This window comes from Asterias amurensis, chromosome 18, assembly GCF_032118995.1.
Source record: "Asterias amurensis chromosome 18, ASM3211899v1".
NCBI classification, from domain to species: domain Eukaryota; kingdom Metazoa; phylum Echinodermata; class Asteroidea; order Forcipulatida; family Asteriidae; genus Asterias; species Asterias amurensis.
In genome coordinates this window covers 6,436,766-6,558,661 of record NC_092665.1, presented here as the reverse complement: position 1 = coordinate 6,558,661, position 121,896 = coordinate 6,436,766, and the positions used below count along the sequence as shown (strand labels likewise).

Here is a 121,896-nt window from a genome sequence, read left to right as displayed (position 1 = left end):
AGTTTTGTATGTACTGTTTAATAAAATGTCAGTTTTTGTTGCGTAGCTTCATTTTGCATTTTATGGACTCATCATGGTTTCAAGGACTCATCATTGCACCCTCGGACGGAATTACAGGCTGCAGAAATTTCAAACTTTACCGAAAATGTAATAAACTCAAAAAAGGGATGAACTGATATTTATAGCACTGTTTATGTGACAAAAACACGTTGAAAGTTTTTGTCACAATACACGTTTGCAAAATCAAGGGTTCAAATAAAACGTCTTTTCCATACTTATTGTCCTGCAAATAATAAAACAATTAATAATAAAGTAATTTTATTCGATTCATCTAAACACACGTTCAATTTTCCACGATTAACTCATTATTATTATATTTGTAAAAACTATATAGTTGCATATCAGTTTATTTAAATCGTCGTCTAAAACATTTAAACGTTTCCGTGTGTTTTTATGTTTGATTTAGATTTCGTACAGCAGAAATCCAGTAAAAGACGTGTAATGGTAAGAGTTACTATATACTTGACCGTATACAGCTAAGTGAACTTGATCTCCGTAGTGCAGGGGGATCATTGCACTGCTGCTCACTGGATGACTACCTGCAACGTTTACACGCCCTGCAACAATGGTGTTACCGTTCTTCCTAAGATGGACAGATAGGTAAGACCCACTTGATGATTTCCGGACTGAGAACATCAATACGTATACCCCAGGCACATTACACGTAAACGTGCCATTATTCAAGTTGAAATCAGTCCCTTCCTCTGAAAACAATAACTCTTCAAAGGGCAGAGGATCATAGTCGGATGGATGCCTGAAGGGGGTATTCCTCACTGCAGTGAAGGCGGACCGTCGCGTACTACATTCACCTGCTTCACCAGTCTGTCCAGCTGGTCCAGGTTCACCTCTCTCTCCTTTCAGACCATTCATCCCAGACAGACCTCGAAGTCCCTTTCTGCCCTGTTGACCGACTCCTTGCTCTCCCTTCATACCATGATCCCCTTTAGCGCCTGGCGCACCAACCAGTCCATCTGACCCGATGTCTCCATTTCCCCCGGGCTCACCTGCTTCGCCGGTCTGTCCAGCTGGTCCAGGTTCACCTCTCTCTCCTTTCAGACCATTCATCCCAGACAGACCTCGAAGTCCCTTTCTGCCCTGTTGACCGACTCCTTGCTCTCCCTTCATACCATGATCCCCTTTAGCGCCTGGCGCACCAACCAGTCCATCTGACCCGATGTCTCCATTTCCCCCGGGCTCACCTGCTTCGCCGGTCTGTCCAGCTGGTCCAGGTTCACCTCTCTCCCCATTCAGACCATTCATCCCAGGCAGACCTAGAGGTCCTTGTTTCCCTGGTTGACCGACTCCTTGATCTCCCTTAAGTCCAGTATCCCCTTTAGCGCCTGGCTCACCAACTAGTCCATCTGACCCCTTGTCTCCTTTAGCCCCAGGTTGACCTACCTCACCAGGGGACCCTACAAGCCCTTGTCCATGGTTCCCATTTGACCCGGGAATTCCCGGTATACCGGCTGGGCCCTGGCAGCAGGAGTTACACGTCATCTCCGGATCAGGTGAAACTGCTGTTTTAGCCACCATGAACGGAACTTGCAAAATACCAAGAAGAAGGGGCACTGTTGATATGGTAATCTTCATCTGTAATTTAATAGAATAAATAAAACAAACGATGAAAACATGCAGACATAGAAGGCGCTGCTCTAGCGGTGACCACCAGTTTTGGGTCAGCTCCAATTTATTCACATTTTCCATGTGTTTGTGGAAGTTCTTTATCACCACTTTCTACATTAACCACGTTTTATTCAATTTGTGTTTCGCTGGGCTGAGCATGTGTGTGTTAAATTATGTACCTGGCCGTATTGATCGTAAGTGTTCTCTTGTGTTGAGCTAAATAATCGCTCCACACAACAAAGTGGCTACCGCTACACACTTGAGTACCTAGCTTACGGCAGGGTGCCGTTGGCTCGTTTGATCTTTAACATACTGAACATCGTGTTGAAATGCTCCCCAATGACACCCAAACAACTGTCAGACAACAGTAAACAACTTTAAAAGGAGAACAAGAGGAAATATGGGTGGTGAGGAGAAATAAATTTAATCAGACCGATAGAATCTTTCTCCCATTAATGGTATCGTCCATTGCCGTTCCCTATGCCCCAAATGGATGAGCTCGTTTAATCACATGCGTAAACACAGAGACTCTGGTATCCTTCACTGAGACATGGTTAGACAATACAACCCAGAGTAATGATTTCCATATAGACGGCTTTGGATCTCGGATTCGACTTGACAGAGATTACAAAATTACAGGGAAGATACAGGGTGGGGCGCGTATGCCTCTATATCAACAAGAGATGGTGCAACACAGTGATTGTTTGAGATAAGACCAACACCCTATACATTGAGCTCATGTCCGTATCACTTCGCTCTTTTTATAATCCAAGAAAGATTCCTCAACTTGTTTACATTGTGAGGATTTCTCCTCGTGTAAAAAGATACGATATCTACGAATAGTCTAACTACTGCATAGCGCGCGGCAGCGTATTGCATGGTACCTCGACGTTTGAAATAATAACTGCACTTGGCATCACTGTATTCTCCTTCGAACCCAATTTGTGTATACCGATTTCCCAAAACGCTGCCACTACTTAATTTCATCAAAAGTGGTCGTCCGGAACACGTCAAATAATTTCGACATAGGTTCAAAGCATAATCCAAAGACGTATATCGGCGTATTTAGCCGTGATCTTAACTTACGGCACTGTCACACCTTGACGTTTTAGTCAGCGTATGCCGACGTATGACAATTTCTCTTAAACGTTGGCATCCGCTGAACTTTCGATGGACTTTTCAATTTTGAGCGTATACAAAGCCTATTCATAACGAGTTGGACGTATGCAGACCGTATTAGTAACTTACTTAGAACGTTTCAATAACGAATGCTTAGCCTGTTAACAGCGTTCACAACTTATGTCCTACGGTAATCTAACTACTGCATAACGCGCGGCAGCGTATTGCCGGCGATCACATCCAGTTGCCTACAAAGAGGTTGCCTCTCGACGATTGAAATAATAACTGCACTTGACATTGTAGTATCCTCCCGCGAACCCAATTTGTATCCGATTCACATGAACGCTGCCAATACGCCATTATACGGTAGCTGTAAGTTAGAATCACGTTCATTAAGTTATGTGGTCGTCCGGAGCACGTCAAATACGTTCGAGGTAGGTTCAAAGCACGTTACTACTATTACCTGTTAAGGCCCTGTCACACCTAGACGTTTTAGCAAGCGTATGCCGACGTATACAAAATTTGGGCGAATACGCTGGCGTACGTCGAATAAGTTATGTGTAAGTTTTGTATAAGTTACGAGCACGCTGAAACACGCCGTGTACGTCGTAGTAAGGCGAGGTCGTCGAGAAATTGTGTGCATGCACAACAAAATCTAAGAGTGCCAGCGTGTGGTTCAAAAGTTCCGCATAAGTTGTAGGTGCGTTATACGATCGTTGACACACGTTCACACACGTTACTTGTAAGGTTATCAGAAGTCAACATACGTCGATATAATGTCTACACGTATTTCTTATAACCTATATGAGTAATATGCTTTGAACTTACGTCGAACGTATTTGACGTGTTCCGGATGACCACATAACTTACTAAACTTACTTCTAAACTTACAGCTACCATGTAATGGTGTATTGGCAGAGTTATGTGAATCGGTATATACAATTCGGGTTCGCATGATGATTAATACGATGTCAAGTGCAGTTATTATTTCAATCGTCGAGAGGCACCCTCTTTATAGGCTACTATATGTGATCGTCGGCAATACGCTGCCCCCGCGCTCTATGCAGTAGTTGGACCATCGTAGAACATAAGTTGTGAACGCCGTCAAACGCTAAGCATTCGTTATGGAAACACTCTGTGTAAGTTACTTCGGTATGCATCCGTCCACCTCGTTATGAATACGCTTCGTATACGCTCAAAATTAAAAAAAATCCATCGATAGTTCAGCGTATGCCAACGTTTTAGAGAAATTTGCATACGTCGGCATACGCTGGCTTAAACGTCAAGGTTTGACAGGGCCTTCATGAGCCACACGCCTTACATCGACGTGTATGTCAGCGTGTCTCATCGTGCTCTTAACTTATACAAAACTTACCCATAACTTGTTCGACTTACGCCAGCGTAGTCGCTAAAATTTGCGTACGTCGGCATACGCTGACTAAAACGTCAATGTGTGACAGTGCCTTTATGAGCCACACGCCTTACATGGACATGTATATCAGCGTGTTTCATCGTGCTCTAACTTATACAAAGTTATCCATAACTTATTTGACGTACACCAGCGTAGTCGCCAAAATTGTCATACGTCGGCATACGCTGGCTTAAACGTCAAGGTGTGATGGGGCCTTTACCCATAATTACTCGCTAAAATTGTCATACGTTGACATACGGTGGCTAAAACGTCAAGTGACAGCACCTTAAGACAGTGTGCCACCATGTTTTGGCTTACAAAATATGCTGTCATAAACTGTGTCATTATTGTCGTAACAATAATGGAGGATGGTATCAATTTGTCCCCAAACAAGAGGAATCGATTATCATGGTAAACAAAAAACAATTAATGTTGCATGCTCCGTGACGGGGTCCAGGTTTTGTGTAAACTTTTGGGGCAAACAGGCAAACTCGGCTTCACCTCGGTTGCCCCTCCCCACGTCGGCTGTACAAAACACCGATCACCATAATAATTGTGAAAGTGTTGCATTATGTTCAATCTTGTTTTGTTTTACCCACAACATAAAACAAAATAACAAAGTGGTCATGTCACACAATGCCATTTCATCAGTATTTGTTGTTAATTTTGTTGACAGCTTTTGGATGAATTGTACACACACATTAAAACGAGCAGAATATCAAGCACATTCAACTGAAACTGTCTAGGTAAACTTTTATTGCCCACTATTTGAACAAGACAATGTACAGAATACCAGCGGAACTTGCTGCTCCAAAACGGAAACCACTTGCAAGTATTGTGATAAAAGCCCCAACGACACAACGCAATATATCGTGGTTTCAAAGGGAAATACAACGGCATTACAGTCTGTACCACCAAACAGTACCACAGTACACCAATGTTGGCAGAGATCAAGTGACCCAAACACTACATGATAACTTCAGTTGAATACGCTGTTAAAAATAATCCGTCAAAATTACGGTGCTTTGTATACCTGGCAGCCAGGGTGCTAGGTATTAGAAGTGCAGTAAATTTCAAATTGGAGTTTAGCAAACTACCCCCTCAAGGCACAATTTACAAAACTGCTACTGTGAAATTTACTGCATTTTACCTGGCACCAGCTGCCAGGTAAAGCGCCGTTAATTTTACTGCTTTATTGGGTAGAGTGGTGCCCCTTGTTGGACCAAAAGTGCAATATTCTTGAAATAATAGGCTATCCTAAAATACACCGCATGCATCTAGAAGCCAAAGTCCGGGTCCGACAGTATAACGAGAAACACTTACCTTGATGATGTTGTGTTCTTGTAGTCCAAACTTTCTCAGTTTCTCTCTTCCGATAAGATGCAAAGTTGTTATGAGCACTGCTGTTGGTGCAGCGCGTTTAAATACTGCTGTATTTTCATTGAAGTGCCCATCAGTCTACTTCGATGTTTGATTGACAATCGATGAGCAGCCAATCATAGATACGTGTTAAAGTCAATGATTGAAAGCAGTGACTTACTCTACCATTGGTTTGGACGAGGCTGTATGTTACAATTGTGCGTCAATACCGTGTTAAAGTCACTGATTTATTGCAGTGACTTACTCTAGCATTGGTTTGAATGATACTGTATGTTGAATGGATACCAATGGTGTAAAACTCTACACTACATTGTGTATGTGGTAAAGTCACTGATTGAAAGCAGTGACTTACTCTATCATTGGTTTGGACGAGGCTGTATGTTACAATTGTGGGTCAATACCGTGTTAAAGTCACTGATTTATGACAGTGACCGACTATCACTGGTTTGAATGATACTGTATATTGAATGGATGCCAATGGTGTGAAACTCTACACTACATTGTGTATGTGGTAAAGTCACTGATTGAAAGCAGTGACTTACTCTATCATTGGTTTGGATGAGGCTGTATGTTACCAATGGAGATCAATTTGTACACGCTTTAATGGTATGGTGTTTTTACATGTATATCCGCCCTACTGGGTTGCACTGTGTGATTGCTTCCTGAAGTTCCTGGCCAGTTTCCTTCTATTTCCGCTCAATTGATGTATTTCCCTGATGATTGTGAGTTAAAGTGCAAGTTTATTATCAAAGAAAGAACTGGGTACGCAATAAATATACTGTTCAGATGGATCTCTTTCGTGCTTCCACTCTTTTGAAGTATATGTTTACTAACACTATCTCAGTGTTTTTTTCCGAAATCGAAATGCAATGACAATGTATTTATAGTAGAGTGCGCCACCAACAGAGCAACATTAAAGGCAATTGACACCATAGGTAATTACTCAACATAATTGCTAGCATATAGACTTACTTGGTAATGAGCAATGGAGAGATGTTAGTAGTACAAAACATTGTTAGAAACGGCTCTCTCTGAAGAAACCTAGTTTTTGAGAAAGAAGTATTTTCTCGAGTTGTTAAGGTCTCAAACTGAAGGCATCTGAAAGCACACAACTTGTGCGACGGGGGTGATTTTCCCATTATTCTCTCGCAATTTTGACGACCAATTGAGCTCAAATTAATGTTCACGGGTTTGTTAATTTAAGAATATGTTGAGATACACCAAGTGAAAAGACTCACTAGTGGTTGAAAGTTACCTATTAATGTGTCCTGCCTTTGCCTTTAAAGGGTATTTTTAAACTGATTTTCAATTGTATTCTTTGTTTTCTCAGAGTCTACTACCACCGAAACGCACAAATGCTTTTGGGAAACAAGAATATTCAATGGAGCAAAAACAATCAATACAAACCACAAAAATAAAAAAACAATCAAATGAACTTTTGGATGAGATTGAAGTCATTTTGATTGTTTTAAAAAACACTTATGGCAGGATTCCGCCTTGGACCGGTGTCTCATGGAAATCTGTCCCCGGAGATTCTGTCCCTATTTTGGGCAACTTCTTTGACATAAAGGACTCGTTCATATATTGAAAATCTCAAAATTGTCAAAATGTGCTTAAAGGCAGTGTACACTATTGGTTAATTACTCTAATTAGCATAAAACCTTACTAGGTAACAAATAATGGGGAGCTGTTGGCAGTATGAAAGACTGTGAGAAACGACTCCCTCTGAAGAGACGTAGTTTTCGAGAAAGAAGTAATTTTCCACGAATTTGATTTCGAGACCTCAGAATTAGATTTTGAAGTTTCGAAATCAAGCATCTGAAAGCACACAACTTCGTGTGACAAGGGTGTTTTTTCTCTCATTATTATCTCGCAATTATTATCTATGCACATTCAATCGTTACGCGGGGAGGGGGGGGGGGTAGGGATGGGAGGGGAGGCGTTGGTGAATCCATTATGACGAATCAAGCCGTTATCACAGATTTAAACATCTTTTTTTCTGGAGGGCTTTCGTAACTATTAGTTTTTCGAGGTGATTTTTTTTTTAAACAAATCTTATTACAACTCCTCATACAATTATGCTGAAAAACCGTTACAGCAACACAAAGTATAAAATTGACCGACATAGTTTACCACATTAGTAAAATGCAGAGTTAACCTCGGCACAATACTTTGAAGGAGTCCCATTTTTTGTAAAACTTCACAGTAGATTAATTGGTATTAAAAAACACAGATGTGAAGTTGATGATATAGTACAAGTACCGATATAGATAATGGCCATTTGAAATATGAAATTAAAGTTCAAGAACCGATAATTTATTTCCAAGGTTCAAAAGCCAAAGAATGATGAAATGATAAGTTATTGTTGTTCTATAGTTATGAAGTTTGTAATTCAAACTGACTATGACCTCAGTCGGATACAAACAGTGACGATTGGTATACACTGTTTCATTACCTCTGATTTTGTTACTTTGATTTCAACATGTTGGATTTAAGATGGTTAATTTGGATCTATATGCTGACTGCAGGAGGCAATGTGGTGCTACCACAAAGTAAGTAGGCATATAGTGGTTCTCGCTTGAATAGAGTAGAGCCCCATTTGACTTTTCAACGGATCAAAGTTGAATATGATAATGTATGCAGACTTAGTGATCACATTGTTTCACGTGAGATCTGGTTGTACGAGAGCTCTGTTGTTTTGCGTGTTGTTATCACGTGAATAGAACCCGAGTTTTTGACGCAATGTGCCCTGTTCCATTGTCTTTTATTGATAGTTTAACGACGTACGAACACAACAAATATTACAGACGATTATTTTTTCTCGAAAAACACAGAAGATGATGGTCGAGAAAGAATACCTAAGCTGTTAAAATGTCATGTTTACAACTTTTTTTCCTGGGAAATCCTGTCTAAACTCGCTTTGAAACGCAAGTTCATACTATGACCCTCCGTGTTGCGTACGCTCGCGTCGAATGCACACAAAACAGTCGCGTATCAGTAGCACTTAAGTCTAGGCGGTACGCGTCATCAGCACCCGGCGCAAAACACGCACCGACGCGCCTTTTGGTCGGAAAGTGTGTGACGAACATATTTTTTTATAAAATTCTTCTACTTTCATCGTTTTGGAGAAAGTTCAGAAAGAGGAGGAGAAACAGCAAACAACTAACGGCAGAAAAGGTATCTAGCTAATGATCTTACATTGTTTCTTAGACTTTGGTGATTTGTTTACCCTAAAAACACACATTTTCTGTCGTCATCTCTTCACTCGCCCATTGCTTTACACGTGTTTTCGCTAGCGTTTTCACAGATTTTGCCCACGGTTTGGGGTATAGTCTGGTGCCGTCACAATTACGGTATCTGGACGTTGATTTCCATAGGTGCTGTCCGTCTATAGGTTCTTTATGTCTGTGGGTAAAATCCATTGTACTCGATCATGTGCGCACGCTCAAAACTAATTCAAAGTAAACTATAGACCTTTTCGCAAATATTATTGCGCAAGCGCAGACTGTTGAATGGGGTGCATTGTGGGATAGATATGGATCAAATTTGGATACCAGCTAGACCACAATGCACTTAATTCCAAGCTTTACGCGCGCGCCCCAATATTTGCGAAAAGGTCTATGGACATTTACCACAGACATTATGTCTGTGACATTTACCTGGTAAGTCTGCTGCCACCTAGCGTCCCAAAGTCTCCCATTATAGAACTTGTAACAGTATGGGGAGGTCGCAGACAGGTAGACTGGGCCCCTGTCTTAATACGCAAGGATAAATACAGGTCCCAGCTTCACAGATCCAGTGATTCAATTGGATACAATGACATTGGATAAACGTGCACCCAATTATGCCCAAACAGTTCACGCTCTACTCTCAAGTCCGCAATAGAGTTTGACTGCGTATCTCTATGATGTGAAATGACCGAGGTCAAAGGTGAATCTACACGCCGGTTTTGAAGCAGGGGTCGTTTTCACAAAGAGTTAGGACTAGTCCTAACTTAGGACTAGTCCTAGGAGATATACAAATTGCATGGATAGTCCTAAGTTAGGACGAGTAGCGCACCACGTGGTCAAAAGTACGTCGCATAAAATCAGTTTGTGACTATTTCCTGTCCTATTTCATTTTTTAGACCTACAATACCGACAGCCAAGTACCGGACTCGGCTGGTACGGCCACTGCTTATTTTAGTGGTGTTAAAACCAAGACAGCAGTGCTAGGGCTAGACGATTCTGCTATTAAAGGAGATTGCAAATCTAGTCTCAATGCTAATGTGGAGTCTGTTATGATATCTGCTCAAAAGTCAGGTAAGTTTACACGTCAAGTTATTCATATAATGTTATAACTTTTATTGGTTTGTTGTCGAGTGTTTTTTAAAATGATTTGAATTTTGTGTCCTAAAAGGCACTGGACACTACTGGTAATTGTCAAAGACCAGTCTTCTCACATGATGTATCTCAAGATATGCGTACAATAACAAACTTGTGAAAATTTGAACTCAATTGGTTGTCGAAGTTGCGTGATAAAAATGGAAGAAAAATCACCCTTGTCACACGAAGTTGTGAGCTTTCAGATGCTTGATTTCGGGACCTCAAAATATAATTATAAGGTCTCGAATCAAATTCGTGGAAAATTACTTCTTTCTCGAAAACTACGTAACTTCAGAGGGAGCCGACGTTTCTCACAATGTTTTATACTCTCAACAGATCTCCATTGCTTGTTACCAAGTCAGTTTTTATGCTAACAATTATGCCTTTAACATTTCATTGACCGAATATAATAGACTGTCAATTAATTATTCAGGTTTTTCACTGCTTTTGTATTCTTTCTAAAGGCAAGGTAACATGATTCGTCAGCACTGCCCGTGTGACACACGCTACCCCTGCCGCACTTTACGCACATTCGCCCCATCGAGACTGGGAGTGTGACTCTGATATACCGCAGAAGGAAACTGACATCGGTTGCATTGACATCGCTCAGCAACTCATAACACTCGGACAGGATGCACAGGTACAATCTGCAACATTGACACAAACCAGTGTTTGCGTTCACTTTTCTGAATGTACCGTTTGATTATTCGATACCCTCACCAATATCATGGGTTATTTTGGTTTTTGAATCAGAGTATCTCACAAACTGACCGGCAATGAAACAGGTAGCTGGAAGCATTCGATAGTTATTCAATTTAAACAGTTAATAATTTTTTAGAATTTTTTTGAAGCGTGCTCACAATGTCATTATTTCAAAAGTGGTAATGAATCTGAAATAAAAGATTCGTTTTTACAAATCCAAAATTATGTATGATGTATACTTTACATATAATTTAGTACTAGTAGTTACGTTTTACTCCTAAGCTAGGAGCTTTGTAAATTATATGTAAGTATCATCATACATAATTTTGGATTTGTAAAAACGATCATGATCTTCAACAATCCAGACGAACTTATTTATAGGCAGTGGACACTATTGGTTATTACTCAAAATAATTATTAGCATACCTTACTTGGTAACGAGTAATGAGGAGAGGTTGATAGTATACAACATTGTGAGAAACGGCTCTCTCTGAAGTAACGTAGTTTTCGAGAAAGAAGTAGTTTTCCACGAATTTGATTTCGAGACCTCATAATTAGATTTTGAGGGCCCCAAATTAAGCATCTGAAAGCGCACAATTTCGTGTGACAAGGGAGTTTTTTCTCTCATTATTATCTCGCAACTTCGCCGACAAATTGAGCTCATTAATTTGCATAGGTTTGTTATTTTATGCATAATGTTGATATACACCAAGTGAGAAGACTGGTCTTTGACAATTACCAATATAGTCCAGTGTCTTTAATGGTCATTAATCTATTCACCTTTAATTATTTTTGTCTGTTTATGTTCTTTTAAAATTTTGTGTTCTTGTAGAAGTATCTCTCATCAAAATAGTTTCACTTGACCAAACCTTGACTTTTTAGATGTTTGTTATAGTTCCACAGCCTTTAATTTTCTTTCGGTCACATGAAGCTCTTGCTATATACTACGAATTTTAACAATCAAGCAAGGATTTGTTTCACTAATTGTTTTACAATATTATATTGTGTTTAAGACGAATGGCAAGCAGAAAGCCAAGACAAACAGCAAGTACATGTGGAATTTGGAACAATTTACAGACGTCAATCCACTTGAAACTGACAACCTTTTAGGTGAGTTGTTGCTTCATGTACCAATTTGAACAAGTACGAACAATCGTCTGTATGGCACAGCCAACCAAAACATGTCGTTCGGAACATGATTGTGCCTACAACCTTTGCGCCGCATGAATCTTGGGCTAAATGTTCATGTTAATAGGTCTAGGATGTGGGCTTATAGAGGGTTTCATTTTGGTATCGAAGGTTGTGTCACTTATTTGGCACGGGATTTAGACTAGGTGCCGTAATTGATCTTGAATTCAAGCATCTGAAAGCACACAACTTCGTGTGACAAGGGTGTTTGTTCTTTCATTATTATCTCGCAAGTTCGAAGACCAATTGAGCTCAAATTTTGTTAAGACTAGTCTTAGACAGTTACCAAAGGTCTAGTGTCTTTAAGTGTTCGTTTACGAGAAGACCATGCAAAATCTTCAAAAATCGACAAGGTGGGGGGTCAGCGATTTAAACTCAAATCTTGGCTATTTGATCCCCACCTGGGACCATAACACCTGGTGGAGCAGCTCGCTCAAAAAACTTACAGTGGCCAAGTACGGGCACCAACTAGTTTCAGCGCAAAATTGACACTTCCGGGGAGTTTATTTGTAGTGTTTCTGGCGTACTGTTAGAGCCCCGTTAATTCCATTAAACTGTATCAATTTTTGTCGACATATACATCAAAAGAAAGAGCTCATCGTCCTCTTCACGATGAAATAATACAAAAATGTGTGAAAATTTTCACTTTAGATATCTAAACATTAGGAAAACACTTGACAGTTCTACTAAGGAAATAAGCCATCTACGCAGTTAACCATAACTTAATTAGTGCAGGGCTGAGTGTCAACAAACTTGGTGGAAGTACAGTTTAGATATCCAACTACAATAATAAAAAATAAAAACATTGCCAGCTCTTCTTGATTTTGATTGCCAAGGGTCAACAAAGATGGAAAAGTTCATCTGTATCAAACCTACATACAGTCCTGAGTAAAGTATTGCTTGCCTTTAATTTACGTCTGGAATAGGATGTTATATAACATTAAACAAATACATCAACAAAGATGATACATAAGTTTTTGCAAGTTTTGTGTATTAGGGTGGATAGGAGAGTTTTGTTTGCAGCAACGACCGTGATAATGGAAGTGGAACGTCCAGAACCGCCCACCCAGTTAGCGCGAAGTACCGCAAGAGGGCGCCCACATTGCATTGCAACCCCCCCCCCCCCCAATCGCGAGCGATGTCAACATGTCAGCCATGGATATGGCGGCTGTATCGCTGCAGTGTGATTTTTATAATCTTGAGCTTGCAAAGACATCGAGTGTGGTGTATATCCCTCTTATCCGCGAGAGAGCAATACCGTGCATCTTCGTCAATGCACAAAAAACATACGGAGCCATTTGCAGAAGTGGAAAGTTGCTGCACATGATGTGAATGTCGAGTGGAAGTTGATCCTCCTGCGATGTGGGTTATTCGACGTTGATGCTTACAACAGTGATAAGACGATATGCCCGGCACATCGGTACAAGTTAGGGTTGAGTTGGACATCAACAAGGAAATGCTGTCATCCACTCCATGAAGGGAAAGGCAAACCATGTCGTGGTGCGAATAAAACAACTAGTCGTGAGGTGGGATAACCTTCCGCACGTCGCCACCAAGTTATCCGCCGTTAATTAACTCCAAAACCACATAATTTGTTTCTTACCTGAGAAGAAGGGTTACCGCATATATACATCAACAGTTTGTAAACAATGGTCAAAATTGGGCCGTTTTTGACTTCCAGTGACATCGAACTCCGCCATGTTTATGCTGTTTGTGTGTGTGAGTGTTGTTATAACGGGTTCTCCGTTACTTTATTGTTCGGATTCCGCAAACAGGACAAAGGCTACAACGGATTTGACGATACAAAATACAATAATTACAGATGATTTATTATATACCTGTGCTCAGCTCACAGGAGCCATCTTGTCAACACCGTGTATTCAATCCCACATAGTATTTGGCATTCATGGTGCGCCTAATGGGCAAGTACCTCTCAATAGTAAAGTATGAATACAAAGTGTCCGCTACAGAATTGTAAACACGCTTCTTCATAAGCACATACTTGTTTCATCCTTGCTTTATGCAGCATACAGTATCTCACTGGATTTATTCAATTTCTCAAATTTTCAGCAATTGTGCGAGTCTTCATCAACTGATGACAATGTTACACATGATCTAGGTGCATTTGACTCTTCTTGGGCTCCAACCCCCCGACCAAAGAATGTGGAGTTGCAATCCCTGAACACTTTCCTTATCCAGAGTGGAAGGTCTCCTGTTGATGGACAGCTTCGTCGACCATTAGAAGAAGCATCTGATAGTACCATCCGTTATTATAGAAGAAAGGCAAAGGAAGCTTTTGGTTTAGTTCTCAATTGTTTGGCACCTGGTCAAGAAGATGGGCTTATGAAGATCACAGTTGGTGAAAAAGCTGCTGACTTATCACAAAGTGATCAAGATGTTGACAGCAGTACCAGCTCTCTAGTTGTGTGCTATCAAGCTGCAGACAACTGGTGTACCAAACGACAGATTTTATCAATATTGGCCCACAACATGACAGAAATTACATTGTTACTTTGCACGTCAGTGGGCTGAAAAGATTGGCAAGATGCAAGCTGGCCCTTCTTGTTCCAGTACAGGTGTTGAGACTGTCAGTTCTGGAGCAGCTTCGGCCTCTATGTCCCAGGCAATCCTTCCTGGCTGGGCTCGCAAGATTTCCAAGGCAAGGAAGAGGTTTTCACAGCAAGTGAAGGATTTTTTGCTTGCTCAGTTCATGATTGGCGCCAATACAGGAAAAAAGGAAAACCCAGAAACTGTGTACCGGCGATTGAAAAGTCACTTTCACAGAGATGACTGGTTGACTACCCAACAGATAGCCAGCTATTTTTCACGTCTTGCTCTCCTACAAAAATCTGGGACACTGCCATCAAAGAGCTGGTCTGATGTGCAAAATAATGCTGTAGAATTGGTAGAAAGACAGGTTCCCGTGGATGCTGTACAGAACCAGTGTGAGCTTTGAGGCATTTAAATGCATGATGCCATCGGACGCTTATCAAGTGTTCGTTTTTGATTAAACAGTCAGTACTACTCGTCCATTTTTTATTTTTTTTTAATCTCAAAATGTTGATGTTCTCAAACTACACCTAGCCAATTAGCTTTCCAATTGTCTCGTTACCATCAGGGCTGATTTTCACACCCAAAAAAATCCATTACTCAATGGCCAGTACTGCTTTCAACTGTGATGCCGTTTGAGTATTATCTATGGTGTAATACTTGTACCACTCTATCTTGACTGTATACATTTACATGTAGTCAGGGAATACCACACACAGGTAGTGTGAAGGTAAAAACTAAAACATATTGAACTGTTGCACTCATGATGTCAATAAATAAAACCATTGACACTTATTGTGTTATTCTCTAAACTATAATAAAGTCCTGGTGTGTTTATTTTGTTATCTAATGTTTTCTAATTAACTTATTCTGAAGAGGATATTGGCTTTGCAGTACTGCAAATGCCTGACAAGGACCAAATAACTGGCACTGGTAGCTACTTATGTGATCATACAAATCAGAAAGGGTGAAAGGCTTGGAGGAGGGGGCTATAATTAAAATATAAATTAGGATTTGAGTATGACAAACTAAACAAAACATTTAATTATAAGGTCAGTGTCTGAATCCTGAGGAAATTGGTCATGTTTACCAAAAATACTTAATTAAAGATTCAGGGACCAACATAATTGTTTCATGTAGGGTGATGAGAGGTTTGCTTCATGTCCAATGCATCGAGACTACCGTTGAAAACGAGGCAATCGCAAATCACAAGAGGTACCAGTTTTGAACGATGCAATGCCAAACCGCCATTATAAGGCAAAAACAGGCACCTGCCATTTCAAACAAAAAACTGCTGGCAAATATTTTATTGATGCTACCTAAGGACCATAATAAGACCTCTCTTTCACCTGAATGTCATTGCTCACAGACCTGCACTAGTGACTCTACAGCGACTCAAAGATGTGACGCAATTTTGGGGGTACCCTTAAATGAAGAGTTACTGTTGCCTCTTAAGAGTCTTGGTTTTCCAAAATTTTGAGTTCGTGGTTTAGGTCAGGATACTAACCAAAGACCCTGCAATACTCATGGCTCTACTGTATTCCACCTTTCAGCAGCAAGCGTTTAAACTTTTGTAGTCAAAAATCATCAACAACGCATTTTTGTCACTAAAAAACACATTTTTTGCTATTTTTTCTGTTAGGGAGGTCGGATTGGCCAAATATTGTGCACAGCCTCAAGGCTACCTATGACCCACCTACGACCAAAATTTCAGCCAAATCCGTTGACCCCCACCTTATCACGGACTGCATGGTCCTCTCATGGACAGGCTCTTAACACGTTTTATATTCCAGCAAACCTAAAAGTATTGGTTGTACATCATTACATTACTTTGTTTGCACTCAGTTATTTGTTATATCACAATAATATTACGTGTCCGTCTTAATAGGGAGCAGTCATAGGGAGGGAGGAAACCTTTGACTATCTGATTTATTCATGGAAAAGTGAAAAGGCGTAGGTCTGAACTTTATAACTATAGCCAGGACGATTTAAAATTGAAACTTTTATTTGACAGTTGTATTAACTTTGCTTACCTTTCAGGTTTGTTTGAGCCCAGTCATATGCAATTTGAAGGTAACCGAATGAATGACGTAGGGGGTGAGCCCTCATTGTCTGAGATGGTAGAAAAGGCCATTGAGATACTTCAGAAGGACAAAGACGGGTTCTTCCTTATGGTTGAGGGTAAGTTATTATTACAACATACAGGTTTCTGGTTTTTGTAGAGTGTTGGTTAATTGGTTTCATGAGCCCTAGCCTTGTCAAAGCCTCTATACAAAGCACCGGCCCGCTCTGAACTCACGAACTGCATATAGATACTATACCGCACGGTACATAACAGTACTTGATACCGAGTCTAGTTGCAGCCTCGTTGTATGAGGTACGACAACCTCGAAAAACCATGCTTCGACCCCACGGTATTAAGTACTGTTATATACCGTGCAGTATAGTAACTATGCAGTTCTTGAATTCATAGTAGCGAGCCGGTGCTTGCGTAAAAGACCTTGAACAAGACTACATGAGCCCTTTGCGTCATTGCTGCTGTTTCACTAGAGGTTATCGTTATAGGCCCTACCTCTTATCTTTGAGGCTTAGAAAATCATTGACAATCTGAAACCTCGTTATATGGAGTATTTACATTGTCTCTTTGATGCCATTGTCCAGTCACAGATTGTATGTATTTCCATTGTTGATAACAAGACCATGCAGGTTGGCATGGACGGCCGAATAATATAGCAAGCATGCAACCGACCTACTAGATGTTGTCACCAAAGTAGACTTTTCTGCAAACTTGTAATTTGGTTGTAAAAAAAAACATTTTTAAAAACTAGGGCCATCGTTTGTTATCTTTGTATTCCTAGTTTTCGAATCTTGGTTGACAAAAACTCCGTCTATGATGTTGCTTTATCACGGTGTGGCCGTCTTGATTTTACTCCATTCAAACTCATTGTAACAAAACTGAGGCTGGACGAAATAATAGTCTGGTGCTATGTTTGCGCAATGAATATAAGCATTCATTACTGTTATGGAAACAGGGAACACGACCAAGATGGTGACAGCGTGAACATTCTTCACGAACAAGACACACTACCAGATTTTTCATAAAATGTCAATAATTCAAACACAAATAAATCATACTATCTTGAATTGATACACGAAGGTGGCCGAATTGACCATGCGCATCATGACGGGTTAGCCTACCACGCCCTGCATGATACCATTGCAATGGATAAGGCTGTAGCCAAGGCGATGTCAATGACCAATGAAATGGAGACTTTATTTATTGTAACTGCCGACCATAGCCATGTACTCTCTATAGGAGAAGTAGCTGATCGTGGTAGTCCAATACTCGGCAGAGGAGGTAAGTTTCATCCACAAATATAACTTTAAAGGCAGTGGACACTATGACTTCTAACAAGCTTAAGCTCAATGAAAATAAAACTGAGTTAATTGTGCTTGGTACTCCCCATAACCTTAATAAACTGCCGAAGATATCTTTGCATATGGGTGATACATCGATTGACCCTACTGATTCTGTCAGCAACTTAGGAATAAAATTTGATTCTCATAATATGACAATGATCAAGCAAGTTTCCAGCCTCTGCCAATCAATACATTTTCAATTACGTAACTTAAGGAGAATCAAACGGTACCTGGATAAGGATACTCTCCACCATGTTGTCAGAGCTTTAGTCCTCTCTCATATTGACTATGGCAATCTCCTTTTATTTGGTGCAACATCATATGAATTGGACAGAGTTCAAAGACTACAAACTAGTGCAGCTCGTTTAGTTTGTTCCACACCCTTGAGAGAACATATTATTACCCCGTCACTTATAGGGAACTTCATTGGCTACCAATTAGAGAACGAATCCATTTTAAGATTGCTCTTCTCGTTTTTATGCTTTAACAAAACTACACCTCATTATTACCACTTAACTGTCACATTACACTCCTCCACGATTTCTTCGATCAATCGCTTGAATGTTCCCCGAGCAAACAAAGTTCTAGGGCAGAAGGCTTCCAGTGTGGCTGGGCCCATGATTTGGAACAATCTCCCAACTGCCATTAGGGAATCTAATACTCTGTCTGCTTTTCGTAAAGTCCTTAAGACTCACCTTTTTCCAAGTTAATTTCTTTCTAGTGCGCTATGATCTTGATGGAATAGCGCCTTATAAATATTAATTGTTATGTTATGTTATTGTTATTGGTAATTACTCAAAATAATTGTTAACATAAAACCTTACTTGGTAACGAGTAATGGAGAGCTGTTGATAGTATAAAACATTGTGAGAAACGGCTCCCTCTCAAGTAACGTAGTTTTCGAGAAAGAAGTAATTTTTCACGAATTTGATTTCGAGACCTCAGACTTAGAGTTTGATGTATCGAAATCAAGCATCTAAAAGCACACAACTTCGTGTGACAAGGGTGTTTTTTCTTTCATTATTATCTCGTAACTTCGACGTTTGATATTTTATTGTCTTTGACAATTACCAACAGTGCCAGTGTCTTTGAACAATTAAAAGCTATATCTTTCAAAATATCATTTGTATGCAAAATAGTATACGATGTGTTTAAAAAGAGACTGTTTCTAACTATTATTATTTATTTACTTCCCTTTTTTCAAAGGGCTATATCTCTCGACAAATCCAATTGTTTGTAGACTGCAGCTTGATTATGTTTAGAAACAAAAAGTAAACTCCGTTAAGTTACCCGAATGCAGACTGAATTCTGACCAGTAAGTAATGTTAACAAGTTGTGCAAGCTTCTCAGTTTTCTATAAGTGAATGGTGATTCATCGTCAAACCATTCATATTTAAATTCCAATTACAACAAAATGGTTTTGCATAAACGTCAACGTCTGATGAATGACGGTTTGCCATTTACAACACTCTCATATGCAAACGGCCCTGGAGGAATTGAGGAGTTAAACAGCTTCAAAAGTACTGGTTCGAGACGGAATCTGACGGATACCAACACAGGCAAAGCTTCAATTGATTACTTTGAGTATTGGTTTATACCACTTAGGTACACCACTCAGTAAAATTAAATCCGAGTATAAATGCAGACTTTTTGAAATATTTTAAGTCTTAAACATATAACTTGGCAAAGTTACAGGGAAGTTTTGCAACCACGATGTTGCCAAGGGAAAGTGCCCCTTTGCCATTTCTTAGAGTTAATCATTAACTTGTGTAAACAATTATTTTACTATTGTGACAACAAAAAGTTATCATAATTTTAATGTGATAAACATTGTTTTATTATTTTGTTTGTGCAGAGGCTGCCGATTTTCACCATCCAGCGCTTGTCCCAATTGATTCAGAGACTCATGGTGGAGAGGACGTCACTATTTACGCCAATGGACCAATGTCGCATCTTTTTCACGGGGTACATGAACAGCACTACATTGCCCACGTGGTCAGATATGCTTCCGGGTTAAACTGCCACAATAGGGCGCCCTCTACTGGACCAAATTCCAATTTGACTTTACTGTTGTTTTCTTTCGTACGGAAGTTTATAGATTGAAAAATAAATTCAATGAATGTATTTTGTCCAGTTTATAGCAAAGACAGCCAATATTATAGTTTAATAGTGTTTGCAAACAGTAAAACAAACAACCAAAAACATGACATCTGTTAACCTTTTTTACAGCCGCTTAAATCAGACCGACTTTTTCCAGTAATATCACTTTTGAATAATACAGATACAAAAAAAGAAAATAACGCCAATAACAAAAAAAGAAAATAACTGGATACATTTTAGTTTAATGTTTGATGAAAACAAATCCCAAAAATCAAATTACTTGGACATTTATGAACCTGCGATATTCTTTTTTGTAACAATTTTTTTTGTTCTACTCTTTTAGGATCTATATTTTCATGGTCAATATTCAGATAACTTAATTTTAGTCATGAAGCTATACAAAAAACATGATTTTGTTAAGTAAACGTACTTTTAAACGTCATTTGTGTCCCTTTTTATTTCTACATAGCGCGAAGTATCGCTGATTTGTATTCCTCGCTGTTTTGTCGTTCGGTACACCCCTACGGACAATATGGTATATTCGGAAACCTTTGACCCTCGCCTTTCCTAATATTACAGGAGATTAAAGCCATGGTTAAAACTAAGGCTGCACAATTGTTAGACCAACAGAGGGCGTTATTTATAATACTCGGATGTTATAGACCTTATCGCAAATACCAATGCGCAAGCGCAGACTGTTGAATAAGGTGCATTGTGGGATATATATGAATCAAATTTGTAATCAGCTAGACCACAATGCACCTAATTCCAAGCTTTACGCGCGCGCCCCAGTATTTGCGAAAAGGTCTATTGTGAGCTTAGTGTGTGTGTTCGACCCCCCCCCCCCCCAGTTTGTAAATATTATTTCAAATGTGACGTCAAGATCACATGGGGCTCCCGAGGGTGATCAACAATTTCCCTCCAAAAGACCGTGTAAGTCTCACGATGATAAGGTCACCACTGAGCTTCCGGGCACCACAGAGCCATCAGCTGGGGGAGATTAACGTGCGTGCAATTGTAGTGTGATTTTGTTCCTGCCTGATCACTTTTTGTCAATCCAAAAAACATATTTATCGAATGATTACATTTACATTTACCAATCACTAAAATCTGTAGACTTAAACAAATTAAAAGGAAGAAGTAATGCGCCACCATCCGGCTCGAAGTGCCCGATTGGTAAGCAAAGTGAATGTGTTGACTACACTAGCACACTGAAGTTAGTTTTGTTTAAATAAACATAACATTTTCATTTTATTCGAGCAAAAAAATTCACCTAATTGTTTCTATGACACATCATTGCCCCCTTGGCTCGAAACTCCAACGGCAGTTTCGCTTTTTATCATTGAACAGACATTTATTAAATTTTAAATTAAATTGTTACCTCAAACGAGGTCAAATTAAAAGAAAATTCATTGTCAATATTAATGTATTTTGTCAGAACAGACTAATTTGCAAGCACATAAAGCAACATAAGGCCAGTTGTGTATTGCTTTTTACACGAACGTTTTACTATACTACTCAAGTCAAGCTTTAACAACTTTTTTTCAACAAACTGAGGATTTTAGTTTGAAGACACCTTTTCTGGGGTACGTTACACCAAACCATAAGTTAATGGCTAAATTCTGTTGTTTTGAAGCATTTTCTAATACCTTTCTAAATTCAACAAATAATTGTAAGCATAAAAACCTTACTTGGTAATGAGCAATGGAGAGATGTTAATAATATAAAACATTGTGAGTAACGGCTCTCTCTGAAGAAAACTAGTTTTTGAGAAGAAGTACTTTCTGGAATTGTTGAGGTCTCAAATTCAAGGCATCTGAAAGCACACAACTTGTGCGACAAGGGGTGTCTTCCCATTATTCTCTCGCAACTTCGACGACCAATTGAGCTCAAATTAATGTTCACGGGTTTGTTAATTTAAGAATATGTTGAGATACACCAAGTGGAAAGACTCACTAGTGCTTGAAAGTGTCCTAATGTGTCCTGCCTTTGCCCTGCAAGGGTAATTTTAAACTGATTTTCAATTGTATCCTTTGATTCTCAGAGTCTACTACGACTGAAACGCCCAAATGCTTTTTGGGAAACAACAATGTTCAACGGAGCAAAAGAAAAAAAAAAAAAAAAAAAAATGAACACATTGCGAACAAAATGTATTTACTATTTTACAACTTTTGGATGAGATTGAAGAAATTTTGATTGTTTAACACGTAAGGCAGGATTCCGCCTTGGGCCGGTGTTTTATGGAAATCTGTCCCCGGAGATTCTGTCCCCATTTTGGGCAGGTGTGTCAGGAGATTATGTTATCCCAAAATTCCCTCCCCCCTTATACGGCAAACTTGTTACAAACTACTTGTGATAGCGCCCTCTGTTAAATCACCCTCACTCAGCCCATTTTAGTTTCCCAGACAGGGGAAATAATCTTCGGCAGCACTGATTTTACTGAGACACCGGCAACCCATCCGGGCGCCTAGTCTTTGAGAACTGCGCGTGGCCCTTGTAGTGGCAGGAGATTTTGTCCTTTGGAGATAGTTTCCTCCTCTTACAGTGAGCGGTGACCATGGTCGTTTCTTCTGAAAGCACCCTATTTTGATTCAATCTTCTTCAGACCGTATTGATATCGGAATCTCCAAGGAAAAGTCAAGAGCTCTCCGGCTCGTCGTTAATTTGCGGCCCCTACCCGCCTGGGGAAGGCGGGAGGGGCCAATACACTTCGTTTGTTCGCAGTTTTTCGGAGGCAAACAGAAAACAACATGTTCTGTCGCCATTCAAATAAGCCGTGTTTTGTTCCTCCTACAACGGGGTCTACAATCCCGGCCAAATAATGCTAGGACCACCCATTCCTACGTTATATAAAACCATTCCCTGTTCACTTCCCACTGACAATAAACATTGTCTCCCCTGCCCCCGCTCCCTCTCAATGTTGGATGTAACGCAGAAGACCGGCAATCGGAACCAACATTGAAAGGGGGCAGGGGCCCAAAGAGATATGGCCGGGATTGTAGTCTGGGTTTAAACACCGCACACCGTTCAGAGCTAATCGAACGATTACATTCGCCCTCTCACGGCGACGGCATGCACCTCATGTCACCCCCAAGCGAGCCACTCCACAAGCAGAGCACTGGGGGCTTACCCGGGTGAGCCCCGTCAAAGGTATTCGAACGTACCGGGGCAGACCGGGGTCGACCCCGGGAAGCTAAACGAACGCACCCTCTGTGCTTTTGAATGAGGCACTGGGGCCGATTCCCTCGAACCCACTTTTCTCATAACACTACTGGGAAGGGCCGATGATATTGTACAACTATAAGTAAATAATGCTTACATTTTTTTTTTTTTTTTTTTTTTTGCGGGCAAGCTGTTAATGAACATACCATTGTGCTACTCTCAAAAACGTGCTCTGTACTGTTTGACGTATCAACTTGGATCTGATAATGTCAAATTGTAGGGTTTGGGTACTTTTTGTTTTACTTGCTGAGGTACTGTAGGTTTCGACAAAAATTGTAATTTAATATCCATTATATACTCAAAACACAAAAACCAAAATAATCAACTGATACGGTGTCAATTTTGTATCCCTTATTAAATGTATTTAAAATATTCAAGTGACACCTGACTATTTCTAAAACTATGCAATATATCTTACCTTCTAGTACACTAAATGTAGAAATACAAGTATCTGTTAGTTATACAAATGCTTTCCTAGCGTTAATGCAAACATTAATAATGTGTTTTTGATGACCTTTAACGTAAATGTTTAATTGTCACCCGCTCTGTGAAAATGAATCAGATGTTGACAATTTAAAGAATAGGGTTATTTTCATGGCTGGAAAGAACAACACACCAGCAGCAGCTATTTGGTTTAATGTCCAAGCTTTGGGTGTGTCGCGTTGCTAAGTTACTCCCGTTTGAATTTAGCAAGTATATCACTTTTTGTTAAAAACGAATTACAAGTAAAGTGATGTTTTAAACTGCCATTTCGCGCAAAAGGATACCAATTGACTAAAATATGGTCACACAATTGTTGTTTCATAGCTTTATTGCCTAAAAACATAGCTTTATTGCCTAAGGTTTACCATGCAAATATAGATCTCAAGAAGTAAACAAGAAATTCACAGAGTGGGTTCAACTTTACTGTCAACGAAACTTTTCTGTAGTGTAAGGTAGGTCAAGATAAAATCCAATATTGTGTAACCAGCTAATATTTCGAAAGATTAAGTCACGATCGAAATGAGGACAATTTTTGTTTTCTTCAAATTCACACTAAAATGGTGTATTGATTTCATGCCGTTTTTGCGTTAAACGAATCGCTCTAGGGGAAATATATTTTCCCCTCTATGACATGTTAATCGTGACATCATCAAACGTGTTATACAAATGTGATTTAAAACGAATACCCAAATTGTTCATTAGCCAATAAATCAACAGAAGATAATTGTTACCAGTTGTTAGGTGAAATATTTGTTCTTTGTTGCTTCAACAGGGTACATCTTAATTCAACAGTTTAAAATGTTTGAATTTAAATTGCCGGCAAAATCGGCGGCTACAATGAACTATTAGTCGTAGAGTCGTTTCAAGGACTCATCATTGCACCCTCGGACGGAATTACAGGCTGCAGAAATTTCAAACTTGTGACAAAAACACGTTGAACGTTTTTGTCACAATACACGTTTGCAAAATCAATTTTGTTCAAATAAAACGTCTTTTTCATACTTAATGTCCTGCAAATAATAAAACAATTAATAATAAAGTAATTTTATTCGATTCACAGTAGAAATATCAAACTTTCCCGAAAATGTGATGAACTCAAACAAGGATGAACTTATTGTAAAGTTTTTGTCACAACAAATACGTTTGCAAAATCACGTGTTCAAATAAAACGTTTTTTGTTCATACTGATTGTCCTGCATGTAAAACAACAAATTCGAATTAAAAAGAAAAGTAAATTTATTCGATTCATCTAAACACACGTTCCTTGTTCCACGATTAACTAGTTATTATGATATTTTTAAACACTATCTAGTTGCATATTAGTTATTTAAAGTGTTGTCTAAAACATTAAAACGTTTCCGTGTGTTTTTATGTTTGATTTAGATTTCGTACAACAGTCCATCTGACCCGATGTCTCCATTTCCCCCGGGCTCACCTGCTTCACCAGTCTGTCCTGCTGGTCCAGGTTCACCTCTCTCCCCATTCAGACCATTCATCCCAGGCAGACCTCGAGGTCCTTGTTTCCCTGGTTGACCGACTCCTTGCTCTCCCTTCAGTCCATGTTCCCCTTTAGCGCCTGGCTCACCAACTAGTCCATCTGACCCCTTGTCTCCTTTAACCCCGGGTTGACCTACCTCACCAGGGGAGCCTGCATCACCTCTGGGGCCTACAAGTCCTTGACCATGGTTCCCATTAGATCCAGGGAGTCCTGGTATACCGGCTGGGCCCTGGCAGCAGGAATTACACGTCAGTCCCGGATCAGGTGAAATTGCTGCTGTAGCCACCAAGAACTGAACTTGCATAAAAGCCAAAACAATGGCCACTGCTTTAGTAATCTTCATCTGTAAGTTGAAAGATAGACGGAAAACAAATAATTTAGAACATTTATAGCATTTTGTTTTTCGTAGCTGGTAGGGTTGATCATCAATTTGTCAGTTGATCCTCACTTGTTATTATGTATTCGCCCGTAATGTACCATATTGGATCAAACTCTACATTAGTTGATTAACTGAATTAATACTGTAAGTTTGTTGAACTAAATCGGTAATTGAAGTGGTTGTTAGTTTGTATTAATCACTTTTTTTCAATATAATTAGACTTTTAAGAAGTTTAGCTTTGATTACTTGTCCAATTAGCTGTGGTCTTTTTTGAAAGCAATTCAATGATAGCCTTTGGAGTGTTAAACTGTTTTTAAACTATGTCTGTGACGTCACTCTATTGTTGAAAGTGTAGATTATTTTTTTACGAATCTACACTTAACTAAAGATTCGTTACGAATCTACACATATAGATTCGTATACATAATATACAGTTGAGTGTAGATTCCCTAGTTAAAGGATAGCATGAAGTGCAACAGAACATAGCTGCAAACATGTTATCTTTCAATTTACTAAAACAAGTTCCAGTTTTGAAGAAATCACTTTTTAGTAACATAATTTTTTGTTAGCTGAGCAAACTGACGTTGTACTCGATAATGTTGCAAGCACTAAATAATGCCCATACACTTTGTAAAATAATTATAAAATGTGACCAACCGTCGCTCGACAACTAGTGTTGTAACTGTTAAGAAATCCAAATCATTAAAAAATGTTATAAAACCAATGGGGGAAACAGTTTGTTTAGGTCAGAGAATAGACACTTAAGTGTAGATTCGTGAATACAATGTACTCGCTTTCGGCTCGTACATTCTACTTACGAATCTTCACTTTCTCGTCCATTCCCCTCAACATAACAAAAGTGTCGTGGACTAGCGGTTAAGGCACCAAATTTAAACTCTGGTGTTTCTGATCAGCAGAGTGTGGGTTCGAATCCCCAGCCGTAATGTTCGTGGTATACCTGTTTTGCCAGCAATGTTTAAAATATATTAGTTTAACATATTTTTAGAATAAAATTGAACTGGAAAACAGTTGACTGGGAGCATACAGTTAGGGTAGAACCGAGAGTGAAGCTAAACTAATTCAAAACAAGCCACAATTATTTTTGTATGTGTTCCTTTATTAAGGTTGGCTCACAATATGACGAAAAGGGGGTACGGCAAGCTACGTTTAGCTGCGAATCGCAATAGTTTAGTTTGCCGCTATTCATCGTGTGTTGCCGTCAATTGTCGCTGACGAATCCGCTAGCGACCACAGATGGCTGCAAAAACTAGTCGCGTCTGTCGCTACTATGTGAGCCAGACTTTTGGCTGGCTTATATAGTGGCGGCAAAGACCAAACGGAAAGTGACGAACGTGAAAATCCCAAGACGTTGGCGGCCTAAGGGAAACAATTTAAAATGTGCTGACGGGTTGAAACGACCTTCAGCGCCAACAGGAAAGAGGTCACACGGCTGGCAGCGGACTGGGTGTCGGCAAGGAACGGCGGCTGACGGTGGTTTGCGTCGACGATGACGTGACTCATGTGCCGACATCAAAACCTCTGTGTGCGGGTCGTATAAATAGTCGAGTTTGGCGTTCCCACTCTTCGCAATAATCTGGTCATCCACTCATCAGACAATGACTACCAACGAAATGGACCCTTCCCATGAAATATGTTTATTACATTCACGCGTGCGTACAGACCCTGTCGGTTGGCAAACACCATAGAGTTGTGCACTAAGCAGACGCGCAATCGCGTCTGCGTCACGCACCCATTAGCCGTGTACAAAACAGCCCGATGTTCCCTCATTTTGCCAACCAAACGTTAGTGCGCACGGGCTATGTGCAAGTTACATATTTCATGAGAAGAGTCTATTGTGACGACCTCAAAACGACAACTGACCCCTTGCACGCGAGTCACACGCGGCGACTGATGCCACGCTCACCATGTTGGTGGTCAATATGAGTGCATTTTGACGTCATACCCAAAACGGTAACCGAGCTCACAACTCGGTTATCGTTCAGTCTGAACAGCAGAGCCAACGACCAACAACCGAAACAGTTTTGGTTGGGGTCGCCAAAACGCAATCCAAGTTTACGTCTAAACGCCGCGTCGCCTAAAATGGGCACTTCTCTGAATAACACTTAATGACATTGACCACCAAAATGGCGCATCCACAATTATTCTGATGATGACGTCATGTGAATTGGGTAAAGAGGCGGAATCGCACAGCATGGACACATCATGCGACTTATAACTGCGGCCGTCTGCGTCTGCGTCAAGGAACACAATTACAATGAATATCTTTGCCAATGGACAACGACTGATAGTTTCAGCTGTCTGCGGTCGCTAGCGGGTTCGTCAGCGACAATTGACGGCAAAACACGTTGATTGGCGGCATTTAAATTCGCAGCTCAACGCTGATTGCCGTGCCCCCTTTATATTCGTCATAGTGTGAGCCAGTAAGCACCAGGCCGATGATTGTTTCGACCCCAAATACTGAAATACTGTTGTCGAGATAGTACTTGGAGATAGCATCATGGAGCATTTAATGTACTTGTCCCTTTTTTTTTTTGGGGGGGGGGCCTTTTAAAAGTGCGTATGCTTAGGGTTTCGTGTCGCTCGTTGATATCGCAAAATGCTTTAAGCCCTGTTCGTACTTCCTGCGAATGCGAATGAGATACGAATTTTTTTTAAGCCAAGGCATTTCAATTTTAGGAGTTGAGCTACTTTCCACTGATTGCGAATTATACGTTGCGTGCTTGTGACGTCAACAATTCGTATCTATTTCGCCTTCGTATTTGCAGGTAGTATGGACCGGGATTTTTCGCTAAGAAAGCTTTACATCATGTCAATAACGGTGCTTGTAACAAACGGCAGGCGATTTGTTAACCGACCGACTCAATCACAAAACTTTACATAACGAAAAACTGGTACAAAGAAACACAATCAAATTTCCTAAAGGGTGACCACATTTGTAAAACGCACAACAACTGCACTGTAAAAAAACACACAAGTGTTTAGGTTCTTAAAAGGGTTTCGAATGCGTCAAAGGGTTTAGGTTGAACACCTAACAGTGTATGAGACCATGAGTTGTGTCGGAAAGCAATGGTTTTTGCCCATTTATAAACGGCTGATGCGTCAAACTAAACGCGTCAAGCGTTTACAGTTTTTACTATGATGCGTTTAGTTTGACACATCAGCCGTTTACATTATGTTTAGAATGTGTGTAAGAAGCGTTTAAAAGATGTTCAGCACATCAACTAATGCTGATCACACCAGTGTTTAGGTTTGGGCGAAAAGTATGGGCGAAACCCATTGTTTTACAACACAACTCATGGGCCCCTATACAGTGTTACGTTTTTAACCTAAAACCTTTTGATGCGTTGGAAATTTGTTACTGAACCAAAACACTTGTTTTGTACAATGTGTCTTGCTGAGGCGCACCATCATTTAAGTTTATCTGTTTGCCATTATTTGTTGACGTTAAACTGTGTCAATTATGCCAATGTTATTGCAAGACGACAACAGAAAGCCTCAAAACAAGAGAAACCAATTATACAGAACAACTGTCCCTTGAATCGGGGTGTGGTAAGTATTTTTAAACCCTTGGCAGCAAACGATACACTCGCCTTGCCTCGGTTGTTGCCCCCACGGGTTCCCAAAAGACCATCGACATCTTATTATAGGGTGGCATCTTGTATAAATGTTCAATCTGAAATAGTTTACCAAATTATTATATCTACCATAGTGCAATGGTCACGTCAAACAATGCAATGCCATGAAGATTTTACCATAATTATCTGTAAAGACACTGGACACTATTGGTAATTGTAAAAGACCAGTCTTCCCACTTGGTGTATCTCAACATATGCACAAAATAACAAACCTGTAAAAACTTGAGCTCAATTGGTCGTCGAATTAGCGAGATAATAATAACGGAAATAAAGATCCTTTTCACACGAATTCTAAATCTGGGGTCTCGAAATCAAATTCGTGGAAAATTATTTCTTTCTCGAAAACTACGTCACTCCAGAGGGAGCCGTTTCTCAAAATGGTTTATACTACCAACCTCTCCCTAATACTCGTTACCAAGTAAGGTTTTATGCTAATAATTATTTTGAGTAATTACCAATAGTGTCCATTGCCTTTAAACAATGTGTTTTAAACGAGCAGAACGTCAAGTGCGGTTTATTTCAAAGTGTATTGATGTCTCATCTTAAATGTCTGCAAGTAGCGCGAGAAAAAAAATAAAAATAAATAAAAAACAAACTTTGAGGCAATGCTTTACGGCAAGGTTTCAAAGGGAGATGCAACTGGGTGCACATGTTTGCGTACAACCGCAGCACCACCACAGTTCACTAATATGGCAGAGCTGTAGGAGAATAGGGACCTAACCACTGCATGATAATATCAGCTGTATCGAGTGGTGTCCCTTTTGGAGCAAAAACTGCAACCTCATTGCAATAGGCTAACATTCAACCAACTACTTGCATCTAGAAGCCAAAGCTTGAGTCCGGCAGTAGAATGAGGAACACTTACCTTGATGATGTGTTCTTGTAGTCCAAACCTTCTCAGTTCCTCTCTTATGATGTAAAGTTGTTATGAACACTGCTGCTGGTGCAGCGCGTTTAAATACTGCTGTATTTCCATTGAAGTGCTCATCAGTCTACTTCGGGTTTGATTGACAATCGATGAGCAGCCAATCATAGATACGTCTTAAAGTCACTGATTTATTGCAGTGACTTACTCTACCATTGGTTTGGACGAGGCTGTATGTTACAATTGTGGCTGAATACCGTGTTAAAGTCACTGATTGAATGCAGTGACTTACTCAACCATTGGTTTGGACGAGGCTGTATGTTACAATTGTGGATCAATACCGTGTTAAAGTCACTGATTTATGACAGTGACTTACTCTACCATTGGTTTGAATGAGACTGTATGTTGAATGGATGCCAATGGTGTAAAACTCTACACTACATTGTGTATGTGTTTAAAGTCACTGATTGAAAGCAGTGACTTACTCTATCATTGGTTTGAATGATACTGTATGTTGAATGGATACCAATTGTGTAAAACTCTACGCTACACTGTGTATGTGTTTAAAGTCACTGGTTAAGAGCAGTGACTTACTCTATCACTGGTTTGGATGAGGCTGTATGATACCAATGGAGCTCAATTTGTACATGTTTTAATGGTATGGTATTTTTACATGTATATCCGCCCTACTGGGTTGCACTGTGTGATTGCTTCCTGAAGTTCCTGGCCAGTTTCCTTCTATTTCCGCTTAATTGATGTGTTTCCCTGATGATTGTGAGTTAAAGTGCAAGTTTATTATCAAAGAAAGAACTGTGTACGCAATATATATACTGTTCAGATGGATCTCTTTCGTGCTGCCACTCTTTTGACGTAATGTTTACGAACACTAACTCAGTGTTTTTTTTCCGAATTCGAAATGCAATGACAATGTATTTATAGTAGAGTGCGCCACCATTAGAGCAACATTAAAGGTACTGGACACCATAGGTAATTACTCAACAGAATACACCGATCCAGTAAGCCCCGCCCCATTTGTCATTGACCAATCAAAGCCGCGAAATCCGTGATCACCATTGGAGCAGCCATTTTGGTGATCTTTTGCCCGAGCTGCGAAGCGACAGTGTTTTGAACAGCGGTATTGAACAGCGGTGTTTCCGTACTGAAAAAAACAACAATACCGCCCTCAATATATTTCCAAGTGCAATCATAACAACCAAGATGTCAAACTGTGTAGTTGAAGGCTGCCACAAAAGGGCAGGAGAGCGTGGGCTTTCTTTCTATAGATTTCCTGTCGATCCTGAAAGAAGAAAGAGGTGGATAGCCGCCGTCAACAGAGGTGACTTATGGAGTCCAAGTGACCATTCGCGACTCTGCAGTGTCCATTTTATTTCCGGTAAGAATTTAGAATGGAGTAGCACGTATGATGATCATGATACATTAAGTTAACATTGTGATTACCTATATCTACTTATAGTTCTATAAACTATAAATAAGGCACAGGGGAGCCTGTGAGCCTGATAGTTTCTAGAAGTACATTGTGATACTTATCATCATGATTACCATAATAATAACCATGTATTTAAAATCATGAATTCATAACATAAGTTATACTAGTTAGTCATTTACTTTTGATTGATGAGTCCTATCCGAACCAGCTGAATGGGGTGGACTGTGAAAGATATTTGTCTTGGTGACTTGTCTTTATTCTGTGCCAAAATCTCCTCCTAGTTGCCTAGCCCTATTTGACTTAATATTAAAACAATAATAAATACTGTACATGTGCTACGTACTAGTACTAGTTTTGTAGTACTTGTCTACCTCACCATAGTAAACTAATTCAGACAGTAGTTATTGTACGTAGGATAGGATGGTTCGCTAAGCTTTCCTTTCGTACCGTACTACCAGTACTGCTACCCTTACTAGATGCGAAGTAAAGCTTGAAGAGCTAACTTGCTTCTCCTGACTTGCTTACTCAAGCTTTTTCGAGGGTGTTGGGCCTACCTTTGGCAATTGGCATTGATTTCCCTGTTTTGTTTTATTTCCTGCAATGTGTAGGGGGGAAAAGCAATGGCTTTCTGTCGCCAGACTTTGTGCCCAGTTTGTTTGAGCACATCACACCACCCAGCAGAGAGGAAAGACAAAGAGCCATGGACCGCTATAAAAGAATCAAGACCAGATTGTCGAGGAAACGCGCTTTTCTCAGAGATGGATTGAGGTATAATATGAGCCGTGTTAACACGAAATAAATCAAACATAACAAACTTTAAATCGCCACTTTTTGGAAAGCTTTATTCATCTGCATGTTTTGTGCTTAAAACAAATCTTTTGGCATGCTCTGATTTTTGTACAGTGAACACCTAGCCATCATGCCTATCTTCTGTCACAAAGCAAACGTATTAATTTGTCATTACTATACCTCATACATATTCACGACAGAGAGTCGAGTTCTCATTGGTCCATTCATCATCACGTGCCAGGTGTTAATTTTGCTAACCACCAAGCGCGCACGTAAGTATTCACGCAAGTGGTAAATGCGCATGACAAGTAACAGTTCCCTGGGAGCTATTCTACTTGTCATGTGCATTACCAATTGCGCGACGTCATCCATGGGCGCTACTGATTGTGTTTTGGCACCGTTTTGTATACACACACGAACAGCGCTCCCTAAGCGACATCCAACACATGAACAAACTTATGTGCATTTTTTTCACAGTAGTAATAATTTTCTCTTGCTCAAAACTCATGTTCCGGTAACTGAATGTGCATGAAGTATAGTAAAACAAATATAACATGGGAACTAGTTTGTCAACTTCCAATACCGAGGGAAGCTAATATCGACTAGTCACCCGAAATAAACCATGATATATTTGTATATTACTGGCTAGATAGCTAGATATCAACACAACTGAAAAAAAGTAGAACTCAAGCAATCATGAATGTTTGCACCACCAGTCATCTTTTATTTGATCAATCTGAACTTGTGCACTAAATCAACTCAAGTTGACACTAGATAAAACATTTCTTACAAGCATTTGTCATTTCTGGCAGCACCATTTTAGTTCGGTTTTAGAGTCGGGTCAGATTTTCATTGAATTCGTAATTTATTTTTAACCCAACAGTGATAAAAAGGGAACACCAAAACTGGCCAAGTATACGCCACCCCTCCGACCAGTTTGTAGTAAAACTGCAAGTTTATCTACACAGACAGAAGAAACAAGTAGCACAGTTACCTAGCTGGAATGTTGTAGCTGTATTAAAAAACATTGTATTCTCCAGACAAACCCGAACAAAAAGCCTATTCTAGTTGCAAGACATTCTGCATCTGTGTTAGATGCATTGTACTTATATTTCTCAACTGTCTGCTCCAGGCAGAAACACTATTCATGAGTTCATATTAAGTGTGATTTTGACTTAGAATTCTGAAAATGCCCTTGGAAAAACATAGATTGAAATAGGTCATAACATTTAAGTTCTAACAATGGCTTAACCCTATCTGGACCTGTGTGTGTGTGGTAGGGTGGGGGGGGGGGTTATTTATTCAGGAATATTTTAGGCAAGTAAGGAGGGCATAAATGTGTGTCCTACCCTCACCGTTTTATCAACATTCAAAACAGTCTGGTCAAGATAGGTTTAAGAAAGGCATGGCATGTACTGCACAAAACTTTGCCAAAGTTAAAAGCATTTCAGACATGAAATTCTTGTCTGACAAAATTCGTTGAATGTGAACGTCCTTCTTGGTAAAAACAACAAAATCACAAAATGGAGCTCCAGTAATCATTAGTTGCCCTTGGACTTGATAATAGTAAACATGCTTTGGATTCAGAATTATTTCTCCTTCTTGATTGAGGCAGAAGTTTTCAACCTTCAAAATTGCCTCTTTCACTGTCATGTCCCTGGCTGCATATGGGCACTTTACCTCAAGAACACCACAGAGTAGTTCATCACAAATCTTTCCATCAGGACTGGCTCCCAGAAATGAAAATTTTGGGTTAACTTCAAGGCCACAGTCATGAATGTGAACATTTTTTTTTATGTCACAGTAAGCTTTTTTCCCTTGTATTTCATGAGATATGCCATATGATGTTGCTTCTGTAGAAAAAGCTCTGTTTCAAACAGAGACTTTAAACAAGTACTGTTTATGTCCTTTTTGCGTTTACAAACTTTACCAAAACGTGATGAGGTTAAACGTTTCTGTCGCTCGTTAAACCACAGTTTGCATTTGTTCTGCTGACATGTGTTATGCTCTAATTTATGAGCATCTTGTCTGCTGATATGGAAGGCACCATTACATGCAAAATATTGTTTTCCAGTTCAACAGGCGACTGCTTGGGGAAGAGTGTGTCACCACAAGGTGTTGCTGTTGTTGCCACTGGGACGTCCTTGTAGCTTTTTAACTGTATGGTACATTTGAAGAAAACAAAAACAGTTTAATATTAAAATAACACCTGATTGTTCATATCTTTACAGTGTTTTCATCACTTGACATGTTAGCTACCGAGTCAAGAATGAGAGAACTTGAAGATGAAAGCAGCCACTGTCAAAACAGCTTCATTGCCTCAAGCAAGAAAATACAGAGCTTAAGAAGAAACTTGAAACTCTGAGAAAGAACATTATGCTGTAACCTTTGATCCAGATGTCGTTAACACACACAGTACAGGGAGCTTCAACAATTTGTTTGTTTATTATACTGGCTTATCTTATGTTATGTTCATGACATTATTAACTTTTCTTATTCCTGATCCTCATAATAGCCCTATTCATTATTCTGAAACTAGACGTGAGATTCAGAACTTCACTCTGAGACAACAGCTTTTCCTAGTTCTTTGTAGACTAAGAATTGAATTTCATTTGAAGGACATTGCTTTTAGGACTCATGTGAAGCCACAGACAATTGGTACTATATTTAGTAGCTGGATTAAATTCATGCACTGCAAAAACTGTGGTGTTAAATTTTCAACACCAAGTTTTATTTATTCTTTTGGAATTAAAGTCGGTGTCATATTGACACCATCGGCATTAATTTGAACTCCAAACGCTGGTGTTACCTAATAGTGGTGTTAATTTCGAGCTAAAGCGCATGCGTGTGTCGAATGGGGGCCTTTGATTGGTCAAGACGGAATTATGGGATGCGCTGCCGGCCGCTGGCGAGAACAGACAGCGTGTCAGAGAAAGTTGCTGCCACACAGAATTATACCAAGAAATAGTGTTCTGATCAATTGTTTTTAATAATCAACATGCCTATAGCAAGAGTGAGTGACGCTCAAAGGACCATCCGGAAGTTAGTCCCATTCAGGGGGGGACCACGACGAGTTTGTGGATCTTGGTAAGTCATTTATGGCATCCAAATGAGAAGCTTTTTTTGTCAGACAATTTTGCCTGAGCGGTGCGGGGCGAATTAACGATCTAAAGTGTGTGGGGCGATTGGTGCAACACAATCGTCATGTAGAACACGTCCCATAATAAACAGTACGTTGATGTCAGTTTGTGGTCTCATGCATAGTGGATTGGCTTTCAATGTCGTACTCTAACATGTCTAAGTATGGAAGGAATGTATGTAGACGTACGTTTAGCCTAGCTAGAAATTTGAATATTCTGCCACCGAGGAGTTAAGATAGATTGTATAGTTTCGCAAAATTTGGTACTTTCTTGGCAACTCGCTGGAAGTGGGAACCGCATTGAAGAAATCCAAGTGATACCTGATGAGGAGGGCGAAGATGGGCGGCTACAGAGAGTGGTGAAGCCGATGGCTTATTAGCCGGGCCAATCGGGTGAGTCGCTACATTTTCAGACCTAATGCTGGGGCAAGTACAGCCCCAACAGTAACGCTAGTAGGTAACACGAGTACCGTGAATACGGAAAGGTTTCAAACATCTAGTATGTATAAAGGGCCAATAATTGTGAACATCTCACAGATTAATAGTCAGGATATTTCACGGCCTTTACACGTAACTCGGGGTATAACGGGCCAACATTCTCAAAGCATGAGTACAGGTACACAAGGACAACAAAGGGCGAACAATCATAATTTTTCTGGCAGCTTGCCGTTTAATATGAAAGTTAGTCAGAGCTTGTGTCAGTCAGGCCAATCAGGAATAAGTAAGCTTAGTAGTTTAGTGTACAACTTGGCAAACTCTAGTCAATATTCAGGGTAGTCCATACATAACAGGGATGGGGCATGTAGTAGGTTAGGAGGGACATCATCTTCAATAGAACTGGGTGGTGCCCAACTTTCAAATGCAGGGTGCAAAATAAGTACAGTAGGGACCAATAGCATGTTGGGATCCACTGATTGCACAGCGGGCTCTTGAAGCATACCAATGGTGAATAACATGCAGCATAAGAATTAGCTATCAACTCCCTTTAATCCATTGGTTTGTAGCGAATTGGGCGAGGGACTACCGCTAACCTTCAAATTGTTAAGATTATTCATGGCGAGTTTGTGGATTTCGCTGTGATCTTATAAAGAAGAGTGACCCTATAGTAGTACAAATAGCGGTCAAGACACAATAATTCTTGATGGCTGTAAACGAGGGGGGTTTTATAATATGGAAAGATAATAAACACAGGCGTCCAATTACTTCTATACATACATGGACCTCTGCATTTTTGACTTATGCAGCAGTGTGTTTGCGAGCTCATCTCCATAGAACACATAGAATTATTGAAATATTGTCAGATCGTACGCACAGAGAGCAGCAGCTCGTCCAATAAGGGGGGATGGCGCACTTTTAGAATGATTTATTATTATTATTATTAGCTGTTCCGATGCATTCGGAACAGCTATTGTTTTCGTCGAGTTTTTCAAAACGTTTTAGAAACGTTGTTCTTGGTTTCCGCCAAAACGCCATAGGTTTAACGCACGATTTTTGTTTATTCGTAATCTTAGAAACGGTAGAAATGACAGACTTGAATCATATATGGAATCGAAGCTTAGTACGTGACTTAATCACTAAACTTCGTTTTGTTTAATTTCTTAATCAATTAGCTGAGTTATAATGACATGAATATTTAATTAGGCAATCTTGTTAACACCATATCTCCCAAAATAAACGTCCGATTTTCAAATTGTTTTCAGATTTTGATTCTCTGGGTATTGAAGTTGTGCCAAATGAAGTAATTTTTTATGTCACGTCATCTTGAAATTATTTGTCATAAATTAATACACTTATTTTATAATGATTAAAATCACTCTATCTGTGTTGATGGATCGATTGGGGCTGCGGTTTACCGCGGGTGCTATTACCCAGGTGGTCTGAGTTCGTATCCCTCCGGGAATTTCGACGAAATCAATATTATAATTCATACATTTTACTTTTTTTTTACAAAAAGAAATATGTACCTACATTAAAACAATCAGTACAACATGTTCTTATTTTTCAAATTTTTGGCTCATGAGATGCTTCTTTCCTGGAAAATAAAACGATCTGATTTTGTCCTCGCGCAGCACGATCTTTAATGGGTGTACGCACTATGGAGGGAAGTTCTACGTACATGTACGTGGTTCTTCGATTTACGTACAACCACTTTGTCGCTAATAATTAGCGCTATTTTTGCATTTTTTTCGCTCTATGTATGTTGTCAATCAACACAAAGTGCCAGCCTTTTCTTTCTAAACCTCACCACTGAAGACAAACCTATGTGAAACATACAAACTTGTTTCTTTACTTATTTGGCTTTGATCAAAGGCATCATGTACGAGGAAAAGTGGACCGTGCATGGACGAATACACCTGCCTGAGATTTGGAAGTTTACACGGCATACACATTTTATAAATGACCATCGAAATGGTAGTAGGCCTACTATCAATGCATGTAAAGACTGTAAGTGTCTTGTGGTGAATCATAAAGATGTAGTGTTAAGTGTATACTTGTAATTTTAACGCCTGGGATTTGGAATGATTTACGGGTGAAGTAACCTTGTTCGCACCGGGGACCATGCACTTGCCTAAACTAATTCCAGTATTTCGCTTCACTTTCGGAAATTAGACCATGACAAACAAAAACTCTTTGACAGGAATACAAAATCAGAGATTTTATTATGCTGGTCGACGTTTCTCTGGTGCTCTGGTGGTTGAGTGGCTCAATGTTATAGAGCTGCTTATAATAAATAGGCAAAATATTTTGCTTTATAAAACTGCAGAAATTGAGCAGAATACCTGGATTCACAACTTGCAGTTTGTACATGAGGAATGGTATTTGCTGTGTTTAGCTGCTTTTTGTGTTTAGTTTGGTCTGGTCCTGGGCCAATGGATTTAAAATGAAAGAGTCGCAGCGCTTATGTAATCAGGGAATTGTGCTTACGCTAAGCGTATTTAACATCTGGGCACACAGGGAATGTGTTCTTGATGAGCGTGACAATTCGCAACAAAAAAATCTGCTGCGATTACTATTGTGCTAAACTTCTGCGTAACATTCACTGCAAAAACAGTGACTTAAAAATTTGGTTTGCTTTCGCAGGATAACCGTGCTTTTCTTGTGCAAAAGTAGGCCAGGGCGACTAGTGTGGTTTAGTGTTTAAGTCGCGACTAAAAATTAGTATTAGAGTCGCGACTACTGTTTTTCCCCACTCCGTTAAAATTGTGCCTACACGTTGACTACAAAAAAAGTCCCGATTACCTGTTTGGTGAAACAGTTGTCCTGCTTACTACTAATCGCAACATGTGTCGCTTGCGGCACATTGCGGCACAAATCTTGAGAGTCCGTAATTTATCTCAACAAGTGTCGTAGTTGGGTTTGAGGTGCGACTAGTCAAGTAGTAAATTTTACTAGTCACCTAGGCCTATCATGATGGGAACTTGCATAATGAAAAATCCTGTGGGAATGGGCTTAATGTCATGCTCTGCTCTGGAAGCAAAGAATCAGTGCTTAGCAGAAGCAGTGAATTCTGCCCTTACGTCAAGCAAAATAGACTGCTTAGCAGGGATTTCTTTCGTTTGTGCTTCCAATCTCGCACATTTTATCCTTAATTGGTTTGTCACATGTCAATGGACTCTAAAAGTACTGCATTGAACTCAAGAAACCAACAAATCAAACAATCCTGAGTCAAATATTAGGTTTTCTTTACATTTATTCATCTTGTTAATCAAACTTTTGAGATAACATTTCAACTGAACAATTAACTAGGAAAAGGAGATACTGATATAGAAAGACCACTCATCTTACATACCGCCCTCTATTGACCAGTAATTTGTTTTTTGTTTCAGCCTATTCTTCTAAACCATAACGAGTAAATCATTTATCAAGCTTTGAACCTAAGCTAAGTTCCTAATGAAATTTTGTTTTTAAATTCTTAATTCATCAACCACGTGACCCTCATTTGCATATTTAATTGGGAAATCTTTGAAACACCAGATCTCAAGAAGTAAAGGGCCGATTCTTAACTTGTTTGTAGTTTAAGACTCCTTAGGGATAGGAGAAAAATTTGGAAAAACGTGACCTTAATTTGACCTCTACTTCCGGGTTAACCGGAAGTGGGACCATATCTCCAGAGCTACTCAACCGATTTTCAATTTTTTTTCAGTTACAAACTCCTAAGACATTAATATTGACTGTGAAAACCCGTGACCCCATGTTGACCTCTACTTCCGGGTGAACCGGAAGTGGGACCATATTTCAAGAACTACACAACCGATGTCAATCTTTTTTTCAGTTATAGACTCCTTGGGCATAATAGTGACTTTGAAAAACCGTGACGGGAAGTGGGACCATATCTCAAGAACTACTAAACATTTTTAAAAACATTTTTCAGAGTATAAATCCTTGGTCATCGATGAAGCACATAATCAAAGCAAAACAACACGGAACAGCTTTGTGTTTGTGCACAAACACCTAGTGTCTAGTTTTTATTATTATTATTCTTTGTTTCCGCCTAAAACCCCATAGCGTTTGTACAGCGTTTTTGTTTAGGCCCCTACTCCTAAAGTAGTAGGATAAAATAGTTAAATCATATATCAAATTGAAGCTTAGAGCCTAAGCTTTACTCTAATAAAAAAGTGTAAAAATTCTTCATTAATTAACCACGTGGTCTTCATTTGAATTTTTAATTTGTAAACTTGATGCAGTAACTTTTATGTTATTGTGAAATATTCTCTTTGGTAATACAACACAGTTTGTACCTCTATGAGTTGTTGACTTCTTGAGAGGAGTCTATACTATTTTGTTTCCTACCCGCGTTCTGGACACATTACTCTGTACACGCACAATGTACGGAGGTTTGGGATTTTCGTTAGAACGTGCGTTAAATTTGTCCTTGTTTTTCTAACCGCGTTCTGGACCAATTACTCTGTGCATGGGTTTTCGTTAAAACGAACGTGCGTAATTAGATAGGGTTTTTTGACGACATCGACGTCGTCGTCAAAAAACCCTAAAGGCATCTAATACTACATTTCAACCCTACTTAACAGTTATATTAATACTTAACAGTTCATATTTAGTGACAATGGTCGCAAAATCATGAAACGAGAATTATTTCGCCGGATCATAATCCCCTCTGTTGATTCACACATGTAAAAACCCACTACTTTCGTATCGTGCCCTTCTAGCCTAGTGGTCATCAGTCGCGACTATGCATCTGAGAATTGCGAGTTCGAATCTCCATCCGAATTTTTTTTTTTTTTTTCCCAAAACTAAACATATACTTCTTTTTGTAATATTTAAGTTTGATTCTTATCTTTATATCGATAGTGTTGCCTTTTCTTTTTCTCAATTGTAAGCCCAACATAACCTGTGTGCATGCATGACATGATATGATGTTTAAAAACACAGTAAGCGAAAAATGGTGATCATAAGCGCAGAGTTTGGTGGTTAAGAGTTCTGTGAAATCAACTTGTACTAGATCAAACAACAAACCACCGACCAAATTTTTTTTTAATTCGTAATTAGTTAACCACGTGACCCATATTTGCATATTTAATTGGGAAATCTTTGTAGCACCATATCTCAAGAATCACACGGCAGTTTAACAGACTGTTTGTAGATATAGACTCCTTGGGGATTGGAGTAACTGATTCTAATAAGAGATGTTTCAGTTCATTAAAATCAATCAAAGTACGTCTATAATTAACGAATAATTAAAAATCTTGGCATCATGGGTACAACGTAGTACCTCATAAACTGGATGCAGTCACATTCAACGCATTGCAATAGCTTCTCCAAGGTTAATGCAATACAAAATTGAGATTTTGCAAAAGGCATTGGATTGGGGTAAGTTGCATACCATCGTGTACCTTATGAAATTTATTAGTACGAAAAATACAATTTTAAGACTGTGACGTCATCACATGTTAATTTATGCTTATTAGAAGCTTTAAAGAGTATTTGTTTGCAGCACTATATCTCAAGAAGTGTACGGCCGATTTCAAAGTTTTTTTTTCAGTATTAAACTCATTAGGCATAGGAGAATTGCCTCGGGTAACCGTGACCCCGATTTGACCTCTTCTTCCGGGTAAACCGGAAGTGGGACCATATCTGAAGAGTTACACAACCGATTTAATTTGTTTCTTTAGTTATAGACTCCTAAGGCATTAAATTTTGTTGGGGAAATTCCGTGACCCCATTTTGACCTCTTCTTCTGGGTAAACCGGAAGTGGGACCATTTCTCAAGAACTACACAACCGATTTTCAAACTTTTTTCAGTTACAGACTACTTAGGCATTAAATATTAACTTTGAAAATTAAGACCCCCATGTTGACCTTTATTTCCGGGTCAACCGGAAGTTGAACCTAATCTCAAAAACAACCCAACCGATTTTCAGACTTTTTTTCAATTATGGGCTCCTTTGGCATTGGACAATCGTATCGGTTAGGTATGACCGCATGTTGACCTTTATTTCCGGGTCAACCGGAAGTGGGACCTTGTCTCAAGAACTGCACAACCAATGTTCAAGTTCTTTTCAGTTATAGACCCTTTGAGCTCTAAAGATTGAACTTGGATTACCTTGACCCCAAATTGACCTTTACTTCCGGGTCAACTGGAAGTGGGACCATATCTCAAGAACCATGCAACCGATCTTCAGTTTCTTTTCAATTATAGACCCCTTGAACATTAAAAATTAAAAACGGAACAGCTCTGTGTTTGTTCACAAACACTTGAAGTCTAGTTATTATTATTATTATTATTATTATTATTATTATTATTATTATTATTATTATTATCATTACCATTACCATTACCATTACCATTACCATTACCATTACCATTACCATTACCATTACCATTACCATTACCATTACCATTATCATTATCATTATCATTATCATTATCATTATCATTATCATTATCATTATCATTATCATTATCATTATCATTATCATTATCATTATCATTATCATTATCATTATCATTATCATTATCATTATCATTATCATTATCATTATCATTATCATTATCATTATCATTATCATTATCATTATCATTATCATTATCATTATCATTATCATTATCATTATCATTATCATTATCATTATCATTATCATTATCATTATCATTATCATTATCATTATCATTATCATTATCATTATCATTATCATTATCATTATCATTATCATTATCATTATCATTATCATTATCATTATCATTATCATTATCATTATCATTATCATTATCATTATCATTATCATTATTATTATTATTATTATTATTATTATTATTATTATTATTATTATTATTATTATTATTATTATTATTATTATTATTATTACTATTATTATTATTATATTTATGTACACCCTTCATAAACATACCTGTACATGTACTGATAAAAAATATTATAATATAGCAAACACCAATCTGAACCAGGCCTTAAGTGTCAAATTTGACACACAAATCTGCATACAGTAAACAAATTATAACTGTTGCACAAACTGATTTGAAGATGCTCTACCTTGCAGAAGAATAAAAATAAAACTTACCATTTTTCTAAAGAACCCATAGGCAGTCGTTCGATTGTCTTTAATTGTTGTGCAAAGTAATTAATTTGTATTCTTCTGTAAGTAAAGTATCATCAAATCAGCTTTCCCACAATCAAACCAGTGCATACAAGGGTAAAGCCATTATGCATGGGAACAAAATTGTTCCCATTGCGATTCAGTGAATTAATAACCAGTTTTTAATGTTTATTTATTCTAGTTGATCTGTGTCACCCTCACAGGGTTGCCTAGTCATAATAAAGTTTGCGGTAAACTTGACATGAGTCTTCCGTCTTGTCATTAATCGTCTCATACAAAGTGACAGTAAGGAGTGCATCACCACACCTTTTAGCCTAAACTGTAATACCTCTTTCTGTATGAGGGTAATAACTTTATAATTTTACTTGGATGACCAGATTTTCATTTATTTTTAAAACATGGATCATCATTGATATACATCAATAGGGTGTTGTTGTCGAGCGGTTAAGAACACCGAACTCATGCTTCTGGTGCTTCTGAATACTGAATTCTGTGCCAGCCGTGTAAGCGAAATGTAAAATTTGGTTCATGAGAATTGACTGTGTTGATTAGTTCATTTTGAAAAATTTCGACTGAAGGTTCTTATTTTTGGTTAGTTGGCTGTGGGTTATGTTCTGCTGCTGTATGGTGTTCTATACAAAGGACTGCCTCTGCTGGACCTTCACACAACTACGACGGACCAAGTTACAACTACGACAGACCAACTCACAACTACATGATTTGTGTCATGAGAAGTTGTGAGTTGTTTTGTTGTAGTTGTCAGTTGTTTGTTGTAGTCGTGAGTTGTTTGTTGTAGTCGTGAGTTGTTTGTTGTAGTTGTGAGTTGTTTTGTTGTAGTCGTGAGTTGTTTGTTGTGAGTTGGTCTGTCGTAGTTGTGAGTTGGTCTGTTGTAGATGTGAGTTGGTCTGTAGTAGTTGTGAGTTGGTCTGTCGTAGTTGTGAGTTGGTCTGTCGTAGTTGTGAGTTGGTCCGTCGTAGTTGTGTGAAGGTCCAGCAGAGGCTGTCCTGTATAGCACCATACAACAGAATATAACCCATTACAGTCAACCTTACCCAAAAGTAAGAACCTTCAGTCAACATTTTCCTAAACGAACGAACAAACACAGACAATTATCATGATAAAAAATGTTACACAGAATTTTTGGACAGAATTCAGTATTGGATGTAGCCTACAGGTTTTTTTTTCATACCAAAGAGCTATATATTTTGCACGAGCCTTAATTTTCATTTTCTGTTGGCCCAGAACCGTGTAACAAAACATAGTCGTGTTGTGCAAGATGCTGTGGGCGCTCAACTGGTGCAGAAATGAGTTGTGCTATTCTTGCTCGCATGTCGACACCCTCAGCAGCATCATCAATTTGTGCAGCGTCCTCATTGACAAATTCACCATCACCATCCGGGTTGTGATCATCGTCGATCTCGAGAACATCTCCTGTGGAAAGTATTTGCGACAGTTCAGTATTTATTTTTATAATTTTAATGTGCACAGTTATATTTGTTCAGTGGCTTTTGCAAGGGAGTAGGTGGGGGATGGGTATATAAAGAACAGGGCCTGTGTCCTAGTAGTCTTGGCCCAAGACGATGGTGCTTGATTCTGGATAGTGTACTACGCGCGGTTGAATCGCCAAAGCGCGCCCGCCACGGTATGATTTAGTTACGTGGACGGCTCGAAATCTAGACTACACTCTGCAAGCTACCATCGTCTTGGCAATCCTGCAGCGCTGTGTTAACTTTTTCATTGTTTTCTTCTACAGCTTTGTGTAGGACCAATCAGCGTGCGATCGTTGTAATAAATTAACATATTGTTTAGTTGACCCCGGGGTCATTCATGTTATGATTACACGGCATTGGCAGCTCCGTGTTTGTCGTGGAGGAAAAATCGTAAGAAAATAGGAAATATTCACGATTATGAATGCTAAAGATGAACAAGTGAGCCGAAGCGATATTGATCTGCTATCTAGATGGCAATTAATGAACGACTATGTCACAATATACCAGCTAGTGCCCTCTCTGCGGACGGTCTGGTTTTGCGATAAACTCCGCCAGTTCTCGTGTGCTTCGTCTGCTGCATGCAGGCAGCAGTTGGACCATGGAGGTAGGATGTCCGGGTGTGAATAAACTATAGGGAACTAGAGCATGATACCACATACGACCAACGTTTGCAACTGAGCAAGTCATGGATCCCAAGTCATTATGTAACTGTCAGTGTCACAAAGTGGTGAGTGGAGAGAATCTTGTTTATATTGATCGAATCTGTATAGAATTAGAAAACGTAAAGTCATACATTTGTAAGTAGTCATTGTTTGTCATGTTTGAATACTTCAAAACTTGTTGTTATTTATGTAGGTAGACCTCCTTCCTGCTAAATAGCAGTGCTATTTCATCATGCGAAGCACAATTTTCTTGTGTCTCACTTATGAAAGGGCAGCTCGTAAAAGTATTGCCTCACCAAAATCCACTTCGCATTCGCATACGAAGGAAGTATGAGCCTACTCCTTGGTTTTGTTTCGGTTTGGAACGAACATAGCCCAGCTTTATGTGAGATTGGATTTGTCTGACTCGAGTCACCAACACTTCAATGCACACAGATACATATCCCTCAATTTGAAAATGGCTCATTGGCTGACATTTGTTTTTTTTAACTTACATTTTTCTTCTGTGCACAAGCAATTAACACTTGTTTGCAATTGCTATAGTTGGGTTGATTGATGATCGTAACCCTCGCTGGTCAACGGTTTAATATTAATAATCAAAACAGATATACATTTTACATTAAGCTTGATGCAGAAAAAGTTTAGCACAATGAGACCCAATATAATCACTGAACTTATTCTATGATTTGTATTTGTTTCATTCTTCTGATAGGGCACATTTCCAGGAAAGGTGTCTGCTTTTAGAGAACTGCTGCATGCCCACCTTGGAGTACTGATACTTTTTAGGCCTCGTCTTGTCAGATGAATGGGTAGTCGACTGCTCTGCAATTAAGGAATGGAGTTCTTGATTCAAGAGAGACAAATCTGTGACAGAATCAAGATTCAAGCGTATATAATTGTGGAAGAGATATTTTGCTGCAGAGGAAGTCTCAAGAGAAAAGGAAAAGATGGAACATCATATTAACTGTCAATCAAGAAAGACGTATGTGAAGAACTGTACTCTACATTTTGCTGCAAAGTTCCACCACTGTATCACAATTTATTGTCGACATGTATCATACCATACCAATACAGAGATTGACTTTCAAGATGAGTTTACATAGCTTTTTCAACACTGTGGGAACTGTGTGCATACTCTTAGCAACCGATGCTTTTGGACTGGGGTTGATGTTTGTCATTATTTTGAACACCAAGATGAAAATGTACAACTAAGTGGAAGAGTTGGGCGAGATGAGCAACATGGTCTTTCAACTGCCATAAACTATCTAAGACACAGAGAATCAGATGAAAACTGCATTGCACCCCACAATGTAGAAGAGTGGTCGTAGGCTCAGCCGCTCACACAAGTACATAGTACAAACAGTATTGTGTATAACTGCTGTGATACATGTGCACTTTAAATGCTGCTGTGGGAAAGCCTGTGATTGGCGACTACGCACTACGATTGATGTCGAAATCGCAACTAGTTATTGCTTAGTCGAGTTGCGACTGCCATTATTCACCTACTCCGTAAATCGAGCCACCACAACATCTAAAATAGTTGCGACTATTCCTGCTTGCTGAAAAAATTGTGTCGCTCACAGTCACGACTTTTCATGACAACATAATTTACCTATGAAACACAACCAGACATCAGTAAGCCTGGGCCACTAGTGTAAGTTACTACTCGACTAGTCACACCTCAAAAAGTCATGACTACGACACTAGTCACGACTTGTTTGCCGCAGGGGCAATATGGTAAATTTCGTGCTTAGGGGATTGAAGGATTGTCACTGGTGTCACTGACTGTGTTTAGTAAGTAAATTATGTTGATGAATAGTCGTGAGCGATACAATAGACAGTTCACCAAACAGGAAGTTGTTACTATTTTTGTAGTACACGATTATTCAATTAGGAATTAAAAAAAGTAGTCGCAACACGACTAGTGATTTTAATAATCTCGACTGTGCGACAAGTTTGACACTGTGTCGCACTAGTCGCCCAGCCCTAGACATAAAGTGACACAATCCTTAAATCCTTTCAGCGTGAGTTTTACTCTATTGCACCTGCAGCAAATAATACGTCGCAATGCATTTTGGGGCATGAAAAATGACTAGTGTGTTGAAGTTGCGACTATTTGAGGCACGAATAGTTGAGGAGCAAATTTCACTAGTCGCTCAGGCTTTAATTGTGGGGTATCGTTGTTATAGCCTGTTTACAAACCTGATCATTTTAATAGCCACTGTTCTGTGAAGAATTTGTGTTTGGCAATAAAGAAATCAATTTTATGAACAAGTAATTTGTGTTGGCCTTTATTTAGAAATAATTTTAATTAAACTGTATCAATTGTTTTTAGACACATTACATCATTGTTAATTATAACATACTGACTATTAGGTATTCATGTGATTGTGACACAATTAGTAGCCCTACACTCAGAAAAAGAATGGTAAAAAAAAGTTATGTTAAATGTGTTAAGTAAAAAAATACTTAACATAAGTAAAAATTAATGAAAAATTTAAACAAAATGTCTGTGTAAATAAAAAACTACTCAAAAAGTTAGTAAAACTAATAGTTTACATAACTTAGCAACTTTAAACACATATTATGTAAATTTTACTGAACTGGTTGTAAAAGTTTACATGGTGTTTAGTAAACCACAATGTTTTACTCAAGTGTTGTGCAAAATACGCAGCGTGTGACTTGTCTGCTGGGGTCGCGCTCTGCAGTACCACAGTGTAACCACACACACATTCAAATGGATCTCATGAAGGAAAAACTTCTTGAGTGGAACTTCCCTCATTTAGTTGAGACGTTTGAAGGTAAGTACTATAACATATTTCTGTATTGATGTTATTATCTGTAGTGATAGACTATACACGACTCGTTAGCACAGATAAAGGGACAGTTGAACGTCATATTTAGACTGACAAAACTTTTGAACAGTGACTTGAATATCACAAATACATACGTAGGTCTGATCAATGGTCCCCGTATTGTGCACACATGCATCGTTGGAGACCATTGTACACATGTACATCGCCACTGTGTTAAAGCACCACCACTGCATACAGCCACGGTGCATCAGGCCAATGATTGGGCCAACTTTTTGTTCAGAAGTACAATCAAATAACTTTTCAACATTTTGTCTTTACAAGATACTGACAAATGATACAATTGACTTAAAATGCAAATTCTGGGAGAGGGGCATCGCACAAACACATCTACCCTTTGTTTATTTTAACCTTTTAAAGGAATTATTCAAGAAATCTCTCACCCCCCCCCCCCCACACACACACAAAAAGAAAGAAAGAAAAAGAACAAAAAGAAAAATCAGATAAAGATCAAGAAAAATCAAAGTTTTCAGGTAGTCTACTGTTATGTGGGATTGAATATTCAGCACCAACATTATCTCTCCTCCTTGGATCCTATCACCTTATTCCAGAACTGCAAGTATCCATCCTTGAACACTTTGTTAATTTGTTTAATTTTAGGCCCCTATGTGTTTGTTTATTTATTTTATTTTATTTCAATTTTTATTTGTACTTTTTTAAATTTATGTGCATGTACATCATGTACAACTTGTATTGCACATACATTGCAGTACTGGAACATTGTCTCTATTGATCTCAAAGTGTTGTAATATGATAATTAAACCACTATTGATATCAAATAATGATTTAATGTGACATTGTGTGTACCCCATCCTTAAGACAATCAGATTAAATCATTATTTTACAGCAAAATTGGTTTAATTGTACAACACTTTGAGTTCATTACACACAATATACACGTGTAATACAATTTGTACTGCACCCCCATTGAAATTTAACCTATTGTGTTTAATATTATTCCCCTTTATGCAGGAAAACACAAGTTTGGACCAGTATTTGAAAGACATCAACAGGGACACCAGATCGCAACCATATATGCTGATACTAGGTGGGTCTGCACTGGCTCCACAGCAAGTGTTCGTAATTTTTGAGCACAGTATGCATTTGAACAGTCATCTCTTGTGAAAGCACTGGATGTGTGTTTCAAAACACACTTTGTCTTCGACTTGAGCTACCAGGAGAAGTGTTCTGGCGTTTGGGAGTTCATTGAGTTGGTTGTGTTTGAACTCAAAGGCAGTGTGAAGAGCAGCACTATTCGAGAGTTCAGGGCTTACTGTTCATCTCATGATTCATCTGCACAAAATGTTTGCAAATACGTATCAAAATCATAAGAGATGTGATAGTTGTGATAGTTTGGATTTATGGACCAACCTTACAGTTTAAAGAGGAACTCAAAGGTCAAATTTAAATTTGTATTCAATACCCTTCCAGTTTTGTCAAATTTGTGAAAATGTCAAATTCAACGCCGTTTTAATTGCTTAGCGACAATTAGGCTAAACCAACAATTCCCCATACAAATTGTTCAAACCCAAAATTGAATTTGACCTTGGAGTTCTTCTTTAAGCTGTGTTAGCCTGGAAGTATTTATTCTGACCTTGCCAATTAATGTTGACCATTCCAGAAGCATTGTAGTTAAAGAAGTTTTTGCACGTATTGTTTGCAAATAAGTATCAAAATCATAAGAGATGTGATAGTTGTAACAGTGTTGATTTATGGAACAACCTTACAGTAGCTGTTTTAGCCTGGAAGTATTTATTCCGAACTTGCCAATTAGGTACATTTTTTTTTTTTTTTTTAAATTCACTGAAATTGTTGATTGATTATGAAACATACAGAACACCCCATTTTGCACATGTGATGTTTTGGATTGTTAATGTTGTTACCATTAAATTTTTATTAAAAAGTTGTTATCTTGAAATTCATGTTGTGGTCGCCAAGTCTCAGTATTTATGATGTGTCCATTTATTACAGCCCTAAACTCCATGAAAGAACACTTTGCTAGTATTCAACCCAAGCATTGTGTATATTATTACCAGTTTTAAAGGCAAACAGTTTACATTAAAAATCGGTAAATATTTTACTTCAAAATTAAGTAATTATTTTACATGAGTGGGTTTATACCCAGCAATTCAGTAAAGAAAACTACCCAATATTTATGTAAACTTTTACACAGCTATTAAGCAAGATATTACCCAACGCCTGTTGGGTAAAGTTTTACCTAATAGTTATGGTGTTCGCCCACTACATCTAAAACAGGTAATATTTTTACTACCCAATATTGATGTAAAGTTTTACACAACTATTTACATTGTAAAGCGGTAAAGTCTTTACTTCAAAATTAAGTAATATTTTACATGAGTGGGTTTACCCAACAATTCAGTAAAGAAAACTACCCAATATTTATGTAAACTTTTACACAGCTATTAAGCAAGATATTACCCAACGCCTGTTGGGTAAAGTTTTACCTAATAGTTATGGTGTTCGCCCACTACATCTAAAACAGGTAATATTTTACACAAGTTGTGTAATCTTTTCTCTGTGTGTAAAGTTTAATACATGTGCAAAGTCATGTGAGTCGATGCCTGAACGACAATTAAATTGTACATGTACAGTGAATAGTGTTTGCTGTAGTAAAACTACTATATACGGTAGTATCATGGAGGTTTCTACCTCCATGTGAGTATAATCATGGAGGTACCTCCATGGTATAATATATGCACTGCGGGTAGTTCGTCTGTCTGTGGTTCATGTGATCTGCCCACGACAAATCATTCGGGAAATATTAAACCATAAAACAAACACGACACGTAACGAAGATGCAAGCATTTTGTTTCTTAATTCCTCCTTAGTCAGTTTTCTCTCAGACATTCTGTAGTCAGCTATTCTTCAGAATAACGACAATAATTATTAATTGGTTTTCTGGGAAAAGGGGATGTAGAATTTAAATCCCTGCATTGCGTTCCTTTAGTATGGCTAGGCAAACCATACTATAGTATCACTCGTTCGTCCCGTACGTACGTCCGACCGTGGCCCGACTTCATTTCATGCTGCTGGGCGCTGCCATGTTGTTCACAACTTGAATATGCATTACAAACCTTGACAACGGCCTCATTTACATAATACGGCAACGCCCACAGTGCACGCACCGCTGCAGGATTGCCAAGACGATGGTAGCTTGCAGAGTGTAGTCTAGATTTCGAGCCGTCCACGTAACTAAATCATACCGTGGCGGGCGCGCTTTGGCGATTCAACCGCGCGTAGTACACTATCCAGAATCAAGCACCATCGTTTTGGGCCAATACTAGTGTCGTAGAAGCTCAGCCAATATTATACAAATATTGACTGCTTCGAGTGCTATGGTTAAAACTATGACTCCCGAGGTGATCCACGGAGCGTTCTATTTTCCCGAGGCGAAGCCGAGGGAAAATAGAACGCTCCGGGGATCACCGAGGGAGTCATAGTTTTTAACCATTGCACGAGTAAAAGCAGTCAATATTTGTTTTATAACACCCCAAACATTTCTAAATACTGTACTATTATTATTAAGTTACAGACCTGAATGCTACAATCCACGGACGACGCGAATACAGATTGCAAACACTTTTGCTGAATGTGTTGAATGTCGTGTCGTGCAATCCGAAATGGTTACAGACTATTAATTTATCATCCTCGTACACGCAACGGACGTCTGGGTACTACACGCCGTGTGCTAGTCTGTCGGACTAGCGCACGGCGCCATGTGCTAGTCTTCGGACTAGCGCATGGCAAACCGACGGCCGTCGTGTAGCAAAACTAAGACATGTCATGTGACGCGCTCTAAACCAATGAGCAGGCAGAATCTTTGCAAGGGGTGTTATAATATTCAATCTTTGTGCTACAAATTAAGCGTCATGCTCATAGTGTGTGCGTACAGAGTGGAATACGAAAAAAATATAGAGCGTCTGCGTCCCATATCCAACTCGGAGGCCGAAATATGGGACGCAGAAGCGCTGTATTTTTTCGTATTCCACTCGCGCTTGTGTGATAACTTATATTATCTTCCAGTACGCGCTAATCCACCAATCAGAAGCTCGAACTACTAGGGGGATAAAAACATATGCTACGACCTCTGTTTTATATCCTACTTCCTCTCTTTTTATTACACAGTGCGCATTGTGAAATGTGATTTTGTCACGCTCCGTATACAGACAGTGCAAAAGTTACGTTCTAAACTTTGTGCGCGTGAATGCTGTTCGTTGTGAAATAACGCTCGGAAGTTCGAAATTTAGCATGTTGCAAGTGAGACTGGAAGATAAATTCGTTTTCACATGCGCGCCTCGTTGGATATGGGACGCAGAAGCGCTATATTTTTCCGTATTCCACTCGCGCTTGTGTGATAACTTATAATAACCAGGGACCAATTTCATAGAGCTGCTTAAGCAAAAAATTTTGCTTAAACAAAAAATTCATTGCTTAGTAAAATCAGATTACCGGCCAAGACTCCACTCAATTGCAATGCTAAGTAAACAACAGCTTAATACTAGTCTTAAGCAATGTATATGGCAGGAAATTTTGGCCAGTAACACGTGTAATAAGCGAGCTATTTTCGTGCTTAAGCAAATTTTATGCTTAAGCAGCTCTATGAAATTGGCCCCTGTATACAGGGCACACATGTACTCACCAGAGGCATGGCACAAGTTGTGCATTGCACAACAAGAAGCTATTATGTGAGGTGCCATTATGGACCGCAGCTCTATCTTCTTCGTGAAGATGCATCGCCACCGAACTTTTAGTTGTCCAAAGGCTCTTTCGATGATCGATCTAGCCTTGCTGTGATGATAGTTAAACCTTGCGTTTGCTGGTCGCGCAGCCTCTGGTAGTTTGTATGGTGTAAGCATCTTGTCAGATGCTGGATAGGCAGTATCTCCAAGAAGATAGTATCCTCTTGGAGGATACTGCCTATCTAGCGCAATTGGACTGTTCCTGAATACTCTAGCGTCATGCACACTGCCAGGATAACCCGTGAAAATGTCTATGAAAACTCCCTCATGGTTGCAAACAGCCTGTGTCTGAACTGTGTGCTGGCTTTTTATGTTGGTATAAGCTCCCCGGTCATCAGTTGGAGGAGTTACACTGACATGCGTGCCATCTACTGCCCCTAGTGATCCGTCGATGTTAGCGGTCCCTGAAAGAGCTGCAAAACCATTAGTTATAGCAGCATACTCTTCCTGTTTAGGAAAGTGGATGAACTTTTCAAGGTTCCCGTTGATGGCTGCAAGTTGTTTGTGTACAATTCTACAAACGGATGCTAGTGGTACTCCACAGCTGCGTGACACTACTCTATATGCACATCCGCACGCCAACCAAAACAAAAACAGTAGCAGCTCAATTTCTATTTGCCATCCGTGCTGCTTGTCTTCCTTGACTATTGATACCAGCTTGAAGAAAGATCTTCTTGATACCCTAAAGTCTCTCCTTAATTCAAGTCCTCCATCCTGGAGCGTAGCAAGCAGAAAAGTAGTCCCAAATTTACAATAAGGCCCCCGAATTACCTGCGAAGAAAATATTCAAAAATGATAATTCATTTGAAGCAACAATTTTTTATAGGCTACAATACTTCAGGAAAAACTACCGCAAGAGTGACATTTCTGTCCCAGCTGCAATTCTTCCTTGTAACATCCAGGGGCTGGGCTGAAAGGTTCCTTTCTTCTCAAGGACATCGGATATTTTTTAATAGTAACAAGTTTAATATTTTCCAAGGGAAATTATTGCTCTATGAATATGGAAGATCAGCAAGACTTTACAGAACAAAATGGGCTTGAATGTGGCAATGTGCTTCCTGCAATTCGTGGTTGTAGATGTAAGGGCTTGTAAACACGTACAAACCTGTGGTTAGGAGAAATAATTCTAACCTTAAGGGCCACCAAGGTAGTCTTGAATGTTGAATGGCACAAACATTTGAGGAAGATTGTGGATAGGGCGCCTGAGTATAAACTAGTTAGTAATATCAAAATTATGTTCATTCTTTCTGTACATTAATTTACAATAAACGGAGCAATGTATGTATCCAGCTTACAATTTTTCATTGGTTATGAAAAAAAATAGTAGAATGTACTCAAAATTCTATCATTGCCTGATTGACTTCTAGAAACTATAAGGCTCCCCTATGAGCGGGCCTTATATATAGTTTCTAGAAGTATACGGCGGCTACGCCATGGAAGATTTTTGTTTTATTTACCATTAAAATGACCAACTTCTGAAAAGGCAGGGCCAAAACCAACACGTCCTCACTTTTAAGGGTTCTGCCGAGTAACCAACGTAAAAAAAACGTAAACAACCGTACAGCACCCACACAGACTCTCTACAACTGACGTCACGTATTTCTTACAGCATGGCGTCCATGTCTTTGCCTGAAGCATTGACAAATTAGCGTTACATAACAATCATTTTTTTTAGACAAAACAAATTGCAACTGTAAGTTCAATCAGCTGTTTCTATGATCAAATCATTCATTAATCATTGTGTACCACTCAATTATCATCACTCATCATGTACATGGATGGTACCTTCGAACGAACAATCAAAACCAAATTCCTTTTAATTAAAATACTCACGTCTCTGTCCTGTGTTGTTGAACTATGCTGCAGTAAAGCCAAGAGAAATCGTTTTCGTTGTCTTCGTATTGAAATAATTTTGTTAGTATCGGAAATTAAAAGATGCAATGAGCACAACTCGAAGTCTCCGTCCATGTCAACAAAAACATTGTTATGATTTATCAGCTGTGTTCGTCACGCCGCCGGAAGTAACAGAAGCCAACCGAAGCCAACCGAAGCCTCGGTGTTCCAAAGCGTTTGACAGCGAGCGCTCTCAATCTAAAGCCGGAGCCTGAGCCGCAAAGTTGAAGCCTGAGCCTCCACGCCAAAGCCGAGGTTTGAGAAAGGCCCCAAGCACAATCTCTGGCTATCGGGCTAACACAGATTGATGATTGGTTGAATTTATTCGGATAAAAATACACAAAGAAAATGTCCAAAATACAATCATACAAAACAACAAAGAGGACGAGCAATGAAATGAAACACAAAAGAGTAAAATTGAAAAACAAATTATTAAAGGATAGCACAAAAAGACAATAACTTATAGATTTTTTCCATTGGCACGAGCAAAAAAAAAAAAAAAAAAAAAAAGAGTAATTGAAAACAGCTTATTCAGACACCGTGTGGTTAAATGTTTATTGATTAATCTGCTGATGTTCAATCGTCCCTTTGCGTGCATAAAAAATGGCTTAAAGACAGCGGACACTATTGGTAATTGTCAAAGACTAGTCTTCACAGTTTGTGTATCTCAACATATGCATAAAATAACAAACCTGTCAAAATTTGAGCTCAATCGGTCGTCGAAGTTGCGAGAAAATAATGAAAGAAAAAACACCCTTGTCACACGAAGTTGTGTGCGTTTAGATGGTTGATTTCGAGATCTCAAGTTCTAAATCTGAGGTCTCGAAATCAAATTCGTGGAAAATTACTTCTTTCTGGAAAACTATGGCACTTCAGAGGGAGCCGTTTCTCACAATTTTTTATATTATCAACCTCTCCCCATTTACTCGTTACAAAGTCAGGTTTTATGCTAATAATTATTTTGAGTAATTACCAATAGTGTCCACTGCCTTAAAAAAGAAAGAGCTTTAGACCCGAGGTTATAAGAGCAGATTTCAGCAAGAAATGTCGATTAATTATGTTGTCTTTCATTCCACCAATAATTGACATTGAACTAAAAACTCTCTGCATTTCCAGGTAAATCAACGGGATTTGTAACAACTACTCGAGTAACACACGCTACTCCAGCAGCTCTGTACGCTCACTCACCTCAGCGATCATGGGAAACTGACGCAGATATACCAGACGAAGAGGCAGCCGTTGGTTGTACTGATATAGCTCAACAACTCATAAGCCTGGCCAACAACACTAACGTAACATTTATTTTGCATTTACGTTAATTATTTATTCCTAAAGGAAGCTTTATTGAGATTTGGTGGACACAATGCTAAAACAGTGGGTGCGTTCGATTAGCTTTCATTGGTCGACCCCGCGGAGGTCACTCGGGTGAGCCCCTGACAAGTGCTAATCGAACGATCACACTTGTCCCCTCGTGGTAACGTCATACACCTCGGATCACCCCAAGTGACCCACTCCACAAGCAGGGCTTTGGGGGCTGACCCGGGTGAGCCCCTGGAATGACGTCAAAGCTATTTGAACGCACCAGGGGCAGACCGGGGTCGAACGCACCCACTATAAGGTGTGGATAACTTTGACTATAGAGCGCCAAAGGCGCAAGACGCAAACTTATCGGGCTGAAATGTGAAATCCCACTCTGGACGCCGTTTTGGCAAGTTACTCTTTCGATACAACAATAGATTAGAGCAAATCAGTACAGACAATGACCATTCCTATCGATGGGAAACAAAACATTCACTGGCTGAAATGGCAACGCGTATTTCACGTTCCAACAGATGAAGCTCCAGTTCCGCATCTTGCGCGTCATTTAGCGCCCCTTAATCTTTGGTATACACCCAAACCAAATAATACACTCCTATCGCGTCCGCCATACCTCTTACCACATTTGTCTTGGTTATAAATATCTCTTACCTCTTCAGTCTCCTGACGATGACTAGAGCAAGCTAGTCGAAACGTTGAGACCAATTCAGAACTGACTCCGCGGCAGTACAGTAATTACGATCCTATAAGCTAAAGTAGTAGTCCAGTCTAATTTCTATACCATCCGTCCTGGTAATAGTTAAAAAGCAGGACAGTTCTTTTCAGAACTGAGAAGTCTCCCGAACCTCCGATTATCTACTCCACGGCAGTAGAATAAAGCAAGACAGTTCCCTAAGAACAACTCTACCTGGCAAGTAGATACACACATGGTGTTACCGCAAACCAAATATACATTGATACCTCACCATGCCATGCCTCAAATCCTATATATAAATATCCCTTTCTTCATTTGTGAGGTGTTTTGTCTTGTTACTAACACACAGGTTATTCTAGGTGGAGGTAGATCAAAGATGCTTCCCAACTCCGAGTCAGACCCAGAGTATCCCTTCGTAAAAGGATCACGTAAAGATGGTCGTAACCTTATAGGTGGGTTGCCTATCTTAAAGGAACACGCTACCATGGATCGGACGAGTTGGTCTATAAAAAGCGTTTGTAACCGTTTGCTATGAAATGCGTTATGGTTTAGTAAAAAGATGTGTTAAAAGTAGAATACAACGATACACACAAATTTGCCTCGAAATTTCTTTTTACTTTTTACTTTGCGAATTAACACGGTTGGCCATTTATGGGAGTCAACTTTTTGAAAACCACGCAATTTTTAGGCATATTTGTGTAGATCATTGTTTTCTACTTTTACAACATCTTACCCATATGCATTTTATAACAAACAGTTACAGAACGCTTTTCAAAGACCAACTCGACCGATCCAAGGCAACGTGTTCCTTTGATAACATAAAGTATATAATCATCAATAATTGGGTTGTTCTCCCTATTATTTGTTTCATTCTGGCCGACCGTTTTAGTCGACGAGGTAATATTTCCAGGGGGCATAATTCTCTATAACAGCGGCCTATGTAGAAAAGGGACTTTCATTGCAGTTATTTATTCTTGACAAGTTGTATGAAAACGGTATTTTCCTGCAGATGAATGGCTTTCTGGCAAGGATAACGCTTCAAGCCGATATGTATGGAACCTTGACGAGTTCAACAAGGTCGACCCAGTTAAAACAAGCCACCTACTTGGTAACCATTATGATGTTTTTATAACATGTAGTTTTTTACCCTTACATTACTTACGTGTATTGAAGCACTGTAAGTTCAGAACTTTCCCGAGTTCTATGAACCTATGCAAATCACTCGGGTGGGATTCGAGCCTACGACCTTTGCATTGCTATAGCAGATGTTTTGTCATTAGACTATCGAGCTATAGTCACCACAGAGATAGAGTGACTATTCTAAAATTCTAAATCTGAGGTCTCGAAATCAAATTCTTGGAAAATTACTTCTTTCTCGGAAACTACGTCGCTTCAGAGGGAGCTGTTTCTCACAATGTTTTATACTGTTAAAAAAAGACTAATCTGTAAAAACTTAAAGACATGGACACCTTTGGTAACATTGTCAAAGACCAGTCTTTTCTCACTTGGTATATGCACAAAATAAAAAACCTGTGAAAATTAGAACTCAATAATTGGTCGTCCAAGTTGCGAGGTAATAGTAGAAGAAAAAAGCACCATTGTCACACGAAAGTGCTTTCAGATGCTTGATTTCGGGACCTCAAACTGTAACTCCGAGGTCTCGAAATCAAGTTCGTGGAAAATTACGTTTCAGAGGGAGCCGTTTTTCACAATGTTTTATATTATCAACAGCTCTCCATTGCTCGTTACCAAGAAAGGTTTTATGCTAACAATTATTTTGAGTAATTACCAATAGTGTCCAGTGCCTTTAAGTGAAGTAGTAGGCATAAGTGTCGGTCTGTGAGGTAAACAAATGTAAACCGTCTTGTACCAAGTGCCCGCCTCTGAGAATTCAACCTTATTGCTCATTGATGTACACCGTTTCACAATTATTATTTAAGGTTTATTTGAGACAAGCCACATGAACTTTGAAAGCGAGCGTCTGACTGATAAAGCTGGTGAGCCTTCTATTGCCCAAATGGTGGAAAAGGCAACCAAGATTCTGCAGAGAAATGAAAAGGGGTTCTTTCTCATGGTTGAAGGTAAATAATTAGCAAAAGATCCATCCATTATTTACTCCAAAGGCCAGTATTACACACTATCGGGACTGGAAGGGTTCTTTTACATGTCAACCGTGTGATGTTCCGTAGTAATATTCTTTTTCATAACGGTATATAAAGGTGTCCAATTGCCATAGCAACCGTTTATTGTTTGTTGTTTACGTTTTACACCCAAGTAAAGTGTACCATTGTCTTTGACTAATGCTTATTAAAAAACAAAAATAATGTCTACAAAATGAGTTTCACGTGACAATTTGACTGTGCAAATTATTCGTGTTTGTATTTGTTTTGATAGGTGGTCGAATCGATCATGGAAACCACATGGGGAAAGCCTATATTTCCCTCCGTGAAACTATTGCAATGGAAGAGGCTGTTTCCAAAGCAATGGAATTGATCAATGAGGAGGATACATTGGTGATCGTCACAGCTGATCATAGTCACGTGTTGACATTGGGAGGATACCCGAGCAAGGGCAATCCTATTCTAGGTAATTATGATGATTTGTTTGTTTGAGGGAGTGGTGTACACCTTATACAGACTCAACGAGGCAAGGTATTGATTGTACTACCTTGGCGACTCCGATTGTAAATGTATGTTGAAGTTGAAGGCAGTGGGCACTATTTGCAATTACTCAACATAACTGTCAGCATAAAAACTTACTTGGTAACAACAAGCAATGTGGAGCTGTTGGTAGTAAAACACAGTGTGAGAAACAGCTCCCTCTAAAGTAACTTAGTTTTCGAGAAAGAAGTTATTTTCCACGAATTTGACTTCGAGACCTCAAAATTAGATTTTGAGGTCCCGAAATCAAGCATCTGAAAGCGCACAACTTTGCGTGACAAGGGTGTTTTTTCTTTCATTGTTATCTCGCAACTGCGACGACCAATTGAGTAACAAATTTCACAGGTTTGTTATTGTATGCATACATTGAAACACAAAGTGAAAAGACTGGTCTTTGACAGGTACCAATAGTGTCCACTGTCTAGCCGTTAATGCTATTCAAATATTTCCAGCATTTTACCAGATTCTTTTGCAGAAAACAAATGATTTCGATGCATGCTTTGGTAGGCGACACGTTAACAGGGCCAGTGCTTCAAAAAGATACCCCCTCCATCGCCAACTAGTGACAAATTATAATATTAATGTGTATTTATCTGACGATCACAGGCTTTCATTTAAAAGTAATTGAAATATTTTGCACACTTTCAATTTTTTATTCTGTGCGTGCAGGCCTGGTTGATAACAAGATTGGAGATGACAATTTGCCGTTCACGACAATGCATTACGCGAGTGGCCCCGGGGGGTTCAGTGAAAGAAGAAGTTACGCAACGACGGGAAAAAGACGAAACCTTACAAATGTTGACACTGGTAAGAAACTGTCATCATCACAATCTCTGTAAACCACCTAGAGTCAGCAAAGACTGGAAAGCTATTATTGCCTTAGAAAACATGGGGTTACAGTTCGGGTTTCGTAATGATGGCTCTGGGGGTATGGAACGATGACATCAGTAACTACGATAATGGTGAACAGGAAGTAGAGCAACATAACATTGCTGGGGAGGGGGTCACCAATTTCATGTTATCATTTTAGTTTCAGTCACCTGACGATGACTAGAGCAAGCTATTCGAAACGTTGAGACCAATTTAAGAACTGACTCCACGGTAGTATAGTTAAGCCAATCATATAAGCTAAAGTAGTAGTCCCAGCTTTTTTTTCTATATACCATTCGCCCGGGTAATAGTTAAAAGGTACACAGTTTTTTTCAGAACTGAGAAGTTTCCCGAACCCCCAAACATCTACTCCGTGGTAGAATGAAGCAAGGCAGTTCCCTAAAGAACAAACTCTACCTGGCAAGTAGATACACACATGGTGTTACCACAAACTAAATTTATATTGATAACTCACCATGCAATGCCTCAAATCCTATACATTTTAGTTTTGTTCGAAATTGCTAAACATCGTTTTCTCTTCCACAGAGAAACCCAACTTTCAGCAGCCAGCTCTCTTTGGTAATTTTCTAGAAACACATGGCGGTGAAGATGTTGGTATATACGCCAATGGTCCTATGTCTCATCTCGTCCACGGTGTCCATGAACAATCTTATATCGCTCATGTAGTCAGATACGCAGCATGCCTCGACTACAAGGAACACTGTCAGACGAGACGGCATGACTACTTGAGGGCGCTATACCCCGTGACCCATCCCAACCCTTCCCCTCTAAATGAAGCCTGTGATGTAGGAAATGCATTGGGTTCTCCACAGACGACCTTGTTAGCTGTTTGCTTAGCCGTTTTCATTTCGGTCCTTTGAATTTATTTTTGTTTCTTGTGTCGTTAAAGGAACACGTTGCCTTGGATCGGTCGAGTTGGTCTTTGAAAAGCGTTTGTAACCGTTTGCTATAAAATGCATATGGTTAGAAAGATGATTTAAAAGTAGAATACAATGATCCACACATATTTGCCTCGAAATTGCGTGGTTTTCCTTTTTCTTTGCGAACTAACACGGTCGGCCATTTATGGGAGTCAAAAGTTTGACTCCCATAAATGGCCGACCGTGTTTGTCGACGAGGTAAAAGGAAAACCACGCAATTTCGAGTGATACTTGTGTGGATCATTATATTTTACTTTTAAAATGTCTTTCTAATTATATGCATTTTTAACAAACGGTTACAAACGCTTTTCAAAGACCGACTCGACCGATCCAAGGCAACGTATTCCTTTAAATATTGTATGCAATCTCTTTGACAAAGGACACGTTCATATTGAAATCTCAAAATCTTCTAAATGTGCTTAAAGGCAGTGGACACAGATGGTAATTACTCAAATTAGCATAAAACCTTATTTGGTAACGAGTAATGGGGAGCTGTTGACAGTATTAAAGACTATGAGAAACGACTCCCTCTGAAGAGACGTAGTTTTCGAGAAAGTAATTTTCCACGAATTTGATTTCGAGACCTCAGAATTAGATTTTGAGTGCTCGAAATCAAGCATCTGAAAGCACACAACTTCACTGTGGCAAGGGTGTTTTTTCTTTCATTATTATCTCGCAACTTCGACGACCAATTGAGCTCAAATGTTCATAGGGTTGTTGTCATTTTATGCATAGTTGAGATACAGCAAGTGAAAATACTGGTCTTTGACAATAATTGTGAATCCACAAGGGTGAATCCATAATGACGAATCAAGCCGTTATCACAGATTTAAACGTAATTTTTTTCTGGAGGGCTTTCGTATTTAACTATTAGTTATTCGAAGTGATTTTTCTAAAGGAACCTTATTACAACTCCTCATACAAACATGCTGAAAGCCATATAACAGCAAGCCAAAGTATCAAAATCACCGACATCACTTTAGTGAAGTGCAGAGTTAAAGGAACATGTTGCCTTGGATCGGTCGAGTTGGTCTTTGAAAAGCGTTTGTAACAGTTTGTTTTATTAAAAGTGAAATTTTATGATCAACACAAGTATCACTCGAAATTGCGTGGTTTTCCTTTTACCTCGTCGACTAACACAGTCGGCCATTTATGGGAGTCAAATTTTTGACTCCCATAAATGGCCGACCCGGTAGTTCGCAAAGTAAAAGGAAAACCACTCAATTTCGAGGCATATTTGTGTTGATCATTGTATTCTACTTTTAAAACATCTTTTCTAACCATATGCATTTTATAACAAACGGTTAAAAACGCTTTTCAAAGACCAACTCGACCGATCCAAGGCAACGTGTTCTTTTAACCTCGACGCAATAATTTGAAGGAGTCCCGTTGTTTGTGGAACTTCACAGTAGAGTAATTGGTAATAGAGATATGAAGTTGATGATATAGTACAAGTACCGACAGATAATGGTCATTTGAAATATGAAATTAAAGTTCAAAGACCGATAATTTATTTCCAAGGTCCAAAGGCCAAAGAATGAATGAAATGATACGTTATTGCTGTTCTATAGTTATGAAGTTTGTAATACAAACTGACTATGACCTCAGTCGGATAACAACAGTGACGATCGGTCTACACTGTTCAATTACTTCTGATTTTGTTACTTTGATTTCAACATGTTGGATTTAAAATGGTTAATTTGGATCTGTATGCTGACAGCAGGAGGCAATGTGCTATCACAAAGTAAGTAGGCCCAGTGGTTCTCGCTTGAACCATAGAGTAGAGCTCCATTTGACTTTTCAACAGATAAATTTGAATATTGTAGTGCTGTATGCAGACTTAGTGATCTATTTATAGAATATGATGCCATTGTTTCACGCGAGATCTGGTTGTACGAGAGCTCTGTTGTTTTGCTTGTTGTTATCACGTGAATAGAACCCGAGTTTTTGACGCAATGTGCCCTGTTCCATTGTCTTTTATTGATAGTTTAACGACGTACGAACACAACAAATATTACAGACGATTCTTTTTTCTCGAAAAACACAGAAGATGATGGTCGAGAAAGAACACACCATAATCTCGTAACAAAATACCCGGTATATGTATTTCGGTGTTGCAATTAATAAAACAATAATGTTTAGAACTATATGCCAACTAGATATCTGTATAGTGATTAATTAAATGAAAATGAATACCCCCATAATCAAAAAAATTATGTTTTATTTAGTAAATTAAAGTTTTTTTTGTCAATAATTATTTTTTAAGTGCACTCTTGATCAATTTATCCTATTTACAAGGAGCTTCAACATCTGCAAAAGCTAAATCACGAAACCCATAAAATTCCACCAATCAATGATCTTTCAGTTCTGAGCAGACGACACTATCTGATTGTCTTCGAGTAGTGTTTGTAGTGTTTGTATAAATTAATCGTTGTAGGTGCGAAGTACTGGAATGACCTGGCTTACGACAGTTTGCAGAAAGCTATTACCAGAGAGCAAACACTCAGTGCGAATAAAGCTAAGAACGTAGTGTTTTTCGTCGGAGATGGGATGGGTATAACAACCGTGACGGCTGCGAGGATTCTCAAGGGGCAGCTGGAAGGAGATCACGGGGAAGAAACAGACCTCGAATGGGATAAGTTCCCTAGTGTAGCTTTGTCAAAGGTAACAATAAGTATTAAGTCTCGAACCTACACACTGAAACAACTACTGCAGGAGATCTTCACCGTTTAAAAAACCTCCCCACTTAAAGCAGGTCTGGGGTCGATTTCACAAAGAGTTAGGACTAGTCCTAGGAGATATTAAAAACGTATGGGTAGTCCAAAGTTAGGACGAGTAACTCGTCCTAAGTCGAGAAAAGACTAGTCCTAGCTCTTGTGAAATCCACCCACTGGTTTAAATACATGAAACGCCCTTACTACTACTTTTTAAACTGCAATGCAGGAGTAACTCACTAGTAATCGTGCAGTGATCATGCAAACAAATTGCACTCGTCGAAGCCCACACTCCCATAATGGTACCGCATCGAAACAAGCCAAGTCATGTCACGGTAAAGTAATAACAAATGTTATTTATGATTACAATAATATTGTTTAACTATTGTGCGGAAAGTTGCCGGTTGTGGGTTTTTAAGAGAATTATTTTGCACCAATGCAGGTATATTGTGGGAGTGTCATTTTGCATAATCACTGCAGATTATTTTCGCGCTGACTTTAAGCCAGCCATGGGTGAGTTTTTGGCGGTTGAATTGGACATTGGATAATCACTGGACAATGACTGAAACATCTATTGGTACGACCGCCAATACGCAGCCCTGTACTTTGATTTGGACATTCAAACAGAAATGCGCCGTACTTTTGACCGAATGAGGGCGCTATCAAACATATTTGTATCACGGGGTTTATTCATTCATCCCCAAACAGTTATTAAAGACTGGAAAACATAGCCACCACATTACAATCATATAAACCAAGGACAATAAAACCTTTAAAGGAGCCATTACAACCCGTCTCTAAAGCAACATTAACGGAGCAACAAGTGGACGAATCGTGGGACGGGATTGACGGGGATTGGTGACGGGGATTGACCTTAGAGGCGAGAGGTTACTCTTTTGCGTTATTCACGAGCCTCGAAGTGTGACGTCAGATGTTCAGGCTAGTATATCCCTATAGCCTGAACATCTGACGTCATACTTCGAGGCTCTTGAATGATAACGCTAGAGAGTGGCCTCTAGCGTAGGTCAATCCTTGTCCATCTTCACCTTTCACCTAGATTCATATGCAGATGACCGCTAGTACAAATGCCAAAAATCACCTCGGACCAATCAAAACACGGAAACAGAATGCTTACGTCACTGCACGTTTATCCAATGAAATCAGTGTCCAAATATGATACAAATAGTGGGTGTGCCCGATAAGCTTCCCTGGGTCGACCCCGTGGTGCTCACTCGGGTGAACCCCTGACAAGAGCTAATCGAACGAACACACTCGCCCTCTCGTGGTGATGGCATGCACCTCAGGTCACCCCAAGTGACCCACTCCACAAGCGGGGGGGGGGGGGGGGGGGGGCGCTGACACGGGTGAGCCCCGTCAAAGTTATTCTAAAGTACCGGGGCAGATCGGGGTCGACCCAGGGAAGCTAAACGAACGCACCCACTATATTGAGTGCGCCCCACGTGGTCAAACATACGGAGCATTTAGTCTGAGAATATTTCCTGCACTCTTTCATCCTCTAGACGTACAATACCGATAGGCAAGTACCGGACTCGGCTGGTACGGCTACTGCTTATTTTAGTGGTGTTAAAACCAAGACAGCAGTGATAGGGCTAGACGATTCTGCTATTAAAGGAGATTGTAAATCTAGTCTCAATGCTAATGTGGAGTCTGTTATGATATCTGCTCAAAAGTCTGGTAAGTTTAAAAGAACGTCAACATATTCATATAATGTTTTATAACACACCTCTTGCCTTTTTCTGTATTCTGGTTGGCTGAAACACGGTCTCGTGGGATAAGCTTAGCCTTCTCTTGACTTGAACCGTGAACAGCAACTACAAAACTTCCTTTCTTTTCCACGTGTTGTTCTTATTTCACATTTTAAGACCGACACAATTCGGTAACTAGTGTACGTCTATTCCCCCCTCGGGCCTGTTAGTGACCAGAAGAGGGACCTATTTCCCTTGGCCTTCAGCCTCGGGAAATAGGTCCCTCTTCTGGTCACTCAAAGTCCCTCGGGGGTAGACGTACAATTACCTCATTGCCAGTCAATGTGTGTATAATAAGTATGATTTACTTTTATTGATTTGTTGTCAAGTGTTTTGTATTAATTTTAATCTTGTGTTCTTGAAATTGTATCGATCGAATATAATAGCTAATAAATTAGGTTTTCGTTGCTTTGTGTGCTTTCTAAAGGCAAGGCAACGGGATTCGTCAGCACTGCCCGTGTGACACACGCTACCCCTGCCGCACTTTACGCACATTCGCCCCATCGAGACTGGGAGTGTGACTCTGATATACCGCAGAAGGAAACTGACATTGGTTGCATTGACATCGCTCAGCAACTCATAACACTCGGACAAGATACACAGGTACAATCTGCAACATTGAGACAAACCAGTGTTTGCGTTCACTATTCTGAATGTACCTTTTGATTATTCGATACCTTTACCAATATCATGGGTTATTTTGGTTTTTGAATCAGAGTATCTCACAAACTGACCGGCAATGAAACAGGTAGCTGGAAGCATTCGATAGTTAATCAATTTAAACAGTTAATCAATTTAAACAGTTAATCATTTTTTAGCATTTTTTTTAAAGCGTGCTCAAATAATGAAAGGCTGGCAAATGTCATTATTTCAAACTTCCTAGCAGCACTTCCGAAGCAGCTTCCTAGAATACCCTACCTGCTAGTCATTAATGCATGCCGACCACCAACTTCATGGTACGGTAATTTTTATACTAATTCTTCATTAATCTATGCCAGGTTATAATGGGTGGGGGAAGGATGAAAATGTTACCGAGAGAAGCTGCCGACCCAGAGTATCCTGAAGACTCTTCTAAAGCTGGATCTAGAAATGATGGACGAAATCTTATCGGTATGTAAACCTGACCAAACTTAAACCCAATTATTGATGACTATTGCACCATTTTGCTTTAACAGCTTCTGATCCCATCCAGATTCCTTAGAAACCGAGCTACTGAAATCAAAAATGCTGAATTGATAATGGTGAATCAAAATTGGTTGATCGATAATTATTAGTCGATATTGGTGAGTCGATATTTGTAAATCAATAACCACTATTCGATGTTGGTGAATCGATAATGGTGATTCGATAATATTTGTGGATCAATAATTGGTGAACCGATAGTCGTAAAAAGATAACTGTGAATCAGTAATGGAGAATCGATAATGGGAAAAGATAATATTGAAACGACCATGGTAAGTCAATATTGGTAAGTCGATAATGGTGAATCGATAACTGTCCAGGAGCCGCAAGGCGCTGACATTACCATAGAGACAGCATGGTGCGTAGTTATAGAAGATAGGAGGAATGTACTTGAATATAAAGTGGTAATGAATCTGAAATAAAAGATTCGTTTTTACAAATCCAAAATTATGTATGATGTATACTTTACATATAATTTAGTACTAGTAGTTACGTTTTACTCCTAAGCTAGGAGCTTTGTCAATTATATGTTTAGTAACATCGTACATATTTTTGGATTTGTAAAAACGAATCTTTTTTTTCATGATCATCAACAATCCAGATGAACTTATTTATATGCAGTGGACACTATTGGTTATTACTCAAAATAATTATTAGCATACCTTACTTGGTAACGAGTAATGGGGAGAGGTTGATAGTATACAACATTGTGAGAAACGGCTCCCTCTGAAGCAACGTAGTTTTCGAGAAAGAAGTAGTTTTCCACGAATTTGATTTCGAGACCTCATAATTAGATTTTGATGAGCATCTGAAAGCGCACAATTTCGTGTGACAAGGGAGTTTTTTTCTGTCATTATTATCTCGCAACAAATTGAGCTCATTAATTTGCATAGGTTTGTTATTTTATGCATAATGTTGATATACACCAAGTGAGAAGACTGGTCTTTGACAATTACCAATATAGTCCAGTGTCTTTAATGGTCATTAATCTATTCACCTTTAATTATTTTTGTCTGTTTATGTTCTTTTAAAATTTTGTGTTCTTGTAGAAGTATCTCTCATCAAAATAGTTTCACTTGATCAAACCTTGACTTTAAAGATGTTTTTATAGTTCCACAGCATTTAATTTTCTTTCGGTCACATGAAGCTCTTGCTATATACTACGAATTGTAACAATCAAGCAAGGATTTGTTTCACTAATTGTTTTACAATATTATGTTTTGTTTAAGACGAATGGCAAACAGATAAACAGCAAGTACGTGTGGAATTTGGAACAATTTAAAGACGTCAATCCACTTGAAACTGACAACCTTTTAGGTGAGTTGTTGCTTCATGTACCAATTTGAACAAGTACGAACAATCATCTGTATGGCACAGCCAACCAAGACATGTCGTTCGGAACATGATTGTGCCTACAACTTTTGCGCCGCATAAATCTTGGGCTAAACGTTCATGTATTCATTTTGGTATCGAAGGTTGTGTCACTTATTTGGCACGTTATTTAGACTAGGTGCCGTAATTGATCTTGAATTCAAGCATCTGAAAGCACACAACTTCGTGTGACAAGGGTGTTTTTTCTTTCATTATTATCTCGCAAGTTCGAAGACCAATTGAGCTCAAATTTTGTTAAGACTAGTCTTAGACAGTTACCAAAGGTCTAGTGTCTTTAACACGTTTTATATTCCAGCAAACCTAGAAGTATTGGTTGTACATCATTACATTACTTTGTTTGCACTCATTTTTTTATATCACAATAATATTACGTGTCCGTCTTAATAGGGAGCAGTCAATCACGGAGGATACCTTTGACTATCTGATTTATTCACGGAAAAGTGAAAAGGCGTAGGTTTGAACTTTATAACTAAAGCCAGGACGATTTAATATTGAAACTTTTATTTGACAGTTGTATTAACTTTGCTTACCTTTCAGGTTTGTTTGAGCCCAGTCACATGCAATTTGAAGGTAACCGAATGAATGACGTAGGGGGTGAGCCCTCATTGTCTGAGATGGTAGAAAAGGCCATTGAGATACTTCAGAAGGACAAAGACGGGTTCTTCCTTATGGTTGAGGGTAAGTTATTATTACAACATACATGTTTCTGGTTTTTGTAGAGTGTTGGTGAATTGGTTTCATGAGCCCTAGCCTTGTCCAAGCCTCTATACGCTAGCAACGGCCAGCTCTGAATTCACGAACTGCATAGATACTATACCGCACGGTACATAACAGTACTTGATACCGAGTCTAGTTGCAGCCTCGTTGTATGAGGTACAACAACCTCGAAAAACCATGCTTCGACCCCACGGTATTAAGTAATGTTATATACCGTGCAGCATGCAGTTCTTGAATTCATAGTAGCGAGCCGGTGCTTGCGTAAAAGACCTTGAACAAGACTACATGAGCCCTTTGTGTCACTGCTGCTGTTTCACAAGAGGTTATCGTTATAGGCCCTACCTCTTATTTTTGAGGCTTATAAAATCTTTGACAATCTGAAACCTCGTTATCTGGAGTATTTACATTGTCTCTTTGATGCCATTGTCCAGTCACAGATTGTATGTATTTTCATTGTTGATAACAAGACCACGCAGGTTGGCATGGACGGCCGAATAATATAGCAAACATGCAACCGACCTACTAGATTTTGTCACCAAAGTAGACTTTTCTGCAAACTTGTAATTTGGTTGTAAGCAAACATTTTTAAAAACTAGGGCCATCGTTTGTTATCTTTGTATTCCTAGTTTTCGAATCTTGGTTGACAAAAACTCCGTCTATGATGTTGCTTTATTACGGTGTGGCCATCTTGATTTTACTCCATTCAAACTCATTGTAACAAAACTGAGGCTGGACAAAATAATAGTCTAGTGCCATGTTTGCGCAATGAATGTTAGCATTCATTACTGTTATGGAAACAGGGAACATGACCGAGATGGTGACAGCGTGATTATAAACCTTTATCACGGTGTGGCCATCTTGACTTTATACTCCAATGTAACCAAACTAAGGCTGGTGCCATGTTTGCGCAATGAATGTTAGCATTCATTACTATTATGGAAACAGGGAACATGACTAAGATGGTGACAGCGTGAACATTCTTTACGAACAAGACACACTACCTTATGTTGCCCTCCCTTTGTTAATGTTAGGCGCTCTGTTCTTTCTATAGCGCCCTGTAAATTGTTTGTATTATATTATTATTATTATTATTATTATTATTATTATTATTATTATTATTATTATTATTATTATTATTATTATTATTATTATTATTATTATTATTATTATTATTATTATTATTATTATTATTATTATTATTATTATTATTATTATTATTATTATTATTATTATTATTATTATTATTATTATTATTATTATTATTATTATTATTATTATTATTATTATTATTATTATTATTATTATTATTATTATTATTATTATTATTATTATTATTATTATTATTATTATTATTATTATTATTATTATTATTATTATTATTATTATTATTATTATTATTATTATTATTATTATTATTATTATTAGTATTAGTATTATTATTATTATTATTATTATTATTATTATTATTATTATTATTATTATTATTATTATTATTATTATTATTATTATTATTATTATTATTATTATTATTATTATTATTATTATTATTATTATTATTATTATTATTATTATTATTATTATTATTATTATTATTATTATTATTATTATTATTATTATTATTATTATTATTATTATTATTATTATTATTATTATTATTATTATTATTATTATTATTATTATTATTATTATTATTATTATTATTATTAGTATTAGTATTATTATTATTATTATTATTATTATTATTATTATTATTATTATTATTATTATTATTATTATTATTATTATTATTATTATTATTATTATTATTATTATTATTATTATTATTATTATTATTATTATTATTATTATTATTATTATTATTATTATTATTATTATTATTATTATTATTATTATTATTACCAGATTTGTCATACAATTTCAATAATTCAAACACAAATAAATCATACTATCTTGAATTGAAACACGAAGATGGCCGAATTGACCATGCGCATCATGACGGGTTAGCCTACCACGCCCTGCATGATACCATTGCAATGGATAAGGCTGTAGCCAAGGCGATGTCAATGACCAATGAAATGGAGACTTTATTTATTGTAACTGCCGACCATAGCCATGTACTCTCTATAGGAGGAGCAGCTGATTGTGGTAGTCCAATACTCGGCAGAGGAGTTAAGTTTCATCCACAATTATAACTTTAAAGGCAGTGGACACTATGACTTCTAACAAGCTTAAGCTCAATGAAAATAAAACTGAGTTCATTGTGCTTGGTACTCCCCAAAACCTTAAGAAACTGCCGAAGATATCTTTGCATATGGGTGATACATCGATTGACCCTACTGATTCTGTCAGCAACTTAGGAATAAAGTTTGATTATCATATGACAATGAGCAAGCAAGTTTCTAGCCTCTGCCAATCAACAAATTTTCATTTACGTAACTTAAGGAGAATCAAACGGTATCTGGATAAGGATACTCTCCATCGTGTTGTCAGATCTTTAGTCCTCTCTCGTATTGACTATGGCAATCTCCTTTTATTTGGTGCAACGTCATATGAATTGGACAGAGTTCAAAGACTACAAAATAGTGCAGGTCGTTTAATATGTTCCACACCCTTGAGAGAACATTATTACCCCCATCACTTAGGGAACTTCATTGGCTACCAATTAGAGAACGAATTCATTTTAAGATTGCTCTTCTCGTTTTTATGCTTTAACAAAACTACACCTCATTATTAACACTTAACTGTAACATTACAATTCTCCACGATTTCTTCGGTCCACACTTGACATCACTCGCTTGAATGTTCCCCGAGCAAACAAAGTTTTAGGTCAGAAGGCTTTCAGTGTGGCTGGGCCCATGATTTGGAACAATCTCCCAACTGCCATTAGGGAATCTAATACTCGGTCTGCTTTTCGTAAAGTCCTTAAGACTCACCTTTTTCCAAGTTAATTTTTTTCTAGTGCGCTATGATCTTGATGGAATAGCGCCTTATAAATATTAATTGTTATGTTATGTTATTGTTATTGGTAATTACTCAAAATAATTATTAGCATAAAACGTTACTTGCTAACGAGTAATGGAGAGCTGTTGATAGTGTAAAACATTGTGAGAAACGGCTCCCTCTCAAGTAACGTAGTTTTCGAGAAGTAATTTTTCACGAATTTGATTTCGAGACCTGAGACTTAGAGTTTGATGTATCGAAATCAAGCATCTAAAAGCACACAACTTCGTGTGACAAGGGCGTTTTTTATTTCATTATTATCTCGCAACTTCGACGTTTGATATTTTATTGTCTGTGACAATTACCAATAGTGCTAGTGTATTTGAACAATTAAAAGCTATATCTTTCCAAATATCATTTGTATGCAAAATAGTATACGATGAATTTAAAGAGAGACTGTTTCTAACTATTATTATTTATTTACTTCCCTTTTTTCAAAGGGAGATATCTCATGATAAATCCAATTGTTTGTAGACTGCAGCTTGATTATGTTTGGAAACAAAAAGTAAACTCCGTTAAGTTACCCGAATGCAGACTGAATTCTGACCAGTAAGTAATGTTAACAAGTTGTGCAAGCCTCTCAGTTTTCTATAAGTGAATGGTGATTCATCGTCAAACCATTCATATTTAAATTCTAATTACAACAAAATGGTTTTGCATAAATGTCAAGGTCTGATGAATGACGGTTTGCCATTTACAACACTCTCATATGCAAACGGCCCTGGAGGAATTGAGGAGTTAAACAGCTTCAAAAGTACTGGTTCGAGACGGAATCTGACGGATACCAACACAGGTAAAGCTTCAATTGATTACTTTGAGTATTGGTTTGTACCACTCAGGTACACCACTCAGTAAAATTAAATCCGAGTATGTGCAGACTTTTTGAGCTATTTTAAATATTAAACATATAACTTGGCAAAGTTACAGGGAAGTTTTTGCAAACACGATTTTGCCAAGGGAAAGTGCCCCTTTGCCATTTCATAGAGTTAATCATTAACTTGTGTAAACAATTATTTTACTTGTATTGTGATAAACATTGTTTTATTATTTGTTTGTGCAGAGGCTGCCGATTTTCACCATCCAGCGCTTGTCCCAATTGATTCAGAGACTCATGGTGGAGAAGACGTCACTATTTACGCCAATGGACCAATGTCGCATCTTTTTCACGGGGTCCATGAACAGCACTACATTGCCCACGTGGTCAGATATGCTTCCGGGTTAAACTGCCACAATGGGGCGCCCTCTACTGGACCAAATTCCATTTTGGCTTTACTGTTGTTTTCTTTCGTACGGAAGCTTTCGTACGGAAGTTTATGGATTGAAAAATAAATTCAATGAATGTATTTTGTCCAGTTTATAGCAAAGACAGCCAATATTATAGTTTAATCGTGTTTGCAAACAGTAAAACAAACAACCACAAACATGACATATGTTAACCTTTTTTACAGCCGCTTAAATCAAACCGACTTTTTCCAGTAATATCACTTTTGAATTATACATAATACAAAAAAAAGAAAAGAACGCCAGGCCTAAATGAGAAACTGACTGGATACATTTTAGTTTAATGATTGATGAAAACAAATACCAAAAATCAAATTACTTTGACATTTGAACATGTGATCTTTATATTAACTTAGCCCTGGTGTTTCCTCGCATTGTCCATATACTTGTTCGCCGTGGTAGCCAGAGACCAGTTACCCGCTCTGTGAAAATGAGTAAAATTTCGCGTAATGCATTAGCGTGCAATGGACGGTTTCATTATGTGGAAGGGGTCGTTGTGGAGAGGTTTTTATTTTGTAACAATGTATTTTGTTCTACTTCTTTAGGATCTATATTTTCATTGTCAATATTCAGATAACTTAATTTTAGTCACGAAGCTATAAAAAAAAACCATGATTTTGTTAAGTAAACGTACTTTTGTTTCATTTGTGCCCCTTTTATTTCTACAAAGCGCGAAGTATCGCTGATTTGTATTCCTCGCAGTTTTGTCGTTCGGTACCCCCACGTACATTATGGTATCATCGGAAACCTTTGACACTCGCCTTTCCGAATATTAGAGGAGATTAAAGCCATGGTTAAAACTAAGGCTGCAAAATTGTTAGACCAACAGAGGGCGTTATTTATAATACTCGGATGTTATTGTGGACTTAGTGTGTGTGTTCGACCCCCCCCCCCCCCAGTTTGTAAATATTATTTCAAATGTGACGTCAAGATCACATGGGGCTCCCCAGGGTGATCAACCATTTCCCTCCAATAGACCGTGTAAGTCTCACGATGACAAGGTCACCACTGAGCTTCCGGGCACCACAGAGCCATCAGCTGGGGAGATTAACGTGCGTGCAATTGTAGTGTGATTTTGTTTCTGTCTGATCACTTTTTATCAATCCCCAGAACATATTTATCGAATGATTACATTTACAGTTACCAATCACTAAAATCTGTAAACTTAAACAAATTAAAAGGAAGAAGTAATGCGCCACCATCCGGCTCGAAGTGCCCGATTGGTAAGTAAAGTGAATGTGTTGACTACACTAGCACACCGAAGTTAGTTTTGTTTAAATAAACATAACATTTTCATCTCATTCGAGCAAAAATATTCACCTAATTGTTTCTATAACACATCATTGCCCCCTTGGCTCGAAACTCCCACGGTAGTTTCGCTTTTTATCATTGAACAGACATTGATTAAATTTTAAATTAAATTGTTACATCAAACGAGGTCAAATAAAAAGAAAATACACTGTCAATATTAATGTATTTTGTCAGAACAGGCTAATTTGCAAGCACATAAAGCAACATTAGGTCAGTTGTGTATTGCTTGGGTCTACATTACACGAACGTTTTACTACTCAAGTCAAGCGTTTTCTTTCAACAAACTGAGGATTTTTTTTTTGAAGACACCTTTTCTGGGGTACGTTACAACAAACCATAAGTTAATGGCTAAATTCTGTTGTTTTGAAGCATTTTCTAATGCCTTTCAAAATTCAACAAATAATTGTATTAAAGCATAAAAACCTTACTTGGTAATGAGCAATGGAGAGATGTTAATAGTATAAAACAAATTGTGAGTGAGTAACGGCTCTCTCTGAAGAAAACTAGTTTTTGAGAAGAAGTACTTTCTCGAATTGTTGAGGTCTCAAATTCAAGGCGTCTGAAAGCACACAACTTGTGCGACAAGGGGTGTCTTCCCATTATTCTCTCGCAACTTCGACGACCAATTGAGCTCAAATTAATGTTCACGGGTTTGTTAATTTAAGAATATGTTGAGATACACCAAGTGGAAAGACGTGACTAGTGCTTGAAAGTTACCTAATGTGTCCTGCCTTTGCCCTTAAAGGGTAATTTTAAACTGATTTTCAATCGTATCCTTTGTTTTCTCAGAGTCTACTACCAATGAAACGTACAAAAATAAAATGCTTTTTGGGAAACAAGAATGTTAAATGGAGCAACAACAAAAATCAAATGAACACACTGCGAACAAAATGTATTTGCTATTTTACAACTTTTGGATGAGATTGAAGTCATTTTGATTGTTTAACACGTAACGCAGGATTCCGCTTTGGGCCGGTGTTTTTAATGGAAATCTGTCCCCGGAGATTCTGTCCCCATTTTGGGCAGGTGTGTCAGGAGATTATGTTCTCCCAAAATTGTTACAAACTACTTGTGATAGCGCCCTCTGTTGATTCACCCTCACTCAGCCCATGTTAGTTTCCAAAACAGGGGAAATAATCTCCGGCAGCACTGATTTCACTGAGACGCCGGCAACCCATCCGGGCGCCTAGTCTTGGAGAATTGCGCGTGGCCCTTGTAGTGGCAGGAAATGTTGTCCCTTGGAGATAGTTTCCTCCTCTTGTCGTTTCTTCTGAAAGCACCCTTGTTCAGTACCCTCTTTTGGTTCAATCTGCTTCAGACCGTTTGATATCAGAATCTCCGAGGAAATATCATTAGCACTTCTGCTCTTCGTTAACCGCGGCCCATACCAGCCTGGGGAAGGCAGGAGAGCCAGGTCACTTCGTTCGCTTGCAGTTTTTCGGAAGCAAAAATAAAACAACATGTTCGGTCGCCAGTCAAATAAGACGAGTTGTGTTCCTCCGACAACGGGGCCTACAATCCCGGCCGAAATGCTTGGGCCACCCATTCTTACATTAAATAAAACTTTTCCCTGTCCACTTCCCACTGACAATAAACATTTTCTCCCCTGCCCCTGCTATCTCCAAAGAGATATGGCCGGGATTGTAGTCTGGGTTACAACATCGCACACTGTACGTTTGTAGTAAATAAAGCAAAAGAGGGCGCTTTGTAATTCTCGCCCCCTGGTTTCCAAGAAAACGGTGTTCGCGAGCACACACACAACCAACGTTCGGATCTGTATACACCACACTTTGTACATTTTTGATAAATTTGTACATTAGAGGGCGCTTTGTAAATGTATTCCCAATTAAATAACACCACAGAGCCACAGCGCCCTCTACGTATATTGTCTTACAGTTTTCCGTCTACATAGGGATTAGACTGGGCCCCTGTCTGTTATCCGCAAGGATAAAGACAGGTCCCGGCCGCTCGATCCAGCGATTCAATTGGATACATGCCCCTACAGTACATGCAGCACTGCCGCCTGTCTTCAAGTATCTCTATGTGAAATGAGGGAGGTCAAAGGTGAAACTACACGCCGGTTTTGGTGCCGGTCTCTGGCGTTATTCACGAGCCTCGAAGAATGACGTCAGACGTTCGGGCTACATAAGGATTAGCCCCTGACAAGAGCTAATCGAACGATCAAACTCGCCCTCTCGTGGTGACGGCATGCACCTCGAGTCGCCCCAAGTTGACCCACTCCACAAGCAGGGCACTGGGGGCTGACCCGGGTGAACCCTGGAATGACATTAAAACTATTCGAACGTACCGGGGGCAGACCGGGGTCGACCAAGGGAAGCTAAACGAACGCACCCATAAATTGCAGACGACCCTGTCTTTATCCGCAAGGATTAAGACAGGTACCTGCTGTTCAGATCCAGTGATTCCTTTGATACAATGATATCATTGAATAAACCAACATCAAGTCGAGCGCCATGTGGAAGCTCGAGCCTGCCCAGTGATGTTTCTCCAGATGTTCCGATCCAGCATGCAGGAGCGTGTGTGGTGTCTGTATAATATTAGCCTTGCTCAAGGCAGTCGAATTATTCACTCCGAAAAAAAAACCACCGCTGTATAAAAACCCACCCATATTCACTGTGCGTAACATCGCACGACACGATGCCCCGTACACTATCCGCATGGGGAGGCCGTCAGGCCGACAGCCTTGTAGGGTTTGTGTTGAAGCAACTGACCTCATTACTATAATAAGCGAAGAGTTCCCACGGTCAGCTCATTACCATAATGCCCGCGAAAGACGAGACATGTTTACATCACACACCACAACCACGGACGCATGATAGGGTCCAAAGGTCGTGATAAGGGAAGTGCGTGATTGGACGTCAAAATGAATAATTCATTTGCCTCACATCCTGTGTTGTCTGATAGGTCTGACGAAAGATATACATATTCATGGGCTGCATACTAGCGTATCCGAGAGCCCCTCCATTTTTTTCCACTTGTGGAAATTTTTCAATACAACACATTAAACCCGGAAGTTACATACCCGACAAGGCTGTCGGCCTGACGGCCTCCGCATGCGGTTAGTGGTACGAGTGCGGATGACTTATGTGCATAATGAATTAAGATTTTTCACATTTTTTAAGAGTTTTAACAACAACAACAACAACAACAACAACAACAACAACAACAACAACAACAACAACAACAACAACAACAACGACAACGACAACGACAACGACAACGACAACGACAACGACAACGACAACGACAACGACAACGACAACGACAACGACAACGACAACGACAACGACAACGACAACGACAACGACAACGACAACGACAACGACAACGACAACGACAACGACAACGACAACGACAACGACAACGACAACGACAACGACAACGACAACGACAACAATAATAATAATAATAATAATAATAATAATAATAATAATAATAATAATAATAATAACAATAATAATAACAATAATAATAAAAATAATAAAAATCTCGATGAAAACAATACCTGTTCCGACGTAGGTCGGAACAGCTAATAATAAAAATCTAGACGAAAACAATACCTGTTCCGACGTAGGTCGGAACAGCTAATAATAAAAATCTCGACGAAAACAATACCTGTTCCGACGGTAGGTCGGAACAGCTAATAATAACTAGACATTAGGTGTTTGTGAACAAACACAAAGCTGTTCAGTGTTTTTTTGCTTTGATTATGTGTTAACATTACCAAGGAGTCTATAACTGAAAAAAAGTTTGATAAATACTGTACAGTGCCTTGAGTTACGGTGCCACTTCATCGGGTCACGGTAACCTAAGGCTAATCTCTAACGCCCAAGGAGTCTGTAACTGAAAAAAAGTTAGAAAATCGGTTGTGTAGTTCTTGAGATATGGTGCCACTTCTGGTTGACCCGGAAGTAGAGGTCAACTTGGGGTCATGGATTTTCAAAGTTTATTTTTAATGCCTTAGGAGGATAAAACTGAACAAACAGGATTGAAAATCGGTTGTATAGTACTTGGCGTATGGTCCCATTTCCGGTTCACCCGGACGTAGAGGCCAACATGGGGTCACGAGTTTTCACAGTCAATATTAATGTCAAGGAGTCTGTAAGTGAAAACAAATTGAAAATCGGTTGAGTAGTTCTTGAGATATGGTCCCACTTCCGGTTGACCCGGAAGTAGAGGTCAAATTGAGGTCACGGTTTTCCAAATTTTTCTCCTATCCCCAAGGAGTCTTATAACTACAAACAGTCGACATTCTTAAAGAAGAATGTCGTCTTCCTGTGATAATTTATCTCGGAATGTCGACATCCTAAAAGTAGGATGTCGTCTTCCTGTGATAATTTATCTCGGGATGTCGACATCCTAAAAGTAGGAGGTCGTCTTGCTGTGATAATTTATCTCGGGATGTCGACATCCTAAAAGTAGGATGTCGTCTTGCTGTGATAATTGATCTCGGTATGTCGACATCCTAAACGTCAGTTGTCATCTTCCTGTGATAATTCATCTCGGGAAGTCGACATTCTAAAAGAAGAATGTCGTCTTCCTGTGATAATTTATCTCGGAATGTCGATATCCCAAAAGTAGGATGTCGTCTTGCTGTGATAATTTATCTCGGGAAGTCGACACCCTAAAATTAGGATGTCGTCTTCCTGTGATAATTTATCTCGGGAAGTCGACATCCCGAAAGTAGGATTTCTTTTGTTGAAAGGATTTTACTTGTATACGTTTTGTTAACTAGTATAACATTTCCAACAATATTTATAATATTCATGGTCATAAACTACGTTAAACTAAAATAATGGACGAAACAAAATGTCCCTCGTAAAACTCCATAAGGTTTGGAACATAATGGTCCCGCAAGTTCAAATACGCGCGAGACTTGCTTAGTCTACACAGAAGGTAATAAATAATTTATTACAAGCAAATGCAATCGTACAATAATAGAAAACAAAAACTAAAAATCAATGCAAAACACATGTAGGGGATGGAGGGGCCCATAAAAAGCAAACCATAACGAGTACGGACCCCCCCTTTTTTTCTAACGAAGAAAGCAATGTAAGCAATTCTATTTAGTGGGTGTAATCTTATGTAGCGGCAAAACAATTCAAAATTACAGGAAGAACAAACACAAAAACAGTTAGCGTAAAATAAAACTTAACCATATATTTAAATGAAACAGATAAACAAAATACCCAAAATAAATACTAGAGAAATTGGGCCCCACAACTCTTGCTGGGAAAAAAACCATGTCGAAATATACCATTGTTATCCATTAGATACGTTTTGTAGTCACTTTGGTTGGGGAGCGAGGAATCTAGCAAAAACACACGAAAATCCCATGGCTGGGACATCAGTTTATACACCAGACAAATCTATTATATGGATATTCTTTTGAATATTTTATTTTGTGCATATGGTCCGTGATTCATGGTCCGTTGAATATAAGTGGGCGGTTGTATTGACAACAGACTTTTATCCTTTTGATCACCATCAGCCCCATGTATAATAAACTTCAACGGCTTACGATTGCACTTTTGGTATTGTCATTGTTAAACTCCGGTTCCATTGTGTGCTGTCTGTCACCCTCCACGCATAGATTTTCTTGTGGATAGTAGCTGTGTATGATTCATGGTTCGCTGAATAATGTGCCGATAAAAAACTGTTATCCTTTTGATCACCATCAGCCCCATGTATAATAAACTTCAACGGCTGACGATTGCACTTTTGGTCCATTGTGTGCTGTCTGTTACCCTCCACACATAGATTTTCTTGTGAATAATAATAATAATAATAATAATAATAATAATAATAATAATAATAATAATAATAATAATAATAATAATAATAATAATAATAATAATAATAATAATAATAATAATAATAATAATAATAATAATAATAATAATACTGAAAATTTATATAGCGCCTATCCACGTAAACATGCTCCTGGGCGCTGAACAATTAAAAGAAAACATATTAAAATCCATACAATTAAAACACCCAATAGAAAATACAATAGTAGCTGTGTATGATTCATGGTTCGCTGAATAATGTGGCAATAACCAACTTTTTTCATTTTGAACTGAATGCTTGATTTATTATCTAGAGGTAAATGCTTGAGGCCAGTAAGAATATTGTGCACGTACACCATGTAGTTTTTGTTGGAAACCGTTTGCTAACAGCCATTTATGTTACCCTTTGAAATAAAATCAGAAAATTTAAAAGTTTGCTTGTTGCATAAAATTAAATTGAAGATGATGCCTGAATTGATTTATACAATCAGAGTTGGACTCTAGACTGACGTGTTGGACTCCTTGAACACTACAAGTGGTTCAATAGGTAGTGCAATTCCAATACTTATGCTGATGTTCTCATGATGTCAGCATCAACAGGAAGTTCCCACAACTTTGTCCCCTTGTACAATTAAATATGCAAATATGGGTCACGTGGTTAATTAATTACAATTTTTTATTTTTTGGGGGGTCGGTGGTTTGATGTTTGATCTAGTACGATTTGATTTCACGATCTCTTAACCACCAAACTCTGCGCTTTTGATCACCATTTTCCGCTTACTGTGTTTTTCAAACATCATCGTGTCATGCATGCACACAGGTTATGTTTGGCTAACAATTGAGAAAAAGACCGATTTGGGACCGATTTGCTCAACCCCACCGGTCTCACCTAGCATCACTGAAAGGGGCTGATGAGCTTATTCAACTTATATCATTCATGAGGGTCACTACTGGTCTATAAAAAGAGAGACAGTTCAATTTGAATTTCTCAGAATTAAAGAGAATAACGGTAAACATTACTAATAGGTGCAGAGAAGATGTTGTATAGAAATTCCCTCGTGAATAAACCATTGAGCTACACCCAAACGCGTGCTCTGAACTATTTGACATAGCAGCTTGAGTCTGATGATTTCAAATTTAAGGGTTCGGATACTTTTTGTAGAAGGACACAAAACACAGTGTCCACTGAGTTACATTAAACTTAAACCGTTTAAAGATGGTGGAACGCTTCCCTTAATTGTTTACTTGCTAGGGTGCTTTGTTTTTTTGAGTCAACCAATTGTTATCGCTAGGAACAATATTTTAAAATGTAAAACGTATTTACAATAATGGTGTTTAAATATACCCATTCAATATTCAAAACCAAAACAATCAACTGATACGGCGTCAATGTTTTTTCGTTCAATGTATTTAAATCATTCTAGCGACACCTGCCTATTTCTAAAACTTAGTGTCATATAATATTAACTTCTTTTAAACTAAATGTATAATAGTTTATTCAGAAAAATGCTTCGTAGAAATATATGTATCAATTAATACTTTATTGATCTAAGGTTATTGCAAACACTAACGATGTTTTTGAACTACCTTTAACGTTATTCTTTAATTTTACTGTCAACGACACGTTTCTGTAGTAAGAGAGATCAAGATAAAATGCAATATTGTGTAACTAGCTCATATTCCGAAAGATTAAGTACCGATGGAAGTGAGGAAAGTTATACTTTCCAAATTCACACTGTCATGCCGTTGTGATAGTTAAACCAATCGCTGTGCTTAAATGTACCTTCCCCTCTTTGACATGTTATTGTGTCATCATCAAATGTTTATACAGAGGTGGTTCAAAACGAATACCCAATGTTTCATCTGCATTAACAAATATGTTCGGTTGAACAACCATGTGTGAATTAGAACATATTGGTTTTCTTCACGGTGCATGGGCACATATTAAGGCTGAGGGCGCACTATGGAATGCGAGGCATTGTGTTAAGGGTGTGGCGTTAACAAGCTCACTTCACGTTGGTTCGGCAAGTGTTCACAGCTAGCTACGTCGCCCATCACAGTTTTCCGCTCCGTACAACACCAGCTTCAGTCGAGGCAAAGGCGGGGGAGCATGCTTCCTGTGCGGTAGCTTCGCCCACTGGAAGGCTACGTGCCCAAGACGATACAGCTTCAACAAGCCAGCAACCACAACAACTGGCCAGTACAGGTAAGTCAATTAATGTTCTGTATAGCGAAGATAAAGATCCTCTCATAATTGGTACTGTGGATAACTATTTCGAATATGAGCAAAATGCAGGGGTTCCTAGTATCAAAGTTGGGGTAGATCGAAAAGTCATTCTGCTTTTTGGCGGTTAATTTCCCCACCAGACCACATATTGAATGTAATTGAACATGGTTATGTTATACCTTTTGTTTCAGAACCCCCAACAATGTTCAGTAAGAACAATAGATATGCCTTAAATCACACAGCTTTCGTAACAAAAGCTATCCAAGAGTTGCATCAACTAGATACAATAGAGGTAACAAAGTCTAAGCCATTCATTGTTAATCCATTGACAGTTTCAGTCCAAAGCAGTGGCAAGAAGCGCCTTATTCTAGACCTGAGGCAGGTCAATGAGTACATAGAGAAAGTGCACGTTAAGTTTGAAGACATGCTAGCCCAGGTTGGACTCCTCCGTTGCAGGCAACGCGACGGAGTCCAGGGTATAAAGGTCCCGTACCATTGCGAACATTTTTCAAAAATCTGTTAACAATATTTCTACCTATTAAACTCGGGAGTCTGAATTTTTACTCACATGTTCCTTGTAGTTGGACCTCAAAGATCGCTTTATTTAAAATTGTTGAATTTCCTCCTTTGGTGTTAATATTTTGTGAAAAGAAAATTGAAATTAGCGTGTTCCAATCCCACGTCGTGCACTAACTTCCGTGTAAACACTTTCTTGCACTGATCACTGGCGGCCTACTATTTGCAGCCAAATCGCTGTCAACCCGCGATAGTTAACCAAGCAGACGGATAATAGTCGGTGAGCAATTTACACAAAGCGCAGAACTATGCGATACCGAGCATTGACGTCTTGTGCTAAGAGACGTGAGCCGGAAGCGTTTTTTTTTTCCAAGGACAAATGAGGCCACTTTTTACTAGTCTGGTTCCCAGACCCAAAAATCTCCGACTAGGCTCTTAACAATAGACGTCAAGGAATCGTTGGTCAGGGGACCAGACTAACTTTTTACCATGCTAACCGTCCCAAGAAAAAAAAATACGCGCGCAGGAAAGCGCCCTCTGTTGTCCGCACATGTACAGGAAGCACTGTGAAAAAGCAAGACGGCGGCAGACGATTTTGCTGCACGCTTACAATTTTTGTTTTTGTTTACAAGAAAAAAACTTGATATTTGTAACCGAAATTCAACTGGAAATTTATGAAAATTCTATTTGAGCTGGAATATTTTATGCCTCCTGGATTTTAAAATGTATATTGGAGGAGTTGAAGGCGAGTTAACGGCACCTCGCCTGTTTTGACGGCGAATAGCGGCGAGATAATGCACTGAACTCAAAGCCATGCGCACTTGGGCTCAAACTATCAAGTGGTACATGATGATTAATATCGCCAGTGCAGGTCTTCGACATATTTACGGATATAATTTTTTACATGGATATATGTGTTAGCTGTGAACTCGTTGAGAATATAGTGAGGGACACTATGAAGATATAAACGGAATTTCAGCTTCTCAAATCAGGTAAAAAATAAAGAAAATTGTAGTCAAACTTGTGTTCGCATTGTAAAGAACCTTTATACCCTGGACGTCAGTGCAGTGGCACTGACGGACGTCCTACCAGGGCTAAAGACATGCGTACTGCATTGATGTTTCTACATAAGGGTGGTTACGTCTTTAAATTTGATCTGAAATCAGGATATCATCATGTTGGCATATGCCAAGAACACGTCAAATTCCTTGGGTTTTCATGGGATTACAAAGGTATGCGATCATTTTATAGGTTTAAACAGCTCCCCTTCGGCCTTTCATCTGCACCCCATATATTCACCAAACTTATAAGACCACTGGTTAAGAAGTGGAGGGGTGAAGGAAAGTCAATTGTGGTATACTTAGACGATGGGATTGGTTTTGCACCAACCTTATCGGAGGCGGTAGAAGCTAGTGAAGCGGTTCAGGGTTCATTCCTAATGTTCTAAAAAGTGTTTGAATACCAGCAGTGTCAATAGAATGGCTAGGGTTCGAAATAAATCTAGATTCGGGTACCTTCTGCGTACCACAGAGGCGCATATTGAGCATAAAAAGGGACATTCAATCCATGGATCCAGGTCTAACAACGGCAAGGGCTCTTGCAAAACTTGTTGGAAAGATAATGTCGTGTAATTTGGTGATAGGTAATGTCGCTAATTTAATGACCAAATATTTACATCTTTGTATTGAATCCAGGTCAACATGGGATGCACCAGTGACAATCCAAGCAGAGGCAAGAGAAGAGTTAATTTTCTGGAACAGTAATGTGGGAGAAATGAATGTAGGGGTGATTGGTGTAAGAAAAGAATGCTCACAAATTGTGTATTCAGATGCAAGCTCCACAGGTTATGGTGGGTATTTAGTAGATACAGGTGAAGGAGCAGTACAAGGTATGTGGAATAGAATAGATTCCCTAAAGAGCTCTACTTGGAGGGAGCTGAAGGCGGTAGATATAGTTCTGAAGTCCCTTGTTTTGAAGCATATGCAAAACACAAGAGCTATTGGGACATTGATATGTCCATGTTGGTACTCGGCGCCTTTTTGGCCCATGCTCTACCCAGATGATTATAATCCAGCAAGAGCAGTAGTGGAAGTTTATGAACTTCCCAAGGAATGGGGAATATTTATTCCAGGCAGAGGAGGAAATAAGGAGTTCATTGGCAATATTGTCAGAAGTCGGATCCTAGCAGTGAGGCTAGACTTTAAACGAGTGTAAAGAAGAATAGTTATATGACAACACAATATTAACACAAATTAAGTGCCGTGTATTCTTTTATCTATAGTTAATCTTCCACAGCGGTTTTGGGGCGGAAAGAGACAAGACACAAGCAAGGATCTGAGGAAACTTGCTGAGGAGCTACCGGACATAATCTTGAAGTCTAGAGCAGACTCTACAGTTAAGTTATAGTCATATGCCTTCAATAAATGGTCAGCATGGGCAACCAAATATGATATGAAACCCATTGAGGCAGATCCTACCACATTTCATTGTATTTAGTCTACCTCAGCCATACATGTAGTTCATCAGCTCCAATAATCAGTGCCATTTCAGCTATATCATGGGCTCACAGAATAGCTGGAGCTAATGACCCTACTCAGATGCCTCTGGTAAAATATACCAGTGAGGGTCTAAAAAGGTCACTCGCAAAGTCCATAGAGAAAAAAGAGCCAATTACCCCAGCCATTTTGAGAGATATTGTAGATATGCAATTAAAACAATCTTCCGAAATCACAGTAGCAGACCTTTCAAGTCTGAGGACCGTTGCTATGTGTCTTCTAGCATACACAGGTTTTCTTAGGTTTAACGAGCTAGTGTCAATAAAATTGAGTAATATCACATTCAACCAGCAAGGTTTAACACTGTTCATCCCATCAAGTAAAACCGATATATATCATGGAGGAAGGTCCGTTGTCATCAGTAAATCTTATACTAGATATTGTCCAGTAGAAATACTTCATAAATATATTTTGTTAGCACAGATCAAAATCCCAGATTCTTTTTTATTCCGTAGCTTGTCCAAAGTGAAAGGAGGTTACAAGCTTTGAGAAGCTAACCAACCAATGTCATTCACCATTGGCAGAGAGATTGTATTAGATGCCATTCGTCCCTTAGTTGAGGATGTGTCCAAGTATGGGGTACACAGTTTAAGAACAGGTGGGGCCACGGTGGCCGCCCAATCAGGTGTCCCAGACAGATTGTTTAAGAGGCACGGTAGGTGGAAGTGCGAAAATGCAAAAGATGGGTACCTCAAGGACAGTCAAACAGATTTGTTGTCAGTGACAAAGTCCCTTGGCCTATGAAAGTATTAAAATAACGGATTTTCAAGGTAAAAAATCCAGTAAAAGAAATGTAAATTTATTGCTTTTCCTAAGAGTAGTCAACTTAACTGTTAAACCATTGATAATCGTAAAAACCGTAACAAAAAATAAAAAGAAAATAAAGCAAACAAATTAAATAACTGTTAGTTAATATCTTTATATTGTGAAAAGTAACAACAAGATGTATAAGTTCTAATTAATTAAAATTCTGCTTTGTTGAGGTAGTCAAAAATTAAAGAGAAATTTCTACTGTGTGTAAGCATACTTAGTTTTTGGTTAAAAGCTAATTTTCCGAAATAAGTAAAGTTTACTAGGACAAGCCCTGTCTGGGGTGAGCTGTAATGCATGGATCAGACCTACGTTTCCCACATGGTTTTTCGTAGCCGGCTTACAACAGTTGTCCTGTCTTAGTTAAGACTAATGAGAAGAGGGTTGTGATTAGAGGGCGCCTGGTTTTAGACAGGCAGCCGCAGTGCCACAATAAACAAACACAAACCCTCAGAGGGCGCCTGGTTTTAGACAGGCAGCCGCAGTGCCACAATAAACCAACACAAACCCAAGTATGGTGTATATGTATGTTATTAATGGTGACCTAATGGGGAAGAAACCACCATATCGAGACGTGTTCGGGAAAAACACGGCACAAAAGAAATGTCTTCCGGTTACTTGACAACGCTGTATCCTTTTAATCACAAGTTATCAAAAGTTTTACATAATAAGCATTGTTCATACACCAATATATCAACAGAAGAAAACTGTTACCAGTTTTTGTTTGTTATTGTTGCTTTACCAGGGTACAGCTCTATTCACCAATTTAACATTGTGGAAATTCAAAATGGCCGGCGAAACAGGCGGCCATCATGAATTATGTCTTTGCAGTCTCAGTCGGTATCAAGGAATGTGACCTGCTTTTGTTTTTCTTTACTATTTGTTAAACTGTCCTGGTATTTTTTCTTGTAATCCATTTTTTACTTTTTTTGGGGAAAAACAACATGATTTAGAGTCGTCATCAAGTACTTATTAATGCACCCTTAAAAATAAATATTGGAAAGAAGATGTATCAAATTTTCCCGAGAATGTGAACTTGATCTCCATAGTGCAGGGGAATCACTGCACTGCTGCTCACTTGATGAGAACCTGCAGCCCGTATACCCCTGAAAAAATGATGTTACCGTTCCTCTTAAGCAGGACAAATAGGTAAGGCCCACTTGGTGATTTATTGACCGAGAACATCAATACGTATACCCCAGGCACACTACGCGTAAACGCGCCGTTATTCAAATTGAAATTGACCCTGGTGAACCCCTTGAATGACGTTAAAGCTATTCGAACGTACCAGGGGCAGATCGGGGTCGACCCAGGGAAGCTAAACAAACGCAGCCTTAAGCCCTTTTCACACTACAGGTATTTCCCGGGAAATTCCCGGGAAATGTTAGTCGATCTGTTCACACTACAAAATATTTCCCGGGAAACAACATTTTCCCGGGAAATAATTTACCTAGTTAAGGGGTAGGGTTAAAGGAGTTAACCCCGGGGAAAAACGTTTTTCCCGGGAAAAGCAGCTAGTGAGAACGAAAGCGGGTATAACTTACCCCACCTTTTGCTTCTACTGTGTTGAGACGTCATTAATCTCGAAAGGTCACAAACGTCAAAAATAGCGCGCCAAATAATTCGCGTGGTAACAATAGCCCTTTTTGTTTTCTCCTTTTGAAAGTGTTTACGTTTAGGTACGAAAATAAAAGTGAATTACATCTGTAATTTATAAATAAATATATTAATTAAAAAAATTGACCACGTGAATGGAATAGGAGTAGAATAAATAGTTGGCGTGAACAAGCTTCCTTATCGTCGCACGCCATGTGTGTATGGTATTTCGTATTTTTACATGTACTTGGCCGTTGATGGACTTTTGTTGCCCAGAGTCAGATTTGAGTTCTTCGATCGACATTGCTGTCTACCACCTGACAGTAAATATTTTAGTACAATCTGTTGCTCAATTTCTTACGATGGGTAGAAGTGACCGATGGAGTGATGATGAAATTTTGAAACTAGTTGCAATTTTGGCCGACGATGCAGTCCAAAAACAGCTAGATGGGCATATAGGCCTACAAGAAACGGGAAAGTTTTCTGCCTGCGTGAAGCTGGATATTAACGGACCCCTGCCCATTGCAGATAAAAACTTAAAACCTTGGGAAAAAAGACTATAGGTCGGTATGATAATAGTTTTGTTTTTCAAGGCCTAAATATTTTCTATTGCAATAAGTGTTCTCCTGCAAAAACATTTTTTTTTGAAGAAACATACATTAAAAAGTCTTTATGAAGCCATGAAAAAATGCTAGCCAATATAGGGCTAAAGCCTCGTGTTCTTTCTTTGCACGAAGGGAAAACAGCACTGTTGATGTTGGAAGGGAAGAATGCTTCTTTTTCTTTCTACTGCTGTTGTCAGATTTGCAAAAGCGACTATGCGGTATTTTTTCTCTATAAAACCTTTAACTATCTTGGCCCTAACATCATGGGCATAATTATTCAATCCTTCGAAAATGCCATTCAGAAAATTTCTAGGCCTTACCCCAGGGTTGATTCCTTAACCCTGCCCCTGAGCAGGGTTAATTATTTCCTGGGAAAACGTCATTTCCCGGGAATATCTTTGTAGTGTGAACAGATCAACCAAAAGTTCCCGGGAACTTTCCGGGAAAAAACTATAGTGTGAACAGGCAAAAATTGAGATGAACGCCAACACAAAACCTCAGGGTAAAACACGGACACAAAAGTCCATTCAATTACAGTTCTCAAAAGAAAGAAAAAAAAACTGTCGCAGATGGAAAGCTCCCTTTCGCTTTTTCTAATAGCAACTTGCTCCCACCAGTGGCCGCTCTTCATGGTAGACCAGATTGACCTTTGACCAATAAATACTTCCAGCAAGTGCCATGAAACCCGTCAATCGCACGACAAATTCCACCCGATTGTTATATCGCATGTCTTTAAAACACTGTCACAACAATCGTCTTCTCCTGACAAGACGCCAGCGGCGTCTTCCCCGAACTGCAAGACTTCTTCTCCGCCGTAATCACACAATATATTGGTATAACAACACGCAAATACACACTTAAAGTGCAGCCATTTTGGGTCGCATGTGGCAAGAATTTTGCAGCCGGCCGCGTGGCATTGTGGGAACGGACTTCCGTCCACAAACATTGTAACTTCCGCATGGGCTGACCTGTTTACCACATTTCCTGGGGTTTGATCGTAAGTGTGAAACGACCGTGCATATTCCTGGGAAATAGTACTCCCGGGAGTTACTAAATTGGGATAGTGAGAACGGTTGCTGGGGTGGCGGTGGGGTTAAAAACTCCCGGGATTTTCCCGGGAGTTTATTTCCCGGGAAATGGCTCTGTAGTGTGAAAATGGCTTTAGATTGCAGACAGGGACCCTGTCTTTATCCGCAAGGATATGGACAGGTACCTGCTATTCAGTGATTCAGTGATTCCATTGGATACATCAGCATCAAGTCGAGAGCCATGTGGAAGCTCGAGCATGCCCGAGCATGCCCAGTGGTTTCTCTCCAGATGTTCCGATCCAGCATGCATTAGCGTAGTTCCTCGGCGCTGGCCAAGCCGGTGTCTCGATTCAGGGTGTCTAAGAAGGAGAGACGTCTTAAATTGGATAAATGCAGTGAGGTAATCTCGGTCGACCAATCAAAACACAGATATAGAAAGCTTACTTTCGGCTGTCTGCACGTTGTGTTTCCACGTATGTGGTGTATGTATACTATACTTGCATGTAATGTTGGTGTATAATTTGACCGCGTATCTTTATATGAAATGAATGTAGGTCAAAAGTGAATAACACGCCGGTTTGGAGGCCGGTCTATGGTGTTATTCACGTGCCTCGAAGTATGATGCAGGTATCCAGGCTACATAGGGTACGTTCGATTAGCTTCACTGGGTCTACCCGCGGTGCTCACTCGGGTGAGCCCCTGACGAGAGATAATGGAACGAGCACACTCGCCCTCTCGTGGTGAAGTCATGCTAATCGATTCACCCCCCAAGTGACCCACTCCACAAGCAGGGCACTGGGGGCTGACCCGGGTGAGCTCAATGAATGGCGTCAAAGCTATTCGAACGTACCGGGGGTAGACCGGGGTCGACCCAGTGAAGCTAAACGAACGCACCCATAGATTGTTGGTTGTGTACATGGAGAGGTGACAAGGGTTTAATTGTTCAGGGTTTATGTCCAATTCGAAAGTGCGTACGTCAGTCAATCCATGTGCTTTTGAATGAGACACTGGGGCCGATTTGCTCGACCCCACCGGTCTCATCTACCATCACTGGGAAGGTATGATGAGCTCGTACAACTTATATAATTCATGACTATAAGAAAAGTAATGCTTAACATTATTTAATTGTGCGGGGCAAGCTGTTGTATAGCAATTATTATTATACCATTGTGGCATTTCTAAAAACGTGCTATGAACTATTTGACATAACAACTTGAGTCTAATGATTTCAAATTTAAGGGTTCGGATACTTTTTTTGTAGAAGGACACAAACACATTCACTGATTTACATTAAACTTGCACAATTAACTCATTATTATTATTAATATATGTTTAAAAACTATATAGTTGCATATTAGTTTATTTAAATCGTTGTCTAAAACATTTAAACGTTTCCGTGTGTTTGTATGTTTGATTTAGATTTCGTACAGCAGGAATCCAGTGAAAGACGTGTAATGGTAAGGGTCACTATAAACTTGACCGTCTACAGCTACGTGAACTTGATCTCCGTAGTGCAGGGGAATCACTGCACTGCTGCTCACTTTATTATAACCTGCATCGTTTACACCCCCTGCAACAATGGTGTTACCGTTCTTCCTAAGATGGACATATAGGTAAGGCCCACTTGGTGATTTATTGACTGAGAACATCAATACGTATACCCCAGGCACATTACACGTAAACGCGCCGTTATTCAAGTTGAAATCAGTCCCTTCCTCTGAAAACAATAACTCTTCAAAGGGCAGAGGATCCCATGGGGATGGAGGCCTGAAGTTGGTATTCCGCACTGCAGTGAAGGCGGACCGTAGCGTACTACATTCACCTGTTTCACCAGTCTGTCCAGCTGGTCCAGGTTCACCTCTCTCCCCCTTCAAACCATTCATCCCAGGCAGACCTTGAGGTCCTTGTTTCCCTGGTTGACCGACTCCTTGCTCTCCTTTCAGTCCATGTTCCCCTTTAGCGCCTGGCTCACCAATCAGTCCATCTGACCCCTTGTCTCCTTTAACCCCGGGTTGACCTACCTCACCAGGAGAGCCGGCATCACCTCTGGGGCCTACAAGTCCTTGACCATGGTTCCCATTAGATCCAGGGATTCCCGGAATACCGGCTGGTCCCTGGCAGCAGGAGTTACACGTCAGTCCCGGATCAGGAGATACTGCTGCTCTAGCCACCGATAACTGAACTTGCATAAAAGCCAAGACAATGGCCACTGCTATAGTAATCTTCATCTGTAAGTTGAAAGATAGACGCAAAACAAACAATTACAACATTTATAGCGATTTTGTTTTCGTAGCAGAGAGGGTTGATGATTTGTCAGTTGATGTCACTTTTTATTATGTATTCGCTCGTAATGTATCAGATTGGATCAAACTGTACATTAATTGATGGACTGAATCACTGTAAGTTTGCTGAACTAAATCGGTAAAGAAGTGGTTATTAGTTTTAAATTAAGATCACTTTTTTGTTTTAATATAATTGGACTTTTAAGAAGTTTAGCTTTGATTAGTTGTCCTTTTGATGTGGTGGTCTTTTTCGAAAGCATTTAAATGAGAACGCCTTTGGAGTGTTGACAACGTATTCAAAATTAGATAGACTAACTAGTGTTGTTACTATTGAGAAATCCGTTGAAAATCATTTAAACTGTTATATATAACCAATGGGGGAAGATGTTTAGGTCAGAGAAGAGACTCTTAAGTGTAGATTCGTGAATACAATGTACTCGCCTCGGCTCGTAAATTTTATTTACGAATCTACACTTTCTCGTCAATTCTCCATAACAAAAGTGTCGTGGACGAGCGGTTAAGAGCATCAAATTTAAACTCTGGTGTTTCTGATCAGCAGAGTGTGGGTTCAAATACCCAGCCTTAACACTTGTGTCCTTAAGCAAGATATTTAACCTTTGCTTCGTCCTTCGGATGGGATGTAAAGCCGTTGGTCCGTTGTGTTGTGTAACGCATGTAAAAGATCCCAGTGAACTTATCGAAACTTAATGTCAAAGGTGGCATGTGAACCTAGGGTCCCTAATGTTTTGGCGCTCTCCAACTGAGTTATCAACCCATATTGTTCACGGTTTACCTATTTTGCCAGCAATGTTTAAAATAGATTTGTTTAACAAATGTTTAAAATAAAATTTAACTGGAAAACAGTTGACTTGGAGCAAAGAGTTAGGGTAGAACCGAGAGTGAAGCTAAACAAATTCGAAACAAGCCACAATTTATTTTTTATATTTGATCCTTTTGTAAGGTCGGCTCACACTATGATGAATTGGGGGTTACCAAGCTACGTTTAGCTGCGAATCGCAATTTTGAGTTTGCCGCCATTCATCGTGTGTTGCCGTCAATTGTCGCTGACGAATCCGCTAGCGACCACAGATGGCTGCAAAAATTAGTCGCGTCTGTCGCTATTATGTAAGCCAGACTTTTGGCTGGCTCATATAGCAGCGGCAAAGACCAAACGGAAAGTGACGAACGTGAAAATCCCAAGACGTTGGCGGAAAAATGACGGCAAAAGGGGAAAAACCAAAATTGGCTGACGGGTTGGAACGACCTTCAGCGACAACAGGAAAGAGGTCAGACGGCTGGTAGCGGATTGGGATGCGGCAAGGAACGATGGCTGACGGTGGGTTGCGGAGACGATGACGTGACTCATTTGACATCAAAACCTCTGTGTGTAGGTTGTATAATTAGTCGAGTTTTGCATTCCCACTCTTCACAATATTCTGGCCATCCACTCATCAGACAATGACTACCAACGAAATTGTGACGACCTCAAAACAACAACTGACCCCTTACACGCGGGGAGGGGGGGGGGGGATTTAAGAGTGCATAATGCTGAGAGATTCGTGTTCGCTCGCTGATATCCCAAAATGCTTTAAGCCCTGTTCGTACTTCCTGCGAATGCGAATGAGATACGAATTTTTAAGCCACATCCCTGTTTTTGCAGCGAATGTTTCGCAAGGATGGAGCAAATTTTAGCTGATGCGAATTAAACGTTGCCTGTTTGTGACGTCGACAATTCGTATCGACTTCGCCTTCGCATTTGCAGGAAGTATGAACCAGCATTTTTCGCTAAGCAAGCTATACATCATGTCAATAACGGTGCTTCTAACAAACGGCAGGCGATTTATTAACCGACCGACTCAATCACAAAACTTGCCATAACGAACAACTGGTAAAAATACAAAAAATCACATTTCGTAAGGGTGAAGAAATTTGTTGAACGCAGCACTTTAAAAAAAAGAAGGGTTTTTAGGTACTGTAACAGGTTTCGAACGCGTCAAAGGGTTTATGTTAAACACGTAACAGTATAATGGGCCAATCAGTAGTGTCGTAAAGCAATGCTTTTTGCCCGTTTATAAACGACTGATGCATCAAACTAAACGCGTCAAGCGTTTACAGTTTCAACTATGATGCGTTTAGTTTGACGCATCAGCCGTTTACATTATGTTTAGAATGTATTTACAACCCAATGTTTTACAACACAACTCATGGGCCCTATACAGTGTTACGTATTTAACCTTAACCCTTTGACGCGTTCGAAATCTGTTACAGAACCCAAACACGTTTTTTACGGTGTTTCTTGCTGAGGCGTACCATCATTTGAGTATATTTTGTTTCCATTATTTGTTAACATTTAAATAAACTGTGTAATTTTTGCCAATTTTCTTGTAACGCTGTGCAAGAAGGCAACATAGTGCCTCAAAACAAGACAAATCAATTACCATGGTAATACAGAACAACTGTCGCATAAATATTGGCGGTTTAAGAGTTTTGTTGTTTGGAGCAAACGGCACACCCGCCTTGCTTCGGTTGCCCCTTGCTTAACAAGACAATCAACACCTTATAGGGTACTCATATTGTACAATGTTCAGTCTGAAATATCCCCCGCCCATAAGAAGAAGAAGAAAAAAGAAAACATTTTTTATAAAAAAGTCATATCATTTGTTGTTACCAATCTTTACACAATGTTGTAAACGAGCAGAACGTCGCGCGCGGTTAAAGTATGGACAATGGTGAACAAATATAAGACAAATTTTGCACAAGACATTGTTGCAGACCTCTGCAAGTTGCGCGATAATTTTTTTTTTAAAGGAAATTACGGCATAGTTTCAAAGGGAGATGCAACTGGGTGCACATGTTTGTGTACAGTCACAGTACCACCACAGTTCATTAAGATGGCAGAGCTTTAGAAGAGAAGAGACCCAACCACTGCATGAGAATATCAGCTGTATCGAGTGGTGTCACTTTTGGAGCAAAAACTGCAAGCACATTGCAATAGGCTAACCTTAAACCCACTACTTGCATCTAGAAGCCAAAGCTTAAGTCCGGCAGTAGAATGAGGAACACTTACCTTGATGATGTGTTCTTGTAGTCCAAACCTTCTCAGTTCCTCTCTTCTGATGCAAAGTTGTTATGAACACTACTGCTGGTGCAGCGCGTTTAAATACTGCTGTATTTTCATTGAAGTGCTCATCAGTCTACTTCGGGTTTGATTGACAATCGATGAGCAGCCAATCATAGATACGTGTTGAAGTCAGTGATTTATTGCAGTGACTTACTCTACCATTGGTTTGGACGAGGCTGTATGTTACAATAGTGGATCAATACCGTGTTAAAGTCACTGATTTATGACAGTGACTTACTCTATCATTGGTTTGAATGATACTGTATGTTGAATGGATGCCAATGGTTTGAAACTCTACACTACATGTATGTGTTTAAAGTCACTGATTGAAAGCAGTGAGTTACTTTGTCATTGGTTTAAGTGAGACTGTATGTTGAATGGATGCCAATGGTGTAAAACTCTACACTACATGTAAGTGTTTAAAGTCACTGATTGAAAGCAGTGACTTACTCTACCATTGGTTTGGACGAGGCTGTATGTTACCAATGGAGATCAATTTGTACATGCTTTAATGGTATGGTATGTTTACACGTATATCCGCCCTAGTGGGTTGCACTGTGTGATTGCTTCCTGAAGTTTCTGGCCAGTTTCCTTCTATTTCCGCTCAATTGATGTGTTTCCCTGATGATTGTGAGTTAAAGTGCAAGTTTAATACCAAAGAAAGAACTGTGTACGCAATATATATACTGTTCAGATTGATCTCTTTCGTGCTTCCAATCTTTTGAAGTATATGTTAATTACACTAACTCAGTGTGTTTTTTCCGAAATGGAAATGCAATGACAATGTATTTATAGTAGAGTGCGCCACCAACAGAGCAACATTAAAGGCATGGACACCATAGGTAATTACTGAACAGAATTGCTAGCATTTACTTACTTGGTAATGAGCAATGGAGAGATGTTAATAGTATAAAACATTGTGAGAAACGGCTCTCTCTGAAGAAACCTAGTTTTTGAGAAAGAAGTATTTTCTCGAGTTGTTAAAGGTCTCAAACTGAAGGCATCTGAAAGCACACAACTTGTGCGACGGGGATGTTTTTCCCATTATTCTCTCGCAATTTCGACGACCAATTAAACTCAAATTAATGTTAACGGGTTTTTTAATTTAAGAATATGTTGAGATACACCAAATGGACAGACTTACTAGTGTGTCCTGCCTTTGCCCTTAAAGGGTATTTTAAAACTGATTTTCAATTGTATTATTTGTTTTATCAGAGTCTACTGCCAACGAAACGCACAAATGCTTCAGGGAAACAAGAATATTCGATGGAGAAAAAACATTCAATACAAACCACACAAATAAAAAAACAATCTAATGAACACAATCAAATGAACACATTGCGAACAAAACGTATTTACTAATAACAACTTTTGGATGAGATTGAAGTCATGTTGATTGTTTTAAAAAAAATACGTAAGGCAGGATTCCGCCTTGGGCCTCAACAAGGCTTATACTGTCCGCTCCGGACACTTTTGCATTTTAATTTTGCTTTCGTGTCCGGGGCTATGCAAAAACCGTCCGGCGGACATGTACATGACTGTACATGAACATGAATGTTTGCGCGTAAGCGAGCGTGCACGCACTGAACCTACGTACATGCAGCATGAATATTCACGTATTTTATGATTGCAGCGAATACCCAAACGGCCAAACATTTCCCATGTCATTCATGACAGGCACTAAGCTTGTAAAACAATCGCGAACATGTTCCGTCGACCAAGGGCGTTTAATTTACTGCAAGGACGGTTTTGCGCGGGGGCGGACACAACTGCATATGCAAACGTGTCCAGCCGGACAAAATTGCAATATGCAGCAGCGTCCGGGCGGACACGATTGCATTTGCAAAACCGTCCGGCGGACATTACTGCGGATAATTTTGCACAGAGATCATAATTGCATGCGACACCGGCAACCCATCCGGGCGCCTAATTCCTGAAGAACTGTGCGCGGCCCTTGAATTGCGAGTGTCATGAGATTTTGTCCCTTTGAGATAGTTACTTCTACACAGTGAGCGGTGACCGTGGTCGTTTCTTAATTCTGAAAGCACACTCTCTTGATTCAATCTGCTTCAGACCGTATTGATATCAGAATCTCCGACGACAAATCAATAGCACTCTTCGTTAACCGCGGCCCCTACCAGCCTGGGGAACCCAGAAGGGGCCAGGTTATTTCTTTTGTTTACAGTTTTTCGGAAGCGAAAAGAAAACAACATGCTCGGTCGCCTGTCAAATAAGACAAGTATTGTTCCTCCGACAACGGGCCTACAATCCCGCCCAAAATGCCCATTACCACGTTATATAAAACTATTCCCTGTCCACTTCCCACCGACAGTAAACATTGTCTCCCCTGCCCTCGTCCGTCCCCATCTCAATGTTGAATGTAACCCAGAGGACCGGCAATCGGAACCAACAAAATAGAGATATGGCCGGGATTGTAGTCTCGGATACAACACCGCACACTGTACGTTTGTAGTAAATAGAAGCCAAAAGGGGCTTTGTAATTCTTATCCCCCTGGTTTCCAAGAAAATGGTGTTCGCGAGCACACTTACAACCAACGTTCGGATTAGTCTTGGTGCAAGACGTTTCTCGTTTCCCTTTCACACACACCGCGGCCAATTCACCGACAGCGCGCGCACACCGACTCCCCACTCACCGCCCCGGAGAAACGTCTTGGTCCGTTTGCTGATCGCTCGGGAAATTCCGAGCACATTCCAATCATGCCGTGCTGCGCTAGGCCTGCATAAGTCTGACGTAGCAGTATCAGCATGACTTCCCACAGTCTGGTTTCTGTACGTTTTCTGTGCAACGCAACCAGAAACAGCCAGGCTTCCTCGTATGTAAGTTGGTATGTAGTGCTTGTATATTTACGTTCGTCTATATTTAATTTTTGTAAACATGATTGTTGCTGAACGATGTGTGAATTTTAGTTTGCCCTAAAATACGTTTTTGGGGAAAATTTTGAGAATTTTTGTAAGTGCAATTAATTGAGGGGAATGGAATTTAAAAATGTTATGAACGAGGATGTTTAGCAAGAGAGCTAACATCAATAGATCGATGTACACGAACATGGGATTTTCTGGCATCTTTAGTCTTAGTCCAAAGGGTAACTTTGTAGGTAAAAATAATTATAGGGTCAAAGTGCCTGAAAGTACTTATTATGCAGAAACAACTAACACAATGTACATACGAAACTTCCATGTCATACTCACACAGCTTGGTCAAACTCAACCGGTGGTCGACCACCATTAAATATCTAAGCCTATGAGTAATTTGACACGTCTTTGCGAAGATAAGAAGCCCAGCCACAACACCACGTTGTCATTCGGTTGTGTTCATGTGTACATGAAGGTACATGTACTGTACATGTCAGACATCCTTTGGCCACGCACTTGGCCACAATTAGACGTGACATTGTTCACAAGGTATTCATGGAGGACAATTTTGGCAATCGATTGTGATCTCTTCGCCAAAATGCAGGATATCTTTCTTTATTTTCGAAATACATGTAATGTGCAAACATACCCATACAATTAAGTAACAAGTTATCTCATCTGCAAATAAAACACTCGACTCTTTGAGTCTTGCCGATGCGGTCAGCAATATTGTTAAAGTATTTTTTCATTGACTGAAAATGTCTTCCCTCTAACAATCGATCGCAACCGCTGATCTCTAATTAATAATAACATAAAGATCAGGTGATCGCCTTTGCATGCGCAACAAAACGCACATGGTGTGTATATCCCCGGGTTCCCGCCGTAGCATGATGCAGCGAGGCTTTTACTCGACACGTGTGCATGCAAGTTACCAGGCTGGCCCGCTTGTCTGTTTCCAGTTGTGCGCGTGCGTAGTAGTTTGTTGACCCACACGTTGAATATGTATGTGAGGTCACATAACTCAAACATGCAAACGGACCAAGACGTTTCTCCGGGGCGGTGAGTGGACTATAAGTCAGATGAGTCGGTGCGCGCGCTGTCGGTGAATTGGCCGCGGTGTGCGTGAAAGGGAAGCGAGAAACGTCTTGCACCAAGACTACGTTCGGATCTGTACAAACCTCACACTGTACATTTTTTTATGAATTTATACAATGAGGGCTTTTTGTAAACATTCCCAATTAGATAACACCACAGAGCCAAATTGCCCTCTACGTATATTTTCTTACAGTTTGCCGTCTACATAGGGTGCGTTCAATTAGCTTCCCTTAGTCGACCCCGCGGTGCTCACTCGGGTGAGCCCCTGACAAGAGCTAATCGAACGATCACACTCGCCCTCTCGTGGTGACGGCATGCACCTCGGGTCACCCCCAAGTGACCAACTCCACAAGCAGGACACTGGGTGACCCGGGTGAACCCCTGGAATGACAATAAAGCTATTCGAACGTAACGGAGCAGACCGGGGTTGACCCAGGGAAGCTAAACGAACGCACCCATCAATTGCAGACTGGGACCCTGTCTTCATCCGCATTGATGAAGACAGGTACCTGCTATTTAGATCCAGTGATACAAAAATGTAATTGAATAAATCAACATCAAGTCGAGCGCCATGTGGGAGCTCGAGCCTGCCCAGTGATTTTTCTCCATATGTTCCAATTCAGCATGCAGGTGCGTAGTTCCTCAGCGCTGGCCAAGCCGGTGTCTCGATTCAGGGTGTCTACCAAGGAGAGACGTCTTAAATTGGATAAATGCAGTGAATGCTACCGTATCTTGGCTTGTTTTGATCTGTCTGAGGAACGGCGGTCGACCAATCAAAAGTCAGATATGGAAAGCTTACTTTCGGCCACCCGCATGCTGTGTCCACGTGTGTGGTGTATGTATACTATACATACAATGTGCATGAACTTGCATGTACTGTTGGTGTAGAATTTGACCGCGTATCTTTATGTGAAATGAATGTAGGTCAAAGGTGAAAGTACACGCCGGTTTGGAGGCCGATCTCTGGTGTTATTCACGAGCCTCGAAGTGTGACGTCAGATGATCAGGCTACTATGTGTGCGTTCGATTAGCTTCCCCAGGTCGACCCCGGGTGGCGTATTTTTTTTTTCACAGGACGAACGTGGGCAGATAATTACCCCACATTCGTCCTGGAAAAGTCGTTTTTCCACCTGGGAAAAAATACGCATCATCACGTTACCCTTCTCGTGGTGACGTCAGTGCACCTCGGGTCAGCCCCAAGTGCCCCGCTTTTCCAGGACGAACGTGGGGTAATTATCTGCCCACGTTCGTCCTGGACAAAATTAAATATGCCACTTGGATGAGCAAACCGGGGTCGACCCAGGGAAGCTAATCGAACGCACCCATAGATTGTTGGTTGTGGTAGAGTTGACCGGGGTCTGTTTGTTCATGGTTTATGTCGAACGCGCTGGTGCGTAGGTCTGTCAATCCATGTGCTTTTGAATGAGGCACTTGGACCGATTTGCTCGACCCAACCGGTCTCATCTAGCATCACTGGGAAGGGCTGATGAGCTTGTACAACTTATATCATTCATGAGGGTCACTACTGGTCTATAAAAAGCGAGCCGGTGCTTGCGTAAAAGACCTTGGACAAGACTACATGAGCCTATCGTGTCATTGCTGCTGTTTCTCAAGAGCTTGTCGTTATAGGCCCTACCTCTTATTTTTGAGGCTTAGAAAATCATTGACAATCTGAAACCTCGTTATATGGAGTATTTACATTGTCTCTTTGATGCCATTGTTCAGTCACAGGTTGTTTATTTATTTATTTATTTTAATTCTTCGGACAAAAAAACAAGCAAAACAATAAAACAAGCACAGGCCGTCCAGGGAAGGGCAAAAGTCCAAACACTGTCATCAAAAAATATGTGCTCTCCCAGACCTGGCATTGTATGTATCATACTATCTTGGTTTGAAACACGAAGGTGGCCGAATTGACCATGCGCATCATGACGGGTTAGCCTACCACGCCCTGCATGATACCATTGCAATGGATAAGGCTGTAGCCAAGGCGATGTCAATGACCAATGAAATGGAGACTTTATTTATTGTAACTGCCGACCATAGCCATGTACTCTCTATAGGAGGAGCAGCTGATCGTGGTAGTCCAATACTCGGCAGAGGAGGTAAGATTCATCCACAAATATAACTTTAAAGGCAGTGGACACTATGACTTCTAACATGCTTCAGCTCAATGAAAATAAAACTGAGTTCATTGTGCTTGGTACTCCCCAAAACCTTAAGAAACTGCCGAAGATATCTTTGCATATGGGTGATACATCGATTGACCTTACTGATTCTGTCAGCAACTTAGGAATAAAATTTGATTCGCATATGACAATGAGCAAGCAAGTTTCTAGCCTCTGCCAATCAACAAATTTTCAATTACGTAACTTAAGGAGAATCAAACGGTACCTGGATAAGGATACTCTCCATCATGTTGTCAGAGCTTTAGTCCTCTCTCGTATTGACTATGGCAATCTCCTTTTATTTGGTGCAACGTCATATGAATTGGACAGAGTTCAAAGACTACAAAACAGTGCAGGTCGTTTAATATGTTCCACACCCTTGAGAGAACATATTATTACCCCATTACTTAGGGAACTTCATTGGCTGCCAATTAGAGAACGAATCCATTTGAAGATTGCTCTGCTCGTTTTTATGCTTTAATAAAACTACACCTCATTATTACCACTTAACTGCCACATTACACTCCTCCACGATTTCTTCGGTCCGGACTTGACATCACTCGCTTGAATGTTCCCCGAGCAAACAACGTTTTAGGTCAGAAGGCTTTCAGTGTGGCTGGGCTCATGCTTTGGAACAATCTCCCAACTGCCATTAGGGAATCTAATACTCTGTCTGCTTTTCGTAAAGTCCTTAAGACTCACCTTTTTCCAAGTTAATTTCTTTCTAGTGCGCTATGATCTTGATGGAATAGCGCCTTATAAATATTAATTGTTATGTTATGTTATTGTTATTGGTAATTACTCAAAATTATTATTAGCATAAAACCTTACTTGGTAACGAGTAATGGAGAGCTGCTGATAGTGTAAAACATTGTGAGAAACGGCTCCCTCTGAAGTAACGTAGTTTTCGAGAAAGAAATAATTTTTCACGAATTTGATTTCTAGACCTCAGACTTAGAGTTTGATGTATAAAAACCAAGCATCTAAAAGCACACAACTTTCGTGTGACAAGGGTGTTTTTCTTTCATTGTTATCTCGCAACTTCGACGTTTGATATTTTATTGTCTTTGACAATTACCAATAGTGCCAGTGTCTTTGAACAATTAAAAGCTGTCTCTTTCAAAATATCATTTGTATGCAAAATAGTATACAATGAATTTAAAGAGAGACTGTTTCTAACTATTATTACTTATTTACTTCCCCTTTTTTCAAAGGGCGATATCTCTCGATAAATCCAACTGTTTGTATAGACTGCAGCTTTTTTATGTTTTGAAACAAAAAGTAAACTCCGTTAAGTTACCCGAATGCAGACTGAATTCTGACCAGTAAGTAATGTTAACAAGTTGTGCAAGCTTCTCAGTTTTCTATAAGTGAATGGTGACTCATCGTCAAACCATTCATATTTAAATTCTAATTACAACAAAATGGTTTTGCATAAATGTCAAGGTCTGATGAATGACGGTTTGCCATTTACAACACTCTCATATGCAAACGGCCCTGGAGGAATTGAGGAGTTAAACAGCTTCAAAAGTACTGGTTCGAGACGGAATCTGACGGATACCAACACAGGTAAAGCTCCAATTGATTACTTTGAGTATTGGTTTGTACCACTCAGGTACACCACTCAGTAAAATTAAATCCGAGTATATGCAGACTTTTTGAAATATTTTAAATCTTAAACATATAACTTGGCAAAGTTACAGGGAAGTATTTGCAACCACAATTTTGCCAAGGGAAAGTGCCCCTTTGCCATTTCATAGAGTTAATCATTAACTTGTGTAAACAACTATTTTACTTGTATTGTGATAAACAATGTTTTATTATTTGTTTGTGCAGAGGCTGCCGATTTTCACCATCCAGCGCTTGTCCCAATTGATTCAGAGACTCATGGTGGAGAGGACGTCACTATTTACGCAAATGGACCAATGTCGCATCTTTTTCACGGGGTCCATGAACAGCACTACATTGCCCACGTGGTCAGATATGCTTCCGGGTTAAACTGCCACAATGGGGCGCCCTCTACTATACCAATTTCCATTTTGGCTTTTCTGTTGTTTTCTTTCGTACGGAAGTTTATAGATTGAAAAATAAATTCCATTAATGTATTTTGTCCAGTTTATAGCAAAGACAGCCAATATTATAGTTTAATCGTGTTTGCAAACAGTAAAACAAACAACCACAAACATGGCATCTGTTAACCTTTTTTACAGCCGCTTAAATCGGACCGACTTTTTCCCAGTAATATCACTTTTGAATCATACAGATACAAAAAAAGAAAAGAACGCCAGGCCTAAATGAGAAACTGACTGGATTCATTTTAGTTTAATGTTTGATGAAAACAAATCCCAAAAATCAAATTACTTTGACATTTGAACCTGTGATCTTTATATTAACGTAGCCCTGGTGTTTCCTTGCCTTGTCCATATACTTGTTCGCCGTGGTAGCCAGAGACCAGTGACCCGCTCTGTGAAATTTAGTAAAATTTCGCGCAATGCATCATCGTGCAATAGACGGTTACATGTGGAAGGGGTCGTTGTGGAGAGATTCTTTTTTGTAACAATTTTTTTTGTTCTACTTCTTCATGATCTATATTTTCATGGTCAATATTCAGATAACTTAATTTTAGTCATGAAGCTATACAAAAACATGATTTTGTTAAGTAAACGTACTTTTAAACGTCATTTGTGTCCCTTTTTATTTCTACAGAGCGCGAAGTATCGCTGATTTGTATTCCTCGCTGTTTTGTCGTTCGGTACACCCCTACGTACATTATGGTATAATCGGAAACCTTTCACCCTCGCCTTTCCTAATATTAGAGGAGATTAAAGCCATGGTTAAAACTAAGGCTGCACAATTGTTAGACCAACAGAGGGCATTATTTATAATACTCGGATGTTATTGTGGGCTTAGTGTGTGTGTTCGACCCCCCCCCCAGTTTGTAAATATTATTTCAAATGTGACGTCAAGATCACATGGGGCTCAGTGATCTTGACGTCACATTTGAAATAATATTTACAAACTGGAGGGGGGGTCGAACACACACACTAAGCCCACAATAACATCCGAGTATTATAAATAACGCCCTCTGTTGGTCTAACAGACCGTGTAAGTCTCACGATGATAAGGTCACCACTGAGCTTCCGGGCACCACAGAGCCATCAGCTGGGGAGATTAACGGCGTGTAATTGTAGTGTGATTTTGTTTCTGTCTGACCACTTTTTGTCAATCCAAAAAACATATTGACCACATGATTACATTAACAGTTACCAATCACTAAAATCTGTAAACTTAAACAAATTAAAAGGAAGAAGTATTGCGCCACCATCCGGCTCGAAGTGCCCAATTGGTAAGCAAAGTGAATGTGTTGACTACACTAGCACACCGAAGTTAGTTTTGTTTAAATAAACATAAAATTTCCCTTTATTCGAGCAAAAATATTCACCTAATTGTTTCTATGACACATTATTGCCCCCTTGGCTCGAAACTCCAACGGTAGTTTCGCTTTTTATCATTAAACAGACATTGATTAAATTTTAAATTAAATTGTTACCTCAAACGAGGTAACAAGATAATAACAGTAAAGATAATAAACAGTAAACTACAGAGCAGCCTAATGCCGGCCCTCTCCCATGCTATACCATTAATAATAAATTCTCAGAATCATAACCTGTTCTTGTCTTGTGATTAATTGTCTCCCAATAGAATTAAACTGTTTTTCATGCGTATAAGCGTAGCGAAGGAGCATGAAATTGCACGTACGTGTGTTCAATGTACGATCGAGGCAAAGTCTGCCTCGATTGACGTCACAAAAGGGGTAGGCGGAGTCACCCCAAACAACTTGTTTTGTTTTTAAACATGTAAATCTTTACAAACAATAACTCAACAAATTATGTTATTGTTCATTGACATTTCTCTAATGTTTGAAGAAAAATAAATTCTACGACGAAAAACAAATGTTTTCTGGTAACTTTACAACGCAAGTTCTTTTCGATCACAAGTTGTCGTTAGTGTAGCGGAAATGCATGTGACGGACATGTGACTGTTTAGGTTAGTCCATGTGGTTGCACGTGTTTGCTGTGTGGCTGGGCGACCGATGCAAGTAGGCGGAGCCTAGTGCTTGCAGTGACTCAGGCTGGTCTTGTACGCGTGCGCAGTGACTTGGGCTGGCATGGTGCGCGTGCGCGGTGATCAGGTTAGCGGGGTGCGCGTGCGCAGTTAGCGACCAAGGACCTCATGTGTGTAGAGGCAAGGCACCGGGGGTTAGCGGGGAGTGCATCACGAGTCAGTGTGTTTAGTGAAGTGACGCAAGCAAGACGTGTGTTTAGTATAGTCTTCCCTTTGTGTAGTGAGACCAGCGTTTGTCGGGAGTACGTGTACTGGGGATTGTCTTTGGAGTAGGGTCAGTGACAATTTAGGGTTTAGTCTGTAATAGTTTTAAAGAGTTGTTGGCGGTGCTGTCGACGTTGGACGATAGACGAGTGTAAGTTTGATTTGATTGCAATTATCGGAGATATCTTGTATCGTTGCATTTTGTTTGATAGGTCAGAAGTCTTATACCAAGTTCATTCTTGCATTTGTATGTGATAGGCCAGGGGTCCTATACGAGCTTATCTTTGTATTCTTATATGATAGGCCGGGAGGTCTACGGAATTGTTATTGCGTAAGTTGTTGAGTATTTCTAGGTGTATTTTCATGTGATTGTGGTTATGTGACACGCTAGTTGAGTGTATAGTTTCCGGTCGCAAATGCTTTGGCTTGTGACCAGGTAAAGAACACCTTCTGGTAGTGTAGGAATTAAGCTGGGTTTTCGTGGTTTTTGTGCTGCACTGGGAACGTGTAGAGGCACACTGTAAAAGATTTTGGCTTGCAGTAAGTGTGAACACAGTTCGGGAAGTGTGGTTTGGTGTGGTTTTCTTTCGGGTATTTGTTGTTTTCTTGTATTGGTGGTTGTACCCGATATTTAGTGCTCCGCAGTTGCACAAATATAAGGGTTTTCAGATAAATAAAGTAAAAGTAAAAGCGAGGGTTACATGATTACAAAGTAAGTGTCATCAGGTTACAAAGTAGGCGTCATCAGGTTACATGGTTACTTTGGGTCTATCAAAAGGGTTACTTTGAGTTACTTTTGATAAAGCAAGGGGTTACTTTGAATTACTTTTGATAAAGCAAGGGGGTTACTTTGAATTACTTTTGATAAAGCAAAGGGGTTACTGTGAATTACTTTCGATAAAGCAAAAGGGTTACTTAGAGCTGCTTTCGATTAAGCAAAGGGGTTACTTTGAATTACTTTCGTTAAAGCAAAGGGGTTACTTAGAGTGGCTTTGGGTCTAGCAAAGGGTTACTTTGAGTTACTTGGGATATATCAGAGGGTTACTTGTGGTTAGAGCAAGGGTATGTGTATTCATAGGGTATGCAGTAGTACTAATTTAATGCGTTGTTGAGATGTATATTCATTGACCCTGAGAGAAAGGTGTTTAATAAACGAATCCCTGCCCAATTATGTATATGATTTGATTGAATATTGATTGTGCAATAAAGGATCTAGTGATCAGTTTTACCGACAGCCAATTTGTCAAGGTTTCTCTGCTTACGTGTAGCTTGTGTTTGTGTACCTAACAGAATTAGACTGATCATTACGCAGTCGGCGGTATATTTCCTCCAAAACGGACCTCGTCTCACAGCCTTTAGACCCCTCGATGGTCTTTAAGCCTGGAGAGTAGTTAGGCCAAGGATCAAATTGTAATCTGCCTGTAATAGTTTGCAATTTCCCGCCACATTAGTTTAATATCATAAGTATTGTACATTAACGAACAGATCAACAGAAGACAACTGTTACCAGTTGTTAGGTGAATTATTTGTATTTTGTTGCCTTAACGGGGTACAGCTTTTTCAACCAATTTAAAATGTTTGAAATAAAATTGCCGGCACAATCGGAGGCCACAAGGAATTATAAGTCTGTATCAAGGAATCTGAAGTTTTGTATGTACTGTTTATTAAACTGTCATTTTTTTTTTTTTGCGTAGTTTCATTTTGCATTTTATGGACTCATCATGGTTGCAAGGACTCATCATTGCACCCTTGGCCGGAATTACAGGCTGCAGAACTTTCAAACTTTACCGAAAATGTAATAAACTCAAAAAAGGGATGAACTGATATTTATAGCACTGTTTAAGTGACAAAAATACGTTGAAAGTTTTTGTCACAATACACGTTTGCAAAATCAAGTGTTCAAATAAAACGTCTTTTCCATACTTATTGTCCTGCAAATAATAAAACAATTAATAATAAAGTAATTTTATTCGATTCATCTAAACACACGTTCGATTTTCCACGATTAACTCATTATTATTATATTTGTAAAAAACTATATAGTTGCATATTAGTTTATTTAAATCGTTGTCTAAAACATTAACACGTTTCCGTGTGTTTTTATGTTTGATTTAGATTTCGTACAACAGGAATCCAGTGAAAGACGTGTAATGGTAAGAGTCACTAGATACTTGACTGTCTACAGCTAAGTGAACTGGATCTCCGTAGTGCAGGGGAATCACTGCACTGCTGCTCACTTGATGATTACCTGCATTGTATACACCCCCTGCAACAATGGTGTTACCGTTCCTCCTAAGCTGGACATATAGGTAAGACCCACTTGAAAATTTTAAGACTGAGAACATCAATACGTATACCCCAGGCACATTACAAGTAAACGTGCCGTTATTCAAGTTGAAATCAGTCCCTTCCTCTGAAAACAATAACTCTTCAAAGGGCAGAGGTTCATAGGCGGATGGAGAGCTAAAGGCGGTATTCCTCACTGCAGTGAAGGCGGACCGTCGCGTACTACATTCACCTGCTTCACCGGTCTGTCCAGCTGGTCCAGGTTCACCTCTCTCCCCCTTCAAACCATTCATTCCAGGCAGACCTTGAGGTCCTTGTTTCCCTGGTAGACCGACTCCTTGCTCTCCCTTCAGTCCATGTTCCCCTTTAGCGCCTGGCTCACCAACTAGTCCATCTGACCCCTTGTCTCCTTTAACCCCGGGTTGACCTACCTCACCAGGAGAGCCAGCATCACCTCTGGGGCCTACAAGTCCTTGACCATGGTTTCCATTAGATCCAGGGATTCCCGGTATACCAGCTGGGCCCTGGCAGCAAGAGTTACACGTCATTCCCGAATCAGGTGAAACTGCTGCTGTAGCCACCAGGAACTGAACTTGCATAAAAGCCAAAACAATGGCCACTGCTAACGTAATCTTCATCTGTAAGAATTGTAAGAATAACAACATTTATAGCAATTGTTTTTTCGTAGCTGGTAGGGTTGATCATTTGTCAGTTGATCCTCTCATTTTATTATGTATTCGCCCGTAAGGTATCAGATTAGATCAAACTGCACATTAGTTGATCAACTGAATAATAGTGTAAGTTTGCTGAACTAAATCGGTAAATGAACAAATTTAATGTGTTTTTTTTAAAGCAATTAAATGAGAACGCCTTTGGAGTGTTAAAACTGATTAATTGATATTATAAACAGAAGTGTCGTTGCCGAACGGTTTTGACCACCGATGTCAAACTCTGGTGTTTCTGATCAGTAGAGTGTGGGTTCGAATCCCGAGTTGTGACACTTACAACCTCGCCTTTCGCATGGAACGTAAAGCCGTTGGTCACATGTGTTGTGTAACGCATGTAAAATATCCCAGTGCACTTATCGAAAAGAAAAAAAAGGGCTCGCCTTGGTGTTCCTGGCTGTGGCTGCTGATGCGCCGTAGCACCTTGTAAACCCTTATAAGGTGCTAAATAATTGGTTCTCAGAATTTATCATTTCAATAACTCTGAAAGTTTGTATATACTCAGCGCCAATTGGGTACCTGGTTGGTAGATACTTCGTTGTTATTATTATTTTTATTATTCGTTGGATTGCCCCTCTACGTGTGCAAACGATAATAGGTCTGTTGTAATTGGAGCCGAGCAGCGAAATGGTCCGTTTGTGACATAGGCCATCCCTGGACCTGGAAACTGGTTAATTAATACTTATTATACTAGAAGAAATGCCTGAAAAAACATGGAGGTTGGCTTTATAAACAAATTTGTTACTATTGAAAGGTTAATTTGAGACATCACAGTTTCGACCCATACATAATGATACACAATACGTTTCCGGCGATCATGTGGTGTGACTTGGAACCATCCAGACAACATATTGACTTGAACAAAAATGTGCGGCTGTAGCTAAAACAGCACTCTTGAGTTTCCAGCCGATTTTGCACATACTCTCAGCACGGATCAACTCAAAGCTGTACGTGGTCACTTATTGAGTTGATCGACTTAGCGTAGTTACTACTAAATATATTCCGAATCTCATTCTTAATTATAGTGTTTTTGACCTGAGCAAAGACATTTTGTCAAAAGTGGAACGTGAACCTTAGACCCATATTGTTTCGGCGCTCTCCAACTGAGTTATCAATCCATAATGTTCACGATTTACCTTTTTGCCAGCAATGTTTAAAATAGGTTTTATTTACAAATGTTTCGCACAAAATAGAACTAGAAAACATTTTACTGAGAGTATAGACTAAGGGTAGAACCGAGAGTAAAGCTAACTTAATTAAAAAAAAAACACAATTGTTTTTATATTTGCTCCTTTGTTAAGGCTGGCTCACACTATGACGATTACGGGGCATGCTACGTTTAGCTGCGAATCGCAACTGCGAGTTTGCCGCCATTCATCGTGTGTTGTCGTCAATTGTCGCTGACGAATCCGCTAGAGACCGCAGACGGCTGCAACAATTAGTCGCGTCCGTCCCTACTATGTAAGCCAACCTTTAATAAGGCTGGCTTACATAGTAGCGGGGCAAAAGCCAAACGGAAAGTGGCGACCGTGAAAATCCTAAGACGTTGGCGGCAAAGTAAAGGCAAAAAGCCCAAATGGAAAAATCATAATTAGCTGACGGGGAGGGAACGACTTTCAGCGACAACAGGAAAAGGGTCACACGGCTGGCAGCGGATTGGGTGGCGGCAAGGAACGGCGGCTGATGAAGGTGGGTTGTGGCGACGATGACGTGACTCGTTTGCCGACATCAAACCGTCTGTGTGTGGTTTGTATAACAGTCGAGTTTGGTGTTCCCACTCTTCACAGTATTCTGGTCATCCAATCATCAGACAACGACTACCAACGAAATTGTGACGACCTCAAAACGACAATTGACCCCTTGCACGCGCGTCACACGCGGCGACTGATGCCACGCTCACCATGTTGAACGCAATCACAATGATTTTTTTATGCTGTCACAACTTTGCCGACGGACACGACTGATTATTTCGACCGTCTTCGGTCGCTAGCGGGTTCGTCAGCGACAATTGACGGCAAAACACGTTGATTGGCGGCAAACTCAAAATTGCAATACGCAGCTCGACTTTGCTTGCCGTAACCCTAATTTGTCATAGTGTGACCCATTTAGCACCAGGCCGATGACTTGTTCGACCCCAACAAAACTGGGACACTGTTGTCGAGATAATACTTTTGAAGAATTCGTTGACAAGACTTTAGTTTTGAGATGACCTCGTTTTCAAAAGTGATGATTTCAGCGCAGCTATGCATGCAATAAATTATCGGCATTATATAGCCCTGTTCGTACTTCCTGCGAACGCGAATGGGATACGAATGTTTAAGCCACATCCCTGTTTTTGCAGGGATTGAACACATTTCAACTGATGCGAATTAAACGTTGCGATTTTGTGACGTCAAAATTTGTAAGTATTCGCATTCGCATTTGCAGGAGGTATGAACAGGGATTTTTCGCTTAAAAAGCTATACATCATGGCAATAACGGTGCTTCTAACAAATTGCAGGCGATCAATTAGCTGACTGACTCAATCACAAAACTGTTCCTAACAACAAAAACTGGTACAAAGACAAACGATCACATTTTCACAACAACTGCACTGTAAACAAAAACAAGTTTTTAGGATCTGTAACATGTTTCGAACGCGGTAGAGGGTAAACACGTAACAGTGTATGGGGCCAATGAGTTGTGTTGAAAGCAATGGTTTCTGCCCATTTATAAACGGCTGATGCGTCAAACTAAACTCGTCAAGCGTTTCGTTTTTACTATGATGCGTTTAGTTTGACGCAGCAGCCGTTTACTTTATGTTAAGAATGTGTTTATAAGAAGCGTTTAAAAGGTGTTCAGCACATCAACGATTGCTGGTCACACCAGTGATTAAGTTTGATTTAGACAATGGGCGAAACTCAATGTTTTACAACCCAACTCATGGGCCCTATACAGTGTTACGTGTTTAACCTAAACCCTTAGATGCGTTCGAAATTTGTTACAGAACCCAAACACTTGTTTTTTACGGTGTGTCTTGCTGAGGCTTACCATCATTTTAGTTTGTTTGTTTGCCATTATTACGTTTAAATTGGGTCGAATTTTGCCAATGTTGTTGTAATCTCGTAAAATGGCAATATAATGCTATAAAAAAGAGTACTCAATTGCCCTGGTTAAACAGAACAACTGTCCCTTTAACAGTGGCCTGCCACGGTTAGAGGATAAAGTGTAAAGATTATCTTAAAACCTTTAGAGCAAGCGATACACTCGTCTTGCCTCGGTAGTTGCCCCTTCGGGTTCCCAAAAGACCATCGACATCTTATTCTAGGGTACATATCTTGTATAATGTTCAATCTGAAATTACTCTGTATAAAATAGTGCAATGGTCACGTCAAACAATGCAATGCCATCCTTTTTGACCATAGTTATCTTTAAACAATATGTTTTAAACGAGCAGAACGTCAAGCGCAGCTAATGTCAATCCAGTGGAAACGAACTCAGTCAAACTTTTAAACAATGCATTGCACAGATAACCAGTGCATAATGCCTTGTCCAAAACCACCTGCAAGTAGTGCGAAAAAAAAAAAAAACGAGGCAATTACGGCAAGGTTTCAAAGGGAGATGCAACTGGGTGCACATGTTTGTGTACAATCACAGTACCACCACAGTTCACTAATATGGCAGAGCTTTAGAAGAGAAGAGACCTAACCACTGCATGAGAATATCAGCTGTATCGAGTGGTGTCCCTATGGAGCAAAAACTGCAAGCACATTGCAATAGGCTAACATTCAACCTACTACTTGCATCTAGAAGCCAAAGCTTAAGTCCGGCAGTAGAATGAGGAACACTTACCTTGATGATGTGTTCTTGTAGTCCAAACCTTCTCAGTTCTTCTCTGATGCAAAGTTGTTATGAACACTGCTGCTGGTGCAGCGCGTTTAAATACTGCTGTATTTTCATTGAAGTGCTCATCAGTCTACTTCGGGTTTGATTGACAATCGATGAGCAGCCAATCATAGATACGTCTTAAAGTCACTGATTTATTGCAGTGACTTACTCTACCATTGGTTTGGACGAGGCTGTATGTTACAATTGTGGATCAATACCGTGTTAAAGTCACTGATTTATGACAGTGACTTACTCTATCATTGGTTTGAATGAGACTGTATGTTGAATGGATGCCAATGGTTTGAAACTCTACACAACATGTATGTGTTTAAAGTCACTGATTGAAAGCAGTGACTTACTTTATTATTGGTTTAAATGAGACTGTATGTTGAACGGATGCCAATGGTGTAAAACTCTACACTACATGTATGTGTTTAAAGTCACTCATTGAAAGCAGTGACTTACTCTACCATTGGTTCGAATATGTGTATGTTACCAATGGAGCTCAATTTGTACATGTTTTAATGGTATGGTATTTTTACATGTATATCCGCCCTACTGGGTTGCACTGTGTGATTGCTTCCTGAAGTTCCTGGCCAGTTTCCTTCTATTTCCGCTCAATTGATGTGTTTCCCTGATGATTGTGAGTTAAAGTGCAAGTTTATTATCAAAGAAAGAACTGTGTACGCAATATATATACTGTTCAGAGTGATCTCTTTCGTGCTTCCAATCTTTTGAAGTATGTGTTTACTTACACTAACTCAGTGTGTTTTTTCCGAAATCGAAATGCAATGACAATGTATTTATAGTAGGGTGCGCCACCACCAGAGCAACATTAAAGGCACTGGACACCATAGGTAATTACTCAACAGAATTGCTAGCATAAAGACTTACTTGGTAATGAGCAATGGAGAGATGTTAATAGTATAAAACATTGTTAGAAACGGCTCTCTCTGAAGAAACCTAGTTTTTGAGAAAGAAGTATTTTCTCGAGTTGTTAAAGGTCTCAAACTGAAGGCATCTGAAAGCACACAACTTGTGCGACGGGGATGTTTTTCCCATTATTCTCTGGCAATTTCGACGACCAATTAAACTCAAATTAATGTTAACGGGTTTTTTAATTTAAGAATATGTTGAGATACACCAAATGGACAGACTTACTAGTGGTTGAAAGTTACCTTTTAATGTGTCCTGCCTTTGCCCTTAAAGGGTATTTTAAAACTGATTTTCAATTGTATTATTTGTTTTATCAGAGTCTACTGCCAACGAAATGCACAAATGCTTCAGGGAAACAAGAATATTCGATGGAGAAAAAACATTCAATACAAACCACACAAATAAAAAAAAAAACAATCTAATGAACACAATCTAATGAACACATTGCGAACAAAACGTATTTACTATTAACAACTTTTGGATGAGATTGAAGTCATTTTGATTGTTTTAAAAAAAAATACGTAAGGCAGGATTCCGCCTTGGGCCTCAACAAGGCTTACACTGTCCGCTCCGGACACTTTTGCATTTGCTTTCGTGTCCGGGGCTATGCAAAAACCGTCCGGCGGACATGTACATGAACATGAATGTGCGCGCGTAAGCGAGCGTGCACGCACTGAACCTACGTATATGCCGCATGAATATTCACGTATTTTATGATTGCAGCGAATACCCAAACGGCCAAACATTTCCCATGCCATTCATGACAGGCACTTAGCTTGTAAAACAATGGCGAACATGTTCCGTCGACCAAGGGCGTTTAATTTACTGCAAGGACGGTTTTGCGCGGGGGCGGACACAACTGCATATGCAAACGTGTCCAGCCGGACAAAATTGCAATATGCAGCAGCGTCCGGGCGGACACGATTGCATTTGCAAAACCGTCCGGCGGACATTACTGCGGATAATTTTGCAAAGAGATCATAATTGCATGCGACACCGGCTCCCATCCGGGCGCCTAATTCCTGAAGAACTGTGCGCGGCCCTTGAATTGCGAGTGTCATGAGATTTTTTCCCTTGGAGATAGTTACTTCTACACAGTGAGCGGTGACAATGGTCGTTTCTTAATTCTGAAAGCACACTCTCTTGATTCAATCTGCTTCAGACCGTATTGATATCAGAATCTCCGACGACAAATCAATAGCACTCTTCTTTAACCGCGGCCCCTACCAGCCTGGGGAACCCAGAAGGGGCCAGGTTATTTCTTTTGTTTGCAGTTTTTCGGAAGCGAAAAGAAAACAACATGCTCGGTCGCCAGTCAAATAAGACGAGTATTGTTCCTCCGACAACGGGCCTACAATCCCGCCCAAAATGCCTATTACCACGTTATATAAAACCATTCCCTGTCCACTTCCCACCGACAATAAACATTGTCTCCCCTGCCCTCGTCCGTCCCCATCTCAATGTTGAATGTAACCCAGAGGACCGGCAATCGGAACCAACAAAATAGAGATATGGCTGGGATTGTAGTCTCGGATACAACACCGCACACTGTACGTTTGTAGTAAATAGAAGCCAAAAGGGGCTTTGTAATTCTTATCCCCCTGGTTTCCAAGAAAATGGTGTTCGCGAGCACACTTACAACCAACGTTCGGATTAGTCTTGGTGCAAGACGTTTCTCGTTTCCCTTTCACACACACCGCGGCCAACTCACCGACAGCGCGCGCACACCGACTCCCCACTCACCGCCCCGGAGAAACGTCTTGGTCCGTTTGCTGATCGCTCGGGAAATTCCGAGCACATTCCAATCATGCTGTGCTGCGCTAGGCCTGCATAAGTCTGACGTAGCAGATCAGCATGACTTCCCACAGTCTGGTATCTGTACGTTTTCTGTGCAACGAAACCAGAAACAGCCAGGCTTCCTCGTATGTTAGTTGGTATGTAGTGCTTGTATATTTACGTTCGTCTATATTTAATGTTTGTAAACATGATTGTTGCTGAACGATGTGTGAATTTTAGTTTGCCCTAAAATACGTTTTTGGGAAAAATTTTGAGAATTTTTGTAAGTGCAATTAATTGAGGGGAATGGAATTTAAAAATGTTATGAACGAGGATGTTTAGCAAGAGAGCTAACATCAATAGATCGATGTTCACGAACATGGGATTTTCTGGCATCTTTAGTCTTAGTCCAAATGGTAACTTTGTAGGTACAAATAATTATAGGGTCACAGTGCCTGAAAGTACTTATTATGCAGAAACAACTAACACAATGTACATACGAAACTTCCGTATCATACTCACACAGCTTGGTCAAAATCAACCGGTGGTCGACCACCATTAAATATCTAAGCTTATGAGTAATTTGACACGTCTTTGCGAAGATAAGAAGCCCAGCCACAACACCACGTTGTCATTCGGTTGTGTTCATGTGTACATGAAGGTACATGTACTGTACATGTCAGACATCCTTTGGCCACACACTTTGCCACAATTAGACGTGTATGGCAAGCCATATGCCCAATAATTCGATAAACACTGTTTATCACCGATAAACTAGGTTTATCGCCGATAAACACTGTTTTTCGACCGATAAACACTGTTTTTCGACCGACAAACACTGTTTTCCGACCGATAAACACTGTTTTTCGAGATAAACATCGTTTATCAACTGATAAACACTGTTTATCGAAAAACCTTATTATCAAGCGATAAACACAGTTTTTCGAGGTGATAAACAGAGTTTATTGAGGTGATAAACATTGTTTATCCATAAACAGTGTTTATCGGTTGATAAACACTGTTTATCGAGAAAAACTGTGTTTATCAACTGATAAACACAGTTTCACGCCGACGCCAGATGCCCAACAATTCGATAAACACTGTTTATCACTTGATAAACAGTGTTTATCGAAAAACTCTGTTTATCGACTGACAAACACAGTTTTACGCCGACGCCAGATGCCCAATAATTCGATAAACAGTGTTTATCAAGTGATAAACACTGTTTATCGAAAAACTATGTCTATCGACTGATAAACACAGTTTCACGCCGACGCCAGATGCCCAATAATTTGATAAACAGTGTTTATCAAGTGATAAACACTGTTTATCGAAAAACTCTGTTTATCGACTGATAAACACTGTTTATCGAAAAACTTTGTTTATCGCCGACGCCAGATGCCCAATAATTCGCTAAACAGTGTTTATCAAGTGATAAACAGTGTTTATCAAGTGATAAACACTGTTTATCGAAAAACTATGTTTATCGACTGATAAACACTGTTTATCGAAAAACTATGTTTATCGACCGATAAGCACAGTTTTACGCCGACGCCAGATGCCCAATAATTCGATAAACAGTGTTTATCAAGTGATAAACGGTGTTTATCAAGTGATAAACAGTGTTTATCAAGTGATAAACAGTGTTTATCAAGTGATAAACACTGTTTATCAAGTGATAAACACTGTTTATCGAAAAACTATGTTTATCGACTAATAAACACAGTTTTACGCCGACGCCAGATGCTCAACAATTCGATAAACAGTGTTTATCAAGTGATAAACACAGTTTGGGCGATAAACACTGTTTATCGAAAAACTATGTTTATCGCCCAAACTATGTTTATCGACGATAAACACTGTTTATCGAATTATTGGGCATATGGCTTGCCATAGACGTGACATTGTTCACAAGGTATTCATGGAGGACAATTTTGACGAACGATTGTGATCTCTTCGCCCAAATGCAGGATATCTTTCTTTATTTTCGAAATACATGTAATGTGCAAATATACCCATACAATTAAGTAACAAGTTCTCTCATCTGCAAATAAAACACTCGACTCCTCGAGTCTTGCCGATGCGGTCAGCAATTTTGTTATAGTATTTTTTCATTGACTGACAATTTATTCCCTCTAACAATCGATTGCAACCACTGATCTCTAATTAATAATAACATAAAGATCAGGTGATCGCCTTTGCATGCGCAACAAAACGCGCATGGTGTGTGTTTTCCCCGGGTTCCCGCCGTAGCATGATGCAGCGAGGCTTTTACTCGACACGGGTGCATGCAAGTTACCAGGCTGGCCCGCTTGTCTGTTTCCAGTTTTGCGCGTGCGTAGTATTTTGTTGACCCACACGTTGAACATGCAAACGGACCAAGACGTTTCTCCGGGGCGGTGTGTGGACTATAAGTCAGGTGAGTCGGTGCGCGCGCTGTCGGTGAATTGGCCGCGGTGTGCGTGAAAGGGAAACGAGAAACGTCTTGCACCAAGACTACGTTCGGATCTGTACACACCTCACATTGTACATTTTTTATAAATTCATACATAGAGGGCGCTTTGTAAATATTCCCAATTAGATAACACCACAGAGCCAAATTGCCCTCTACGTATATTTTCTTACAGTTTGCCGTCTACATAGGGTGTGTTCGAATAGCTTCCCTTGGTCGACCCCGCGGTGCACATTTAGGTGAGCCCCTGACAAGAACTAATCGAACGATCACACTCGCCCTCTCGTGGTGACGGCATGCACCTCGGGTCACCCCCAATTGACCCACTCCACAAGCAGGACACCGGGGGCTGACCCGGGTGAACCCCTGGAATGACATTAAAGCTATTCGAACGTAACGGGGGCAGACCGGGGTCGACCCAGGGAAGCTAAACGAACGCACCAATAAATTGCAGACTGGGACCATGTCTTTATCCGCATTGATGAAGACAGGTACCTGCTATTTAGATCCAGTGATTTCATTGGATACAAAGATGTAATTGAATAAATCAACATCAAGTCGAGCGCCATGTTGGAGCTCGAGCCTGCCCAGTGATTTCTCTCCAGATGTTCCAATCCAGCATGCAGGTGCATGCGTAGTTCCTCAGCGCTGGCCAAGTCGGTGTCTCGATTCAGGGTGTCTACCAAGGAGAGACGTCTTAAATTGGATAAATGCAGTGAATGCTACCGTATCTTGGCTTGTTTTGATCTGTCTGAGGAACGTCGGTCGACCAATCAAAAGTCAGATATGGAAAGCTTACTTTCGGCCACCCGCATGCTGTGTGTCCACGTGTGTGGTGTATTTATACTATACATACAATGTGCATGAACTTGCATGTAATGTTGGTGTAGAGTTTGACCGCGTATCTTTATGTGAAATGAATGTAGGTCAAAGGTGAAAGTACGCGCCGGTTTGGAGGCCGATCTCTGGTGTTATTCACGAGCCTCGAAGTGTGACGTCAGATGTTCAGGCTACTATGTGTGCGTTCGATTAGCTTCCCCAGGTCGACCCCGGGTGGCGTATTTTCTTTTCCAGGACGAACGTGGGCAGATAATTACCCCACATTCGTCCTGAAAGCGCCGCTGCTAAAACAAAGAAGCACCTGTGCAAAAGGTTTGTGCAAGGTTTGTGCAGGTTTGTGCATCAATTAATGACAAGGATCTATATATGTCAGTTATATAAAACAAATATTCAGTGTATTTAATCGTGGAATGGATGGAATTCTATCGCTCGGTAAACATTGGATTGTTCCATTTCACTCGGCTTCGCCTCGTGAAATGAAACAGTCCAAATTTTACCTTGCGATAATATTCTAGCTCCCATTCCCCTCTGAGCCACTCAATATTTGTATACTATTACTTTATTGTGCGGGCTAGCTGTTGTTTAGCATTTATTATTTTACAATATTGCGCCGTTCCAAAAAGCGTGCTCTGAACTATTTGACATAGCAACTTGATTCTGATGATTATCAAATTTTAAGAGTTTGTGTACTTTTTGTAGAAGAACATAAAACACTCGCTCGTCCCCAGCGGGCCTATCTATCCAGGACCTTTGGATTTTAGGCAAGGTGCTGGGGACGAGCGAACATAAAACACAGTGTTCACCGATTTTACATTAAACTTTAACAATGTTTAATGATAAAACGTGATAAAGTTTCCCTTAAATAATAACTTGCTGAGGTGCTGTAGCTTTTGACAAAATGAGTGAAACAGTGTCAGTAAAAACTGTCAGCTTTTAAATTACCAAAACGATCGACAGATACGGCGTCAATGTCCATTCCTTCAATGTATTTAAAGCATTCGAGTGGCACGTGACTATTTCTAGAACTATTACATATATCTTAACTTCTAGTACACTAAGTGGATACGTGATTTTCTTAGGATAAAATGCTTTGTAGAAATATATGTGTCAGTTAATATGTTGTGTATTCTAACGTTAATGCAAACATTAATAATGTAAAGCGCATTGTAAGGCACATTGTAAAGCGCATTGATATGGCAAGTTTACTATTTATAGTTTCTCCCTATTTCTCCACACCATGTAAAGCTTCAGTCTTTACCTAAGTGGATTATGGTTTATTTAGAAAAAAAAATTGTAGAACAATATGTATCAATAATATGTTATGTAATCTAACGTTAATTCAAACATTAATAATGTGTTTTTGACGACCTGTAACGTTATTGTTTAATTTTACTGTCAACGAACTTTTTCTGTAGTAAGGGAGATCAAAGAATAATGCAATAGTGTGTAACAAGCTGGTATTCCGAGAGATTAAGTCACAATCAAAGTGAGGAAAATCATGATTTCCAAATGCACACTAAGATGGTGTATTTTGTTGGTATACCTTTTTACAGCAAGATTGGTTTAATGCCATTTTGACGGTTAAAGCAATCGCTGTACAGAAATGTACATCCCCTCTTTAACAAGTTATTGTGACATCATCAAACGTTTTATACAAAGGTTGTTCAAAACGAATACCGAAACGTTTCATCTGCATTCAAAAAAAAAAAAAAAAAAATGCTCTCTCATCTAAAAACAAACAAACGCAAAACTACGAGGAAGAATTGTACACTTCACCATATCGAGACGTGTTCGGGAAAATACGGCACAATACAAATGTCTTCCGGTAACTTGACAACGCTGTATCCTTTTGATCACAAGTTATCATTAGTTTAAATTCATAAGTATTAACAAAATCAACAGAAGACAACTGTAACCGGTTTTTATGTGAAATATTTCTATGTTGTTGCTTCAACAGGGTGCAGCTGTAGTCACCAATTTAATATTTGGAAATACAAAATGACCGGCGAAACAGGCGGCCATGATGAATTATGTTTTTTGCTGTCTCTGCCTGTATCAAGGAAGGTGAATTGCTTTGCTTTTCTTTACTACTTACTAAACTATCCAGTTTGTTTGTGTTTTATTTTTAGTAATTTCAATGTTAAACTTTTTTTTCGGGAACAAATAATTAAAAGTCGTCATCAAGTACTTATTAAAGCACCCTTGGAAATTGACATTGAAAAGTAGACGTAACCAATTTCCTCAAAAGTTCTATAAAAAAAGCGATACACTGATATTTAAAGCACTGTTAACGTGACAAAACAAAACATGTTTTCTTCACAATAAACATGTTTGCAAAATTACGCTTTAAAACATAACGTCTTTTATCAAATTAATTATCCTATATGCATTAAAACATCATCTAAACAAACTGCCCAATTTTAACACAATTAACTAGTGATTATTACATTTTGGAACACTATATAAAGCCCTTTTTATAAAGCGTTGTCTAAAACATCAAAACGTTTCCGTGTGTTTTTATGTTTGATTTAGATTTCGTACAGCAGGAATCCAGTAAAAGACGTGTGATGGTGAGAGTTACTATATACTGAACCGTCTACAGCTAAGTGAACTTGATCTCCATAGAGCAGGGGAATCACTGCACTGCTGCTCACATGTTGGTAACCTGCAGCGTTTACATCCCCTGTAACAATGGTGGTACCGTTCTTCTTCAGGTAGACCCGTAGGTTAGACCAACTTGATGATTTATGGACTGAGAACATCAATACATATACCCCAGGCACATTACACGTAAACGTGCCGTTATTCAAGTTGAAATCAGTCCCTTCCTCTGAAAACAGTAACTCTTCAAAGGGCAGAGGATCATGGGCGGGTGGAGGCCCGAAGGGGGTATTCCTCACTGCAGTGAAGGCGGACCGTCGCGAACTACATTCACCTGCTTCACCAGTCTGTCCAGCTGGTCCAGGTTCACCCCTCTCTCCCTTCAGACCATTCATCCCAGACAGACCTCGAAGTCCCTTTCTGCCCTGTTGACCGACTCCTTGCTCTCCCTTCAGTCCATGATCCCCTTTAGCGCCTGGCGCACCAACCAGTCCATCTGACCCGATGTCTCCATTTCCCCCGGGCTCACCTGCTTCGCCGGTCTGTCCAGCTGTTCCAGGTTCACCTCTCTCCCCATTCAGACCATTCATTCCAGGCAGACCTAGAGGTCCTTGTTTCCCTGGTTGACCGACTCCTTGATCTCCCTTAAGTCCAGTATCCCCTTTAGCGCCTGGCTCACCAACTAGTCCATCTGACCCCTTGTCTCCTTTAGCCCCAGGTTGACCTACATCACCAGGGGACCCTACAAGCCCTTGGCCATGGTTCCCATTTGACCCGGGAATTCCCGGTATACCGGCTGGGCCCTGGCAGCAGGAGTTACACGTCATCTCCGGATCAGGTGAAACTGCTGTTTTAGCCACCATGAACGGAACTTGCAAAATACCAAGAAGAAGGGGCACTGTTGATATGG

The 121,896-nt window shown here is 39.6% G+C and overlaps 7 protein-coding genes and 2 pseudogenes across 7 annotated transcripts in view; 5 read left to right on the top strand and 4 right to left on the bottom strand.

Annotated features, from left to right (window-relative positions):
* Positions 1–400: 400 nt before the first annotated feature.
* Positions 401–5,584, bottom strand: LOC139951074 (uncharacterized). The gene is made up of 3 exons (XM_071949900.1): positions 5,537–5,584; positions 1,296–1,650; positions 401–1,100 (listed from the first exon to the last, which is right to left on the bottom strand). The coding sequence occupies exons 2-3, from the start codon at positions 1,648–1,650 to the stop codon at positions 463–465; spliced, it is 993 nt and encodes a 330-aa protein (XP_071806001.1). The 5' UTR covers positions 5,537–5,584; the 3' UTR covers positions 401–462.
* A 2,642-nt stretch (positions 5,585–8,226) lies between these two features.
* On the top strand, positions 8,227–61,150 carry LOC139950970 (alkaline phosphatase, tissue-nonspecific isozyme-like). The gene is made up of 9 exons (XM_071949799.1): positions 8,227–8,259; positions 9,720–9,894; positions 55,759–55,934; positions 57,003–57,105; positions 57,663–57,761; positions 58,594–58,734; positions 59,048–59,239; positions 59,983–60,120; positions 60,730–61,150. Exons 1-9 carry the CDS (start codon positions 8,227–8,229, stop codon positions 61,062–61,064), a joined length of 1,392 nt encoding a protein of 463 aa, XP_071805900.1. The 3' UTR covers positions 61,065–61,150.
* LOC139950903 (uncharacterized) lies at positions 10,432–14,379 on the top strand (annotated as a pseudogene).
* A 776-nt stretch (positions 61,151–61,926) lies between the features above and the next one.
* On the top strand, positions 61,927–73,224 carry LOC139950969 (alkaline phosphatase-like; annotated as a pseudogene).
* Positions 73,225–85,115: 11,891 nt separating this feature from the next.
* LOC139950968 (integrase/recombinase xerD homolog) lies at positions 85,116–86,349 on the top strand. The gene is made up of 2 exons (XM_071949798.1): positions 85,116–86,008; positions 86,120–86,349. The coding sequence occupies exons 1-2, from the start codon at positions 85,638–85,640 to the stop codon at positions 86,337–86,339; spliced, it is 591 nt and encodes a 196-aa protein (XP_071805899.1). The 5' UTR covers positions 85,116–85,637; the 3' UTR covers positions 86,340–86,349.
* Positions 86,350–91,049: 4,700 nt separating this feature from the next.
* LOC139950321 (uncharacterized) lies at positions 91,050–91,862 on the bottom strand. The gene has a single exon (XM_071948933.1). It carries the CDS (start codon positions 91,860–91,862, stop codon positions 91,050–91,052), a length of 813 nt encoding a protein of 270 aa, XP_071805034.1.
* A 7,768-nt stretch (positions 91,863–99,630) lies between these two features.
* LOC139950966 (intestinal-type alkaline phosphatase 1-like) lies at positions 99,631–104,359 on the top strand. The gene is made up of 5 exons (XM_071949794.1): positions 99,631–99,832; positions 100,866–101,111; positions 102,621–102,743; positions 103,011–103,167; positions 104,275–104,359. Exons 1-5 carry the CDS (start codon positions 99,631–99,633, stop codon positions 104,357–104,359), a joined length of 813 nt encoding a protein of 270 aa, XP_071805895.1.
* A 3,255-nt stretch (positions 104,360–107,614) lies between these two features.
* On the bottom strand, positions 107,615–108,427 carry LOC139950320 (uncharacterized). The gene has a single exon (XM_071948932.1). It carries the CDS (start codon positions 108,425–108,427, stop codon positions 107,615–107,617), a length of 813 nt encoding a protein of 270 aa, XP_071805033.1.
* A 12,486-nt stretch (positions 108,428–120,913) lies between these two features.
* LOC139950965 (uncharacterized) overlaps positions 120,914–121,896 on the bottom strand; it is a 993-nt gene continuing 10 nt past the window's right edge. Inside the window, exon 1 of the mRNA XM_071949793.1 lies at positions 120,914–121,896. This exon is cut by the window's right edge and continues 10 nt beyond it. Within this exon, the coding sequence (XP_071805894.1) occupies positions 120,914–121,896 (983 nt within the window).

Bases quoted from the DNA above. Each gene is read 5' to 3' on its own strand.
- LOC139950321 (XM_071948933.1), bottom strand. From the start codon at position 91,862: ATGAAGATTACTATAGCAGTGGCCATTGTCTTGGCTTTTATGCAAGTT.
- LOC139951074 (XM_071949900.1), bottom strand. From the start codon at position 1,650: ATGAAGATTACCATATCAACAGTGCCCCTTCTTCTTGGTATTTTGCAA. The intron at 1,101-1,295 runs GTGAACCTGGAC...AAGGAGAGAGAG, and splicing joins TGGTCTGAATGGGGAGAGAG to GTGAACCTGGACCAGCTGGA.
- LOC139950320 (XM_071948932.1), bottom strand. From the start codon at position 108,427: ATGAAGATTACGTTAGCAGTGGCCATTGTTTTGGCTTTTATGCAAGTT.
- LOC139950968 (XM_071949798.1), top strand. From the start codon at position 85,638: ATGCCTCTGGTAAAATATACCAGTGAGGGTCTAAAAAGGTCACTCGCA. The intron at 86,009-86,119 runs GTTAGCACAGAT...CACCATTGGCAG, and splicing joins ATACTTCATAAATATATTTT to AGAGATTGTATTAGATGCCA.
- LOC139950966 (XM_071949794.1), top strand. From the start codon at position 99,631: ATGCAGGTGCGTAGTTCCTCAGCGCTGGCCAAGCCGGTGTCTCGATTC. The intron at 99,833-100,865 runs GTGTGTGGTGTA...GTGCTCTCCCAG, and splicing joins CACCCGCATGCTGTGTCCAC to ACCTGGCATTGTATGTATCA. The intron at 102,744-103,010 runs GTAAAGCTCCAA...TTGTTTGTGCAG, and splicing joins TCTGACGGATACCAACACAG to AGGCTGCCGATTTTCACCAT.
- LOC139950970 (XM_071949799.1), top strand. From the start codon at position 8,227: ATGTATGCAGACTTAGTGATCACATTGTTTCAC. The intron at 8,260-9,719 runs GTGAGATCTGGT...TTCATTTTTTAG, and splicing joins TAGTGATCACATTGTTTCAC to ACCTACAATACCGACAGCCA. The intron at 55,935-57,002 runs GTAACATTTATT...ACTAACACACAG, and splicing joins GCCTGGCCAACAACACTAAC to GTTATTCTAGGTGGAGGTAG.